Below are 144,179 nucleotides of genomic sequence, written 5' to 3' on the forward strand. Positions count from 1 at the left end.
CTATAGTTCAATTTATTTTTTTAAATACCCAGTTATGAAGACATTGCCTGCTTTAACAATATTTTAGTTTTCCGAAAGCCATGTTTTAATCGCATTATTGTTTTGTATTTTTCATCTTCATCTATAATAATATGAGGTAAAGGTCTGAATGTCTTTTGGTGCCACTTTCATTTAATGTTGCATTGGGTCCAGATGGTTGCATGGCATTAAATGGTATATTTTGTCATCAAACCCCTTGTTATGTAGGAGCAGTCCAGTATTCCAGCTATCTTTACTTGTATCTTTGCTAGTTTTAGAATCTACTGAATTTCTATCTGTTTATTTAGGCATAAGTTTATTTAATACTGTTGGCATGTTTAATAAAGTCACCAGCTTAGTAAACTGAATTTCAGTAATAATGCCAGTAAATAATAATAATAATAATAATAATAATAATAATAATAATAATAATAATAATAATAAGCACCCCCTAGTGGATTTTTTTGTGCAAAAATTCCGCTTGCTGACACTTGGCGTGACTTTATTACACGTGTCAAATATCCATTTAGTGCCGTTAACTCATTAGGAACACTCAAAGGGTTAATCAACTGATTCGTAATTAAACATTATGCAAATTCAGATGGTATAATGTATTAATTTAGCTAGGTAATAATCACTAGTAATTACTACTGTTAGATACGTATTTATACCTGGTTATAAAGCGTGACAAAGAAGTGTTCAAAGTGTTTATAATGCAATATAAAGACTCCGTTTCAATGTATAATTTGAAGTTTCTCTACTAATATTTTTAAATCAAATTTCTTATTTGTATTATTAGCAATATTACTGGTCCCTCTTTGCAACTGTTTCTTCAACGTATCGAACGACTTCCTGAAGTCACATGACCTAATTGCCCGTAGACCATTGGAGTGCTTTGATATCAGGAACCAGCATCAACTTTTACAGCGTTGTTGGAATAGCTGCATATTCCAAATTGAAGTATACAAGAAATAAAGACCAGACCCAGTGCTGCTAATACGAAAATTGATTGTAAAACCTTAGCTAGCCTTCCCTTAAGAGCAGACTTTATTTAAACCACCAAAACCGACTTTTAAATAAACAGACTCACAAATTAAAGCAGGCGTTTGCCATTAATATCTGTATATGGCCCTAAACAAAACCAATAAGGGACAATCATAAAGGGAAGCGTGGCGCTTGATGCTCCCATCTAGTGACAGCAGAGGGAAGTACGTTTGATACCTTGTATTTGTTCCAACCGATGTTTTAATTGTTAAACTGCCCCTATTCATGACCGGAGTTACCAATGTCTGATTTATTAGATTACTTTTTACGGTTATGGAACTAGTAAGATACGAAGAGGTGTAGTTTATTACACTGCTTCAGGAGCTTCACAAAGACCCAACATACCCAATACAGGCATATTTTATAACCTCACAATCACACAGCGAAACCTGAACAATAATGAATGACGTCACAGGGTATATTCTGTCGGGAGCCCTCAATATTATTGAAACGTCGAACTTTAAGGAATGTTTTGAGGAATGTTTTTCTAATGTTTTGAGGAACCCCTCTTCAACTATTTTAGGGAAGTTTATTCTCATTTCAAAGCGGTATTTGTCCTCAGATTATATAGTAAATAATAATAATAATAATAACAATAATAATAATAATAATAATAATAATAATAATAATAATAATAATAATATGAAGAGAGGGTGAGGGAATCATTTACACTTGAACAAGGAGGGGGTTAGCAGAGACTTGATTAGACTTTAAAAATCCTCAGTTTTGACAAGGTAACCGAGCCAATACCTGAATATATATCATTCCTTAAAACAGTCTGTAAAGTTTATGGTTGATGATGTCATAAAGGAGCAAGGGGCATTTGGGGTCAACATGCCTTTTGTATTTCCAAAAATGTTATTTTGACTACTGTATTGCTAGTGCCAAAAAGTACTGTATATAAACAAAATGTACTTAAGAAGCACCAATATGTGTTGTTTTTACAATTCCCATAAAAGCATTTGTGTTTTTGGAACTTGCTTATTTTTCATATATAATGCTGTTTTGAAACTTTTGCTGAGATCTATTTTTATACCTTGACAGCATGAGTTGTTGTTTTTTTAACTGTTAATGTTTTCATAATTTTTTGCAAAGTATGTGTGGCATTGTCAGGTTTTCTTATCCCTGTGAAGTCACATTACAAAAATAGTTTGTTTATAAATGTATTTATGAATTTATTTTAAATATCGATTGTTTGTTTTGTTTCCTTGGTTGGTTTATTGGTTTATTTTGCACAGGAGATTTTAAAGCAGCAATGTCCCTTTTGATTATCATATAGGCCATGGGTTTGTATGTAATCAAAAAACTTCCAGACATGGGAAAATCTTGAAAACCCAGCTGGGAGAGCAAACATGCTAAATTCTCATGTTAACACAGGCTTCTATTTAACATGACAATATGATTGAATATCACCAGTGCTTTGAAACCACATCTAGGCTTTACAAACCATGCTCATGCCTCTCCTTAGCTTGTCGATGCTATTACCGTTTTGCTGTTGACTTTATTTACTGTGGCTGGATGAATGAGTCCAAATGGAAGCACAGGGGTGAAAGTCGCATGGGGTACATTCAAAATGCTGTGGCTTATCTAGCCAAAGTGGAATGCTGCATGTTGGTACAGACACAAAACAAGCCATAGGCAACACAACTAGGAAAATTGGGGTGCTGTTAAATGTTTAATAAAAGCTCTGTTTCAGGTTGTAATAGACATGTGAACTGTCCTTCAACAGCACCCGGTAAGGGACCTGGGAGATGGCATACTGATGTAAAAAAAAAAAAATTAAGCCTAGGTTAAGATATGTTGTAAAGTGTCTTGATATATAAGGATATTTGGTGTATTTAGGCACTGGCATCAATTTGTACAATACTTGTCACCTACAAGTTTTCCTCACATGATAGTTCAATACTTTATTCTATTAATGAAGACCTTCAGGGGGGATACCGCAACTTTAAAATCCTCTTTGTGTTTGTATTTTATTTTTTGTAACACCAGAACACTATAGAATTTATCAAAACGGCCAGTACAATGCACTTTACAGAAGAAAAGGACATGCTATTTATTGCACTGTAAGTGTCGAATGTATTTCTTTGCTGAAAATAATTTATTTTTATTACTGTAAATAGTAGAAAACAAAAGGATTTGGCTAAAAAGAAAATCAAGTCCTAATAAAAAAAAAGAAGAAATATTAATCATTGTGTGTGGGCTGTTTTTTTTTTTCCACACTGTGTTTTATTTTTTAAGAAATGCTTTGCAAATAAAATAATCAGGAAACCCCAAGGGATTTAAGCGGCTTAAAAATAACAAGGATGAAATGAGGCGAATGAAATTGAATGCCTGTCAGTGGAAGGATCTTGTGGTAGAGTGATCACTGTCAGAAACCAGGCAACGTGAGAAGCAATTAAAAAGAAAAGCTTGGTTATATTGTCAGTCGTGTAATCTTCAAGGGAGGTTATAATGGATAAGGCACTGGGGAGACAGCACATTGCAACTCTGGAAAGATTCAAACATAGAGCAACCAGACTATTTCTAAGGCTCAAAGTCATGAAGAGAGGGTGAATCATTTACACTTGAACAAGGAGGGGGTTAGCAGAGATTTGATTAGACTTTAAAAATCCTCAGTTTTGACAAGGTAACCGAGCCAATACCTGAATGGCAACACAGAGACTGGAGGACACAGCTGGACAGTGAGTAGAGACTGATATAGGACAGAGGGGAGGCTCTTGTTTACAGAGTGGTTAATGTGTGGAATGGATTGCCAAGCCAAAAGAGTTTAGCAACCAATTTCAAAACGATTTGCATCTCTGTCTCTCCTTCAAATACATGCAAAGGGTAATAATGAGAAGTCTCCTACAAGTGCAGTGGTACCCCAACTTGTTATGTATTTGTAGGACATATATTTGAAGATGGGACCATTGCTGCCATCTACAGGTGAATGGTTGACATGGCAACTGACACTATCCCTCCACAGTGACTCAGCACTATGATCTGCTTTGCTCCAGTGGAAGGCAGACCTACTTCTTTGTGTCACCTTAAAGAAATAAATATAATGATGGGTTCTAAAGCCTTCAGATGTACTCCTCCACAAAGCAGACAAACTTTTCAAATAAGTCAAAAGGATTAGTGTGCAATATTTTTTTAATGAAATCTCCATGTCTTCATAACAGTCATTAACTGTGTAGGATTTTATTTAAAAATTGGCTCTGGTATCAGCGAAGCACAGGAATAAAGCCCTTTTATTAAAGATGAGTCATCTTTCCAAATATCAGAATCAAATCTGTTTAAATGATATTCAACCTCTGTATGAGTAACTCAAGACCTGTTTTAATGTGCTGAACATGAGACAAAAGTAATGTGATTTTATATGGCTTTAAATGTCATTTCAACTAACAGTCTCATTTTATTGTTAGTACCTGAATCGACCTCCAGCAATGACCAGTTCTGCTCCAGCCTGGTAGTTTGCTGGTTTTCCACAGGTCATGCTGGTTCACAAGATTTAATGAAGTGCTTACCAGTGACTGTCAATGCATGGCAACTATAAGTCTGTCCCCTCTGCAACTATGAGTTAATAAATGGTAAGTAGCCAAGAACTGTTTCAGAGGTGACCCAAATGGCAGATGCACACCCCTAATTCAGTGGTTTTCCAGTGGTTGAAATAATGACAATGAGCTGAAACAACATTAGACAAAGACAGATAACACTCATAATAGAGAAATGAACAGGACAGAAATGAAATAGAAAATGCAGGTGGCCAGCATTGCTCTGATGTGAAGGACTTGGGTCTGATTAATTGACAGGTGCCTCAATTGCCATTTTGTGGGTCAGATTGCTTGCTAAAAAAATAAGATAAAAAAAAAAATTCTAAAACTAGAAAACTGTTTCAAAACGCTGTAAATAGTTTGTTTTTAAAGATTTTTTAAATAATTCTGATTATCGTTTCCCTTAAAATAAAAATGTCCCACAGTGAAAGCATACCGAAGTGTAATAAAGCAATGTGAAAGCATGGTAAAGCATAGGTAACCTATTATTTATTTATTTATTTATTTTATTTATGTATTTATTAATTTCTTAGCAGACGCCCTTACCCAGGGGAACTTGTATACATAAAATACATATCAACCTGTGTTAAATGCTTAGCATAAACTTCTACAAGTGCTACCAGACTCCAAGTGGCTAGTTAGTCCAAAGCTACTGCTGATCAGGGTCTGTGGAACCAACCAAGAATGTGTACCAGTCTTGGGGCTCACAGCTGCAGAAACACATTTTGGGGGTAAAATAAAGCATGAGCAGGCATTCTACACTGGGGTTAAATCAATAGTAGGGTATCTCTAACAGTATGTGACAAAGTATATTATTGCAACAGATAAGGAAATATATTGAATAAATGCTCTGAAATATAGTTATGTGGGATGACTACAGTATATAGCGGTCCATCAGAAGGGCATTCCAAGTGCAGTGTTGCTGCTGGTGAGCATACATAGTAAGGGAATGGAAAGCACATACTGTGCATTAAGTGGTTTAAAGGCATGCCGTCTACATTTTCTTAATGTCTTCCCTGTTTAATGTCCTATTGTGTGAGATCTCTAGCATTCTTTACTGCTGTTTCTGCTTGGATCTTTATTCCAAGGATGAGAACTAATATCAACCGCAGGGTCTGCTTCTGAAAAGACTCCTCAAAGCTGAATTTCTCAAGTGAGGTGGTTTTAGAAATGACGACTATCTCAACAAATAATATTTCCATAAAAGTATTTTATTATCTATTTATACATGCACATCTGCCCACATTTATGTTCCACATGGCATACACCATGGCATACACACACACACACACACACACACACACACACACACACACACACACACACACACGTTATACCATGTTATATAGATAACCAAAAATACTTACAAGCAGTTTTACCAAAAATGTATACAACAGTTCCTTTAAAAAGACATTGAGTTATTATAAACTGCAGGCAATACATCCATATTCGTTAGAACTGACAGTATACCTGAAAGCTGCAGTGTCCCTTTTCTTCAGCCTAAAGAAAGAACCATTTCTACAGCACATCAAATAAGAACGTTCAATACAGAAAACTCTAGCAAACTTCACCTTGAAAGCCACACTCCTACATCATTGAACATACAGGGTGGTTATTGGGACTGAACAGCAGTTCTGGATGAAGTGTATTTACTGAGGAATGAGATTTGGCAGATAGGATTTACATGCCACAACTAGAACCCATATGGGGGTGCTAATGTACACTAACTTGCATTAACGTGCCTCTGCAGTGTATACAAGTAACTTGTCGCTGTCAGCAACTAGGTAGTGTGGGGAAGTAATTAAAAAGAGAAGCAATGTGCTTGGTTATATAGACAAAAGTGTAGAGTCCTTATCCAGCGTGTTCTGGGATGAGGCTTGTTTGATGCACTGGTGTTTGTGCCTAACAAAATAATTCTATAAATCGAATCCATTTTGTACTTACACTAACTACATAGATCTCAAATGTGCAGTTTTGAAAGAAACACATATTCTACGTTTAAACTTAATATCTGGAAGCTCTTTTGCATACCTTATTCTTAGGTAATCTGCGGAGTGGGAAAATATCACCCTCTAAGTGAACAGTCCCAGAAAGTGCAAGATAATCTAAAAGCATGGCTTGTAAACAGAAATTTCTTTAACTTCTAACCTCTTAACGAGATAGCATGTTTTAAAATCAAAACATATGTTTACTAAAACATGGCTTTCTTTAAAAACTGCACATTAGAAGAATGGATGTGAATGGCGGAGAACTATGTTGTTAGCTACAATTGCTTTAAAAGCTGGTTAGACAAAGTTTTGCTACTAATCCTCAATAGGAACCGAATGTACAATTACGGGCTGAATGGTTTCCGCTCTTTTGCAACTTTTCATGTGTTCTTATGTGAAAACAAACAGCATTCTCCACTATTGCAGTTTAGCCACAAGTGACTTCATAAGCACCCTGTATAAATGTGATGGCTGCTTGTGGCATGCTGTGCTGTACGGTCATGAAATAGTAATCAGAGGCAACTGTGTGTAATGCTTTTGGAAAACTCCTGAATTCACCTGAAATACAAGGGATATACTGTGAATTCTTAACCAAAACAGTAGAGGGAAAACTCACAAGAAACAAACCAACTAACTTATCAGTAGCCTTTCAAATTCCAGTTTCCCTTACAAAATAAACCCTTCCAAGATCCTGATAATATAAACCCCATTTTACTTGCAAGCCAATAATTTGGTTCTTGAAGTCACGTGACACTGTGACCTTTCAACTTTGTTGGCTGCACCTGCTTCTATACAAAGAGTTGAATGGGTACAATTTCCCATGATTTCTCAGAAACCAGGAAATTCTGCACATGTTTACACTACTCCTCTTTAGGACTGTGTAATATTTCTTGAATAATCTATGGTAATTGTAACATGAATCCTGTCCTTTGCCCTATAGAATTCCCACGGTTACTATGGAAAGAGTCAAACACCAAAACTCACTATACAGGCCAGTCAAGGTGAGGCGGCCATTTCACTGCGGTGACCTTAAAGCATGCTTTTACTGTATAATAACAAAATGTAAACATTATGTAGGAATATTTAAGGATTGTTTTTCTAAGGGTTCCTTCAAAATCTCATCAATTTAAAGGCTTCTGAATTTAACATAACATTTACAGATGAAAGGGATACAGCACCTCTGAATACACAATCCTGCAGCTTTACATTTGCTTCTGCAAATGCATCAAAAGATACAAGCAAATACAACAACTTCTGTCTTTTTTCCACTATGTAGTAGAAGACAGATTGCTCAAATGTGTTTTAAATTCAAACATATTTTATTCTTCAACCAGCAGTGGAATAATCTGCACACTTTTCATAACACTGGTGTTGGTGATTATGTCCAGTGCTTATGTGGTGTATCCATGTGAAATGTAAAAAATGAAGCAGACTAATACCGGAGGAGCATGTAATAACAGGTTAGGAGGGGTGGGTGCAGGCAAAATAACTTTCTTTCCATGAAAAATAGACATTATATATATATATATATATATATATATATATATATATATATATATATATATATATATATAGCTCAAAGAGCCAGCTGCCCAACGTTTCGATATGTTGTACATATCTTTCTCAAGGGAGCCTGTGTTTGAATCAAAACATTGGAGGTATTTATAGGTGTTTGACAGCATGACAACTACTTGTTATTGTTTATATTCAAATCCATGATTTATTCCTACATGATGTAATGGTGTTCTATATATTGTGACATCACTTTTACTTATATCTTTAAATCTATATTAATTCTAATTAACATTATTTTATATAAACTTATATTCATATTATCATGCAATGCTGGCTCTGAGGATCAGCCTTGATATGGTCTCCCCAGCGCATCAGCAAACTTTTGAAATAATTTTGTTTATTTCATTATTTTTAACTTTTATATATTTATTGGAATTAATTAGTTCATTCTTTTCTGTTGAGCCCTGCTGGCATAATTGTGTTCAGTCTATTTATCAATTTACTTTCTTTTATTCTTCTATATGTGGCATTATCTAATTTTAGCTGTTCTAATACTACAAACTTTACATCATTTATGTCATGTCCTTGACTGGTGAAGTGCTGTACTATTGGTTCAATCATTTTTTTATTTCTAATTAATGAAAGGTGGTTCTGAATTATTTTATATAAAGTTGTTCCAGTCTCTCCAACATATTTTATTTCATCACATTTTTCACAGGCTATTCCATAAACAACATTGCTATTTTTACAGTAGGTATTAGTTTTTAGTGGATATGTGGTGTTCTTATGTTTAATTATATTTCTACTTTTGTCTATGTATTTACAAACTTTACATGTACTAGTACAAGTATTTGTAGAACCTATTCTGTCAATTATTCTTTTATGTTTACTGTGAACTAGAATATCACCTAAATTAGCTTCTCTTTTGAATGCTACAACTGGGGCCTTAAGAAACACTTTTTTCAATTTTTCTGAATTATGTAGAATCTGCAAAAAATACTTTTTGCAATTTTTCTGAATTATGTAGAATCCACAAGTGTTTCCAAACTATCTTAGAAATATTGGGCAAAAGTTTAGAGTAAGTCATTATTAATCGGACTCTCTTGACCTTTTTATCTCTATTTTTATAATCTAGATGATCATCTCTTTTTAGTTTATCCACTTTTTTAACTCTGTCTCTATAATTCTTTATTTGTATACTCTTTTTTTAAGATTTGTTTTTAATACTTGTCTTTGTTTTACATAGTCAATTTCTTTAGAGCATATTCTTCATATTCTTATTCCTAGCCCCTTTGGGATTGCCCTTTTAGTGTGTATTGGATGTGCAGAGGAAATGTATAAATACTGGTGCATATCAGCAGGTTTACAGAAGAGGTCAGTCTCAATTGAACCACCTTCAAGTTTTACTACGGTATCTAAAAATTCTATTTCTTTTCTTGTCCATCGAAGGTCCACCTTAATATTATTGTGTATTTTGTTTGCCATTTTATGAAACTGGAAAAGAGATTCTTCTCCATGTGTCCAAACCCCAAAAATATCATCTACAAACCAAATGTATTCTAAAGGTTCTTTTTCTGATTTTCTAAGTAATTGTTCTTCCCATTTCCCCATGTATGTTCCTATTGCTGTACCATCGTTTTGTTTGTAATTTTTATCAACAAATGTAAAATAACTGTTTTCTAACACTGTGTACTTGTTTCTTCCAATGAATGTATTAGTTACACTTACTTCCTTGTATGGTCTATTTTATCCTTGTAGTTTTAAAAATAAAAATCAGTTTGGTGGATATTTATTCAATAAGAATTTCTTAAGTTCTATTGAAAAGCACAAAATAAATGACACTGCTGATATAACTGTACATGTGTTGAGCAATATTACATTCTAATCATTTTCTGTTTCAGAATCCAATTCTGTAATCAGATCATGTGACCCACAGAACAGGAAGTGATTAGGTACCAGGAAACACTACCAGGTTTTAGTCTATGGCATTAAAATTGAAATAACTACATAGCTGTGATTACCAGGAAACAGACATGTACGATACAAAAAAAACAAAAAAAAAAACAGTTATTGTCAACACAATGAAGGGGGAAGAGATAAAGTAAATCACACTAATACAAAGTATGAACATTTATCTGAAAGCCTTGGTTTAGTTATTATTAGTCCTCCAAACACATGAGTTTATTCCTTAATAAAACTGCGGACTTGCCTTAAGAAAGCTCTAAATTAAAAGAATAGAAAGCATGTGTGTTTGTTTCCATGTAACAGTTAAATTCTGTGCTTGCTTCACAATTGGTTAATCCAACCATCAGTCCACTATGAAGTCATGCACTTCCATGACATATTTTGGTGCATACTGTACATTAAGAACAGTCTCCTTTTAATTATTCATTATTACCTAGAACAAATGCTTAACTATTACAGTAATTCAACATCAGCTGCTACATACAGCACTGGGCTATTTGTATGGCTATAGTTATACATAGATAAGCTTGCAGGAATAAATGATTCATTGATTGTATTAAGTTACCCTGTTCTTTGTTCCACTTGGTTGCTCAGCAGTTCGGTTTATTTTGTGGTGAGCGAGTGACCGACTGATCTGGTATAAATCCATGGCTAGATCTGCGTGGGGACAAGATTACATGAGTTTATTTGACTTTATAATACACCTCAGTATACAAGAAAGTAAAATCAGAAAGGTCTCATGCCTGCCTAGCATATATTTAGACTTATTATCCCACAGGGCTTCAACTCAGGCTTTCAGGTTTTGACTGCAGATGGCTGAAACACAAACCACCCGTGCTTCTGAAAGTAATCATCCATAATTGGAAAACAGTCAATCAAAATTCTCAAGGTAAAACTACAAGAAGCTAAGTCAGGTAGGCAAACGTTTCGACTTCTTCAGTGTACTTGAGTCGGAGCAATTTAGCATTGATTGTCTTTCCGGAAATAAAGAAGCTGATCTGCCGTTAAGAATTTAGCATTACACATGTACTTCTGGTCTTGTCGTTATTGTCATTTAGTTTTGTGTATGTCCTGACAATCGATCCCACAATACCACCGTGCAATGCCTTACATATGTGTTTGAATGTTGCATTTGAACTGACAGTCCTTGGAAGGTTGCTGACTAAGGCAGTGACAGTCCTGAGGCCTAGTTTGAAGCCCTGGTCCCTGCTGTCTCAATCAGACCACTCATTCTCATCCAGCTCTGAGTCGTCGTCTGATTCGCTGTACTCCACGGCGATGCGGCGTGACAAGATGGTGGCCACATCGTTTGCCACCGGCTCCTTCTTCGCCTCCTGCTCCCTCTGCTCTTGAACTTTTCGAAGCTGAATACCTGGAGGATGGAGAACGTTTTGTTCATTAAAGCTGAAAATGTTACACAGGATGGATGTCACTTGGGATGTAAGTCCCAGAACACTGAATATGCCACTAGAATATCCTTTACAAAAGTATCCCATAGTAAAAGCATAACAAAGCGTACTGAAAGAATGATAAATCATAGATAAGCATTATAATACCAAGGGAGGTATGGTAAAGCAAATTCAATTTAATTGAGTTATAGGTGTATGTGTTATACCAACTCGTAGTGTGTAAACACATCTTGGCTTCCATCCTGGGTCAGTTCACTTCTACTTGTGCTGATATTTCTTCAAACTTTCATCGTCCTATAACCTTACAGCGTATAATACATTATATAGTCATCCTTTTTATAAAACAGTGAAATCAAAATGTAAAAAATGCAAACAAAGACTTGTTGGAAAAAGCAGATTGCAATTGAAATGTAACACAGCAAGCGAGCTCCCCACCTCTGCGAATGGCAGCGAGGAGGTCGCTGCGCGCGTCGCTCATGGGGACGACTGGAATCTGAGACTTCCGTGAGTCCTGCGCTGCCGAGGGCGAGGCGGTGGGAGCAGTGGATTGGGCGTGTGTGGGGGGGGCTGGAGCCTCCTCCTCCCCCTCCTCCTCCTCCCCACCGGAAGGTCTTCCCCCCACCAGAACCCCCTCCTCCCTTTCTCTAGGAGGGAAAGAGATCCCCCCTCTCCCCCTCATGCCAGGAGAGGGGGAGTCGGGGAGAGGGGGAGTACGGTCGAGATGCCACAGTGACAGTACTCGGGGGCAGAGGGGTGGGGGGGGCGGCTGGACTGTCGAAAGCAGAGGGGATGACAGGGGGAGGGGGAGGAGGAGCTGGGGGCACAAAGTATTCCGGGATCTGTTTGGCACTAAAAAACAAAACAAAAAAAAAATACAGGTTATATACTTACAGGGTAATTATCTACTTTTTTCTGAATATTTATTTTCTTACCTGTTTAATATCCTAGTATGTGTCTTCTGTATTATAAAACTTTTAAAGGCTGAATTTAGGTGGCTTGAAAAAAGGACCAACTGCAATTTCTGTGATTGCAGTTTTGTAAATCTTTTGTAGAAAACATGTTGTTTTAAGAATAAATTGAATATGAAAGTGACTTCGTAACCCTCCTGTATATGTTTGCCACATTTCCATTTGTGCCAGACTGAATCCAGTTTGTAAAAATCAATCTCATTTTGTTCAATATCAAACTGGGGCTGCAGCCTGAACTACAAATCTAATCTGCAACAGGAAATGAACAAGTCTGACTTCAAACTGCTTTCATCTCAGTCCCAGTGGCTGACAGAAACTGTAAAAACCCTTTATTAAATAGTTAGTGTACCTTTAAGTAATGCAAAGAGTTCATTTGCAGCACCTACTGGGTTGTACTCTGTGGAATATCTCAGTGCAAGGAGGGCAGAGAGCTAAATAATACAAGTGCCTGACTGTGAGACATGTATGTTATAGAATGGAACTGGAACTACTGTAGGCTTGGTACGGGCTGAAGCACTTGACTGCTATAATAAATGTGCTCTGTCTATGCATCTGCACTCTCAAAACTTTGAGCCCATACACATGCCCCGTATAGAGGAGTATTGAGTGAACCCACACACATGCCCTGTATAGAGGAGTACTGAGTGAACTTTCTGCAACCTGGATCAGACAGCTACACTGGCAACTTTTTTGGGCAAACTGTTGTCAGCAACAATTGACTCAATTTTTGTATTGAAATATTTTCAGGTTGCTGTTAAATGAGAAAAGAAGATAGCAGCACCATCTAGTGGGCGATTTGATTGTAAACGTCCAATTAGCGCATCGAACAAGATCATGTGACTGCAAAAATAAAAAAATGGCAGTTTACTTGGTTGGATCTTCGCGAGCTATGTGGACAGTTAATACTGAAAACTGACTTGTTTTCAGGTAAGCTATATTATTCATTATAATGTACATTTACCATGTTTAAATGATATTATGTAAATGAAGGATAGTCACAGGATAGCAGAAGATGTATATGTCTGTGTTTTTAAACACAAAACAAACAACAAAAAAACCCTGCCATCTTCATTTTCTTTTCTTTATTTATCTTTTATTAATATATCGCTTTCACTCTCAACCAAATCAGTATTACCGATCTACTGTTCAGTATTCCTGCCAAGACCAGAGCAAGTGAACAGCTGATCGGAATTATTATATGTGCACGCACCTGCCGTGAATGTAGCTAACCTATGAATGCATATATTAAGGCAATTGCTCAATTACCACAAAGATCGTCGAGTATTAAAATAATCGCGACGACTCGAGTAACTCGATTAATTATCCCAGCTCTACTCTGCATGCCCACAGGTTCTGGGACTGATCCCCGGCAAGCACCGGCACAAATTAAGCATTGGGTAAGGTTAAATGAAAAATATGCAATAGGAATTTAAAATAAAAGTGTACTATGTAAGTCTACCAACAATAACAGAAAACAAGGCAGACATTACAACTGCAAATTATGAGCATAAGACTGAACACTAAACACCTTTACTTTGAGAAAGGAACTGTTACTGATGTGTCTGTGTGCTGCTTAAAACGACTGTTTTATTTATGACACACACAGTATATATGTCATTAATAAAGTAAAGCAGTAATATGATGGTAAATTATATATTTGTATATTAACATTATTCGTTTTAATATTTATTATTTTTACTACTGTTCCTACTATTACTGCTATAAATACATTTTTTTAAAAAAATGTATTTGTTGGTAAATAGAAAACCAGTTTTTATAGGACCTAAGACATGTGGATTACAGAAGAAGAGACAAATGGTCAAACATTGTGGAGAACCCTGCTGCAGCATAGACAACCTGCCATCTGATGCCTTTCTCTGCTCCTCCAGTGATAACATGTCATCACTGGAGCACTCGTCCCAGCACCTCCCCTGTCACCTTCAGAAGACCAGATACAAGATAGGCCAAAAAAAAACAGGGGCAAGACAACCAGTCAAGCAGAACAAGCAATGGAAATGGCTTTAAATTATTTAAGCCATCGAGAAAAACATCACCATCTAAAATATTTGGAAGAATGTATAAATAGCTAACCCCCTAAAAAGGTTCCCAGTGTTAAAAGAAAAATAATTGATCTTGTGTGGTAGAAGAATTGTAGTATTCACACATACCATTGAAATAAAACTAAAAAATAATTAGATCTTGTAACATAAATTACAACTGTCTTCAAACTGCCTGGCCAAGGCACTTGATTTGTAAATATGTATTACAAAGATGTATTACAAAATATGTATTACAAAGATTACTAATTACAGCAGTTTGTTTTGTGTTACTGTTCAATGTTTTTGCTTCAGAAATGGTTATATGAAAATAAACACATTGCAGAAAAAATTTCAGAGTTTGAAAGGGCCTCCATTTTATTCATTTGTAATAACAAGAAAAATGAAGATATAATCTGAGATTGTGACTAGAAATAGATAATAATAATAATAATAATAATAATAATAATAATAATAATAATAATAATAATAATACATACATACATACATACATACGTACATACCTACATATATACATGCATACATACTAATAACAATACTAATAAGACATAATATCAATTAATATTAATAATTACAAACAGAACATAGACATAACTATTAATAATTATAAACAGAATATAATAAAGTAAACTTTATACAGGTTTTTCATAACTTTGGACACTTTAGCCTAATTGTATAACATAAACAAGCAGAAAATAAAATGCATGCATATGCTACAGGCTCCTCCCTCCAAGATCCATTGGTCATTTCCCCTGTTCCTGTGTCTTCATGATCAAGTAGATCATGTGGTGTGCTGTCGTGCGCATATAATTATGTAATGCACATGCAGCTTGGGTAAGGATAAGAACCTTAGAAGGTTCTAGGGGGATAGGCTTTCTATATAACTGCCAGCGGTTTGCCAAAATACCAAAAGCATTTTCAACACAACGCCTAGCCCTTGATAGTAGTTAAAAATGTGCATACTTTCATGTAATTGGTTTCTTTGGTAAGGCTTCATAAGGTTGCGTTTGAGTCCAAAACTCTCATCAGCAACAATCACAAATAGCACTTTTGCATCCTTCCAGGCGAGCTTTGTGATGCTGGGATATTGAGTGTGTCGTGAACAAGACCTTTGTTCAAGCTGCATTTTGCTAACACACCCCCATCATTTACTCCTACATTTGTGCCAATGTCGATGTAAATACATTTTAAATCAGCATCAACAAGTGTCATTAAAACCAATGAGTTTGTTCCTTTATAATTGAAATTACGGGATTGGTGGTGTGTTTTCCATCCAAGGCACCAACACATGTCTTCAAACTTTTTTTGCCACAGCTACCCATTCCTCCACTGAAAAAGGAACTTTTACGTAGTCTTTTTTAGGCAATCATATAAAGCATGGGATGTCTCAATCACAATGCAAGCAATGTCGGCTGACCCTAAAAGTGCACTGCGGTGATGAAAAGGATTCACCTGTAGCCAGAAATCTAAGTGTTATGGCGAGTCTTTCACCTGGAGATATTGCTTCCCGAAGCTGCGTGTCTTTCTTTTGAATTTTCTCCTTTATCATTCCCAACAAACAACTAAATGTAGCCTCATCCATGCGCAGCCAACTGCAATAACTTGGTGGGTCTTTTTCAGCCAACTCTCTGAGCAAGCGGCTATAGCATCCTCTGCTTCATCACCGTAACACCAATCCCTGGTCCATACTCGCTTTCGCTTCTTTTTTTTTTGGCCTGGTAACACAACAACAACAATAATAATAATAATAATAATAATAATAATAATAATAATAATAATAATAATATTATATTTATTAATAATAAGAATAATTACCTTTCAATGAGCAAAACAGCAGCAACCAAAAGAGTAACAGCAGCATATGTGATTTCTTCCATTTTTTCACCTTCACCTTCTCCTTCACTTCTTCTAATTGGCTGAGTAATTGTTCAAGAAGCATATAGTTTCAATCTCTATTGTTATTGGCTAATGAAAATTATTTTTCAGTTGACCATTGCTTTACCTGGTTGCCATAGTTGCTCAAACCAATCCAGTTGCTGGCTGTAGTTGTCGGCAACAATTGCCCCAAAAGTTGCCAGTGTATCATTGCCTTTACTCCTCGCATTGCTCCCTAATGTTTACATTAGTTTCTTAATGCATTAGGTAATCAATAATGACACCACACCCACTGTGGAGTTTAATTCGTTTGTTTGTCAGGCTTGATTTCCAATGGATTTTTGAGGCCTGCTTTTTAAAGTAGCGATGCCTATATTTGTTGCCTCACATTTTGAATTCAATGTGCTGCAAAAGCAAGGGTTGGGTCAGAAAATATCCAGTTTATCACTTTCAACACTGCAGTCCTGCAGACGAGTAAACTGATTGGGTATATACCTGTATATGCAGTCAGCCCCTATTACTTCAAAAGGGACTGTGGAAAAGTGTCAAAAACATGTAGACTTGACTCTAACAGACGTTCACCTGGCAACAACAACCTGGCAAAACAAGCATTACAACACCCAGGTATTGATACAACTGACATGCCTGTTTTGCTCTGTAGTTTACTTACAAGTGAACCCTCAATTCTTATGATTTTTTCTTTCCTAAGCGAAATTAGGAGTGAAAATCGGTGTGTGACAATAACCAAAGTGATATTATCAGGATTTGATTCTCTGTAGTTCTTAGAGTGTATCTGCACATGCTGTGGCTTATCTACTGATGTAGAGTGCCCGAAACAAATGGAAGATTTAATATATAATTAATGTGTTAACTAAAACTGAGTGATTTACTGAGTTCAAACACAAGGGAAATATGTTTGGTCAGTGGACTCAACCCAGCAAACATCAGTATAATCAGACATCAGGGTGTGGGCCTGCCTTTTGGGAGCACTGGATTCACAAGAATGTGAAAACAAAGAAATAAATCAATAAACAAAGAAACAAATCAATCAATCAATCAATAAGGCACAGCTTTCCGGTACCTGTAGTCCTTGGCTGTGGGCGGCCGTGGGCCATTGAGTCCTGGGTCGGAGGGTAGAGGCACCCTGCCCAGAGAGCTCTGTCTGCCTGCTGTGGTGGCCGGGCCCCTGTACGCACGGTCCAGTGACTGGGTCTGCACTGGGGCCGCCAGCAGCTCCTTGCTGTCGCTGGTGGAGTAGGAGCTGGACGCACTCACCTGCTGGGAGGGGTGGTTCGGACTAGCTGGGTAGGAGTGTTCTGCATCAGAGGCAACAGACCTGCACAAGGGGACAAATAAGCTGCCATTTTCTGCTGGTGAAAGTGGAATTTGAAATGTAAAACGGTCTCCGTGTTTCTATTTCCTGATTGACAAGATACTTGTGTGGTGTCTGTGCTGGCTTTCTGGATGTGCAAGAGATTGGAGGAATGGATGTTCTTGTCATGAGTGTGGAAACACAATGTAAAAACAGGGATCCCTGGGATCTGTAGTTCTGTAGCACTGACTCTGGGACATATTACTACAGCTGCCACAATGCCGTGTGCAATGAAATGTACAAAAACCTATACCCATAATAGACAACTTAATTGGTTAGAGTAGGGCTGTCTTTTTACAAAGCTCTGAAAGGAGTTAAAATACATTTTTACAGACATTTTGTGTTAACAGTAACGCTACTTCAGGGGAAGGGTTTTCAGTATTGTCACTAGATTTGTCATGCCATGGTGATGTATTGTAGGTCCATGTATGTATGTCACACTCATACTGTGCACTTATGATATGCTGTACTATATATAAAGTTGGTCATGTTGATCTGATTTTTTCATGATACTTATAGCTTTAATTTTGTATTCACTTGTAATGGGGATATGTGGGTTACTGACATGTATTCATGGAATGGCATATCTAAAAAACTGGCATAATTGAATTAATTAATGATTTATGAATTAATAATGATTTATAGCTTCACTTAAAAAAGAAAAAGTAAAATCTCAAAGGATGTGGACTCCCTATGACACACCAGTCCATTTTACAGATTTCAAACCTGATTTCTACATCTAGCACATAAACAACACAGCCACCACCAGGAGTGACTCAGTGAAATCAGGAGAATGTCCTTTTCTAATTTCAGTAGTGCACCTGTTGTCTGGAGAGAGCGAGCCCTCTGAAGACACAACGTGGAACGGAGAGGGGGAGAACCTGTTATCGGGCCGGAACTCCTTGTCGTACGCCATCAGGTTCCACACATCACGGCGATTTCTCGCCTTGCGCACCTTCTTCACTTCTCGGCTCGGGTCCTCCACCTGCTTCTGCTCCTATAAGAAACAAGAACATGTTGAATCAGCTTCCAAACCAGGTTGTAAAGAATGTGAAAAGAACTGAGCTCAGTCCCATTGGAAGGCTTACAGAACCACATTGCTTTACCTTAGCTGTATCCCGTATTGTGCCCATCTCAATGATAGATTTGATAATGATAATGGCAATGCTATGGCAAGTTTTGAGGTAGATATTTCCTGTTGTAAAGTATTTTAAGCATCAATTAAACATAAAAAGCCCCTTTTTCAAGTCAGTTTAGCTTTCTCAACCCTTCCGATGCTACATTATTAATAGCTGCATGTCTGGCTTCTAGTGGGGCTGGACAAGAATGACAGCTTCACTTATTATCACATACTAAAAATGATCACAGTTAATGGCGATTATTTTAAATCATGTGTTAACTCCATTTAATTGTAACTAATACAGTGTCTCTCAAAAGTATTCACCCCCCTTGGACTTTTCCACATTTTATTGTGTTACAACATGGAATCAAAATGGATTTAATTAGGAGTTTTTGCCACTGATCAACACAAAAAAGTCCATAATGTCAAAGTGAAAATAAAATCTACAAATTGTTCTAAATTAATTACAAATATAAAACAGAAAATAATTGATTGCATAAGTATTCACTCCTTTTGCTATGACACACCTAAATAAGTTCTGGTGCAACCAATTGTCTTTAGAAGTCACATAATTAGTTGAATGGAGCCTTCCTGTGTGCAATTAAGGTGTTTAACATGCTTTCAGGTTAAATACACCTGTCTCTGGGAGGTCCCACAGTTGTTTAGTACATTTCCTAACAAAAACTACATCATGAAGAAGAAGGAACATTCAAAGCAAATCCGGAATAAGGTTCTTCAAAAGCACCAATCGGGGGTAGGATATAAGAACATTTCCAAGGCATTGAATATCCCCCGGAGCACAGTAAAGTCCATTATTAAGAAATGGAGAGAATATGGCACAACTGTGAAAAAATCTCACATCAAATCTCGGCTAGAGTTTGCCAGAAGGCATGTGGGAGACTCTGAGACCAAGTAGAAGATTCTATGATCTAATGAGAAGCATGATGGTGGCAGCATCATGCTATGGAGATGCTTCTCTGCATCAGGGCCAGGAAAGCTTGTTAAGATAGAGGGCAAAATGGATGCAGCAAAGTACAGAGAAATCCTAGAGGAAAACCTGCTGAAGTCTGCAAAAGACCTGGGACTTGGGAGAAGATTCATCTTCCAGCAGGACAAACATACAGCCAAAGCCACACTGCAGTGGCTTAAAAACAAAAAGGTCAATGTCCTGGAGTGGCCCAGTCAAAGCCCGGACCTCAATCCAATCGAGAATATGTGGAAAGAGTTGAAATGGGCAAAAATTGCAGTGTCCAAATGTGCAAAGCTGGTAGAGACTTATCCAAATAGACTCATGGTTGTAATTGCTGCCAAAGGTGACTCTACCAAATATTGACTCAAGGGGGTGAATACTTATGCAATCAATTATTTTCTGTTTTGTATTTGTAATTCATTTAGAACAATCTGTAGATTTCATTTTTCACTTTGACATTATGGCCTTTTTTTGTGTTGATCAGTTGCAAAAACTCCTAATTAAATCCATTTTGATTCCATGTTGTAACACAATAAAATGTGGAAAAGTCCAAGGGGGGGTGAATACTTTTGAGAGCCACTGTAAGTACTTCTTTCTCTGTCACAGACTCTTCTTTTTAAATTAAGCCATCTCATCGTTCTCTTCATGATAGAATGGGTTGTCTGCACTAAAGGAAGATCAAGGAACAACTTATCAGTGGCTCTGATTCTTTTGCTTCAGATGACTGCCACAAATCCGATTATTGCCTGCAGTTACTTGTGTATTTACTACCTTTTTGTACAATTCCAGTTCAAAAAGTAATATATAATACTTATTCTTTTTACTTTTAAAGTAAAAAAAAATACAGTGCAACTCTCTGCAAAAATGCATATGAATAGTCATTTTACATAGGCATACCCTAACATGGACTTACGATGCACAGGAGTTCCCCCTAGGAAAGGCATATACATAACGATAAAAAAAAAAAATAATGCAACCATATCAACCAATACATGATTTGGTGCATTATTGACATTTATTGACAAAGGCCCTGTTCACTGTAAGGACTGTTTTTCTAAGGACTGTTTTTTTTAAAGCGAACCTATAAAAATTCTCCCAGATCAGGGGTGGCCGATCCTGGTCCTGAAGTGCCGCAGGGTCTTCTGCTTTTCGTTCCACCCGAGTTCTCAGTGACTTAATAGAACCAGTTGTTTTCTTAACTGGTCAACACTAACATGTTTCCTAGGTCTTTGGCGATTGAGGACTTAAAGAGACCCAGAAAAGCTGCAGGACTGTGGCTCTCCAGGACCAGCATTGGCCACCCCTGTCCTAGATTGAGCAGCACTTTGAAAATTAAACGTCTAACTTTCTCAAACAGTTGAAAAGGGGTTTCATGAACTGCAAACTCAATTGAATTAAACAAAACAGCCCTTATTAAAACTTTCCCCGAGGGAGTTCATCTGTCAGCAGAACCTAAGCAGGATATAGTCTAATACTGCCAGGTGTCAATGGGCAATGTTTCACTGTGCTAGCATTGTGAAGCTCAGGGTTTACCCTCATTCTATCTTTGTGAACAGTAGTAAACACAGGTGACGATTTCAAAGCAAAGGTCTTACTGGGCTGTATAGGGTGCTTCTGGACGGGGTGGCTGTGGGCTGGCTGCCAGGCTGCAGTTGGCTCAGCCTGGATTTGGGCCTAACTTGCTCTGCGGTGGGCTGGCTGCCTGTCTGGAGGAGAGGGAAAGCCTACTTGGTTAGAAACTCTGTGGAACTGCCCATTGCAAGACAGCATAAGAGCACAGCGACTGTAGCAGGGCCGACAGACAAGTTCATTTCTGCAAATATACACTATGTTAGTTCCATTAAATCTTTCCATCGAAAATATATATTTTTTGTCCATCACTAGTTGGCAAAATTACCATCTCATACACCCTTGTCCTTGAGAGGCTCAACTTGAAGGACAAAGAACTACAAAACATTTCCAGTAAATCTTACCGAATTTGTGTGTTACAATAATACATACAAAATGTATTGATCTCTCTTTGAAAGAATTTCGACTCTGCACTTCAGACGCCATGGGATGAGCAGTGATTGGTTACTGAGTCAAACTGGAAGTTATCTCGGGATTTCAATTCTAGCAAAACACCCAGAGGAATCTGCACAGTAACCAACTGATGCTTTTCCAGTGACTTCAGTCAAGTGACCTAGTGGCAGAACTATCAGACACAAGCACCTTCTCTGCAGTTGCCTGACAGACTACCAGTCCCTTTGAGGCTCTGGAGCTGCAGGTCTGTATGCACTAATCTAGACAGGAGCCGTCACTGAGGATGCCTGCATCGTGATTCAGGAAGCTTCCCTCTGGAGTGCCTGATACATATACATGAAATCGAAAGAGAGACTGGAAACTAGATGAAGTTAAGCCCATCAATGCATGTCCCTTGTTAGCACAGCACTTCCCCCTATTAAACACATTTTGTAATTTAGCAGTTTTCCCGTGTTTTTCCATGATTTTACTATGCATTTACCACAGTTTACCATGTTTTTAATATGTTTTGAGCTCTCTACCTTTTACCTTGCTTACCTACGCTTTACCATACATTCAGTGTGCTTTACTACATGTTGCTGTGCTTTTACCATGGTAAACTTTTATAAGGATTAGGGCAGTATCTATTTTATTTATGTATTTAAAATGTTATAATGCGCGTTGTGTGACAGTGCCTCTGGCTGCAGACAGCATTTCTGAGGGAGCCCGAAAGGTACCTCAAAATATATCCAGAAAATACCAGGCTTGCCACTCAACAGACATATTTTAGTTTTTTTTTTTTCATTGTTTGGGTGCAAAATGCCTCCACACATAGTATATAGTAACAGCAGCTACATACATTGAGTGGAAGACATAACTCTCCTATACTTTGCTGGACCTCTGGGGTGTTCTCATACAAAACAGATGTTTGGTCCTTGGACTCTGTTCTGGTGTCAGAAGTTACCTTGCACCCCCATAGGCATTATGTTATAGCATTTGTCTGGTTCAACAATGACAACCAAATCGGTTCATAAAGAGTATTGCATACACATTGACTCCTTTAAAGCCTGTTGTCTGGGTGTCACCATTAGAGTAATAGGCAAATCTTAACCATTAAAAATTAAAAATTAAGCATTGCCCTTAGATGAACTGAAGTTTTATTAGCAGCCCTATTCTATCATACTATAGATTTCTTTGCTGCTTCTTGCTACCTACTCACTTCCTGTGATGTAGGTAAATGATGTGACACCTTTTCACAGGAAGTGATTTAGCACCAGGAAGCAGCAGCAACTTGTAATTCTATAGAGTTAATATCTGCATATACCCAATTTAAGTAATAAAAGGATGCATAGATAATGCTAATATGAGGTATGAAAATACATTTTAAAGCACTATTTTAAGGCTCAGTACTAATATCTCCATCCTAACATTTAGACTGCACTGTTCGGGGTGGCATTATTAAACTCCAACACTGTATACATCCCTAAAATAGGCTGTCCCTGATTAAACACTGAGAAAGATGTGATAACCACACAGAAACCATAACATACCTCACCTACTATTAAGCACTGACATATTGTGCCAGCACACCACCTGGTGAGGTACAGCCCATGCACATTCCAATTCCCTTCCATAGTAGATACAAAAGCTGGCCCCAGCTCCCTGGTATATATAAAGTGAGTGGTTCACTACTCTTTTATTTCATCGCAGGAGGATGTCCCAGTAAACCACAAGTCTTGACAGGGCGAGTTGTTTATGTAAGGACATTGCCCTGCGGTGAATTAAAACTGTCAACCACGAACGATCATTCAATATTCTGTTTATACCACAAACATATTTTTTAAATGAACAGCAATAAAATGTATTCAGTTAATTCAGGGATTATTTTACCTGGTGGATCTTTACTTAATTTTCAACAGACTATTCTTCGGCATGGATTAATTTCGAACCCTGTTTATGGCCTCTATGCAACCGTTTTTTTAGCTAGATCCTTGAGCTCAATCTGTCAGTTTGCAGCCGCTCTGTTGTTTCCTAACGTTACCGGAGTTATGAAGAGTCTACAGGCTGTTTGGATAAATCAAGCAGGCAGATCAGTAACTGGAATTTCATGAATAAACTCGTTCTCAAGGGAATCGGTGTCCAAATCAAAACAATAATAAAATCTGAAATGATTTCAGACATTTTAAAGTTGTAAAAAAGTTCCATAAAGTGATTGGTAGCTGTATTTGTTGAAGTACCGAAGCCAAGCTCCGTCCTGAATATCAGCATCACACACCACTGGATTGGAATGTAGTCAAAAACACATTCGAAACTGGTCCCAGCAAGCATCTTATTCCACTGATGTTATCCCACTTATGTTATCCCATTTATGTTATCCCAGTTAAGTGGAATTAACATAAATGTATACCACGCTTGATATACCCACACTGTGGTATAAATATATTTACCTTCTGTCTCCGTTTTTCCTTCCTCTTGTCTTCTGTGGCCTGCAGCATCTTCTCCTTCCACAGGTTGAAGAAGTATGAAGGATCTGTGTAAAACTTCAGGCCATCTTTCTTGTCATCTCTACACAACAAAAGTGTGAGACTCCATCAGTGTCACTTACACTCCAGGCATGTTTGCAACAGAAGACAGGCATGTGCAGGGAAGGGTCACTGTATTAGGAACCTAGTCTAAGGAATACTGTTGGTTTGGTAAAGGGTCATTCCAGGTGTTTGTGCATATCAGATAATAAAGGAAGGGTCCCTGCATCAAATACTGAATAATGCATTCCAATGGAGACATTTCAATTTTGACTACATTTGCGGTGTAATGAATGTAATGAAGTTTTAACATCTACTCATGTAATGGAAATCATGAAGATCTGGATATGTCCAGTGACTGCTGTGAATAGTGCAGCAGGCAACAAGGGAAAGACCTTGTGACAGCATTTAAAGACAGCTGGCAGGAGGAAAGAGATCCCATTGGGGCTGGCAAGGGTGAGGTAACCTTGTCGGCAGTATCCAGCTCATGTTTTCAAAGGTAAACAGGATGCTGGAAACACTCGCCTACAGGTTCTAAGAAATTAAAGAGAAAAATACCCCTAGAGTCTGCAAGAACAGGGGCAGAAGATGACTCAACATTGGACAAACACTGTTAATGACTTAGGAACGGAAACGGCTATGAGAATGGAGAGTACTTCACAAAAGACTAGTTCAAGATCTGCAGTTAGCAAAGACATGGAACTCCAGGTTTGTGTCTGCGACCAGAGCAAGGCGACAACAGTCAGGGATATGAAGATTCATCAAGGCAGAATGAAAAGCTTGAGGGAGAAGGGAGAAGGGAGAAGGGCCTCGCACTGATCAGTACTTCTTATGAAGTCAGTCAAGTCAGTCGAATGAAATCCAACGACAGGAAGCAAACCACAGTTCACAGGATATCAGTACCCCTTTCATAGACGTGAGGAGGACTTCCATGGATACTACTAGTGACGAAACTAATAATCCTTGCGAACCCAGTCAGATGAACCAGCGTAAGAGAGCAAAGAACCTCAACAGGCACAAGCGTGGATATAAATGGGCAAGAGCTTGTGAGAAAACTGCATGAGACACAGTAAACACAGTTCTCTGTTTTGCCTTGGAAAGGTTAAATGGAACAGGTTAAATGGAAATTTGGGGACATCATCTGCGCATATGGAAGCAAGAGGTTTGGAGCTGAAAAAAGGATGGAAAAAGTACAAACTATTCCTGGAAAGTCTAGACGGCAGCAGGAGATTGAACGCTTAGTTAGAGAAACAAGGCAGCTGGGGAAGCCATGGAGAAGAGCAGGACAAAGTCAGAAAGAGGGACTCGGTCTGCTACAAAGGGTCATAAAAGATAACCTTGCAACATTGTGCAGAACTGGGCATCTACGGAAATGTTACAAAAAGAAGCATGCGAGAACTAACTCTTATAAAGACCCATTCAAATTTGTAAATAATGGCACACTAAAATCATCTAAGTTTGAGCTGGAGAGATATTTGGAAAAAAACAATCAGATTAAAAAAGGCAGGAGCCTATGTCAGTTCCTTCAGACATCCCACCTGCCAATCAATCCACCATAATACCAAATGGAGGACTGTGTACCTAAGTGGAAAGAAGTAGATCAAGCAAAGCAAGGGCGTCATCATCTCCAGGGCCTAATGTAGTTCCGTTCAGAGTATACAAGAGTGCTTCTGGAGATCTATGAATCCTGTGGAAATTGATGAAAGTGGCATGGGAAAAACAGGTTGTACCGAGAGCATGGCGCCAAGCAGGTGGAGTCTTTATACCAAAAGAAAAAGATTCTACAAGCATCAGTTTCCTTCTATTTCCCTATTAAACGTAGAAGACAATATTTTCTTCAGCATTATTGCTCAGAGATTGTTAACTTACCTATTAAAGAACTGCTTCATTGACACTACAATACAAAAATCAAGCATTCCAGGTTTCCCAGGATGCTTAGAACACATCAATGTGATCTGGCAACAAATTCAATCAGCTAAAAAGGAGAGAAAGGAGCTCCATGTGACATTCCTGGATTTGGCTAATGCATATGTTTCAGTGCCACATGAGCTTCTTTGGGTAGCAATTGATTTTTTCAGCGTACCAATGACAATACCAAATTTATAGAAAGCCTACTATGGAGATTTGCAAATTTGTTTTTCAACTTCAGAATTCAGCACTACTTGGCAATGCCTAGAAGATGGAATAATGGCAGGATGTACAATTTCTCCACTGGCTTTTGCCATGGTGATAGCAGTAATTATTAGGGCATCAAAATGGGTAGTGGGAGGAGAGCGCTTGGCTTCTGGAAAGCGACTACCACCAATTTGAGCATACACAGATGACATGACAGGAATGACTACAACAATAGTCTGCACTAATCGATTATTGGGCAAATTAACCAATAACATTGAATGGGCACGAATGCAATTCCAGCCCATAAATCAAGGAGCATCTGTATAATTAAAGGTAAAGTTGTAAATAAAAGGTTCTACATTAATGGTGAGGCAATGCCAACAGTGTCCGAGAAGCCAGTGAAAAGTCTTGGGAGATGGTACAATGGGGATCTAAAGGACACAGTTCGTGTGGGAGAAGTTAGACAACAAGTAGCAGAAGGGTTGATGAGCATAGACAGCAGCGATTATCGGGCAAACTGAAACTTTGGTGCTTTCAGTTTGGTCTACTGCCATAGCTGCTGTGGCCACTGACTGTGTACAAGATTTCTTTGACAACAGTTGAGAAGCTGGAAGTTTTAATCAGTTCATGCTACAGGAAATGGTTGGGAGTTCCAAGCTGCCTCAGCAGAGTGGGACATTAAGGTAAAGGAATACTGCAAATCAGTCTCTGCTCTAACCAAGGAGTTTAAGTGCGCCAAGGTCCGACTGAAATGACATTAGTAGATTCACACGACAAATGCAGGGAGACAGCACCTGTGCTCAAAACTGGAAGAAAGTGGGCGGCAAAGAAAGCTGTGAAAGATGCAAAGGCTACCCTTCAAATTTGTGATATTATGGGGCAAGTTCAGCATGGAACAGGTTCAGCTCCTCTTATATGGTACAAGGCAACTATAGCTCAACAGAGGAAGCTGGTAGGCAACAAGGTATAAAACAGGAGGAGAGATTGAGGTGTGTAAAGGCCATTTCCCAGGCCAGGCAGGGAGAATGGATTAGATGGGAGTGTGAAACAACGCAAGATCGGCTGGCAAAACCTATGGATAATTGAACAGAGCAGGATCAGTTTCCTCATCAGGTCAACATATGGTGTTCTCCCATCACCAAAGAACCTAAACCTCTGGGTGGGTGAGGATCCCTCATGTCATTTGTGTTCATCACCTGTAACATTAAGGCACATTTTGACAGGATGTAAGGTGGGTCTTAGCCAAGGGTGTTTACTTGACACCATGACCAGGTGCTGCGATGTTTGGCTTTAGCACTGGAAGACAAGCGTAACCTGAGCAATAAGTTGCCACCAGTTCCATCAAAGCATTACACACAAAAGACAATATTCCTCCGTCCAGGAGAGCAACCACCAAGAAAAGGTGTTAAAACCAAGTCTCACCCAGGACAACTAGAAGCTGCTAGAGACTGAAAAATGCTGGCAGATCTTGGTCAACGGTTTATTTTTCCACCTGAGATTGTCACCACTAACTTTCGACTAGACATTGTCTTGTGGTCTGGATCAGCATGCCTTGCTCATCTGGTAGAGTTAACAGGGCCATGAGAGGAAGAAACTAGCTGCTGAAGCGGAACAGAGTCCAGGTTTACCCAGTGGAGGTGGGTTGTCGAGGATTTGTGGCACACTCTACAACTCACTTTCTCAGAGAAGTCGGGTTCAGTGGCCAAGAGTTGCGTTGTACAGTGACAAACTTATCTGAAGCAAGAGAAAGGAGCCGCAACTGGCTGTGGTCAAGACAGAAATATTCTAGCTGGGGATCTCAAGTACAATAGAAAGAAAGTAACACTGATGTATGGGTAAGTAAGCTGGGCTGAGATGCTGGGATGTCAGAATCACTGTCAAGACCTCTTGAGGTGTTGTGGGCTAGTCACCCAGGATGGAAGGTGCCCACTTGAAGACCCTGGAGATGTACCCAACTTAGCTCAATTGAGATGGCTGTCATGCTGATGTGCTGGGGAGACTGCCCTGTGGTTGATCCCCAGAGTCACAGCTGTTGTGTGTGCTGATGTGCTTGAGAGGCAAAATGAGCTGATCCCTGAAGCCAGCATTACACTTCAGCCATCAACACCAGGCAGAAGGATATCTACATCATCAGATGGAAAGAAACGCAAATGGATGGAGATGCAGATGGATCACATTAGTTTACTGTAAAGCCTTAGTTGGCACTTATCTTGGTGAGAGCCAAGATCAAATCAGCATGAAGTTTTAACATCTACTCTCAACTAATGGAACTCATAATAGACTAGGTGGTGGCACTCTGAAAGGGTTTCACTGAGTGGACTTGCTTTACTTACACTGGAACCCCCCCATCCTTCATGGAAGCAAGCGGCTTTGTCTGACAGGAGATAGGGTCACTGATTAACTCCAGTCACTTTAACAATTATAGTCAAAACAAGTCAGTGTAAAATGTGCTTTTTCAAAGCGGTTGGCAGTTAAGAGTTTATTTCTGCTAATACACACAGTAGGGATGGAAAATGGGTCCTATTTTATCACACTCCTAAGAAATCTAATACAATGTGTCCATGCTCACCTGTATGGGCTGAGGATATTGAGTGGAGGAGGCTTGTCACAGCGCTGGTATATCTCCATCACCGGGTTGGGAATAGAGGTCCGCGAGACCACCTGTTGGTCCTGGATTGTGGAACTCTTAAACGCTTTCCTCATGTTGATGTCCTGAAGTGACACTGGAAAGGAAAGAGAACACAGTGTAAATAAATAAGGGCAGTGACACGACACAAGAGAAACAGCACAGAGCTCTTTATTCCACTATCCGACTCACACATCACAAAACAGTGAAATATTGAGTATAGTGAATTAATGAAGGGCCCTCATTCAGTAAAGTACAGAACATGACAAATTACTGCAGGCAAGCGCTAACTGTGAATCAACCTTGTGTTTTGCAACATACAAAATTAAGGGTTTTTATGCACAGGTCTATTGGTCCAACATTAGTCTAGGGCCCCCCTCCACACACTTATTTTTTTTTTATCCGTGACGGCACCTCTCTATATACACACTTACTGGATATACAATGTACACTTCAATCTTCACACGTCTGTATGCACATAAAATGTTCTTATAATACTGCAAGTGTTCAGTGGCTCCTTCTAATCATGTTGAGTTGATTTATTGTGGAGGCGGGCAAAAAGTAACCTACCAGATAAAATGCATGATTAGAGGAATTCACAGAACAATTAAAAACAAATTGTGTATTGGTTATGGAGTTCTATCATTATGTTAAAAGATTAATAAATATATAATGAAGTGTTACATAAGGTATGCATGTATAATAACTAACAACTACAAAACTACAAATAAAATGCCCCCCCCCCCCCCCCCCCCCCCCCCCCCCCCCCCTCTACCTGCGCACACCCGGAGTGAGACGCAGAGGAACAGACACAGCCTGGGAACGGGTGGTGTGTGTTGTCCCTGTACACTTCCAGCAGGTGATAACAGCGAATTATTTTTCTTGATCTCGTTGGCATGCATTTTGATAAACAAGTTCTCCTCATGTAGCCGTTGAGAAAGGAGATGTATGTGACCTGCGACAATTAAGCTTTTTACCAAGAAACTCCTTCACTAACGACCTTTAAGCATTAACGGATTTATTTTATTAATAGTTTTAAAATCACTTGTTAATAAAGCTGTCATGAAAATCGCCTCCCCCCCCAATGTATCATAGTGCTTTCCTTTTTACCAAGATATTCCCATTTCTTTTTCACATTTGGGTCAGATTTATTGAGCCTTGGTTACAAGTACTGCAATGTAACTATTTGGGAAGGAATGAAAGTGACTTAATTTGATTATAATTGCATTCATTTTCATTATTGAAGTGTTACTCTATGTGTACGCAATAAGCTCTGAAAGACAGTTATATAGATAGTTCATCACTTGCATAAAGAATATGAAAAAGCAGCCACTACAGAATGAAAATGAACAAAATGACAGCAAACGCCATAACACACAGGGCTGTTCAAGGGTTCAACCTTTGTTAACATTCACAGTGTCTCTCCTGCTCATGTTCGTTGTGATCACTGCTTTGATGGGAGTCTGTTATCCTCTTTGTATGTAAAGTACTGGCACTCATTCTACTTCTATTCGTGGTGGAATCAACAGCACTCCAGGGTTCTTCTTCAATATAATTCATTTTGCTTCTACAGGTTCAAATCCCTCTGAGACACATTATGGCCTGATCTGATTGCTTTGCATCCCTTTGAAAGCTTTATTAAGAGCTGCTATGTTCCGGTACTCCAATTTGCAAGTAATCAATTTCTATTGCATTGTGTCACACAGGTGTCGTTTGCCTGCATGAAGTTCTATCAAGTTAACACCTGTTAACCAGTTGGGTGTGTTGCAGGTATAATGACATCACACATGCGTTTACAATGAAAATATAGCTAGCACGCTAAGATGGTAGCACTAGTATTCCAGTGGGGAAAAAAACACTAGACCCTTTTTTTAACCATAATATTGGTTTACAACAAACTTCAGAGTGTTGTGTCAGTTATAATTGTGTCATTGTAATAAATATGGAGCTATACTAATATTTTGGATGTCACACATCATGACATCTGTGTTATGAACTAAACACACACCGTTTTAAGAAGGATGTTAACAACGACTTTGCAAAGATATCAGAATGATATTACACAAACTTTCCACATCGTAGCTACCTAATCACGGTCCTCTGGGTCTACAATTTGTATTGAAAAATTCTATTTGACATCCTAGCTTCTCTCTCTCTCTCTCTCTCTCTCTCTCTCTCTCTCTCTCTCTCTGAGAATGGTTAAGTGTTAATATTTTTAAATGATTCTCTTAAGCTTCACTTATAGCACAACACAGATTTCTAAAGTGGCTGTAGCAAACAAAACAAGTCTATAAACCTTACCTGTACAGTACTGAAAGAAAGGCATGATGGAGCAAACATGTATTTTCATTCTAATACAATATCTCTGGTATTACACTAGGGTTAAAAAATCTCCAGTTGCATTGCGGCTCTTTTGTCATTTCACTTGGAAGACTCCTTTCCTGTCACTAACCAAGCTGCTTCTTTCAGCCTGTAACATGCTTTGACCCTGAAGACACTGCTGAAGTGAAATGACACATGAAGTGAAATAGTTACCTACTTCCTGCAAATAGGACAAGCAAACTGAATACTTTCTTTAATCTGCCAGTTTGAGACTCTCATAGTCAATGGAATGGCATGACAAATAAGGTTTATGAAATGATGTTGTGTGCTATAGTCCCTTCAATGTGCTGTTGTGGAGATATTAATAATACCATTATATATAAATTATAAACAGCCTTTTTTGATTATATTCCTCCAAAAAATGATTTCAGAACAGGCAATATATTTTCTGCTTGCTGTTTAGGTTTATTTATTTGAAAACTGTAGCTGGAAAAACTAGATGTCTCTTTGCCTAAGCTCAAAACTGCACAAGCTTTACACAGAAATGAGCTGAAGACTGCAGCAATGGGTGTGGCAAACAAGATGCCTGCAAAATGAACAATCAGCAGCATTCTGCAAGAAAGCCTACATTAACAAATCAGCTTATCTCCCTCCGAACGTATCAACAGTGCTGTGTCAATAATAAGTAAGCTCAGTACAGTACAGTACGCCCTCTTTTCATTCTTTGACTTGAAATAACGTAAAATATTGAAAACAGTGCATTAGTGACGGGCCCTAATGCAGTTAAACAGTTTGACTGTCAACATGGATGAATTGTAAATAAACCAAATCAGGGAATTATGGAAGGAATGCTGTATTATACTCAGATTGAGGGAAATGTCCATTAGGAAAAGCATTGTCCCTATTGGTTAAGGCTGCCTCCTAAACATTGCCAGTTTGAATCTCTTGCTGGTCTTCTATTGCGCTACAGTCACACACTGACTGAAAGACAATTGAGTGCATTTTATGCACAAAACCCCTGTGCAATCCCCAATGGTTTTGTGCTTTGTAGTTGTTTCTTTGTGTGCGTCTCTAAGATGCATTCCCCTCCAGCCACACCCCTGTCACATACGAGTTAGTATTTCCTTGCTGGGGCAGGTGTAATATAAATACACAGTATTACTGTGATGCAGAGAGCATTGTTTTTTTTTTTTTCCCCCTTTAAACCTTAAGCAGGTTGCATCCATTTGACCCTGTCTTTCAATACCACCTTAAACAAAAAAAAAAACAGCACCTCTTATTATAGCATGAACAACATTATTACTGTTGAAAGTGCTGTTAAGAGGTAACACAAAGCCATTCTTGTGTTGAAGATCTTTTGGCTGTTTGCTTGTTTTTTACACTTTCATTTGGGATATGCTACAGATGTAAAGGTATTGCTTCCTAGTGCTTAATCCACACGTGCTACAATTCAAACTCCCTCCAGTCATCTAGGTGCAATCAGACTATGAGGTACAAGGTGAAATATGTGCCCCTCCATAATGAACGTAAATAAAATATACAACTGTGTAGAAGAGCTTAAGAGAGTAATAATGTTAATAAAGCTCAATTTAATGAGTAAGCCGCTTCATATGATATCTCCCATACTGATCTACGGTGTCTGCAATCATTCCGACTGGTTGCTTCCATGCTAAGGTATGATGATTTTTCTCTAAATCTGACTTTACCTGGCTTGTTTTGAGCTTGTCTTGAAGATGCTAGGAAATAAATAGCCTTTTCTATGGCCTACTGTATGGACTTAACAACTCCCCTCACCTCCAGAGAGCTTCACCATGCTTCACAGACCCTACTCCTCCAGAGAGCTCCAGCATGCTTCACAGAGCCTACCCTCTAACCAGCCATAGCAGCCTTTGTCTTAGCTGCTAATTTTTGGCCTACCTTCTTCCACGGTGGAGTCTAGCTGAGTGACTTTAACAGCCAGGAGGTCGACCCTCTCCTGAAGATTATTCATCCGCATGCAGAAGCTGTTTGCTTCATTGAAAAGCTCCCCAAATATATCTTCAGCATGTCTACCTGCATCAAACACACACAGACAAAGACATTGTTTCATATGGTCTGGCGCACTTCAGAAAACCTCACTAGACATCTTTCATGCCAGAGCTGAAGTCATTCAAAGCTGTAGAGTCCCACATTGCCATTCAATCAGATACTGATCTCTGAAACCTTGAATGATGTTTACTATATTCCTCCATACCCTGCCCTCCAGCCGGTTTCATTAGAGAGCAGACTTTGATGGCTTCCCAGTTTGTTAATAGTGCAAGAAATGTGGGAAATGAGAATTCAGCCCACCAAGACATTTGCCCCATTTAGTGGATTATAATGCCATAGGGCAGAATCCATTTTAGTTTTTGAATATTCCTACTATGAGTAGATTGACTAGTCGCCACTTAACTCATTTTTATATAATCATAATAATATACTATCTTTAATTTTATATAGCACCTTTCATAGTGGACCACCATCACAAAGCGTTTTTACAGAAGTAGGCTGTGAACTATGCATTATATGCAGAGTCACTTACAACAGGACATTGATTTAACATCTCATCTGCTGGATAGAGCACAAGGAGGTTAAATTACTTGCTCAGGGTCACACAGTGAGTCAGTGGCAGAGGTGGGATTTGAACCGGTGACCTTCTGGTTACAAGCCCTGGACTTTAACCACTATTTGTGTACTATATTAAACCAATGTATCAATGTTCTAAATTGTCATTTTTATGTTAATGACTTTTAACCTCAACTACATCGGAAACCGAGTGCCTCTCAATCATGTGACGTGAAATTGGTTGTCTACCAGTTTCTAAGGTTGTCTGTCACTTTTATATAACTAGTTGACTAACTGACTATTCGGTGCTACTTCTAGTTCATACTTATTTACTACAGCGACGTAGAACATATTTTCCTCTATACTTTGAACAGCAGATGCTATAGTAAAGGAATTTTAATTTGGAGAAATTCCCTCTAGCTAAGAAAAACAGCTTTGTTTTAAAATGTTTGTTGTGAGATCCTAATATGTGTGAAAGTTGTTAATGCTTACAATATGCTAGTAATGTACAGTACAATTACAAGGAGTTGTATGTGCTTACTGAGGCTGCCCAGTTGCTTGATGATGGCAGCCAGAGTGCTGTTGGTGACGCACTCCAGCTCACTAGTGACCCCATTTGGCAGTGCCCCCCTGCACAGGTGACGTGGTTCGATATTCCTCTTCACAAGAGGCATCGTGCCACGCAGCCCCGACTACACAGTGTCCTGGAGAACAAGAGAGAGAGAGAGAGAGAGATGATGAGAACTCATACATTCACACTGTACTACAAGTGGAATCTCCATGCCATTCACTGTCCAGTGATAACACAACACAGTACAGCTTGGTAACAAACATCACAAAGGATTTCATTCACAACACAGCACACTAACTACAGCCCGCTGCTAAATGACTGATTCCAAAGGGACTCAGCACACTCTTCTATTAAAACCGAGCAGCATTAAAAAGGCCAATGCTCTTATCACATAACAGCTACAAAAGGACTAAGGAGTGCATCAGGAGACCACAGTCTCTCTTGCTAGTATAAGAACCTCAATGTTTATCATTTATTGAACATGGGGCACTGAATGCATGTGAAAATGCATGCAAAATTTGAAGTAATTACATAAAGTAAATTAATAAATATGACCATTCATACAAAACTCTAACTTTTATTGAAACATAATATTGAAATTGAAATGAACTGTGTGATAATTTGATCCATTATACAGAGGTTTACAGCCTGAGCACCAGTCATGGTGGGGTTTGTTGAGTTTTTTTTTTTTAAAACCATAAAGGCACCCAACCAAAAAGCACTCTTCCAAATTGAATCTTGCAGTTAAAACAGTGATGCATGCTTAAAAGGGCATAAAACACCATAGGCTGCAACCTCTCAGGGTTGTGTACTGTAATATACAAAGACCATGCTAGCTCTGCTCTCTTGCTAGGGGCTGCATTGCTTAAGAGGAGCGTGTCTATTGCAGTTTGGTTGCTAATCTTCCTATTTAATTCTGTCGGTGTTCAGGGCACTAAGGTTCAACACAAGAACAATGATTGGGCCATATTTTCAAAGGAATTGCTACAGTCTGTAATTAGCTCCAATTTTTTTAAATCAGTAAAACACCTGATAATTTTACAAAACTAAAACCAAACAACGAAGTAATATAGTCTAATCTCTTAAGCACTCTCAAGGTGTTTATTATTTGGTAACATTAATATAATTTTTACGCCTTTCAAAAAAAAATCCTTTAAAATATGGCCCATGGCTTCTTAAACTGGAACAGCTGTTTAGAATGAGAGCTAGATCAACCCCAGTTTAACCTTCCCATATAACACCATGTTTGCTATCCCGCCACTGGGATGACTACATTACTGTAGCATTCAAATGCTCCACAATATAAAAGCTACATACTTTCTGGATTCTCTGACTAGCACTTCAAGTAATTTCTTCCTTGCTAAAACCCTTTAGTTCCTTGCAGTATAGTGTGCCTTGGCATAAGCATTGCGGTACAACACAGTAAAAGCTAAGCATGTTAAAACACAGTCAAAAATGACTTATTAGGCAAACACAGGATTACATGTTGTGTAAGTGCAATGATCACATACTGTGTTTAACATACGTGACCATATTGCTCTATAAAAATATAATAGTCCTTAATAGCTATATAGGTTTGTCACGACTCCAATGTACTAGGCAGCAGGCATGCGGTTACCCCATAACCTGACTCAGGTTTGTAAAGTTGGGTAGGTAGGAAGATGCATTTTATTTTTTGTTCAACACAGTACAAGTTTGACAGTTTTCTGGTATGAAGATGAAATCCAGGAGACAATTGGAGTACAGTAAGTTAAGCAGACTTGTTCCAGCTAGTGTCTTCTTTGGTGTACTAGGTCACGTTTGTTTTCCTTCCCTGGTTGTTGTCAATCTTCTTTCTAGATGGAGGTGTTTTTGGACATTTTGTGCAGCCTTTTCTTACATGAAAAGGGCAACGTCTCTCCACAGTGGCATTTTAGACACACAGCCTGCATTCCTAATTGAAGGTCAGCTCAATCTACAGACAAGGAGCTCTTAGGAATTGAACTCCATTCTATGAAAACAAACTCAAGCAGGCTGTGTTTCCTAATTAAATGTTCAAGACCTGCTAGATTAATTTCTTCTATGAGATGTGCTGGTGTTCCAAAAGTCCTGATATGAGTGGTTTTGCTTTTTGACTTTGGTTGCTGCTTGATGCACTGGGTTTAAATAAGTAGTCTCTCCAGAAAAAAACAAACAAAAACAAACAAAACACAGAATTAGATTTACAGAACATATAATTTATTACAGAAGACTACAGAAAACTGCATTAGAAGCTGTAGCACAAATTAGTTCCAGTTCTATACTATAATTGAGAATTTGCCCTAGATAATGCTGCGCCAGTAGAGTTGTGTATGAGTGACGCTTCAGTGTCAGTGGGGGTCAGGATTTTGTGTCAGAAATTAAGAGGTTTGCAAGACTGCCATCGACCATGAAAACTAAAGTGACAGTGGCATTAAAAATCACTGCAAAAGACAGGGAAAGAACATATCTACATGTATTTAACTGATTTCAATAACTTCTTTGGTAATAAAACTGTTTATGTTAGCTTGTGTAGTTCAGGAGGCATGCAGCAGGGGGCTTCCAATTTCCTGTCAATTAGTACCTATTTTCTATTTAAGCCCTAACCACTTGCACCTTTGCTGTCTAGCTTTTCGTTTTTGTAGCACACGCTCAGACGCCGTCTTTTCGTGTTTCTCTGCCAATCTACACTTCGTTGCCTTTCACTGGAGGTCATTTCTCTGCGCAGCGCTCCCAAGATATTATCAAATATTTTCCTACCTGCTCCGGTGCTGCTTCTCATCATTCAGCTTCTCCATTCGGCTACAGGAGCTCCAGCGTTAGTCTTTCCTGCTCTTTCCTGCTCTTTCCAGCCTCCAGCAGCCCAGCAACAGCACCGTCCAAACCGCAGCTTCATTTCTCAACTCGTCCACGTCTTTATTAGACAAACTGGCCCTCCACTAAAACCTCTAATGCTCCTTCAACAAGACATTGACATTCCCGTGGTCAGCGTTTGTCTTGCCATAGCTACTCTATTTAATCCACCATAAATATCTGTCAGCTGAACATTTCTTTATTCTTCGCTTGCAATCAAGCGACCCTCCTCTGCTCCCAGATCCAACAAAAATTACCATTCTTTCATGGGATCCTGCCCTGGATTTCTATTGGCTACGTTCAACGTTTTAGGGACCTGTCCATTCAGTTTCGTGCTCCGTTTTGGCGTGTGGCGGCTTGTGCTTTCGACTGGTCACAACAAGATCCAAAAACACTGCTGTTTTGCAACTTTTCCATCGGCGCCTCTCAGTCCGTGGCTACCACGGCACGCCCTCATTGCCTCACTTGCTGCTGCGCTTTTACAACCTGCGAGGGCTCGTTCAACTCGTCGAATTGTGACATCTAAATACTGTGTTAACGTATTTATATACATGACTAACTGTCCTAAAACATGTAACGAAGATAATAAAATCTAAAAGGATAAGCAATTGTCGTTCTACACCGACAAGGATTTTAATCACAATAACCAAATATTCTACCCGGCTTCACTCAAGCCAATGGTTAATTCTAATCATAACCGCTAGATGGCAGTATAACACCACAAATGTTATACAGTCTCTAAGCTGGTTTGCTATCCCTGTGAAGCTCACCACTCCAGCTTTTCTATACATTCCTGCAGTTTGTTGTCATTCCGAGAGATTCGCAGGAGACCCCCTCCTCCAACCTTTTGTAGCAACTGACATTCTCCAATTTCAACAGTTCCACTCTTCAAGGACCTGGTCATGAAGCAACCTTACTCAGCTGTTTTCGAGATGCTCAGTATCTACCATCATAGTAACATTCTGCTTTCCTGCATCACGCATCCATTCCTGTGACTCATTCCTGTTCCCAGATTTGTGTTTCCTCATCTGGTGCTGCTCCTCCAATCCAATCAGCTTCATCAAAGTCATAATTTCATCAACAAGAGCCGCTAATCAGCCATGGAACCATGTCCTACGATTTATCAACGTTCCAGTCAATGTCCTCCTACCCCAATAGACAATAAACTACTCCCGACCAATCAATATGTTTTTCAGACGCCTCAGAGCAACACATTTTTCAACCTCTCGGGTTCTGCAGCGGTCTCAGATCTCTGCAATCTTCATCTCTGCCCAAAAGCAGCCCCATCTCTGGCTCCATCTAAATTGGCCTTAACACTGAAAGACCAATATCTACTGCATTCACCAGATCCCTACTCTCTGCAGCAGACCACCGCACTCTACTGATTCTCTATTGCAGATCTCTGTTTTCACAGCTGGGCTTCTGCACACTACTGACAGCACTCCATTGTTTTCTTCCTCAGACCTCTGCTCTGTTCAGCAGATCCTGCCCTCTACTGTTAATTGCTCCTCACTACAGCAGATATCCACTCCCTCTTCAGATCAGTTCACTACTGCAGCTGCAAAGTCGCTCTAGTTTACTGTTTAAGTCTGCAGCTGCACTTCTCCAGAGCCTACAATGCTCCAGCCTTCCTCCAATACGTAGATCGTGGCAGCATTCCCACAATCAAGGCTAACGCTAATCTCCATCTAATCAAAATATGGGGCACTCCTTCAGCAATCCTATTCATCTCCGCTCATCCTCCCAAATGTTACAGCATTAATACTTGGTTTGAGACGTGGTACGAGACTGGAAATCTGTCTTGATTATGAGTTAAGGATTTCCACTATTAAGAGAATAGCTGGAGTTATTCTCTGAATGTGAATTTACATTTTCCATTTCAAGCAGACATGACAGTAGCAAACCGCTGATCGATCCTGTATTAACTAAACACATAGGAAGGCGACATCTCATCTGCCCTCATTTCTAGAATATGGGGCGCAAAGGAGCCGTGCTTCCCCAGTAGCCGATTCATGTTCGTTCAGTCCAGCTGCCACCTCAGCCCTCAGTGCCAGCTCTTCTTCTGCCTCTATTTTCGGTATCCAAGTTCAGTTGGTCCCATTTGATTCCACAACCCCCATCTAGAATCCTCAGGTTCTCCAGATGCTATTTGACTGAAACCTACTCTCAGTAACCCCCTTCAATCTGTTCAGCATTACATGTCTGCAGCCCTCCACCTTGTTCAAGAGCCTTCTCCAACTCCCTCCAGTCTCTCCATATCAGCATTCTGCCTGACCCTCTGTGGGATTCTTAAGAGCTTTCCCCCTGCCTCACCTTCCTCTGTCTATATCAACATATATCCTCCATTTGCTAATTCCCACTCTTCTGAAAAGCCGCTTCTCCCCCTACAATGATTTACCCATGGAGATCAGCTGCCCCTCGGCCACCTTCCATGCTTACTCCATCACTTGGCTGCATACCTCAAGACGGATCAATTCAGCGAGCTCGGTCCACTCATACATCAAGTGTCAAGTTCCCTATCTCCCTTTTCAAGGTATCTCCACAGCAGGAACCCCCCCCCCCCCTCCCCCCCGACTCGCCTCCTCAGACCATCTGTTCATTGATTCCTCTCACTCCTATCATCACTTGCCTCGTCTCGAGCAGACCTCCCTCCATTCCTCCACCCTTGTCTCCAAACAGGCCTCCTTCCTCTCCACCCTCGCCTTGTGAGTAGGCCTCCCTCCTCAACTACACCCTCTCCTCCAGAGCAGGCCTCCCTCCTCGCCTCCTTGCATGGCTCCCTCCTATCCACCCTCGCCTCCGAGCAGGCCTTACTCCTCGACTACATCCTCTCCTCCGAGCAGACCTCCCTCCTCTCCACCCTCGCCTCCTCGCAGGCCTCCCTCCTCTCCACCCTCTCCTCCAGAGCAGGCCCCCCCCCCTCAACTCTCCCCTTCCCCCCCAGCCTGATCACGAATGTGGGGGAACTCGTCCTCCTCTGCAGTGGATTCCTACATTCATTCATCCTTCCCTGATATAGTTGCTGCTCCTTCTAAAAATGCTAGAATCATTTCTACTCTTTGGAAAGGCTGCTTCTCCCCCTACGAGAATCTACTCATGGAGACCATCTGCCTCACAGCCTTCTTTGGCTTTCTCAGAAGCTCCGAATTCACAGTTCCCTCAGCTTCCTGCTTCCCCTCAGTGGGTATTCGTTTGTGACCTCTATTCTATTTCCAACTCCTATTTTCTTATTCGGCTGCGCACTTCAAACCCTTTTTCAGCAATGTCAAGATATCTCTCATGCAGGAAACTTGTCACTTGTCTCTGGTTCTCAACCCACCTCTCCACCCTCCTCTCCAGGACAGGCCTCCCTCCTCAGCTTTATTCACCCCATTCATTCCGTATCGGTGCAGCCACCTCTGCTGCAAGGGCCAGCATCAATCAGAGCCCGATCAAAACCATGGGGCACGGGCTTGTTCTGCAGTGGATTCTTATGTTCATTCATCTCCCTCCGACATAGTTGCAGCCCATTCCAAAAATTGCTAGTATGCCCGAAGTGGGGGCTACCTGTCTGCCGGAGCCCTAATTAGCTTCAAGGGGTTTTTTCCTCTCCACTGAGCAGCAGGTATACACATAGTCATATCCTATTAAATTTACTAACCATCCTCCTTTTTGTCCTGTTTGTCCTTCTAGTCCTTTGTTTATGTTATGCGCTGGCATGTGCTCTTTTGTTTGTCTCACGGTATGGGAGATTTGGTGAGGAGCCGGGGGTCCATCCTTTTGGGGTGCAAGTGATCATCACTTCCCCGACCTCAGGGCAGGCTTCAGCCTCCCTTGACCTTCAGGGGGGTTCTCACCGTGTGAGTCAGAGTGGACCCCCGGCCACATTCTGTTCTTTCGCAGCTCCTGCGCTTATCTTGCCTCACTCAAGGCTGTTCTATACTCTGTCTCAGTTGGGGACGTGGCTACTCATGCTCGAGTCCCATACTAACCTCTATGCCTTGTTCTTATCTCAGGTCACAGGCAGCGTGAAGTCTCGGCCAATTGGGGGTCTAACGAGCGCCCCTTTACAGAAGTCTCAGATGCTGGGTACCTCTTCCTCTCTATCTCCTTTCGTGTCCCGGTCTTCCGGGACCATCTTCCTCTGAGGGGAGGCTCCCCGAGTCATAACCTTCATATATGTTTTCGGTTGCTATGTCCTTCGGCCCTGGGCTCGTGTTGGCATCGCCGCCCTCAGTCAGTGACCACTTTCTGTTTCCTGTCTTCGGTTGCTGGGTCCTTCGCCCCTGGGCTCATGTCGGCATCGCCGCCCTCAGTCAGTGACCACTTTCTGTTTCCTGTCTTCGGTTGCTAGGTCCTTCGGCTCTGGGCTCGTGTCGGCATCGCCGCCCACAGTCAGTGACCACTTTCTGTATCCTGTCTTCGGTTGCTGGGTCCTTCGCCCCTGGGCTCGTGTCGGCATTGCCGCACTCAGTCAGTGACCACTTTCTATCCTAGCTTCCATGTCCAACTTCGCTGGTCTGCTAGTAGAGTGGGCCTCGTCTGCTCTTCTATCCTAGGTCTGGTCCTTTCTAGCCGGCACTCTGTCCTACTTACCGCTCCCTTCTGCTTCTTCTGCCCTATCTCTACCCCCCCAGCTCACGCCTCGCGATCTTCCATATAAATGCTGAAAAACTACTGCAGAATTGTGCAAGTACTTTGCTGAAAATAAGTTTTCCTCTTTGCAGATTCTTAAATAATTATAATGCAATACAAGAACCAAAGCCTATTATTTTTTAGATTTCACCAATTTTAACAGAAATATTTCCGGGTTTAGGAAAAGCGGTAGGTTGTCACTTAGCGTTTTTCAACCAGTTTCAAATATTCCATGACATTGCAGTTGGAAGATTGATGTAAATAATGGATTTGTTTTTGTGTAACACAAGGCTGTCTGCAGCACTGTAGTACTCCTAAATGTTCAGCAGTTTCACATGAATATCTGTTAGTATAACACAGTGAACCATTATTACTCAGAAACCTGAGAAATGAATTATATACACATATTGTATAACCTAAAACACCTGCAGAACTATCTAGAATCCTTATTAACTTGAATGTAAATGACTAATTAAAATACAAAAATGGCTGACTTTATAAATATCTTGTCTGTCAACAATAATAATTTGACTATTTGAGGAAAAAAGAGTAACATGTTATAGCAATACAAAATTAAAAAATGCTTAAGGCAAATAATACAGCAAATTGCACACAATTATAGCAATCCCCATTGTAAATGGTTCTCTGCTCGGACACCGCTGTTAAAGCACTGCCCATCACACTAAAACAAAGTGATGAAGCGGTCCTTTGCACTATGCATTACACTAATGCAGCGTAGCATCATCTGAAACGCAATAGCAAGCTCTGAATCTCACTTGCTACACTGAAAACAATTCCCTCGATAAATTCCATTCAGCTTTTCATCCTTAACACCTAGGATTTTTGGTAACCTTACTCACTGTTTAATTAAATATTTGTGGCTATGTGTTCCTTTTCCCTTTCTATTTTAAATGAATTGCATGTTTGGCCTTTAAAGTCATCAATTAAATTAGACAATCACTAATTTGCTTATTTTGACCATTTTCCCAGATTTTCAGTTCCAGTGGTTTGATTTCATATGCACCGCAAATCAAAAAAACACGAGCAATGGGGTGTTGTAATAAATGTACACACTGCTGTATCTCAATGGATATGAGCACGGTCATTTTTGACACTGAATGCATTTAATCAGTGTCTGTTTGAATATTCGACTCTTATGGTTTGTCTCAGCGCTTCAGTAGTTCTGGATTGTCAGTTTCTTTCGCCTCGCCTTGTATTTCTCTGAAAGGAAGGAATTTATTTCACATGTTTAATAAACAGAAAAGAATGTGCTCTTTCACTTCTCGGAGAAATGCGTGATGATTCTGTTTTCCTCTCATTTAAATATGTCTCAAATGTTTCTCCTAAATCCACTGTTGGGGGGAAAAAAAAGGAGAACAAATGAGAAATACAGCACTTCAGATCAGTAAAAGAGAAATGCTTCGAAGCACCTGTACCCATGTGTATCAAACAAGATACAAGAAAGAAAGACAAATCTAACCACTTCAGTCATTTTAATTGTTCACTTCACAATGAAAAGATGCTCATATCCACATAATAACATCAGGCAGCTTTTTATCTTGAAGTGTTTGATCTCAATGGAGAGAAAAAGCATATGGGTTCAAGATACTGTTTATTATGTAGATATGAATATCTTAAGGAACATATTTATCTGCAGTGTTATGTGTATTGTGGAGTATACATTCAAAATGGCATAAAGTGGGTCCAATTTCAGCATTCTGATTATTTCTTTTTTGTGCTTTGTTTCAGGTGTTGATCTTTTACTGGTTTCTGAAACATGTCTCATTGGGCATAAGGATGTAAAGGGTTAAACATGAAACTCCGTCTACTTTAAAACAAATGCAAAAGTAAAAGACAAAGATGACTATAAATACCAAATGAAGTCTACTTTTCCATGGAAAATGTGAATGACATGTGAATGTCTACATTAATGTCCAGATATGTCTCATTTGATTCACATTTTGTTTCTTCAAGAGCGACTTTAGGAAAAATATTTGAGGCATGCATCAGAGAAGAAGCATGCATTCTCAAGCATTCCATGAGAAGCGAAAGAGATAAAAAAGAGCCTGTTTAAAAGAGCTTCAAATACAAATAAAGAGAATTTGAAGTGGATAAAAATACAAAGCCACCAAGGTCAGGGAGGGGTTCCCTGGACTGGCCTGCCTCACAATCAGCTGCAATGTTGCACAGCATGCAAGCAGACCGCAGATCCATTTACTGCTTCGTCCTGTTTCTATGCAAAGATGTGCAAATGTAACTTAATCAGCTTAAATGTGTCCTTCCTCAGAAATTTCCTGTTGAAATGCCCAGTGATCAGTATTTGAACTACAACAATATTGTACAGACGTTCCCAACTTACACATTCCCACACAACCACAACACATTCCTACACAACACATTCCACCGCAAAAAACAAGCCCTGTGCCTACTAACAAAACCCTAGTAACAACAGCATGACGGCAACATTCATGCTGTAAATAGTCTATAAAGCCTTTTTAGACTTTCTATAGGCACTGTATAATAATATATATATATATATATATATATATATATATATATATATATATATATATATATAATATATAATATATATATTTGTTAGCCGTAAAGAGATTAGCTGTCTGGCTCTTTAGCAGTGGTGCCTAAATGGTGTAGTCAGTGCTCCAAAAACGGACTGACATTTTGTTTTTGTTTTTGCCTTTATTTTTGGTTATTACACATAGCACCTCAGCATTTTTGAAAACAAGTTCCTGTGTCTTGGGTCTACTAAGGGGGCAAACAAGCCCAGTTACTTATCTATATATATATATATATATATATATATATATATATATATATATATATATATATATATATATATATATATTTGTTTGTTTTGTTTTTTTTGTTTTTTCCCAATCACTGAAATGACATCTATAATCTTATGGTTTGTAAAAATGAAGTAATGGGATACGCTATTATTGATACAAGATGGCAGTGAAACTTTAAATAATTTCTCAGCAGACAGATCTGGTAAAAGTATTAAGAGACAATAGAAAGTGGTTGTGCACTCTCAGAAACTGGGAAGAATCCAGAATCACTGTAGCCACACACTCTGAGATTGGGCTATTCTTTCTACAAGCTGTTTACATTTTGTGATGGTGGCTATAGCAACACACAGAAGACTCACATGCTCTGCTACCCACTGTGACAATAGAGGAGCTAAAGGAAGTATTCTTCCATGCACTGTTCCAATGACCGCTTGTATTCAACTGTTCCACTTCCCACCTGAAAAAAATAGGGCAGCTCTCCCTCCAGGGCTATCATTCATCATTGAATCCCCCATTATGATAATCAGAAACAAAATAATCTGTAAACAAGCTTGAAGTTAAAAAGCATGTTTAAGTCTTTCTAAATGCTGATTAACAGCCGATTGAAAATCCCAGCAGTAATTCATTACAGGTGCACAAAACACAATAGTTTTTCAAACATCACCACAGTATTTGTAATGTCTTCAAAACCTCCTCTACACTGTCTGATTGGTCTGCAGATACCAGGGCTGTTTGTTTCTGTTTCATTTCCTGAACAGGGACATGTTTAGCATTTAAATTTGAAAGCACATCCATTCACTATGAAGATCTCAATTGGGCAGCTTTTAAAGAAACACATGTTTTAGTAGACATGTATTTCCATTTTAAAAACTGCAGAAGAGGAAAATAAAAAGGTCAAGTTTGAGCTTAGCCATTTAAATATGGCCAGCAGTAGAAGACACAAAGCTGAAGAGTAAGTGTTCCCAAGTTACCTGGTGAGGCTTGATTATTTAATAAATCCAATGATTTGGATATCTGGGAGGTTCCTTCCATCTGTGACACATAAGATGCATCTAATGCATCCTGGTCTGTATATATAACATTTGACCCCACACAAATAAAATATTTCCTTTTACACATTCATCGTATGCATTTGTAAACTTTGTTACTAGAGTTTGTTTGCTCTCATGCCCTAATTTCGGGTCACAGGGCAGGGGATGTCTGTGTATGGTGGAACAACAAAGTGAACAGACAGAAGTTGAAAGCTGAGATCCATTTAAGCTCTATGAGTGTCGATATAACCTATACACAATAATTATATACTGCTTTATTATTAATACACAAGTTCAAAACCCAGCTATGTATTTTTTTCTAATCATTACCAACCTTTATTTAGTCCACTGTCAATTTCATTGAAAAGAGAATACTGTGAAGTGGCTGAGCTACATGGGCAGTTGTGATGTCACCGTTTGGAATGGACTTTGCAGTTGCTCTGGGACTAAAACCTTGTCTCAACACTTGTTGTTTAGTCCCGAACGACCTTGCTGTACATACTCCACTGTGAATAGGCAGCCTGGCACAAAAAGTATTTTTTTGCAGAGCGGTTAGATTAGATACCAGCTGACAAGTCTTGCTCTTTTCAAATTTAACTGACTGTGTCTTTTCTGTGGTGATGGCGAGGATGTGGCTTTGCTGCGGTGTACACTCCCAAGCATTAGTGCCCCTTTGTCTGACTCTGGAGACTGACTCATTAGGTAATACTTCAGATTATCCAGTAAACAGGATGCTCCAGTGCCCACAATACCAGAGGAAAGATTCTGCCCAGCTTGTTAAGTTTGTGTAATGGGCTAGGTGTTTGAGAAAGGGGGATCTATTTTAATGATCTAAACGGATCCTAAAACCAGCGTCCTAACATACACCGGGGGATATCACTTCAGTGATTTTTTTATTATATAGATCAACCCCAGAGGCAACACTGGCAGGGTATATGTGATGAGTCAAAGGGATTTCGGTCTGTGATTCAGCCTCCCGACAGTAGATGGCATCAAACCAACTCGGGACTTCCCTTACCAAGATCTCATGACCATGGCAAAAGTCATCTTTTGAGGGGCGGCACCTTGGTGAGGGGCGGAAGTACGAGTATGTAAATTCCAGCCACTGGAGTCAAGTGAAGGATAAGGACACTTGTCAGTTGGGGATTGGTGTTCCACTGACTACAGAGGCGGGACATTACATACTAAAGGGAACGTACTACTGTGTTCGGGGTTGGGCCGAAAGTAAAATAGGAGGAGTAACGGGTGGAGGGAGAGACTGGTTTGGTGCAGCGGGATTTTTAAAACAAAAAACACTAACATTTCTTTTGTCTTTTTTGTTTATGTATGGTTCGCCACGAAGACAATTAAAGATGAGTCATCACGGTTTGTTTTGGATTTCACCCCTGCACTCCTTCCCTCACACCATTTTGTTTTCTTTTGTTATTTAATTATTTTGTTGTGTATAGATAATAAAAATAAATTATTTTATTTCTGTACACATAAATTACTGTCTGGACATTCCATTTAATACACTCTCGCCTCACAGTATATTAGAGGCATCAGAAAGTAACTTTACAGTACAGTTAATTCAAATTGCTGCTGGACCTGTTGCTCAACATATTGCTGGCTACTGTATTATTGGAAGTGTATGTGCAATTGGGAACCAATAAAGTACTCAAGCCACTATGTTTTCTGGGTAAATGATAAAATCAGTTAAATTAACATGCAGATTATTGAGTAGTTTAGCATTTCTGTTTGGCGGTTATTGCAGGTTTTACAGAATTACAAATAGAACATAAGAACATAAGAAAGTTTACAAACGAGAGGAGGCCATTCGGCCCATCTTGCTCATTTGGTTATTAGTAGCTTATTGATCCCAGAATCTCATCAAGCAGCTTCTTGAAGGATCCCAGGGTGTCAGCTTCAACAACATTACTGGGGAGTTGATTCCAGACCCTCACAATTCTCTGTGTAAAAAAGTGCCTCCTATTTTCTGTTCTGAATGCCCCTTTGTCTAATCTCCATTTGTGACCCCTGGTCCTTGTTTCTTTTTTCAGGCTGAAAAAGTCCCTTGGGTCGACACTGTCAATACCTTTTAGAATTTTGAATGCTTGAATTAGGTCGCCACGTAGTCTTCTTTGTTCAAGACTGAACAGATTCAATTATTTTAGCCTGTTTGCATATGACATGCCTTTTAAGCCCGGAATAATTCTGGTCGCTCTTCTTTGCACTCTTTCTAGAGCAGCAATATCTTTTTTATAGCGAGGTGACCAGAACTGCACACAATTTTCAAGATGAGGTCTTACTAGTGCATTGTACAGTTTTAACATTACTTCCCTTGATTTAAATTCAACACTTTTCACAATGTATCCAAGCATCTTGTTAGCCTTTTTTATAGCTTCCCCACATTGTCTAGATGAAGACATTTCTGAGTCAACAAAAACTCCTAGGTCTTTTTCATAGATTCCTTCTCCAATTGAGCCATGTGAAAACTTAAGTTGCAGTGGAAGCACTCAGAACCTGAAGAGTGAATGTATAGGTGAATACAATATTTGTCTACAAAACAACAGCTTACCAGAACTCCTAAAGGCTGTGGTAAGTACACATCAGGGACACATGGAGAGGATTGATACAGAACAGTGTGTGGTGTGAGAGGAATATTTACAAGCCATCTGTTTCTCTCCTAGTCATAAAGCCGCCTGCTGACGATCTGCATTCGTTTTCAGAATGAGTGAATGGGTTGAGGGAACTGATGACGCAGTTACTAAAAATCATTGAACAGTGAACATTTAAAAAGTATGACTAGATAATGGGGGCATCTCAGTGCTGGAAATTATAAACTTATGACTGACTGATAGTTTCATACAAGATACAATTACTGTGTCTCAGTGAACTTGTATATTTTAACAGAGCAGTTGTAGCAATTCACTTGCTCCTTAAAGTGGGTGTAAGTTTCACCCACCTGTCCCTTTTATTAGGGTCAGTAGCATGGCCAAGTTAAAACTCCCTTTTTTCTCTTGAGGAATCCATTTCACAAACAGCACGTTACTTAATTACAGTGTAACTTTAACTTTATTTTAGGTAAATACAGGTGCATCCATTTACTCTTTTGTTAAAATCTTGTACTTTGTCTAAACCTTTCTTTTTTGTTTACACTGTTACTTCTTTAAGTTTAGTTGCTGTTCAAGGTCTGTTTAGGGTTTGTTTCCTTGTTAGCGTGTTCCTGATTCTCCTGATATTTTCCAAACGGCTGTTCACCACTCAACCCGGTTCTACTCAACAGACTCACCATTTTCTACGATCGTTATTTTTTCATCAATCTTCATCCACCATCATCAGTACAGAACTCTGTTCGGGACTTCATTATTTGTTGGTGAGATTATTCCTTTTCTGTTTGCTGGTTTTTTCTACTTTACTTTGATACTTTGGTTCCTGTAATTTTGGTTTTGTTCTTTTGTTACTTTGGATTACATGTGCATTGTTTCACTGGACTTGTTAGGCCTAAATTTCATTTATCATCTATTGCCATCAAGACTGTCTTTGTGATTGGTTTCCCCGTATAATTATTCATTCACCTTTGTCTTTTTTGCCTGTCAGTGTGTTGGTTTTGTATTGGTGTGGTGTTTGTGTGTGGGGGTTTATTGGAGGCCCACCGGACACCGCATTCACTTCGCTTTAGTGTTAGTTTGTTTGGATGCTTGTTTAGTTCACTTTACTTTCTTACTCACCTGTACCTTTCACCTAACTAAAAGTTCTCTGCAATAAGTTGTTGTCCTTATATTTCATTTATTACATTATAGTTTACAACAATAAACCGTTTGTTCGTGAAATTGACACCTCTGACGTCCCTGCTTTTGCTGTCTGTCATTCTTGCTGACTTAGTTAGTTAAAGATATTGGGCCAGTAGTATCTCCTTAGGAAGGACTGTACAACTGCTTTCAGTTGTGCAGAGTGATCGTTGCACAGTGAACACATGGCCTCACTCTGTACCCTTATATCAGGGTCTACTTTAACAATCTACTGTCCCAAAATATATAATCCTCATTTTACTGTATAAACAGTTAAACAGCAGCAGTATTTACACCCCTCCTTACGTTGCTCATATTCCCTCCAGAATGGCTGAATTAAGCTTAATAAAAACATGTTCATCCTGCGTTAAACACAATGGAGACTGCATTAAATACTTTAATTTTACAAGTGTGTCCATCCCACACAGAGTAAGATTTTAGTGGAAGTCCAAAAAAGCAAACCCCAGAGGAGAAACAGAACTGATAATGCACTCAAGAGGCTGCCTCCTGTAAGAGGTCTCTACAGACAGGTGGGGATCTTTTCAGCGGCTGTCTTCCAGCACCAATTAAACCAGATGGTAAGTTACTGGCACGTACTATACTTTTTTTCATGTGACTTTTGGTTGTTGTATCAAACTACAAACTCAGTACCATCGTATCCATTTATCATCCATGATTAGATTGCAAACATTATTTATTACACCTTGCTCTGCTTTTACTGTGGGGAAGCTTTTACAAGGGTTGGAACCCTGTTTTTAAATATGCTTTACCACATCTCTCTGTACAATGCTTCCCTATACTTTCACTGCTGTTTATTACACTGTGTTGTGTTTACTATGGGGAACTTTTATAAGGGTTAGTTTACCATGGTTTGTTTTTTATTATGTTTTACCACATGGGCTTTACACTGCTTGTCCGTGCTTTACCATGCATTCACTTTGCTGTATTACACTTTGTTAGGCTTTTTCTATGGGAAACTTCTATAAGGGAAATACCTGCATGTAGCACATGTCACATTCACTATGTGGCCTTGCATCCTACTGACAAACTCCCCACAAGTGATGTCAAAAATATGAATTCAGATCTGTTACCCAAAAAGCTACAAACTATAAGCCCCTCCTAACATCTCTCCCATTAATTTCTGCCTGTACTGTAGCCAAGGCCTGATCCCCCTCTCAGCTTCCCCTCCCTCGTGTCCATGCCCTGCCTGCGCTTCTCCTTGGGCAGCATAGCTGTCACTGACTCTGCTGGCTTCATCACCTTCATGCTACACAAGGTGTCCTGCTGTTCTTCTAACCAGGCTGAGGAATGCCTTGTCAAAGCATTCTGAGAAGAAAAACAAGTCACTCTGGCCTGCACACTGAGTGGGGCTTCAATCTACCATCTATTTTATTGCTCTAAACAGCGGCAGGTCTTATTAATAAAACCATTCTTAAACTCTGTCGGCTGGTTTCACAGAACCCGATTAGCACTAGTCTGGAATGCTTAGTGATAATCAGGGTTTGTGAAACCAGCCATTCATTATTCATGACTGTTACACAACCAATAGTACTGCATTTAGAAATACAAAAAAGAAACTTAATCCCATTCTAACATTTGAAGACACTGAAAAAGCCTTCTAATCTAAATGTTTGACAGTGATTTTTTATATCATTGTTATTCAATTAAACACTAAACTAATCCTAATGATATTTCACCCTGGGTGTTTTTTTGACCCATAACATTCCTGCATACAATAAAATGCTGTGAAATTAAGTCTGCAAAAAAAAAATGTTGTTTTATGGTTTGCAGTTTTATGGTGGCGGTATTTAGTTCCACCATTATTTTTAGATTATTTGAATAGACTCCACTGATATCCTCAGAGTAGCCTCTGAAACTTAAGGAGAAAAGATCTGCCCTTTTCGAGTAGGATAAACAGAAAGTGTGATGGTTCTGGGTGGCTAACGCAAAAATAATCAATAAACAATGACTGTCATCCACAGCCATGTGTCCTCTCAGGGGCAGATCAATCAAGTCACAGCTGGATTTTTAAACAACATTTTACAGCAGCAGGAATCAACGTGTATTTCGTCAACCCTTTATCTGTAGGGTGAATCCCTGGATAACCACAGATAGGATGTAATCCTGGGTTATTCCTCAAGTCTCTAAAAGAATAAATCTCCAGCTTATTCCAGTGTGATATCTCTTCAAAAAGAATCCCATAGTAAAAGCATAGCAAAGTACTTTGAAACAATGGCAAAGCATAGGCAAGCATTGTAAACCCCACGGTTGTTTGGTAAAGCATATTGAAAAACATGATAGACCACAGCAACAATTTACTGTGGTAAACTTTAAAGGTCTAGGTTGATGAAATCAACCTGAACTTTTCATTTCTCCTTTATATTAACCAAACAACATGCATTTGACATTATTTCTGTTTTGTAGATGTTCCTGCAGAATAAATGCTGTACCACAGTTTTGCACTGGTGAACTGTGGTCCAGTGCTTTTTTTTGAGTGGCATGCAGTGCAGTGCATTAAATCGGTTTGCAAACAAACGTTTTGACAAAAAGTCTTCAGTGTATCCATACCTCAGACAGTTAACACCTATCTAAGGATCCCAAAGAGCTTTACACAAAAAAATGAACCATTAAACCATTAAAAAGAGCATATGTCAAAACAGAAATTTAAAAAGAGACAACAAATTTGGTTTTAATAGTCAAATTAGAAAAACTAAGATAAAAAGCTATTTTGTAGAAAAGTAACAATTAAAAGAGTCTAAAACTGAAATGTAATACAACTGGATTTTTTATTTTTTTATTTTTTATTTCTTTTAAATCAGGTATGTACCTGTAATTATCACACTATTTAGTAAGTCAAGGTTAGTACTGAGGCTAGAGATAGGCAGATACATATGAAATGATTCAGCATGACTATAGTTTCTTATAACAATAATCCTTACTGGCAATTGTGATTGTGTGTTTGAAGGTGTAAAATGAATGCAATCACAACAATAATAATAATAATAATAATAATAATAATAATAATAATAATAATAATATAATAATAATAAAGTGTAGTATTGTGAAAAAAGTCCAAATATTGGCCATCATTTACCAAGCTACATTCTCACAAGGAAATAAAACTACCCCCAACCCCACCCATTTACACCTGCAACACAGGCATTAACTGCAGTTTCCTAAACTTTCTCCCCACTAAAACCCAAACTGAAGCACTTCTGATCCAGTAATTTTGTCCTCATTCAATTGTTCAGCTAATGACAAGTTGATTATGTGGATGCAGGATATTTTGTAATCAAAACCGTGGTTTATCCAGGCATTTAACCACATAACACAGAACATACCAGACACTTGGAAGAGCTTCACATAATAAATGTGTGGGCATCAGCACAATCCCATCACATGAACCGTGATGCTACTGTAGGTGCAATCTCTAGCGCACAACAAAGGCCACAATGACAGACACAACGCCTCAAACTAATCTAACAGGGCACTAAACACTGCATTTAAATTCACTAAACTCTTTTAAACTCTCTATTTTTCTAATGCCACTGTCCTACATTCATGTTGAACTTTACACTAAAACATTGTTGTCGCTTTACCGTATTGTATTCTTTCATTGCTTTGTGCGTGCATTTCCCTGTAATGGTATGCCCCTTTGTGGGTCAAAAAGCAGTTTATCATAATAGACTAAAATAACTCATGAGCTCAAACACAACATAAGTGCTAGTTTAGGACAAACCCATTGACAAATAATTTGTAATCAGTGGTATTTATTTGATGATAATACAGTATGATTGGACAAGATGATAAACCCTCTGTGGTCAACCATGGGGTAAGTGAAGAAAGATGGAGATTGGGGGAGGGGTCTGTGTCGAATGGGCAAAAAGAGGTCAAACTGAAAGGTCCATTTAATATTTTTTAGTGTTGATGTAATCTGTGGCAGATGCAGTGCTTCCTCCAGTCTCCAGTGTTTTGTTTACTGGTGTTTGATTACACTGTGTAACAAATTATTATTATTATTTTTTGTTCCTGGGTATTAAGTGTTATTTCCTAATTACTTATGCCTCAAAAGTATAGAAAATGGCTATTATTCCCCACAAACTTTACTTTTGTGACCAGGACAGTGATATTTTGAAATTTACCTATTTTCCAGAACATTCCAGATAGATTCAGTGCTAAGTAAACTTGGAATAATTTATAGAACTTTCTAGAACTTTCCAGTAATATAAATAGTAGTATAAATACAGGGGCCTTAAGCCCACCAGTTCAGTTTAGTTCCAGCTGCCTAAGTGGATACATATCTGCATATTTCTGAGATGGCATCAACAGGCTGCAATGGTGGCATTCCTGATGGGTCTCCAAGGCGGATTTACCAAGTTTCCCTGCTATCTTTGCCTTTGGGACAGCAGGGACACCAAGAAGCACTACCACAGGCGGGACTGGCCACAGCGGACCAAGTTCTCTGTGGGGAGGAACAACGTCAAGTGGGAGCCACTGGTGGACCCCCGGAAGGTGCTGATGCCACCACTGCACATCAAATTGGGCCTTATGAAACAATTTGTCAGAGCTCTAGATAAGGAGTTGGCAGCCTTCAAGTACCTTCAAGACTTCTCCCCTAAGCTGTCTGAGGCAAAGGTCAAAGCCGGTGTCTTTGTCGGACCACAGTAAAGAAGATCCTGGAGTGCAACTAGCTCACTAGTAAAGAGAAAGAGGCTTGGAACAGCTTTGTCGCAGAGGTTCGGGGCTTCCTGGGCAATCACAAGGCCGAAAACTTGTGGAGCTGGTTGAGACGCTGGTGAAGAACTACGGCACAATGGGCTGTAGGAGGTCCCTCAAATTCCATATCCTTGTTGCTCATCTTGATAAATTCAAGGAGAACATGGGAGTGTACTCGGAGGAGCAAGGCGAGTGCTTCCACCAGGATATACTGGACTTTGAACGCCGCTACCATGTACAGTATAACGAGACCATGATGGGAGACTACATTTGGTGGCTGATTCATGAAAGTGATTTACAGTATAATCGTAAATCTCGAAAAACTACTCACTTCTAAATCTTTTGTAGTCATTTTTATATTACTTTAGTATAAATACATGTTAATTTGGATTCATATGTAGTTTTTTTCTGACTTTATGTGAACGAAAAGACCGTTTTCTCACTGGAAATAGGTACATTTCAAAATATCACTGTCCTGGTCACAAAAGCAAAGTTTGTGGGGAATAATAGACATTTTCTATACTTTTGAAGCATAAGCAATTAGGAAATAACACTTACTACCCAGGAACAAAAATTGTGTTACATAGTGTTATGTTGATATGAAACCCGAGGCAGCTGTATAGTTGAGGAAGAAAATATAATTCTACCATACTGATAATACTGTCACAAACTATAGCTCAAATATCTGTATTTTTATACAGGTAAAACATTTAAGAAACCAACACAAGTAGACAACAGTTTTGGCTATTTTCAATATGTTTAGTTTCTTACAAATCTTGATTGAGTGTTTTGAAGTTATGGATAAAAAAAAATAAATCTATTTTTAACCCATATGGGACATTACACAAACCAGATCATTTACTCTGGAAACTTAATAGTTGGTAACAATAATGTTAAAATGATTAAATTAGGGGTTGTTAGATTTAATTTTCATTTCTTTGTTGGTACAATTTCACACAACCGGCAGCCTAAGCTTGATTCAGACTGAATGGTGGTCAGTGTTCAGGTCAGGATTGAGGTTGATTCTGATTGAATAGTGGTCAGTGTTCAGGTCAGGATTGAAGTTGATTCAGATTGAATGGTGGTCAGTGTTCAGGTCAGGACTGAGGTTGATTCAGACTGAATGGTGGTCAGTGTTCAGGTCAGGATTGAAGTTGATTCAGATTGAATGGTGGTCAGTGTTCAGGTCAGGATTGAGGCTGATTCTGATTGAATGGTGGTCAGTGTCCAGGTCAGGATTGAGGTTGATTCAGATTGAATGGTGGTCAGTGTTCAGGTCAGGATTGAGGCTGATTCTGATGGAATGGTGGTCAGTGTTCAGGTCAGGATTGAGGTTGATTCTGATTGAATGGTGGTCAGTGTTCAGGTCAGGATTGAGGCTGATTCTGACTGAATGGTGGTCAGTGTTCAGGTCAGGATTGAGGTTGATTCAGATTGAATGGTGGTCAGTGTTCAGGTCAGGATTGAGGCTGATTCAGATTGAATGGTGGTCAGTGTTCAGGTCAGGATTGAAGTTGATTCAGACTGAATGGTGGTCAGTGTTCAGGTCAGGATTGAGGCTGATTCTGATTGAATGGTGGTCAGTGTTCAGGTCAGGATTGAGGCTGATTCTGATTGAATGGTGGCCAGTGTTCAGGTCAGGATTGAAGTTCATTCTGAGTTAATGGTGGTCAGTGTTCAGGTCAGGATTGAGGCTGATTCTGATTGAATGGTGGTCAGTGTTCAGGTCAGGATTGAGGTTGATTCTGATTGAAAGGTGGTCAGTGTTCAGGTCAGGATTGAGGTTGATTCTGATTGAATGGTGGTCAGTGTTCAGGTCAGGATTGAGGCTGATTCTGATTGAATGGTGGTCAGTGTTCAGGTCAGGATTGAGGTTGATTCTGATTGAATGGTGGTCAGTGTTCAGGTCAGGATTGAGGCTGATTCTGATTGAATGGTGGTCAGTGTTCAGGTCAGGATTGAGGTTGATTCTGATTGAATGGTGGTCAGTGTTCAGGTCAGGATTGAGGTTGATTCTGATTGAATGGTGGTCAGTGTTCAGGTCAGGATTGAGGTTGATTCTGATTGAATGGTGGTCAGTGTTCAGGTCAGGATTGAGGCTGATTCTGATTGAATGGTGGTCAGTGTTCAGGTCAGGATTGAGGTTGATTCTGATTGAATGGTGGTCAGTGTTCAGGTCAGGATTGAGGCTGATTCTGATTGAATGGTGGTCAGTGTTCAGGTCAGGATTGAGGTTGATTCTGATTGAATGGTGGTCAGTGTTCAGGTCAGGATTGAGGCTGATTCTGATTGAATGGTGGTCAGTGTTCAGGTCAGGATTGAGGTTGATTCTGATTGAATGGTGGTCAGTGTTCAGGTCAGGATTGAGGCTGATTCTGATTGAATGGTGGTCAGTGTTCAGGTCAGGATTGAGGTTGATTCTGATTGAATGGTGGTCAGTGTTCAGGTCAGGATTGAGGTTGATTCTGATTGAATGGTGGTCAGTGTTCAGGTCAGGATTGAGGCTGATTCTGATTGAATGGTGGTCAGTGTTCAGGTCAGGATTGAGGTTGATTCTGATTGAATGGTGGTCAGTGTTCAGGTCAGGATTGAGGTTGATTCTGATTGAATGGTGGTCAGTGTTCAGGTCAGGATTGAGGTTGATTCTGATTGAATGGTGGTCAGTGTTCAGGTCAGGATTGAGGCTGATTCTGATTGAATGGTGGTCAGTGTTCAGGTCAGGATTGAGGCTGATTCTGATTGAATGGTGGTCAGTGTTCAGGTCAGGATTGAGGTTGATTCAGATTGAATGGTGGTCAGTGTTCAGGTCAGGATTGAGGCTGATTCTGATTGAATGGTGGTCAGTGTTCAGGTCAGGATTGAGGCTGATTCTGATTGAATGGTGGTCAGTGTTCAGGTCAGGATTGAGGTTGATTCAGATTGAATGGTGGTCAGTGTTCAGGTCAGGATTGAGGTTGATTCAGATTGAATGGTGGTCAGTGTTCAGGTCAGGACTGAGGTTGATTCAGATTGAATGGTGGTCAGTGTTCAGGTCAGGATTGAGGTTGATTCTGATTGAATGGTGGTCAGTGTTCAGGTCAGGATTGAGGTTGATTCTGATTGAATGGTGGTCAGTGTTCAGGTCAGGATTGAGGCTGATTCTGATTGAATGGTGGTCAGTGTTCAGGTCAGGATTGAGGTTGATTCAGATTGAATGGTGGTCAGTGTTCAGGTCAGGATTGAGGTTGATTCTGATTGAATGGTGGTCAGTGTTCAGGTCAGGATTGAGGCTGATTCTGATTGAATGGTGGTCAGTGTTCAGGTCAGGATTGAGGTTGATTCTGATTGAATGGTGGTCAGTGTTCAGGTCAGGATTGAGGTTGATTCTGATTGAATGGTGGTCAGTGTTCAGGTCAGGATTGAAGTTGATTCTGATTGAATGGTGGTCAGTGTTCAGGTCAGGATTGAGGTTGATTCTGATTGAATGGTGGTCAGTGTTCAGGTCAGGATTGAGGCTGATTCTGATTGAATGGTGGTCAGTGTTCAGGTCAGGATTGAGGTTGATTCAGATTGAATGGTGGTCAGTGTTCAGGTCAGGATTGAGGCTGATTCTGATTGAATGGTGGTCAGTGTTCAGGTCAGGATTGAGGCTGATTCTGATTGAATGGTGGTCAGTGTTCAGGTCAGGATTGAGGCTGATTCTGATTGAATGGTGGTCAGTGTTCAGGTCAGGATTGAGGCTGATTCTGATTGAATGGTGGTCAGTGTTCAGGTCAGGATTGAGGCTGATTCTGATTGAATGGTGGTCAGTGTTCAGGTCAGGATTGAGGCTGATTCTGATTGAATGGTGGTCAGTGTTCAGGTCAGGATTGAGGTTGATTCTGATTGAATGGTGGTCAGTGTTCAGGTCAGGATTGAGGTTGATTCTGATTGAATGGTGGTCAGTGTTCAGGTCAGGATTGAGGTTGATTCTGATTGAATGGTGGTCAGTGTTCAGGTCAGGATTGAGGCTGATTCTGATTGAATGGTGGTCAGTGTTCAGGTCAGGATTGAGGTTGATTCTGATTGAATGGTGGTCAGTGTTCAGGTCAGGATTGAGGTTGATTCAGATTGAATGGTGGTCAGTGTTCAGGTCAGGATTGAGGCTGATTCTGATTGAATGGTGGTCAGTGTTCAGGTCAGGATTGAGGTTGATTCTGATTGAATGGTGGTCAGTGTTCAGGTCAGGATTGAGGTTGATTCTGATTGAATGGTGGTCAGTGTTCAGGTCAGGATTGAGGCTGATTCTGATTGAATGGTGGTCAGTGTTCAGGTCAGGATTGAGGTTGATTCTGATTGAATGGTGGTCAGTGTTCAGGTCAGGATTGAGGCTGATTCTGATTGAATGGTGGTCAGTGTTCAGGTCAGGATTGAGGTTGATTCAGATTGAATGGTGGTCAGTGTTCAGGTCAGGATTGAGGCTGATTCTGATTGAATGGTGGTCAGTGTTCAGGTCAGGATTGAGGCTGATTCTGATTGAATGGTGGTCAGTGTTCAGGTCAGGATTGAGGTTGATTCTGATTGAATGGTGGTCAGTGTTCAGGTCAGGATTGAGGCTGATTCTGATTGAATGGTGGTCAGTGTTCAGGTCAGGATTGAGGTTGATTCTGATTGAATGGTGGTCAGTGTTCAGGTCAGGATTGAGGCTGATTCTGATTGAATGGTGGTCAGTGTTCAGGTCAGGATTGAGGTTGATTCTGATTGAATGGTGGTCAGTGTTCAGGTCAGGATTGAGGTTGATTCTGATTGAATGGTGGTCAGTGTTCAGGTCAGGATTGAGGTTGATTCTGATTGAATGGTGGTCAGTGTTCAGGTCAGGATTGAGGCTGATTCTGATTGAATGGTGGTCAGTGTTCAGGTCAGGATTGAGGCTGATTCTGATTGAATGGTGGTCAGTGTTCAGGTCAGGATTGAGGCTGATTCTGATTGAATGGTGGTCAGTGTTCAGGTCAGGATTGAGGTTGATTCAGATTGAATGGTGGTCAGTGTTCAGGTCAGGATTGAAGTTGATTCTGATTGAATGGTGGTCAGTGTTCAGGTCAGGATTGAGGTTGATTCTGATTGAATGGTGGTCAGTGTTCAGGTCAGGATTGAGGCTGATTCTGATTGAATGGTGGTCAGTGTTCAGGTCAGGATTGAGGTTGATTCTGATTGAATGGTGGTCAGTGTTCAGGTCAGGATTGAGGTTGATTCTGATTGAATGGTGGTCAGTGTTCAGGTCAGGATTGAGGTTGATTCTGATTGAATGGTGGTCAGTGTTCAGGTCAGGATTGAGGTTGATTCAGATTGAATGGTGGTCAGTGTTCAGGTCAGGATTGAGGCTGATTCTGATTGAATGGTGGTCAGTGTTCAGGTCAGGATTGAGGTTGATTCAGATTGAATGGTGGTCAGTGTTCAGGTCAGGATTGAGGCTGATTCTGATTGAATGGTGGTCAGTGTTCAGGTCAGGATTGAGGCTGATTCTGATTGAATGGTGGTCAGTGAGGTTGAATGGTGGTCAGTGTTCAGGTCAGGATTGAGGTTGATTCTGATTGAATGGTGGTCAGTGTTCAGGTCAGGATTGAGGTTGATTCTGATTGAATGGTGGTCAGTGTTCAGGTCAGGATTGAGGTTGATTCTGATTGAATGGTGGTCAGTGTTCAGGTCAGGATTGAGGTTGATTCTGATTGAATGGTGGTCAGTGTTCAGGTCAGGATTGAGGTTGATTCTGATTGAATGGTGGTCAGTGTTCAGGTCAGGATTGAGGTTGATTCTGATTGAATGGTGGTCAGTGTTCAGGTCAGGATTGAGGTTGATTCTGATTGAATGGTGGTCAGTGTTCAGGTCAGGATTGAGGTTGATTCTGATTGAATGGTGGTCAGTGTTCAGGTCAGGACTGAGGTTGATTCAGATTGAATGGTGGTCAGTGTTCAGGTCAGGACTGAGGTTGATTCAGATTGAATGGTGGTCAGTGTTCAGGTCAGGATTGAGGCTGATTCTGATTGAATGGTGGTCAGTGTTCAGGTCAGGACTGAGTTTGATTCAGATTGAATGGTGGTCAGTGTTCAGGTCAGGATTGAGTCTTATTCTGATTGAATGGTGGTCAGTGTTCAGGTCAGGATTGAGGCTGATTCTGATTGAATGGTGGTCAGTGTTCAGGTCAGGATTGAGGTTGATTCTGATTGAATGGTGGTCAGTGTTCAGGTCAGGATTGAGGTTGATTCTGATTGAATGGTGGTCAGTGTTCAGGTCAGGATTGAGGTTGATTCAGACTGAATGGTGGTCAGTGTTCAGGTCAGGATTGAGGTTGATTCTGATTGAATGGTGGTCAGTGTTCAGGTCAGGATTGAGGCTGATTCTGATTGAATGGTGGTCAGTGTTCAGGTCAGGATTGAGGTTGATTCTGATTGAATGGTGGTCAGTGTTCAGGTCAGGATTGAGGTTGATTCTGATTGAATGGTGGTCAGTGTTCAGGTCAGGATTGAGGCTGATTCTGATTGAATGGTGGTCAGTGTTCAGGTCAGGATTGAGGCTGATTCTGATTGAATGGTGGTCAGTGTTCAGGTCAGGATTGAGGTTGATTCTGATTGAATGGTGGTCAGTGTTCAGGTCAGGATTGAGGTTGATTCTGATTGAATGGTGGTCAGTGTTCAGGTCAGGATTGAGGTTGATTCTGATTGAATGGTGGTCAGTGTTCAGGTCAGGATTGAGGTTGATTCAGATTGAATGGTGGTCAGTGTTCAGGTCAGGATTGAGGTTGATTCAGACTGAATGGTGGTCAGTGTTCAGGTCAGGACTGAGGTTGATTCAGGCTGAATGGTGGTCAGTGTTCAGGTCAGGATTGAGGTTGATTCTGATTGAATGGTGGTCAGTGTTCAGGTCAGGATTGAGGTTGATTCAGATTGAATGGTGGTCAGTGTTCAGGTCAGGATTGAGGTTGATTCAGATTGAATGGTGGTCAGTGTTCAGGTCAGGATTGAGGTTGATTCAGATTGAATGGTGGTCAGTGTTCAGGTCAGGATTGAGGTTGATTCAGATTGAATGGTGGTCAGTGTTCAGGTCAGGATTGAGGTTGATTCAGGCTGAATGGTGGTCAGTGTTCAGGTCAGGATTGAGTCTGATTCTGATTGAATGGTGGTCAGTGTTCAGGTCAGGATTGAGGTTGATTCAGACTGAATGGTGGTCAGTGTTCAGGTCAGGATTGAGGTTGATTCAGACTGAATGGTGGTCAGTGTTCAGGTCAGGATTGAGGTTGATTCAGGCTGAATGGTGGTCAGTGTTCAGGTCAGGATTGAGGTTGATTCAGGCTGAATGGTGGTCATTGTTCAGGTCAGGACTGAAGTTTGCTCACTCATAGCACCGTCAGCCAATGTAGTATAAACGCTAGCCGAGTTTGTTCGTTTTTAGTTTTTTTGTGAATTCCAGAGTAGGAGTTTGCAGTAACCTTGACACAGCACACACAATACTTCCAATACGCAGAGGATCAGACCATTAGCAATGTTGCTTTTTGCCATAAGTGATTTTAAAAAGCTCTTTCTAGTACTCAGTTGTAACAACACTGACCAGTGACATTGACGCTGGCTCTGAAGCCAACAAAGACTCTGGACTGTCAAGCTGACAGATAAAATCAACCAACAAACCAGTGTCCAAACAACTGCATAGCTGCAATGCAAGAACATGTGAATGCTGGAGCTGACTGTTTACTGAACGACTTTTCGAAATGTTTTCAAAGTCAATCAAGTTGATTAACACAGTAACCTTCTATATAATGAGCTTATGTTTTTTTTTTTTTTTTTTTTATTACTTTTTTATATATCATCTGAAGTAGTTTTGATCTGTTCTGGAGTTTCGATGTTGTCAAGGCATTCTGAGAACTGCTCATATCAAATCATAGCACAGTTGCACAGGGTTTCAATCACAGTCCTGGACTACTTTAGGGTCTGGATGGAGGTTTACTTGGTTCAATTAAACAATTTAGAGCCGGGTGTTTTATCAATGTTATCGAGTCAAACCTAAAATCAGAAAGTATACAAATGAACCTTGTGATTTGTAAAAAAATACCTGATTTCCTGAGATCGCCTCTTGTAAAACTTCACCATGCTAAATCTGCACAGTAATTTTGCAGTTTTTCCATGGTTATGCTATCCATTTACCATAGCAATATGCTTTACCATACCTCTCTGGACTCCACGATGCTTCCCTATGCTTTATCATGCTTTCATTGGGCTTTATTACACTGACGCTATGATTATACTATGGGAAACTTATTCTTAACTAATCCAACACAGACACAATAAACTGCTTGTAAAGCCTGCCTGAGGTTGCAGCTGGAGCACCCAATTTGGACAAGTATATTATAGTATATGTATCCTGTATGAAGTCCTTATTTTACAATCTTAAAAAAAAAAACATATGTACTTTACAGTACATAAACTGTAAATACATAAAATGCTAACATTTTTAAAAAGCACCTGTAAGAAGATGAAGGGAAGCTAAATTGCTTGCAATACAATGTGAGGACGCAGACTTTGTATCTACTCGTGTAACGTGAATTGCCTCTAGAATACATTCGAATGGAATCGGAACTAAATCATCGTGGCCCCCTGGAACATTGTACCATGACCATCATCCACAGGATGTACAGCAGTGCGCAGATTTATTACAACACCCCATTGATTCTGTTGGTTTGATTTGTTGTGCATATAAGATCAAACCACTGGAACTGAAAATCTTGGACAATTGTCAAAGAAAAATTATTAGTGATTGTCTAATTTAACTGATGACTTTAATAGGCCACACATTTCAATTCATTTCATGAATTGCAATTAATTTAAAATACTAAGAGAAACAGAACACATAGCAACACACGGCAAAATTTAGACATTGTTTAAGAGGCCTAATTGCACAACGTGGTGCAACATTGTTTCTATATCACTGATTACTGACCAAAAATTGAAATTCTCCCACCCCAGAGGTTTTCATGCAGGTAGGTATATAAAGGATATAAATGACAACTCCTGAGTTGTTCCAATACATTTCCACACTGCTGTACATGAAATAATTTAAGTATAATGTACAGTATATTATGTACTGTACATACAGACAGGGGGATTGGCAGATTCCTTCAATAAGTAGCAAGTTTTAACACAATTAAATACATGGTTCTCTTGCTATATATAAACGTCTGAATGTCACCAGGAGGACTGGAGCCTATGGCAATGAACAATTCTCCAGGAGCTCTTGTAACTAAAGAATGATATATGTAGGGGCGCCGCTGCTATATCCAGAGCCAGGGATCAGTATATCCTGTGTGGAATTAAAACATGCTCTATATAGACATAAACCAAGTAGCCCAAAGGGACAGAGACAACTAAAAACCCATTCACTTACTGTATCTCTTATTAGAATTTGCTGACATTATCAATTGCAAAGGTATAAATTAAAATGTTAAACTGCTAACCACTTCAGTGCTGCTAGCCACATGGTCTGACTGTAGTTATTTGACCTACAGCACAGGATATAATTGGGTACTGTAAGTAATCTGCAAATCTGCATTCAAGTTAAAATGCCCATGTGACATGTTTTATGAACATATATAGAGGATTTACCATGAAAATGAGTGAAATAACCAGAGCACTATGAACGCTTGTGGAATATTCTGTTTAGAAAACAAGGATTATATATGGAAAAGAAAGTTTGTTTAAACTTAAATTATACAATGACAAGGGTGGTGCTTCTATTTAGTTAAATGGTCATTGTGATGTCATAGCTGTGAAGATACCTCAGCACATCGCCATGGCTCTCTTTAAAATTGTTTTTCATAGCGATCATAGTGATTGTATAATCACAGTGTGGCACTCCAGGGTGGGTGTCATTGAGGGATAGTGTCACATCTCGGGCAGTTGAAGGCACTTGGTCACATGGTGATATCCCACAACATCAGAGACCCTGTCGTGCCATGCTGCTTAATTAAACAACCGAATTCACAGACCAGTGCAATTCTCCAGGTCATTCTGTCTTTTGAATGGAAAGATTTCAAAATTAGATCTGGAGATCCACTAAAAAAAATATTCACTCAGCAACACCAAATATGAAAATGTTGATCTCTCAACATTTGTATGATAATATACAATGCCTATAGTAAGTATTTCCCCCCCCCCCCCCCCCCCCCCCCTTGGATGTTTTCACAGTTTTTTTGTGTTACAACCTGAAATCTTGATGCATTTAAATTGGATTTGTTTTCCTTTTATTTTCACAACCTACATAACAGTTTGAAGAGGCAAGAGAATTTTTATTGTGAAACAACAGTTAATGAAAAATAACAAAAACCTGAAATGTCTTGGTTAGATAAGTATTCAACCCCCTTAATCAAAACTTGGTAGAACCACCTTTGGCAGCAATTACAGTTGTGAGGCTTTTGAGGAAAGCCTCCACCAGATTTGCACATCTGGATCGTACAATAGTCGTCTATTCTTCTTGTCAAAATTGTTCAAGCTCTGTTAAGTTGGATGCGGATCGTTGGTGGACAGAAATCTTCAAGTCCACAGATTCTCAATCGGATTCAAGTCCGGGCTTTGACTGGGCCACTCTAGGACATTCACTTTCTTGTTTTTAAGCCACTCCAGTGTCGCTTTGGCTGTGTGCTTGGGGTCACTGTCCTGCTGAAAGGTGATTCTCCATCCCAATCTTAGGTCTTTTGCCGACTGAAGTAGGTTTTCCTCAAGGATTTGCCCTGATTTAGCTCCATCAATTTTGCCCTCTACCCTGACAAGCTTCCCAGTCCCTGCCGATGAAAAGCATCCCCACAGCATGATGCTGCCACCACCATGCTTCACAGTAGGGATGGTGTTACCTGGGTGATGTGCTATGTTGGGTTTGTGCCAGACATAACGCTTTGCATTTAGGCCAAATAGTTCAATTTTTGTTTCATCATCTTTCATCGGACCACAGAATCTTTTGCAACATCTTTTCAGTCTCCCACATGCCTTTTTGCAAATTCCAAGCAGGATTTTACATGGGCTTTTTTTCAGAAATGGCTTCCTTCTTGCCAATCTTCCCCCATTTCAGCCATTCAGAGTTGTCATTGGCCTCTTGGTGGCTTCTCTGACCAATGCCCTTCTTACCCAGTTGCTCAGTTTGGGAGGACAGCCTGCTCTAAGCAGATTCTGCGTGGTGCTGTATACCTTCCACGTCTTAATAATCGACTTGACTGTGCTCCAGGGATAGTCACTGCCTTTGAAATCTCTTTATACCCCTCCCCTGATCTGTGCCTTTCCACAACTTTATCCCAGAGTTGTTTTGAAAGCTCCTTGGTCTTCATGGTAGTACCTTTGCTTTGAATGCACTACCCAACTGTGGGACCTTAAATAGACAGGTGTATTTAATCTGAAATCATGTGAACCACTTTTATTGCACACAGATGGACTCCATTTAACTTATTGTGCGAATTCTGAATGCAGTTGGTTGCATCTGAGCTTATTTAGGAGTGCCACAGCAAAGGGGGGTGAATACTTATCTAATGAAGACTTTTCAGGTTTTTATTTGTAATTAATTTGTTTTTTTCACCCCCCTCCCCCCATTTTTTCACACTTTGAAGGTGTTGAGTAGGCTGTGTACATCAAAGAAATCTCTCTTAAATGCATCAAGATTTTCAGGTTGTAACACAACAAACTGTAAAAATGTCCGGGGGGGGGGGGGGGGGGGGGGGGGAATACTTCCTATACTTCCTATAGGCACTGTACTGCAATATATATATATATATATATATATATATATATATATATGAACAAATTTGGCTCAACATATTCTACATAGGTTTACTTTATGAAAATGGTGTTATATACTGGAACATATATGCAAGGTCATACTGATCACATAAACAGAAATTTGTACCCGACCTGTATTTCTGACTGATTTCTTATAGTCTTGTTTAATTGTTGCATTGTTGCTTAAGTACTGCCTCCTTAAAATTTAGAATTTCACTTTTTTTGCATTTTGATTTCAATATTACAGTCATATTAGTTAAATGGCAAGGTCCCCAACACATCTTACATGCAAGAGTTATATAACCTTGAAAATATGCACTACCTCAAAACTTGACATGTTATTTCACCCTGTAGGCCTTAATGGAGACTATATTGCAGGGAATTTGTTTTTTGTAATAGAGATTGAATGGAAATATAATACTAGAGAATTTCAGCATGTTCCTGATGAGTTACTTTTTCTTTTGACAGTAAGTATTTATTTGTATTTATTTATTTGATCAGGAGATTTACCCATGGCCTCATTTACAAAGGGGTCCCAGAAAACAATAACAAAAGTTAATTACAGCATACAACAGATCTTCAAATACATAGTGCCTTTCATAGTCGACCACCATCACAAAGCACTTTACAGAGGGAGGGTGTGTGCATTATATGCAGAGTCACTTACAATAGGATATTGATTTATCATCTCATCTCTAGGATGGAGCACAAGGAGGTTAAGTGACTTTCTCAGGGTCACACAGTGAGTCAGTCAGTGGTAGAAGTGGGATTTGAACTGGTGACCTTCAAGTTACAAGCCCTGGACTTTAACCACTGGACCACACTGCCTCCTGGAAAGATCATGTGTGGTTCAAATTTAATCAGCAGTCTACAGCCTATTCATATAAGCACTGCAATGTACTGACATACAAGAAGAAAACGTTCACATTGTCAAATTTACTAGTGGACTCCACCCTGCACTTGTGTCTTGGGAAAATGTATTCAATACATTAATAGTTATTTTGCCAAACAATTGGAAATGGTGATTGCTCATATAATTTACAGTACATAAACTGAAATAATCTTATTTATTTTAGAATAATACTGTACTTTCAACGCCATCCATGTATATTTCTAAGCCCCCAACACACAGAAAAAAAGGAACATTCCAGGACTGTAGTTCCCAGTTAGTTACTATATGAGAAAATATTGCCGGAGGAGAGTGGGCGTGTTGTCTCACAATTAATACTAGTATAAAACACGCATGTAGAATTCGTTTAGTATTACACAGCCTGTATAGGGTATTTATTTATTTATTTATTTATTAATTAATCTTGCAGCATTCAAATGGCAATTTTACTTATCAAAAACGTTGATTAAATAAAGTCTACATGCCTACTATATAACCAGCTGCTAATGTCATATTCATAGCGCTGTTTTTCCCCGTCACAGTTACGATGAGCTCATGTAATGTTGTATCAGACAGAGGCACCTTGCTGCACAGCTACACAGTACGATCTGGTTTGACATATTCCGAGCGCATCATCAAATCGAAACGTGCCTATTCAAAATATTTTTAATAAATGCATAAATAAATAAATAAATAACATCCCTCGTTAACCACAAAAGCAGGTGCGCTTCACCAACAAATACATCATGCTTTTTTTAAGCAAGCATCATATCACTTGTCTTGATTTTCCCGATGTGAGTAATCTATTACAATATTATAGGTACCACTACAGAACTCAAATGCAAAAACAGTGGGATTACAGTAGTTGCCTTACCTGCAGTGATTTCTTTAACAGCAAAGCATTACAGATCCGATTGTTGAGAGGTCGATCCCCATTCTTTTCATGGTCAGATTGCTCAGGGAATGGATGCAGCTGCTGCTCGGTTCGCTCTGCTGAAATGTGTGCGTTCACTGGGAGGATAGCTTAACCTCGCTCTCTGCAGTGAGCTCAAAGCGCATGCGGGTCGCGGTCGTCGTAAAACCAGCTCAGAGACGGTGCACAGAATGCAAGCAGCGAACACAATGTTGAGTATGGGTTTTAAAGACTCCTGGGGACCAGCAATGCTGCCTCCGAAGAAATGGGCAGCGCATTAGTCCAGTAGGTGGTTATTCCATTGTGATGTGTGTGAGATACTAACCTGGATTATTGACTCTGGTTTTGGGGACAGTGTGCTGCAAAATGTACAAGATAGGGCTGGTGCACAACCATCAGAGACTTCTTTCTCTTATGTTGCTATGAAATATATTTTCATATTTTCAAAACGTTCACGCCAGTCTTTAATTACATTTTAAACAGGTAATATTAACATTATTTTTTTCTCCTTTCAAAAAACAGGAGTTACATTAAAAATTGACTAAACTCACTGAAAATATGGCCCACCCAGAATACACATGGCCAAATCAAAATGTATATTTACCATTACATGTGTTGCTTTCCACCCCCATAATGCAATATCAGTATTGTGTCAACATTTTATTATGCTAAACATTTGTAGATAAGACTGTTTTGACATCATCAGTACTCACTCCCGAAGACACTGCACACATTTTAAAGAAGAGTAATCTACCAATGTATACTAATGCAAATACAATAATAATAATAATAATAATAATAATAATAATAATAATAATAATAATAATAAACTACTTAATAAAAAACACCATAAATCAGTTTTAAAAATACCAATGCATTTACTGAAACATCTAACATAGATCTTATAGAGTTTAATTTAAATGTAAAATAATATGGTTTTACTATACATTAATACTGTGATTGTCATCTTGTGCATTTTGGGAGAGAGGACTATGAAGAGTAGCATTAGCATTGGTTTTCCTTTCATTGAGAGGAAAATCTTTTGGCTGTTTTTCCCCACTTTTAAACTGCTTTGAAGCTAAGCTGATAATTTAGTTTAAACTGACTTTCTGGTACCTGATCACTTCCTGTGCTTTAGGTAACAGGAAGCAGCATCCTTTAATCTGTAGAATGTTGTGCTTATGTCATTTATAAAGTATCTTCAATATAAAAAAAGGAGTCATGGCTGCTTCAGTTTACCTGTCCTAGCAGCATGTTTACATGCGGCAGTAACAGGGTAAAACAACTTTCAGTTTACTTTTATAAATAAATGAAACCCTTTCATGAAGTTGGCAGGAAACACTTTGCTGAAATCCAAGTTGTTTTTGTGTTGTTGCTTCAACTCTTCACTTGGGAGAACTTCCTCTACAACTAGTTGCTTGAAATGTTTTCTGAAAGTTGCGCTTCATATTTCTGTGGCTATAGTGTTTCTGTTGTATCGCCACTGTGGGAACATAACCCTTGCGACAAGACCCTGATGCTTCCGTCTCTGTGTCGTGCAAAGGAAAGTTAAGACAGGAGTTTCAATAGAGGCTCATTGAACCAGAAGTAAAACCTCCATTCATCCCCGCTTGAAAAAGAAGCTCACTTGAGGTAGATCTGGCAACTGATTGGCTATGGATTTGCTTGCCTAACACTTCAGCAAGGCACATTCACTAGAAGGCTAGACATTGGTAACACTGTCAGGGTACAGGGTGCATTTCACATGACAATTTAACAGCTATCCTCTGTCATAGGGTTACTTGATATCATATTTAATTTAAATCTGTTTAAAGTCACTTTAAAATGTATTTTAATGTTTTTTTTACTGCTCTATTACATGTTTTATTATGTTTAAAATCATTCTGGGTGATTCGGATTGCAATTACTTGAATGCTGTGTTTTGTTTTTTGCCTGTTCAGAACCTGTTCTTCAATTCTGGTTGACAGCAATAGTATAATGGCTTCATCAGTAGTACTAATTGGTTATTGGGCAAATTAACCAATAACATTGAATGGGCATGAATGCAATTCAAGCCCACTAAATCAGGGAGCATCTCTATAATTAAAGGTAAAGTAATACATAAAAGGTCCTACATTAATGGTGAGGCCTTACCGACAGTGTCCGAGAAGCCAGTGAAAAGTCTAGGGAGATGGTACAACAGGGATCTAAAGGACACAGTTCATGTGGGAGAAGTTAGACAACAAGCAGTGGAAGGGTTGAAGACAGACATCAGCGCTTTACCGGGCAAACTGAAACTCTGATGCTTTCAGTTTGGTCTACTGCCAAGACTGCTGTGACCAGTGACTGTGTACGAGACTTCCTCAAGCAATTATGCTACAGTTTGTCATTCTTGTTTGTGATCTGTCCTTTCCTTTCCTTTCCTTCTTCTTTAAGAGATGTGTAATGTTTCGAAACCAGGGAAGCTAAACACACACACTCCTATGGCTATACATGTGTTGCTTCTGGAAGGAATATTTGTATACTGTCGCCCTGACCACTACAGAACTGTGCGGGACTCCGGGACTTGTGCTTGTTTCCCCTGTTTGTTTGCGAGACACTGTCGCAGCTAAGCTGAGCATGCAACTCCAGGACTACTACAAGCTTGCACCAGTAGTGACCTTCCCCCAGGCACGGGAAAAGGGATAGATGAGACTTGGTGTGCACCTGGTGGAAGGTGGAGGCAGGTTTGGAATGGGAGGCTGTGATTGGCCCTTATGTATAAAATGCAGTGGTAAAGTGCGGGGATAGTTTGCATCGCCAGGGTGCCCCCTCTGCGACCAAAACCATCTGTTCGCCAACAGTCCCGCCAGTATGAGGAGGAGAAGGAGGAACTACGACATGGGGACCGCGAGAGTCCAGTGCCCAGACGGGGTGGACCGCTATAGTCCAGTGCCCCGACAGAGGGACCGTGGGAATCCGAAGCTTGGGAGGCAGCTATTCCCATATCCACCAGCAGAGGAAGAATGCCTGCTGTCCCCATCTCGACCAGTAGAGGAAGAATGCCTGCTGTCCCCATCTCCAAAGCAGAGAAAGAATGCCTGCTGTCCCCATCTCCACCAGCAGAGGAAGAATGCCTGCTGTCCTCCTCTCCACCAGCAGAGGATGAATGCTTGCTGGTATCACTTCCCCCACCGTCACCACCCGGAGGAGAGGAACAGGAGCTGCCTCTGCCTCCATCACCTACCCCTGCAAGTGAGGGAGAGCCGCACAAGTCCCCTGCAAATGAGGGAGAGCCACACCAGTCCCCTACAAGTGATGGGAGAGCTGCACCAGTCCCCTGTAACAAGGGTAGACTACACGCTGCTCCCACCGTCTGATGCCAGGAGACTCTGCTCCCACCTCTATTGCCAGGAGACTACATGCTGCTCCCACCTCCATCACCAGGAGACTACATGCTGCTCCTACCTCCGTTTCCAGGAGACTACATCCTGATCCCACCTCCACCACTTCCACTGCCAGGAGCAGAGCAGCAGGAGCTGTTTCTGCTTCCACAACCTCCATCGACAGGAGCAGAGCAGCAGGATCTGCCTCTGCCTCTGCCACTGGCAGGAGCAGACCAGCAGGAGCTGCTTCTGCCTCTGCCACCTCCAGCAGCAGAGGGTGAATGCTTGCTGTTATCACTTCCCCCACCATTATGAGGAGAGGAGCTGGAGCTGCCTTTGCCTCTATCACCATCAGGGAGAGAGGAACAGGAGCTGCCTTTCCCTTCACCAGAAGGAGGACCAGGACGTGATGCTGGCGGTCCTCAGCAGCCCTTGCATAGGCTGCTGAGGGAAGCACGGTGAAAAACCGCCCAGCCGCAGTGGCAGAGAAGAGGGCCAAAACCCGCATCCCAGCTTATCCTGACTTCGTCATCACCTAAGGATGCCTATCTCGGTTCGCCCAAGGATGCTTGCCTCGCTTCATCCAAGGATGCCTGCCTGGCATCGCCTGGGGTTGCCTGCTGCTCCGCATCGTCTGGGTTTGCCTGCTGCTCCGCATCGCCTGGGGCTGCCTCTGTCTCCGCATTGCCTGTGGAGCCACCGGTGGCAGGGTACAAGGGAGAAGCAGAGCTCCCACTGCCGCCTCTATGGCCAGGGGCGCCACTCCCGAGTTTGCCTCCTGAGGGTCCGCTGCTGCCTTCGCCTGGGGCTGTCGGCTCTGCTTCACCTGGGTTCGCCGGAACTGCTTCATCAGGGGTCGCCGTCAGCTCTGTCAGTGTGGCCAGAGCCCCATCAGAGGGAGCTGTCGGCTAAGAAGAAGGAGGGAGAGGTCAGGAAACCACCTCCCCCCGCAGCAGTTTCACTGCTGGAGATCTTGGGGGAGGTCTGGAGACCACCAACCCCAGCAGCCTTTCCGCTGCTGGAATTGCCACAGCTGAAGGAGTCAGCCTGGGAGCTGTCAACACGTCTGCTGACAGGCTCACCACTGGCAGCATTTCCGCTGCCAGTGTTACAGTGGGAGGAGAGACTTACCTTGCTGACATCATTGCCAGTAGCAGCCTGGCTACTGGCAACATTGCAGCCCATGAACCCCTTAAAGTCCCTGTTCTTGGCCCAGAACTTTGAGCGAGACTTTTGGGATTTTAAGGAGGGAAGTGGCCATTGAGGCCATGTGTGCTATGCACAAGGGGGGGATATGTGGTAATGTTGCCCGCCCCTGTGTGTATTTAGTGTGTTGTATGTTGCGTGTGGTGTGTTAATGTTGGTGTATAGTCATTGGTACACGGAATATAAGTGGGTCTGTGTAACACGAGGGATTTAAAATGTATATTTGTATTTAGTCACAAGGATTGCACATCACTCCACGTGCAGATTAAAAAGTATATAGTGTGTGGACATGGGAGTGCACTAATTTAATTCACATGCAGTTGTACCGAGATTCCAATTGAATGATTGATTAGCAATCGAGTCTTGGTACAACTGCATAAAAGCATGCATGTTTCACTCACTCGGAGTTGTGTGTTCAGTGAGTGGAGAACGGGTGGGGAGACAGAGAAAACAAAAAGAGAAGTAAAAATAAATAATTGATTTAAACTCACCATTTTGTCTGTTCTTCCGCTGTTTGTTAGTGTCTTTTTCATGTAGTGTTAATCTGTTTTGTTTGTCTGTTTATTTTGGCCTCAATTGCCGTGTGCTGTTTTTATTTAAATGTTTTATTTTGTTTTTTAAATGCTGAGTGCAACCACGCACTCAGTTTCACCAAACAATACATCTCTGTTTGATTAGTAAACTGTGCATCTGCATCTTCACCATTTCAAAACCTGTGTTCTGTGTTGGTTCCTGTTTCTGGTCTGACGTCACCCACTACAACTGATACCATTTCACTAGGATCGTCGGGGAAACGGCCTGAATCTCCATCAGAAGAAACGGCAGAATCAAGTATAGACAAACGCAACGAAACGACGGCGTGTGAAAAAAGATGATGTTGGTTTATTTTGTGGTCATCAAAAGCAATTAATTTCAGCAGTAAATTATTATTTTATGTTATTTATATATTTATTATACTCTACTTTTATGCTATTTATTTAAAAAACTGTTAATACTAAGGTTGTGGGGGGGGGGTGTTCAAGGCACTTCAGAATTCGTTAAATTACAGGAAGGTACACAATTGTTTGTGTGTATGTTGTTTTTTTTTTTCTTTCCGACTTCATTTAATGGAGTTTTGCTTCAGAGTATGCCATTGCAGATTTCTTATTTTTAATCAACAGGTTTTTTTTGTTTTTGTTTTTCGTGGGCCATTTTATTGTATGTGAAAACACTGTACAACCCCGAAAGTGCCCCTGCATTATTAAATTGGGGCCGGATTAACCTATACGCACATGACGCTATAGTATAGGGCCCCCAGCAGAATTGGGGCCCCCGCGAGGTCGCCAGGGAGATGTTTGGGACATTTTACAAAAGCTGCATGCGGGCTGGCAGGCCCACACACACAGGAAGAGAGGAGCACATAAGCTTGCTTTCGATTAATTTTGTTCTATTATGACAGCTATGCATTTCTTTCTTGATTAACAGCAGACCTGGTCTCTGAGTCTCTCATGCAAGCAGCTTCTTACTAATGTACAATACCAAATGCTCGATGCTCTCTACCTCCTGGAAGAGACTCGTCTCTAATCCTACTTTGTCAGAGGCATCAGTCTGCAGGACAAAATGTTTGAATCAGGCTCAATTTACATATTCATTTATTTCAGTTTTAGAGCTAATTTAGAAACCTGTCCTGTATGAAATGTGCAGTTTCAAAATGTTCCCTTTTCATTTGGGGGGTGGATTTTTAGAAAAATAAGCAGGTAAAGGTAAACATGTACCATGCCGGAGGCTGAAAGAAATTCAAATGCTGATGTCTGCAGCCGGCAAGAATGGTTTAAGTCCATACTGTTTGTTTCTCTCGCTACAAAAAAAAACCCAAAAGAAATAAAGGACATTAAAGTCATTCCATTTTTTTGTTAAACTATATTGTTTTAATTATTATCACTTGCATGTGATTTCTGTCAAGGCTATCAAGACATATACAGTTTAACAAGCCTCATGCCCAGCTATGATCAGCAGAGAAAAAAAAGCCAACATAAAGTGTTCAGATAAGTTATCTAATTCAATTCAAAGACACTTCCTTATTATTATTGACTGGTACTGAATAAATGCGTAAATTGAAAATAAAGTAAGAGTTAGGAAATTGAATCTTGCAATTAACAGGTTCCTACAATGTTGTGTACGGTTTACTCACCTATTTCAAACATTGCATATGATTTGTATCAAATTAGCTTTATGCTGAGCTTATTTGTATCTGAATATCTCAGAGAGCTCAAAGCAACCCTCGAACACATGTGAGTGAGTCTCAACAGGACTGACAGACCACCCTGTAGTGTATGAGCTATCCTTAAGAGTGCCGAAAATATAAACCATGTTCACAGCGCTGTATTGGTGCATAACCGTGGAACTGTATAAGAACAATATTGGCAATGTAATAACCACAGACAGATGGACACACTGATGACGTTTCTCACATTTTTATGTGGCAGCCGTACAATCGGGAGAATTTATATTTTCCCCTTCATAATGAATTATAAAGTACAACACCAATCACACTGAATGTAAAAGCTTTTATAAAAAATTCAACTCTCAAGTCTGCAAAACATAAAAGTGCCTAATTTTAGTTTGAAACTGGGAAATTAATAATAACCTTGCACAGGCATGATGGAAAATATTGCACAGTTGCGTTTGCGTCTGTATTTGTCACCTTCTTTGTTTGAATTTGTTGTGCAAACTCCATGGCCGAGCATGTATTTAAGAAAAATAAAACCGTGCGCAGTTCTTCTCAGTGCTGTGAAAGAGCAGGATGGAAATGTCAGCTCTGCTTTACCAACTACCCTGCTCCACTCCCCTGCTCCATATACAATTCACTCGCTCCACTCCACTTACACTCTCTGCCTCCAACGCAGGGCGAGACTAACCAATGCGCCAATAACACCATTCACCATAATATGCATTAGCCTAGGGCTCCCACGTCCCTTAATCCGGCCCTGGGTGCCCCCCTGTAGGCTTGTCTGAGATGTGTGCCCTATATGTTATTTTACACACAATGTTTCCTTAGGCTGAAGGAGAGCAGTGCTGTCTCCTATACTGTGTGTGCTGCAAATACATGTTTCTTCAGACTGATAAGTAGAACAGTCATGTTGCCCATGGCACCTTACTTGTTCAGTGTTGTTGCCCATGGGCCAGCAAATGTTGGGGATGACTGATTGTGGCAGTGTGCCCCGCCCCTGTGCATATTTTTGTGCTATATGTTGTATGCATTGTGTTAATGTTGGTGTATTGTAGTCGGTACACGGGATATAATATGGGTTATGAACACAAATGTTTAAAATGTACATTTGTATTTAGGCACGAGGATTGCAGAGCACTTCACGTTGCAGGTAAAATGTAATAATATGTGAGCATGGGTGTCACAAAGACGGCCGAAGTGGGCGGCGTCAGAACCAGGAAAAGGAATGAACACAAAGACATGCTTGCACCGGTTTATTGCAAAATAAAAGGGTTTAAACAAACAGAAAACAGGACACGGCACTGTATGCCAAAACAAAAAGACAAACAAAACGGACTATGCAGACAAACACGGTGCACGGACAGACACACTAACAAACACGGTGAGCAGATAAATAAACAAGTATCGTGCTGGTCCCACCAGCACACAATAACAATTGATATTGATATTGATATTTACTTCTAATTCTCCTCTCTCTCCCGTTCTCCACTCACCGAACACCCAACCGCGAGTGAGTAAAACGTGCATCTATATATACTGTTGTGCTGGGATTCAATTGCTAATTAATTATTCACTTGAATCCCAGCACGTGAATTAATTATGTGCAACCACGTGCTCACATATTAACTACTTTAAATGTACGTGAAGTGATGTACAATCCCGTGCCAAAATACAGATATACATTTTAAACACTCGTGTTACACAGACCCGTTTATATCCCGTGTACCAATGACTATACACCAACATTTAACAAACCACACGCAACATAACAGATAATATACACGGGAGCGGGCACTTTGTCACAATGGGAAATTGCACTAGATTAATTCACGTGCAGTTGTACCGAGACTCCAATTGAATGGTTGATTAGCATTTGAGTCTCGGTACAGCTGCATAAAAGCAACATGTTTTCACTCACTCGGGGTTGTGTGTTCGGTGAGTGGAGAATGGGTGAGAGACAGAGTTAAATCTATAATATTTACAATTGCTACCAGTGCTGGAGGGCCAGCACTCTATTTGTGTGTTTAGTGTTCGTCCACTGTCTTGTTTAGTGTTGTCAGTTTTGTTTACCTTTTTATTTTGGCCACAAGTGCCGAGTCCTGTTTTGGTGTGCTGTTTGTTTGTTTAAATCTTATATTTTGTTTATTAAATGCTGAGCGCAACCAAGCACTTAGCTTCACCAAACTCCATGTCTCTGTCTGTTCTGTGTTGGTCCCTGACGTCACCCACTACAGCCGTCTTTATGACACTGATGAACTGCTCTTTGTAACACTGGAATTTGTTGCGCTTGCATTCATTGTGTATCTGCATTTGCTCTAAAACTTGAACATTCGTTGATTAAAAAAAAAATCCTTCAGCACTCTCAGGCGAATTAAGAGCTATACACGCTCAACTATGGGAGAAAATCAGCTCACTGGTTGGCACTACTGGCAGTGCATCGCAGTCGGCGCTTTTTGAGTGCATCCTCAACCCCTCCCTCTCTTACTCTCAACACATCTCTACTCTGACTCACTTCTGTCGCTTCTTCCTCAGCACCATACGTAGAATTCGCCCCTTCCTCACCGACAACTCCATACAGCTCCTAGTTCAGGTCCTGGTACTGTCCCGCCTCGACTACTCCCTTCTGGCCAGCTTCCCTGCCTCTGCCATCCGTCCGCTCCAGTTCATCTAAAACTCTGCTGCTCGCCTTGTCTTTTCCCTTCCTCGTTTCTCCCATGCTACACCACCGTTCCGCTCTCTGCACTGGCTCCCTATTGCTCCTCACATCCAATTCAAAACTCTTGTACCTGCCTATCTCTATCTAGACCTTTTTATTCCCTCCTATCTCCAGTACATTTCTCCCTACACCCCCTCTCGCCCCCACCGCTCCTCCACCACTGGCAGATTAGCTGTATAACCCCCCCCCCCCCCCCCCCCCCCCTCCCTCCCCTGCTTCCAGAGCCCACTCCTTCTAATCCAGTGGCCCTCAGTGGTGGAATGACCTACCCATGGATATCAGGACTATGCTGGACTATATGGCACTCAATTGTACCAGTACTTGCATCAGCTTGTACTTGCACTGAACTGCTCCATACCTTGCTGTATTCTACTATTGTTTTTAATTATAACTACTTCCTGTATTTTGTATTTGACTTTACTCTAATAGGTATCCATTTTTTGTAATTGCTCTTATTGAAATCATTCTCATCCATTCATCATACTTCATAGCTACATGCTCATACTGGACTTTACTCATCAAATAGTTTTCATATAAGTGCTCTTAGTCAAACCTGCTCTTACATGTAATTATTTACTGTATTCTCTATTTTTTGCCCTTATTTGAAATATTTTGCTACTTATTTTATTGTACTTTACAACTGCTCTTATCTGCAATATGATACTCTGTAATGGGATACTCTGTAATGTCATATTTTACACTGTGATATTTTGTAATGTGATACTTTGTACTGTGATATTTTGTAATGTGATATTTTGTACTGTGATATTTTGTAACATTTGTAAGTCACCCTGGATAAGGTCATCTACTACTACTAATAATAATAATAATAATAATAATAATAATAATAATAATAATAATAATAATTTAACATGAGCTCCACCGAGTGATTGTTTTATTTTTATGCACCTAGTAAATAGCCCTATTGCTACAATTTCCTTTTCTTGTATTTTATCTTTAATTGAGCCTGCATTTTATTATTAAACATCTTTTTTCTCCCTGTTCATAGAGAATAAAATGTGCTGTTTGTTTTAAAACTTGTCATTTTACATAACTGCATGTACGGTTCCATTCCTCTGATGTGTTATACACCTAGCCCAGCTAGTCTAAACCAGAAGGGTGGAGACACTAGCCTTGCAATTAATGTCCTTAGTTTGATGTGCTGCCTTGCCTGCAATTCCATGTCTAACTAGCAATATTGACTTGTAGGTGAATACGGTGGTTCTCAAAAGTATTCACCCCCCTTGGACTTTTCCACATTTTATTGTGTTACAACATGGAATCAAAATGGATTTAATTAGGAGTTTTTGCCACTGATCAACACAAAAAAGTCCGTGATATCAAAGTGAAAAATAAAATCTACAAATTGTTCTAAATTAATTACAAATATAAAACAGAAAATAATTGATTGCGTAAGTATTCACCCCCTTTGCTATGACACACCTAAATAAGCTCTGGTGCAACCAACTGTCTTTAGAAGTCACATAATTAGTTGAATGGAGTCCACCTGTGTGCAATTAAGGTGTTTCACATGATTTCAGGTTAAATATACCTGTATCTGGGAGGTCCCACAGTTGGTTAGAACATTTCCTAACAAAAACGTAAGGTGTAAGGTGGGTTTTAGTCAAAGACAGTTTACTTGGTGCCATAACCAGGTGCTGCGATGTTTGGCCTTAGTATTGGCAAACAAGCGTAACATGACCAATAAGTTGCCACCAGTTCCATCAAAACATTACACACAAAAGACAACATTCCTCCGCCCAGGAGAGCAACCACCAAGAAAAGATGTTAAAACCAAGCCTCGCCCAGGACAACTGGAAGCTGCTAGGGACAGGAAAATGCTTACGGATGTTGGTCAGCGGCTTATTTTTCCACCTGAGATTGCAACCACTAACCTTCGACCAGATATTGTCTTGTGGTCTGGATCATCTAGTAGAGTTAACAGTGCCATGTGAGGATGCTGTGGATGAGGCTTATGAGAGGCTTATGCTCAACTAGCTGCTGAAGCAGAACAGCTAGGATGGAGAGTCCAGGTCTACCTAGTGGAGGTGGGTTGGCAAGGATTTGTGGCACACTCTACAACTCGGTTTCTCAGAGACGTCGGATTCAGTGGCCAAGAGTTGCATCGCACAGTGAAGAACTTATCTGAAGCAACAGAGATGAGTAGCAACTGGCTGTGGTTGAGACAGAAAGATTCTGGTTGGGGAGCTCAAGCACAATAGAAAGAAAGAAATGCTGATGTACAGGTAAATAAGCTTGTTTTGAGTTGAGTGGGGGATGGAGGATGGTGGTGCTGGGATGCCAGAATCACTGTTGAGCCCTCTTGAGGTGTCGTCGGCTAGTTGACGAAACACAGAGGACAGAAGGTGCCCACTTGAAGACCCCTGAGATGTACCCTACTTAGCTTAATCCAGACATTTGTCATGCTGATACGCTGGGGAGACCGCTCTGTAGTTGAACCCCTGAGCTAGCACTACAGCCGTTGTGTGTGCTGATGCGCTGGGGAGGCAAAATGAGCTGATCCCTGGAGCCAGCATTACACTTCAGCAATCAACACCAGAAAGAAGGATATCTACATCATCAGATGGAAGGAAAAACAAATGAATGGAGACGCAGATGGATCACATTAGTTTAGTGTAAAGCTACGTCTAGTTGGTGCTTATCTTGGCGAGGGCCGACTTCAAATCAGCATGAAGTTTTAACATCTACTCTCATGTAATGAAAATCATTAAAATTACATTTCAAATCAATAAAAGAAAAAGAAAACAGCAACTTTCATTCCTTTAGAATTATATAATTTGCAACTTGAATTAAGAATAAACATGCAATCATATGTTTTGACAAACTTCTATTTATTACATCACCCAAACAGTTCCACTTTCTACATTCATGTTCATATTTGGATTCTAGTCTTGTCAACATTGACCTTAAATCGAATACTGTATATATTTTTTATTTTGCAAACATTACACTTTTAAATACTGACCGTAAATAACTATGAATTCTAATGCAACACTATATAAGTTGTGCTTGTGGCAAAATAAAAGTACATTCCAGTTAATACCACTAGAGGGCAATATTCCTACAACAATATGATACATGTCAAGCACTGTGTTATGCTATCAACGATACTGCATAAAATCATGATCTAATGAAACCCCATCTATCTTACTTGCCATTGTTTTAGGACAGACATCCTCTATGGGACACACATAAGTCTTGTCTGGACATTTTGGATAACAGGTGTATTATAGGCTGCAAATGTCCACCCTGAACTGAATGAATTAGAGATGGTAATCTCTGAAGAATGGTTGTGTATTCCTGCAGAACAATTTAAAGAGCTTGCAGACTCAGTTCTGTGCTGGCTGTTCATTGAAGCCAGATAAAGCTACGTTATATCAGAGGTTTCTTAGACTGCTTAGACTTGTACCACACTGAATCAATCACCATGGCAGAAACTCATTTTTGGTTTTAAAAATGAAGAAGAAATGCTTCTGCACTGGTCGTTCTACATTTCTTCACCTGTCCCAATATATTTCTAATATTCCTGAGTTAGACAATACAAGTTTGAAAAACACCCCTTATGTACTACAGTAGATATTCCATATTAATAAAATTATTTCACAGATAAATTGAATATTTCAACAGTTTAAATCATTTTCTTTATCAACCATGCAGGTTTAGTTTAGAATCTTTCTCCCATACTAATAAATACAACAAAAAATAAATCCAGTTGTAGTTTTAGGCTTAAAGAGCAACTTCATATGGATAGGTTATAGCAGTCAAAATAACCAATATATTCTTCATGCTGTTTATATTCCCTGTGGCCACCTGGTACGGCTGGTACACCAAATTATAACCATTACCTGCCCCCTCTGCCTCGAGTGGATATAAGAAATCCCTCAGTGAGAATGAACTCTCAGAACAAACGGGAAGCAGACAGTGGTGTAGTGCTATATTTAAAAGTGAGGGGTCATTAATGCAAAGCTTAAACGTAACTTAATGAGTTATTCAATTAGTTTTAACATAGCTAACTGAAAGCAATTGGATTCATGTGTGGAGGTGCAGATCATAGGTTTACACTTAACAACCATTAATGCCTGGGCAAACAGCCTTCTAGTTGAGAATAGTCCTGTTAAGTTCACCTATCTTCAAATTCTTCCATGTCAAAATCTTCAGTTACCCAAGGTATCCAATAACACAGTCTATGCTTGGTCCTTAGAATCTTCCATTTTTGCAATCATTCTAAGTGTTATTATGGCAATTACTCCAATATTGTGCTTTTATTTATATTTATAAGTCGGTGTCACTCTATGTGCTTTGACTATGAGTCCAAGAGCAGATCTGCGTTTGCCTGCCATAGGATAATGCAATGTAGGCAAGATCAAACAGTCTTTATATTAGCACCAGCACAGCTAGTGTATTGCCAGAATAACAAATGAGAACTTGATCCAAAGTGGTAGGTCGTTAGATGGTGCTGGACCTCTATAAAGAAACTTTGGATGATCTAGCCTATGTTGCATATATTTATGGCAGGTAATTACATAATAGAGCATACCTGGAACTCCGGTCAAATGACCTTAAAACAGAAAAAATAATGACAGTATTTGAGTAATTGTAATAAGAAGAACCAATCAGCATGGTTGCAAACATGATGCAAAGGTAAAGAGGCTTTAAAAAATAAGAACATAAAATGTGAAGCTATTTAGCAATATTGTCATTGACATCACTAGATCTTCACAATTGGAGTTCCCTGGCAAGTTTACCACAGTAGTTTTGTACAGTAAATTTGCAATTGTCACATTCAATAGTTTACCAAAGTTTGCCATGTTTTTAATATGCTTTACCAGACCTCTGTGGGATTTACAGTGCTTACCTGTGCTTTACCATGCTTTTACTATGCTTTATTACAATTTGCTATGGTTTTACTATGGTAAATTTTTGTAAAGATATCATATAATCACATAATGGAATCTAACAAGGATGCTTCAGAAGATTGATGTGTATTGCACTCAGAGCAAAGAGACACGCATTTTCTAAAACAAACTTTATACACTAACTGGAAAAACAAGTTTAGAATGTACTTAGAAAGTATAACATTCTCATGTGAATGTGTATGTATTCCATGCAAATGTGTAAGTTATCATGTGACCCACTCGACCTAAACAATCTGTGCGAGTTGTGTGCAACTATTCAGCAACAATCATGGGAAAGCAGAGGGGTATCCCTGCCTGCCCATACAACCGTCTGTTCCCTCAACACAGTGCCTGCACCCCATCACAGCTGGGTGTTCCTGGAATGGTCAGCAGGTAAAGAGCTCAAGGCATGTGACTACAGGGTCCCAACATCATGAAGCAACACTGATCATAACTGTTTCCATTCGAACACAGCACCAAGAGCTATGCATTGCAAGCTTTGCTAGTAGCTCACTTCCATTTGTCAGCCAGTCAGTGTATAAAAACTATATGTGTGTGTGTGTGTGTGTGTGTGTGTGTGTGTGTGTGTATATATATATATATATATATATATATATATATATATATATATATATATATATATATAGATAGATAGATAGATAGATATAACATATTATAAAATATACTGCAGACCCTAAAACTTTAAGGATATTTTTTGTTCATGAAATATTCTTTTAGTAAGGCTTATGTTTTTTTCTGGATTTTCATGATTTGTTTTTTTAGGCATTTAGCAGATGCTTTTATCCGAAGCGACTTACAGATAGAGCAGGGACTGAACTATGCACTAACTCACAATGGCTGAGTCACTTACAATAGGACCTCAGTTTTATATCTCATCCTAAGGAAAAAGCACAAGGAGGTTAAGGGACTTGCTCAGTGGCTGGAATTGAACCTGGCACCTCCTGGTAACAAGTCCCTTTCTTTAAGGCCTCCACGAAAGAAAATGTTTATTAAAAAAAAAAAAAAGAAAGACCTTTAAAAAATGTTGGGAATATGAATAGTGTTCATACTGCGAAATATTTCACAATGGGGCAATATCCTATCATGCAACATTCTGAAATGACAGGAATAGAGGGAGAAATCACATTGGCAAAGGCAGTGCTGCTAATATGTCAACATCCCAGCATAACTTGGAACTTTTAGAACCACACTCACTCCACACAGGTGGACAGCCAATTCACTTTGGGAGGGGCTGGGTAGTGTGGGGGGTGCCAAATACGGCCTGATACCGTAGGGGTGGGGATACTGGACCATATCTGAACACCCTGTCATGTGTTATTATTTTCTGTTGTTTATATGTAATTAATTCAGTCCTAGCTAGTACATGGCTCCGAACTACAACGTGGGAGTCGTTTATGTCTCAGTAATTCTTCTGGTGCTGCTGGTACTAAAATTGGTCTTTGGAATTTTGAATTTGGATTTAAAACCCTACGTCTGAATCGAGGACTGTGGTTCAGGATCTTAGTGTTTTCACACGCAAGTGTTTTAGCACTACCAGCACGTCCGAGGAGCCCAAGAGCCGAATGTCTATTAAATATCTAAAAACCAGTGGGGAAGACGGGGCGGGCGGGGGAGAGAAGGAGGAGTTATGTCTCAGCTTTGTCTGTGCTGAGGATGTTGATACTAGAGTGCAATTTAATAATTAACCTCATTGAAAGGCGGGTTTTTATCGAACAATAATATAAAACAAGAAACAGCGACTGTTTTCAAATGCACTGGCTCTGCAAGACAGAAGTGTAATAACAAATATCTGTTCTTCAATGAGACGGCACAGACATTTCTCCATTGCACACTATACATCCATGCTCCAGTATTCATAGTGACGGATTTAATACGGAATACTACTGTCGTAATAGTGGTGACAACTTTTTAGCTCAGGTGTCTAAAAAAGTTGCTTATGGTTATTCACTGAAGACAACGTCGCGGATTCACGAGCATATGAAGCATGATGAGTACTGACGAGAGTGACAGCAATGCACATGGAAGTGTGGCAGACCACAGTAACGCTAATGAAAGTGAAAATGAAAAAATGGACAAAAGTGCTGTAGAAGCCGAGCCACATGAGAAGCAAAATACAGGTGACAAGAAGCACGTTGAGGGCAGACGGCAACAACAACAACAACACCGGGACGATGTGGAGCGGCCTGAGATTACACAGGGTCAGCAACTTGACACAGAAAAATATAATGTCCAGGAACTGGGGGAAAATAAAAAAGACGTCTCCGCTATAGGGGGAAAGACTGCGCAGCTAATTGAGACGAGTTCCCCTGAAATAATCCCAACTGGCACACTCTCGGAACCCGAACCTCCACCTGCAGGACCATTGGCTGGGTTCGAGCCACCCGAGGGAGGGTTCGGTTGGCTTGTTGTCTTCGCTGCTACGTGGTGCAATGGGTCGATCTTTGGCATACAAAACTCTTTCGGCATTTTGCATGTGATGCTAGTAGAAGACTATCAAAACCCAACCGATAAGACCCTACAGTTTAAAGCAGGTGAGTGTGTTACGCCTGTTGAAACTGGTGCTGGTGCATCATCGTCTGGCGAATTCCTGTATTTCTTATATTCAAAGTTTTAACCTTTAAAAGGAGTGCATTATTATTATTATTATTATTATTATTATTATTTATTATTATTATTATTATTATTATTATTATTATTATTATTTTGCTGCCAGTGTAGTGTTATGAAGTGGTACATCGTTTCAGTGTAGTACTGCATAATGTTAGAAAGTGGTACGCTGTGAAACTGTAGTACAGGTGCAATCAAAACTTTACAAAATAGTACTTTCTCATCCAAAATAAATAAATAAATAAATAAATAAATAATAGGTAGAAATTTTTGATTAGCGTCCTCGGTTTTAAGGAAAATAAAATCTGGGCATGAGTAGTGCAGGGTGAAAATAACCTGGGCATGCGCAGTACGCAAAGCAGGAACATTTGCAAGACAGCATAAATTCAGGTGACACCCGGTAGTTGAATGTTCAGGTTTAATAAGCATACCCATACTGTATCAACAGCAGTATTGAAATTCTTGCCTTCAAACTACTCAACGAAGTATCTGTAAAGTGTCTTGCCCATGGAGTATCCTAGGCTAGCAATACTTGTCAAGTCATTCACAAGAATGTTCAACGCATGCATTGTCGTGAGGTATGAATTTACAAGTACTGACAGGAAACTGCCTGTAATGTCCAGCCTCACACCACTGAGAGACGTGAGTTTCTCACTTAAATATATCTGCATAAACCTTTACTTAAAAGATTGTTTTTCTTTACAAGTGAAATAGGTTTTAAAAATTAATCCGCTTTCTGAGCACAGCGACACCTGCTGGCACTGTCTGACAAACAAAAACCTGTGCACGCACATACGGGTCCTCTGAGTTATAGAGAACAATCCACAGAAAGGGTTCAAAATATTGCTATGAAATCAAGTTTTTAACAGTAGGAGTCCAGGCATAAGGTAAAAGTTTGGTGAAGATTGGTGTAGAATCAAGCAGGTTATCGTCTTCATCCTACAAAAGTTAACCATAGTAAAAGTATAGCAAAGTATAATGAAGCATTGCAAATCATAGGTAAGCAATGTACAGCACAGAAAATATGGTACGCAAATTAAAAACCATGGCAAATGATGGTAAATGCAGAGTATAACCATGGGGAAACTTTAAAATTACTGTGCAAAATGTAATTTAGATCTTTAACATCATGTAATCAAAGAAACTATAAAAAGATACCGCAAAAGTCTGCCGGAAGCCGTAATAGTAGTACAGTACAGTATTTCATGTTAGATTTTGAAATGTTACATTTTTCAATGTTTGTGTTTTTCGTTAAGTATATGGAAAACTGCAAAGCAGTATGTAATTCAACATGTTAACGTAATATTATTCAACAGGTTTTGTTCAACATCATGAAGCACAATGAGTTAATTGTATAGGGTGATGGAAAACATTTATCTATAGGTGCTCAGGCACAGGTGACATAAACAGCTTTGTAGAAATACATATTGGAAATTAAGTTTGCTATATTAAGTGCCTTCACCCAACACTATCCTGGAGCAGGTACGTCTACTTCCAGCTTGTACTAATTAGGGATTGAAAGGGTAAATTATGTACTAGGTTTTTGGAAATCAAATATCTTAACAGCACCCAGGAGTCTCTTCAATGCATGTTTGTCTGTTAAAATGTGTTAAACACCAGGAAGGGTTCTCTTCATTTAACCCAGAGGTGGCTGAAGTATGTCCCTCCAGTCCTGGTCTTTGTTCCAACCCTGTTCTAAATGGTATAACTGAACCAATTAAACCTCCATCCACCCCCTGAAGGAGTTCATTATTCCATTTTACCTGTTAAACCTGGAGCGGAATTGCCTTCCAGGACCGTGATTGCCACCCCTGATTTAAACAGTGGTAATGTATAAATCTGCCATTGTTTTGATTAATACATAGACACCTTTGATTTTTTGAGGGATGTCCAATTACAGTCCTGTAGGGCCATTCCGCTCTAGAGTTACGATCTGCAACCAAACAAGTCAAAGATCACCTGTAGATCGAGTTCAGCCAGCCTGCAATCCTAACAGGCTGACAAACAGAGTCCCACTCTAAATCGATTTGCTGTCCATCTGCTGCTAATGGAAATCAACCAATCTGATTTCAGTTTGCTTTGAAGGCAGTCCCAGTGGCAGATGTAAATGTGGCATAAGTTTGCATAGTGAACGTACAGCTTTAAAAAGGTCAAGGTCCTGTGTGGCTTAATCATGCTGGCATGAACTGTAAGCAATTATTTGCTCTGAATGAGAGAATATGGACTCAGTGCCCTGGCTGACATTTGATTGCAGTTTATATAGGTGACCAATTGTAGCAGCGTGCATGCGCAGGCATCGGTGTCCTATTGGGGTGAGTAGTAAATGGACGTGCTTCATTATAGCTCCAGGGTGTCGTACATATTTGTATTGTGTATCTAGGATTTATGTCACAACTGTGGCCTCGCCAATTACCATTAAAGAAAATACCCATTATAGCTCATAATGTAATTATTAACCATAATAAACACAATACCTCAATAAGAACTAGCGATTCTGGCTTAATTATGCCTAGATTCATGATGAAAAGAGATTAACAATTAATATTATGTATGTTTAAATATTTCAAATTAATCATAGATGTGTATTTGTTATGAGACAAAAATAAACCTAACAATCCAAATTATTATTACATTTATTTATCATCTCAATGGAAGAAGAATAAAGGTTAGGCTTCATAGTTAAAAACATATTTATAAAGGAAAAAAAATAAAACATTCAAGGAAAAGTAATGCATTGTTAAATGTTCATAATACATCCTTGATGTGCTCTCTGGTCATAGAGTTCTGCATTAGTGAAGCAGTCTTAATAGTTCATCATGCATTGTTTGGTTGAATCACACATTACATATACATGCGCCAGCTTTCACGTGGCTAAGTAGGCATGTACAATGTTCAGCATCTAGTTGAATAGACGCACATTATGTATTGTGATATCAAAAGCATGGCTTCAGTTTAGTTACTTGTAATTATATCCGTGTATCCACCCATTTCGTTATCAAAGGATTTTACATTTATCATTTAAAACTTCTGTTCAATATAACTTTAGTTACACTCATTAGAGAAGCATATACATTTCAGTTTCATTCTCTATACAGAATTACGATTACAAGCATATAAAACACATCATAGTACAATCAAAGGATAATATTCAAAAATAGTTATTAGTTTGTAATATTCATTTAAAACACAATAAACACTTCAGATTTATTGGGAAACTTACTTAAAATAACTGTTAACCTTGTCTCTACAACTTATGTAACTAAAAATTATTCTTAAAGCATTTTAACTAACTTTTAACACAATAATGGTACAACTGCACTGTAGCTATAGCTTCCCATGGTATGTTTTATGACACCTTAGGAGGCCAGACAATCAGATAGCATTTTGGAAGAGCTTCACAGGGTTAACATAGTTTGTAGCCTGTGCTTTGATCTAATCAGCAAGCTTTGAAGTAGATCTGGTTAAGAATGTTCTGGAATCAGTGTTAAAAACCCAATCACCACAGCATGTCACATAACTAAGTCTATGAGAAATGCTTATACTAAAATTAATTTAATCATGAATTTCCTTGACAATAGGTAAAGTGTGAGTCATTCCATGCCAAGTGGACCAAAGTGAATGTTACCAATGCTAGTAACATTCAAAGTTTGTGACACACGTTTTGGATATCAGTTGATTCTTTTAAAACTTATCAGTGTAACATTTTGTCAAATAATGTGATGGTGTGTTCAGTTGTTGACAGTCATGAAGGTGATAGAATGCAGGCATTAATCTGACTCTGTGGAGAGTGCTTATCAGCAATGCAAAAAGTAATGCTCCTGCATGGATCGAAGGGGACACAACGCTGTATTCATAAAGCACTTACTTTGCAGTAAATGTTATAGGATTTGCCAGTCTCCTCATATTGAAAACAATCTGAGACAGAGTCAAGCTTTTTAAGCTGTCAATATAACTAAGGTCTTTTATTTTTTCAGTCAGTTGTGGGCTCTGACTGGATTATTCATTGAGCGTCAGGCTGAGCTGTGCTGTGAGTGGAGCTGTGAGCTTTGCCACATGTGTTTCTTGAAACTACTGTGTTCTGTTATCTCAGGATGATTTGGAATCTCAATAAAAATAAACAAGGGGTTGTTTCCACTTGTCATATAATGGCCCATAATGGGCCAATTAAAGGTGGAACAACCTTGTTTTTAAATAGCAACATTATCACAAATCCCATTCACTGTTTATCTTTGGTCTTCAAGTTAACGTGAGCCTTGCACTTGAGTTCCATGCTACAGATAGGAACCTAAATGAGGCCAGGCAGCTTCCTATTGTCTGTAACACAGGAAGTAAATGTAGATTGTTCTCAAATAAAAATACATTACTTTTTCAAAATGTTGTAAAAGTTGCAAACAACATAATGTCTCTCGAGTCATGTTTACCTTTGAACTTTTGTGTTTCTTCCTCACTTGTTCTGCTTGTTCTGCTATCCTTCTGAACTGCTAGGAAACTGCCTTGCATATTAAAACAAGCTTAATTAGAAAGGCCTGCTAGTGACGCATCCTCTTAGTTACAAGACTTTTTGTGAAGGTCATTAGGCGTCAGAAAAGAATTATGACAGGACCCCCTCTGTACATAATGTAGGTCCAAGAATTAGGAATCTAGGGTACAGAAAATATTCTTTACATCTTGGAAGAGATTCCTGAATGAATTAGCGTGTTTTCATTAAAGAGTGCAGGCATATTATAAAGTGTAAATAGCTTGAAATTACATATTCATAGTAGTTCCACATCATTTTTATGGTGTAATTACCTTTGTGGTTCTTATTGAAATGACTCAATTGTTGTATTTGTGTTTTTTTTTTTTTTTATAAGTCTGCCTGCCATAGTAATAATAACTGGAGATATCTTAAGCACTTTCAAGTTGTCTGAGTCTCAGTTTGGGACAATTTTCATCTTAAAAATAAGGCCCAACATGCTTTACAACATTTGCTGTAACATGTGTTTCTTTCAAAACTGCATCTTTGAGACCTATGCAGCTATGGAAGTGCAGGTAGATATATGGAATTCATTTGTTAGCTATACAATAACAAGTAGCATTGAATGCTGCTTGGTCATGTGTATAGAGTGTTGCCTAGGCGACTTGCATAATCCTTCTGGCCCAGTGTGTGAAGCAAAGATTAAAGTGTTCATTATTCACAATTCTGTGGATCTGCCAGGACAAGTCTGCATTGACATTAAAATGAACTATGAGAATAGCAAGGGGAAAGCTTTATAGTAGTCTTTTCTCATAAATTACTATGCCGGTATGGAATGATTTTTTTTTGTTTTTAAATTAAATATTATTGCATATAAATGTTCCTAGTCTTGGGGAGGTGTCCGTCCGTCCACCCATCTGTTTCTGCACCTATCGTAGCCTACACTTACATTTAGGCTATATCTTGACAGCTGCTCATCCAGATCTGATGAAACTGTATTACTTTTCAAGGTATTTAATTAGGGTGTCTATTGTACTGGGCTAATGAAGGCTGCAGCATATCTTTAACACTGCTTACTCATCTTGCATGACATTTTGCTATAAGAGTGTATTCATGTACTCTGGGTCTAGGGACTTTGCGATGCTGACACCTGTTTGGGTTGGCTATTGAGAGCTATATGGTTTGTAGATGTAAGATCCAGCAACGTTTAGCGATCTTCCATCTGGGATCACTTTTTTTTTGTTTAGCAGTGCGCAAGAAGGTGTTGCCATCTACCTGTATAAAGACATTTCGGCTGCTGTACTCTATGTCTCTGGCAGGCAGCTAGAAGAGGACTCCTGAACGCAATGCTCCGACCTTGCAGTAAGAAGCACTCAGAATGATTGCAAACACACGAGCAAAGGGAAAATAAATAAAAGATGTAGGTTTGTACCCTTCCTTGTTTTTTAAACAACGTTTAACTTCTACAAAAGACGCAAACACAAAATAAACTGACATACTGTACATTCACTGTTCAATCATTTGTCTAATTGTATTAGTAACCTCTCTTTGTGAGCGGATTGAATAGTGGTACTTCCTTATGTAATGTAAGGTGTGTGACAGAGGTATGGTATCTATTGTGATACAGAGCTGAAAGCACTACACAAGCAATTGTCTATGAAAGGCTTTGTCAGTGCTGAATGAAAAGGGCTTTTCATTTTCAGGTTTTATTTTTTTATAATTTAGAATTTTACATAAAAAAATAATGATCTTGCTTTTAAAAACAATATCTTATTTTAAAGAAAATATCCTAGAGTTTATAATAGCTACTTGAGTACTAACAATACTTTTGACACCATTTTCATGTGAAATCATTTTCAAAATGAACTTCAAAATCAGAATATCAAAACCTTTTGAAATCTGCGTACAGTGGATGCAAGGCTTGGTGTTTTTTTTGCTCTCCCTGTCACAAGTTTGACCTTTTAAGAAATGATAGCTCATTAAATAATTCCATAACGGTTACCTGTTGTGCACTTTAGCCAGTATGCGTCACAGTTTTGAAAGAATCGGTACAGCATTAAAAAATAAAGAGTGCCATTTGTTTCCATGCCTTATTTTATGTAGTCTGTTATAGAGTACATCTGAACTGTGTTGTGTTCTCTTAATAAAAAAAAGGCTCAGTAATATTTATTTTATCCACAAAGGGGATTATTACCTGCAGCTCGCTAAGAGCAGGGTTTACATATATGCTTTAAAGTGAATGTCATTTCCTGGAGCCACCTGTGCTTTGTGCACAGACTGGTTTATCCACTCCACACTTGTCATGTACATATCATTCTAGCAGATAATTAGGTTTGAGGCAGGAGTTACAGGCTTGCTTACACATAACCAAAATAGCAGGCCTTGCTGGAGAATTCAGTATCATTCCAGTTAAAAGAGATAGATAGATAGATAGATAGATAGATAGATAGATGGATAGGTGGATAGATAGATAGAGATAGATACTTTTTTTTACTTTTATAAAAAAACATGTATTGCGTAGAAAAAACAGTCAAAAAACAAACTCTGAACATTTACATTACATTATCTTGTGAGAAAATGCATAAAAAAACAGTCATTTAAATATTTATACAGAGTTCTTCTGAATCATCCTGTACCTCACAGAGCGCTCCATTCACGCACCACAACATTTCAAAACTCAGCAAGTCATGCATCATCTTATAAAACTTGAATTCAAAAGTTATGTGAGTAACCACCAATAGCCTACACAATTTTACCAGGTCCTGATGAACGGTTTGAAAATGAAATTTGCCAGTTGAATCAAATGCTTTCGGTTTCTTGTAAAGTTGACACCAAAAATAAAAAAAGTTAAGTTCAAATTTGAAAAAGTAGTGTTTAAAAAGTTGAACAAAGGGTCCAGTCTTTTACATGCCATGTAGCAGTCTCTTTCTCCTTGCAGAAGGGGCAATGATCAGTCACCTCAGGATTTATAATGCTTACGAATGCATTAACAGCCAAGATTGTATGCAGGAGTCGCCATTGCAAATCCCCTGATCTTTTATTAAGGTGGGGTTTATGTAAAGTCCTCCAGGCTGGCTTATCCTCCTCTCCTGCTCCCAGCCGTTCCCTCCAATGGGTATCTGGAAGTACTTCAAGTAGTTTCTGCTGTTTAACTTTTATACAAATTTCATAGACTTTTTTTCCCCTCTAATAAATTAAACTGAAGTTTACACAAATCTTTCACTTTTAAAATCTTACCATTCTCTTCGCCAAAACGACTTATCGCAGGGGAGATTAGTCTAGAAGGAAATGGAGTTTGCTGAGGCATTCGACATTCGTCAAAAACACTCCCCAGTGCCTCTCACCACTCCAGAGACAGAGCTTCACGCAGCTGTGCCAGATACAGACCTGCTACATGCACAGACCGCATGGCCAGAACACCGGCCACACATTCAGGGCTTTTCCAGACACACTGCTCTGTGTCTATCAGATCACAAATCTTTACTATTTTAGCCCTTATGAGAGAATCGTTAAAAGATTCTGAACTATTAAAAGAAGTATTAAGGTGTGGATTAAACACCAAAGGCTGCTCCAGAACCCAAAAAGGATCCAGTGGGTCAACATATGCAGCCTTTAGTAACGTCCAAGCCCTCAGCACACTCCTATAAAAGAGGGGAAGACATGAAAACTGCATTGTCAAAATCAAAAAACAACAAATTCAAATTAAAACCAAGCCCTCCAAACTGATGAAAAAAAGAAAATGCCAGTTCCCTCCATGGCAGCTTTACTGGAGAGAAAAACAATTTCCTCAGAGCCTGAATCCTAAAGGCAGCCAGCCTACACTCAATATTCATAAGACCTTGTCCACCCTCTTCTAGTTGTAGATACAACACACACTGCTTTAACCAATAACACCCATTCCAAAAAAACTCTTTAAGAGCAGAGACTGAATCTGTTTAATCAAGAATTGCGGGGGTTCCACACAGATCAAGCCACCGCCACCTCTGTAAGCGACCTTTTGCTTTTTCTAGAACCCCATCCCAGTTTAACTGTTCTACTTTCTCATTGCCTAAAAAGACCCCCAGGTATTTAAACCCATTCTGGCTCCATTCTAGTCCATCTGGTAAAACCAGGGATCTACACCCTTGTCCCTCCCCAATGAGCACAGCACTGCTTTTACTCCAATTGACATGCGCTGATGAGACTTTTTCAAATACTTTTTGCTTCTCAGTTAAGGCCTTTACATCTTCTTGATTGCAAACGAACACAACTATATCATCCGCATAGGCTGAGAGCTTTATTGACTGGGCATTACAACCTGGAATAGACAAACCTGTTAAAACATTTCTTAGTTTACATAGTAGTGGTTCAATGGATAAAGCATATAACATTCCAGACAAAGGGCAACCCTGCCTGATTCCTCTCTGTACAGAAAAAGGTATGCTCAAGCCCCCATTTACTTTCAATAATCTGAACACGTTACAGTAAAGCGCTTTTATTTTACTAATAAAATCAGAACCAAGACCAAATCCTTCAAGGACTTCCCATAAATAACGGTGGTCTACTCGATCAAAGGCCTTTTCCTGATCTAAAGAAACAAGACCAGTACTAAAGCCAAGCAATTTAGAGGCCACTAAAATATCCCTAACTAAAAAAAAATTTATCAAAAATGGATCTACTTGGGAGGCAGTAAGTTTGATCAGGGTGTACAACATTATCAATCACTGTGCTCAGTCTATTAGACAAAGCTCTGGAAAGGACCTTCTATTCAGAGCACAACAACAACACAGGTCTCCAATTTTTTACATTTTTGAGATCACCTTTCCTAGGGAGGAGCATAATGACAGCTCTTCTGCAGCTCAGAGGTAACTCCCCTTTCTCAAAGCTCTCCTCAAACACTGTGAAAAGGTCATGTTGAAACAGGTCCCAGAAACTTTTAAAAAACTATTGGTAACCCATCGATTCCGGGAGCTTTACCTTGTTTTAACCCCTGTAGGGCCTCACTAAGCTCTTCCATCGATAGAGCTTTTCCCAGCTCCTTTTTTGCCTCTTCAGGCAAACATGTCAAGTCCTGCAGGAAACCCTGCACCTCTTCAGGCTCAGCCTCACCCTCTGCTGGAACAGACCAGAGTAGAACTCCACAGCATCCCCCCGGATCTCCTCCGGCTCCCTCAGCTCTACACCATCTGGTCTTGTCAAACAGTGAATGGTCTTTCTCTGACCACTTTTTTTCTCCAACCCCAAAAAAACTGTGTGAGTGCATCCATTTTGGTCAATCCTTGCATTCTGGACCTCACCAGAGCTCCCTGTGCTTTTGCATCAAAAATATCTGCTATTAACTGTTTCTTAAGCCTTAATTTTTCAATTAAACTGTCATTTGGATTGGAGTCCAGAGTTTCTTGAAGCTCTAAGACCTCCCACTCCAGTTCTTGCAGAGACTCATTAGCCCTCTTTGTAACATTTTCAGTATATTCTTGACAAAAAGTTTTTATTTGGGACTTTCCTACATCCCACCATTGCCTAAGGTTGGAAAATAGTTTTTTACCAGCTCTCCAAAAAAGACTAAAATATTTCCTGAAATTTGAATCATTCAACAAACTTACATTAAATTTCCAATAAGAGCGACTGTGCTTAAAGGAGGGCAATAAAACAGAAAGAGAGTCTATGTTATGATCTGAGAAAACAGTAGGGAAATTTGACATTGCTTTATCAGATTTAAATGCTCTTTAAAAACATAAATTCGATCAAGTCTAGCCATTGAGACATTATTATTACTGTGTTTAACCCAAATGTATTGTCTTTTATCAGAGTGTTTATTTTTCCATACATCAACTAAACCATGCTTTTTAATCAAGACAGCTAGTTTGGCAGATTGGCAGATTGAGGGTGTGGCTCAGGGTGATTCCTGTCCTCTTTAAAATTCACAGTACATTTAAAATCCCCTGCCAGAGGCACAGTTTACTAAAACCTGATCTAAGATCTTAAAAAACTCCAGCCTCTCTTTTCCTTCATTAGGCGCATAGACATTGATGAAACAGAAAGACTGACCTTCTATTACAGTTTTTACCTTATTCAGGTTTAAAATTCTCTTTAAATAAAACTGCCACCCCAGCACTGACATTAGAGCCATGGCTAAAAGCTATTTCCCCTTTCCATTCTCTTTCCCAGTCGGACTGAGTTATCAGATCGCAATGTGTTTCCTGCAGGAATGTTACATCAGTCTTTTTTTGCAACAAGTATTCGAAAACCGAGGCTCTCTTAAGATCATCTCTATACCCATTTACATTTAGATTCCCTAGTAAAAGATTTTTCATTGGGATAAATAGAGAAAACAAAAACCAAACAACAAACAATATAAGAAAGTAATATAAAGAACATTTTATTTACTTTTGGTTAAGACTACTACGAATTTTAACAACAAAGTTCTTTAGATGCCAGCGTTCCTGCTCCGTCAAATTAGACCCTGACGCCTTCTTTACTAAAAAAGCCTCAGAATTTAGAAACATTTTTATATCAGGGAAAAAAACATTCTTCTTCCTTTTGTGTCTTCTAAAAACTATTTTATATTTTGTTCACTATACCCACTTTTTATGATAGCGGACTCTGAAGTCTGAGATGAGTCAGTGAGATCTGCCTCGTCTTCGCTGTCTGATTCTGAGCTGTTCTTCATCACAGTACTGGCAATAGCTACGCTCCAGCACTTCGCCCCATCAGCTCCTTCACTCTTACAGGCTTTCTCTGCTACTCCTACAGCTGCAGCATCTCCTTTCTTTTGCACTCGTTTTTTTTTTCTTTTTTTGGGGGGTTTTAAAACCATCATTTTCATTACAGGCTCACTCACGTCTACCTCTCCCACTACTCTAGTATCAGAAACGTGCACCAAATCAGTCTCTTTCCTCAAATTCTCGTCTTTATTAGAGGTACATTGAGAAGGACTCTCGCCGTCTGTTTTACCAGCCTCAGTCTCCTTTACTTTACTCGTGCCAGCAACAACGTCTTTTGTACTTTCTACTTCAAGCTGCACAGCTTTAGTACTCTTTTGGTTCTCCCCTGCAGCAGCACCATCACTCGACCCCACTGATTTTCTCTCTTTAAGTTCAACCCTCTCATTCTCCCTATCAGCATTCTGATGTTCCCCTCCACCAACAACACTCCTCAGCACCTTACTTTTGGTTTCGGGCACCACAGAAGTAACATTATTTTGGTTCAGTCCTGCACCAACAGCCTCACTTGGCTCCACCACCCCTCTGTCATTAATCTCAACATTCTTCTTTTCTGTTTCGCCGCCAGCACTGTAGCTTCCCGAGTCACGGACACATTTCTCTGTGCTCTTTCACCATCTCCCTCTTGCTCTTTAGTTTTAGGACAGTTTTTAACTAAATGCCCATCAACACCACAGTTAAAACATTTCATGGTATCTGATATCACAAAAATAACATTATTACTGCCTTCTATTTTGAACTTGAGGACAATATTAAGTTCTTCGTTTGCTTTATTTAAAACCATAAACTACTGCCTCCTAAAGGAGACTATGTGTTTAAGCAATGGAGATTTGCATCCCAGTGGAATTATTTTTGGGGCTGACACAATCTGCCCATGTCGTGACAACTCATTCATAATTAACTCATTCTTCAGAAAAGGTGGAACATTTGATAAAATGATTTTCTTTGCCGGTACCTGTAACGGCAAAACGCCAACAAACAAATCATTTATAACAATCCTGCTAGATAAGTTTGACTCAAAAAAGCCACAACTGAACCATGCATTCTTGAAGCAGACTTAATGTTTTCACGTCCAACTACTTTACCAGTAGCTAAAACACACTTCTCTAAAGAAACAAAGCCTTCCGTAATTACTTTGACTCCATGTTTCCGAGTCAGTCTTTCAAAGGGAAAAAAAACCCTGAGCCAGCCATGCTGGCTAAAAAACAATTTCAAACGTATTAGTTTGCTTTACTCTAACACAAAATTACACAGACAGACAAACAAACAAGCAAACACATGAAAGAGAAACACCTACGACACACTCTACCTCGCTCACTCCACTCTCCCACCATGCACCACACTAGACAGAACAGGTAGATAGACAGATAGATAGCTAGATAGATTGAGAGATAGATAGATAGATAGATAAAGATATATTTTCAGCTTATCGGTTACTTTTATCCTTTATATATATGTATATATGTGAGTGTGTGTGTGTGTGTGTGTGTGTGTTTGTGTGTGTGTGTGTGTGTGTGTGTGTGTGTGTGTGATTCAGCCATCTCAAATTACATTGCATTAAATGAGCAATACTGTTTAATTACTGTTGAATTATTCTTATTTAGCAATATATTATAAAAGGATAGTATAACATGCTGTGTGTGATGCAAGCTGGTTTTCACCCACTCAGGGTCAGAGCAGCCAGTAAGCCCACTCGTGGGTAGTCACTGTCACCGCTAAAGAGTGGATATCATCTTGGATCATACAGCACCCTAGACGATATCCTGTTGGAGAAGAATATTTATCAGACTCCTTGCAGATAATTCATATCTGCTGGTCACCTTCCTAAAGTTGCACGAAGAAAGTAAGTTGCCATTAAAACCACGTCAGTCATAGGAAAAACAGTGGTTGGTACTCAATGTGTCTGGCAGTTTGAGTTCTTTTGAAGCGAATAAATGGCAAACATTTAGAATGTTTCGTTTTTTTGTTTTTTTTTTATGTATAAGGACACTTTAAGTAGTTCCTACAGAACTGCATTAAAGCAAATGCCTGATGAAAAAGATACTTCTTTAGCCTAACCTTAACCTTAAAGATATCGACCAGAGGCCGCATTAACGCAAAATTCTGCGTCCTAGGATGGGAAAATACTTTGTCTTGCGTTCACTGGACACACAGAATGGAAAGGGACGCAGGTGTGCACATTCGCGGTAATCTATTACACTGCACCAATGACTGTAAACTACTTGCTTGTTTAAAAAAAAAACTGTTCTGTAATATACCGGTAACAGCATTGGTTAAGGTATAAAGGATATTTACTTTTAGGCCCTGTCCACACTACATAACCGATCCCGAGAACCGTACTCAAAAACATTTTAATTAATCTAGCTCAAACTTCAGCTTCCACGCTCAAGTACCATTTCATGTTTAGTCAGACGTAACGTGTACACACACTAATGCTATTAGAATAGTTTGGTTACAGTTCCTAGCAGCGCAATGAACATTGTATAATTACAATACATTGAAATTAATACGATAGTATCCCACCATGCACTGCATTTTATTTTATAATAATTTTTGTTATGGCCCGTATTAACAGAGGTCCATATTGCTAAGAAATAAAACAAGAATTTTGAAAAAAGTAAATGCACACACACACATCACACGCGCGCACGCACGCACGCACGCACACACACACACACACAAGTAGTAGGGCTTGACGTTTTCAGGGTAATTAAGGGTGGCACGGTGGCACAGTGGTTAGTGCTGCTGCCTCACTGCTCTAGGGTCCTGGGTTTGATTCCAGCCTCAGGGGTCTCTCTATGGAGTTTGCATGCTTCCCCCGTGTTTGTGTGGGTTTTGTCCGGGTATGCTGGTTTCCTCCCAAAGACATGCTGGTTAGGTGGATTGGCCTCTCCAAATTGCCCCTTAGTTGCCCTGTAATGGATTGGAGTCCCATTCAGGGTGTAGTTGTGCCTCACCTTCTGTGTCTGCTGGGTTAGGCACCAACTCACTGCAACCCTCTATAGGATTAAGTGGTTACAGATAGTGGATGGATGTTTCATTATTAAACTCAGCAAAAACAGTTAATTACAATCTTTGTTTTATCTTGCCTGAGCCCAATGCCAGTCCCTTTCATTTTATTTCAAACAGAGCTGACAAATTACGTGAATTGTTCATCCCTGATCCTACTTTTAACTTGCATTTCATTTTTGCAGTCGCCTAATTTAACGTTGTGCTTTTGTTATTTTCTGCACTAGTTTAACAGGGAAGCCCTTACTGATTTTTAGGCATAACATTTTTTTGTTTGTTTTTTAGCTAAGCAGTCAACATCTTCTTGGGATTCTAGATTGCTCGTCTGCATCTCAGCCATCTACTTCTGGCTACGAGTACTACAGTGACCGAAGCAGTTGCAAGGAGTAGTAATGCACAAAAATGCAAACGAAAAATATGTTCTTATAATTTTGAATGGGAGATGAAGTACCTGTGGCTTGTTTATCGAGACGGCAAGATGCACTGTGTGTGAAAGAGCTGCTGGGCAAAAAAAACAAACATATACGCACGGATGTACAGTTTTTTCTGAGAGTCTTCACTTAAAAGACACGGCAATGCTGTTGCTGTTATTGGAATGCAGAAAAATATTAAAACACACAACAAACAGTGCTTAGAATCCTGTATCGTCATGTGAACGGTCTACTGTTAGTGTATAACAAAGAAAAAGTGTGTCTGTGTTTATATATATATATATATATATATACACAGACAGAGATTTTTTTTAAACTACTACATGCCATAGAGTTTAAACGTTCATAAAAATGTATTAAAATGCACATCCCTGGAGTTTCTTAGCCTTTGTTTTAAAATGTATATTTGATGGATGGGACACAAAATTTTGGGCTTGTGCGTTTCAGGAACGCATGAACATAAAAGCTAGAGCAACCTCTGTCAACTGTCTGTATACCTGGTTATGCAAGGAAGAGAGTTAGTGACCACATGACTCCAAAGACAGCTGGTACACCATAGTGTAACCAGTAACCTTTCCCCATGCAACATTCAGTGAATCGATGAAATTCCAGATTTGTTCTGTAAAGTGTTTCTTACATCCCCTAGGGCCAAGGTGTTGCAGGGGGACATATTAATGGTTACACTCAAGTGTACCAGCCGTATTTAGAGAGTTGACATATAAAGCTCTATAGCAGTGTCACAGAGACGGCCGAAGTGGGCGGCGTCAGAACCAGGAAGAGGAATGAAATACACAGACAGGACAGATGAGTTGAAATGATGGTGGCACTTGCTGCCGCCGGTTTATTGAAAAATAAAACAGGTTTAACAAACACGAAAACACAGGACACGGCACTCTACGCTAAAATAAATGGACAAACAAAAACGGACTAACATTTAACAAAACGGTGCACAGACAGACACTGACAAACACGGTGAGTTGATAAATTAACAAGTATCGTCCTGGTCCCACCAGCACGCAATAGCAATTGTAATTCTCCTACTCTCTCTCCTGTTCTCCACTCACCGAACACCCAACCCCGAGTATGTGACAACGTGCCTCTATATATACTGTTGTGCTGGGATTCAATTGCTAATTAATTATTCGCATGAATCCCAGCACGTGAATTAATTATGTGCAACCTCGTGCTCACATTTTAACTACTTTAAATGTACATGAAGTGATGTACAATCCCGTGCCTAAATACAAATATACATTTTAAACACTTGTGTTAGACCTGTTTATATCCCGTGTACCAATGGCTATACTCCAACATTAAACATACAACATATAACAGATAATATACACAGGGGCGGGCACTTTGTCACAAGCAGCCTAAGGCGTGTTTCCTAACCTATAAAACTCACCAGGATGAGTGTAAAATGCTATACAAAGTGAATCTATACAAGAGAAAAAAAAAACATAACCGTGATGAAGTGTCATAGCCGTAGCACTCTTTAAGAATTGCTAATGCAATACTCACTGGATCATGATGAAGCATGAGTATTAAAGGTAAGCACTGGTTTCTGTTTGTTTAACACAATATGCTTTGGCTCCGTGCCCCGGTTTGGATGTGATACATGAATCCCATCCTGTTTTCAATAGTGAGTGTGTGTGGCCTGTGTTCAGGGTTGCAGTGTGTATGTGTGTGTGTGCACGTGTTTGGGTGTTTTTGAAAAGGCCTTGGCATAACTCCCTCCCCTGGTGTCTGAGCTGCCAATCCCATGCATCTCACATACCCAGGGGCCAGCAGTGTGTGAACCCTCGCTATGCCTGTCACTGGTTCTGTCAGCCAAGCTGGGCATGCCCTTTTAAAAATGTGTTTCCTGTGACTAATTCATTTTAATGAGGTAAGTAAAGGGTACAGCTTGTCATTCTTTATCTCGATTAAACGTATCGTTACACAGGCTTCAGTGCACAATGCCTCACCAGTGGGCTTCAGTGGAAAGCACACTGCTTATATCACCCCCCACTTCCTCATTTAGAAGTAGCCACAGTGGTAGTTTTGTGGTAATACTTTTTCACTGTACTAGCACCTGACCAATTAAAGACTACATCTTGGTAGCGGCTTCAACTCAGCGGATGTTTATAAGGCAAACCCTTTTCCTTGAAAGTTTTTGTTTTTGGCAAATATATCAAAGATATCTCATTCAATCTGTTTGAACTCCTGAGACCTTAGTTCCTTTCATTTTTTTATTTTTTATTTTTTTTTACGTTTGTACACACAGGTCAGTTTCTCAAAGCTCCAACAGTGCTTGTTATAAGAATGAAAAACAGACAAACATCATTATTCTCAAGTCCATTCAGAACAACTTGTCTGTGAGCCGCAGTGTCCTCAAATTACACCCACTGCATGGCTTGACACAACTACTGCAGAACTGTGTTAGGTTGTGCTGGTTTGTGGTGGTGTTGTCAGAACTAATTACATTGCACCTAATAGGAACTGACAGCTCTTAATGTAAAATCAGGTCATTCACATAAACAAATGCAGCAGAGTTCTATAGTACTGGTAAACATGTGTACAGCTATGGCCAAAGGTTTTGCATCCCCCTATAGAATGAACACATTTTGCTTCATAAAGTCGAGTGAAACTTGCTGAATAATGCTGTGTTAACATATTGAATTACATACTGCTTTGTAGTTTTCCATGTAATATAAAAACTGAAAGAAATTGAAAAATTTGACATTTCAAAATCTAACATGATACCGTACTACTATTATGGCTTCCGGTAGTCTTTTTGTGATGTCATTTTGTAGTTCCTTTGATTACATGATGTGAAATAAAAGATCTAAATTATGTTCATATAGTTTATTTTTAAAAATTATGTCTCAATCCTAAATGGTCTATGTAATAAAATTGTGGGTAAAAATAGTGGTGCTGCTTTCTTTTAAACATCAACCAGTGAAAAGCAGACTGAGAAAAATAGAAAGAGCGTGCAAGGGAATCTCCCAAGTGGCACGCCTGGTAAAGGCATGGTGCATAGAGTGTAGGATGCACTGTATAACCAGGAGGCTATTCCACTGCTGACTGTTAATAGTAAATTGAAATGAATAGCACAGCAAATTGTGTCACATTCTAATATCAGACAGCAAATATGCATGCACATTGTTTTTGAAATTATGTAGTAACTAGGAAGCTAAGAGCAGTGAAGCTTCCTTCAAATTCATGCATGAATAAACAGGTTTGGTTTTTTTTCTTCCATATTTGTGGATTTAGTTCCATGTTAGATCCAGTTTACAAGTTATAGAGCATCTGTATTAAGATCTGTTTAGATTATTAATATTGACCTTGTGTACTGCCATTTTATTCAATCCGTCGATCACAGTCTGCGCATGACAGTATGCTGGCCATTATAAACAATTCTGAGCAGGTGCACATTTGCCCTGGGAAAAATACTTCAAATACTTAAAATAAATCCAGACATAGGAGTCATAGAAATTGTGCTATGCTTTGTGTCAGTACAGAAAGCAACAGTGAGCAGTCCTGTGCTGCTATGGTGAGTCGTTTCCAGCTTGACAAGCTATTGATTGAGGCCATTGCCCTTAAGAATGACTTTTCCTTTTCTAAGAGAGTGTGTTATTAGGTAAATGTGAATGCCGACCTACCGAAGTAGCACAATTAATTGATTTTATCTGGGGGATATAAATACGATTGTTGCATAAAAAGAAAATCTTGTGAAGGATTTGTACTTTGTCCCTGCTCTGTTATAATTTCAATCCTATTCACAAAAACTCTGGAGTTACTGTTGCAGTGCTGCACACTTATATACAGGTCAAGAAAAGATAACTCCACTCGAAACCGCAGACCTACTGAGAGTTCCAACGGTAAATAACATTTCCCTGGTTTTTTCTACATTTTAATTTAGAATCTACCCATGGATTCATTCAAACTATTTCAAATTGCAATTGCTCATTCTAAGCCAATGCAAAGCTTTATCAAAGAAGAGTATGGTTGTTGTGCATTTCTTACATCTAGGGGGGAGAGTGTTGCATGGGGAAGGTTAATGGATGCACTATTGTGAATTAGCTATACATTTTTACACCAGAATGTGATGACTTAAACAGAAAATTATACACAAAGTGTATCTAAAAGAAGAATGCATTAGTCTGATATTTCACACCCATGCCAAGTGGCCCCTTTAATTCCAAGTGCTGCTGTATTGAATTAAAACTGACCTAATGAGCGTCCACGGGAAGGTATTAAACTGTAAGATTAGAAGGCAGACTGGAGGACTGTAAATTAATTATACCATTAGAGAAATATTGGAGAGAGGTATTCATTTAGAAATGGCAATTAACAAAAACAACATACAAATAGGTCATGTTTCACCAGTGTGTAAAAGCCAGTTACAAAAAGGTGATAGAATTATGTGATTTTGGATGTCTGGTTCCTGATTGGTTCCTCCGATGATGGAGGGTTGCCACAAACTACTGAATAGATTTCTACAGCAGGTGAACTAAATTAGATATTTGCTGATTGGATATTTAAAAAAGTTTAATAAATAATTTCATAAACAAATATTAGTGGAGGATCCTATTCACCTATCGGGCCCAAACTTTCAAGCCTCGAGTTTGTTTTTAAAAGACTTTTAATAAATAAAATACAGATTGGTATTTACACAACTGTTTTAGGCATTTTATCTTATTCCAATAAATACCAAAGTCAAGCCAATAAAAAAGGGAAATACTGCACGCTATGGCATGACTGAAAATGTTATAGGGCGTGCTTTGAGTATTTCCTTCTGCATTCCCATTTTCAGTAAGCAAATGATTAGTTCAATTAAGGGTCTAGTTAAGTAATTGAGAGCTCAGTTGGAATGAAAATCAGCAGACATACTGGGTCCCTAGGACCAGGCTTGGGAAGCCCTGATTTAGATGGTAAGAATCATATTTTTAAAAGGCAGGTTGCATATATGTTTTGTATAATGCCTTTGTTTTTATGCTGCTTTTATGCCTTTGTTTTTATGCTGCTTTTCCTATACAGGCCATACAGTATTACTCTATGACATTTAATACATTAATAAATAAAAACTACTTTTTATGAACACTAGTGCATGCATTTCCTGTAAATTTCAATGTGTGTAACTGTCAAGTTGACACATAATCGTTGACCTTTTGAAGTACAATAGACAGGTGCTTCTTCAGAGGCACTCTCCTTATTAAATGTGCTCTTTTCTGTATATCTTTAAATACTATTACTAATCCAACTATGGATTAGTAAAGGCTTTAGCGTTGGAGCCACCTATTTGAGTTCAGGAATAATCAACAGAGCAGTGTGTTTGCGTGGTTTGTTTCGCTTTTCTAGTGAATTTACCCATAGGGTATCGGACACTGCCACCAGTCCAGATTTAGAATGATTTGACTTCTGATCAGAAGAAAGAGATAGTTGTTCTTCTCTATTATAAGAAGGGCTTTAACATCTAAACCCATGCCTGAGATAACAGGATTGGAGGATAATTACTTTTGTTCACTACTGGCTTAAATGATTGTGTTTGAACGCTCATTAAAGAAGAATGCTACCCTTGTTAGTAGTCCTCTCACGCAGAATACAGCCATACATCTGTCCTTTCCCACAATAGACAGGTGGCACCCAATTAAAGGAATTTTCCAGTGTTCAGTTTAATTACATGCAACCTTACACCCTCTCTCCCCCAGCATCTCTTTATAGACAAATCAGTTGTCTACGGGAAGCGTCTTGATAGCAGTGGTGCTGATGCTTTTTAATTTTAGATGATCTTAGATTTATATAGTGCATATTACAGAAATGGCCATCTCAGTGTGCTTTGCATGTACAAAAGGCTAAACTAAAAATGTTTTCAGTTTTGATTTAAAATGCACTGGGCTAGACTCCCTAATGCCAGCTGACAGTCAAAACTTAATACTGATTGGCCAGTACATAAGTCCTTTCTGATGTCTTCGTCTGGAAATAACATCAGGGTTGGAGTGCATCAACAAGACGTACGCCTAACTTTTAGTTATGGCAGACTTAAAAACAGAAATAAACCAGACTTAAAATGTACACCTAGTGCACCACCATGACGTGTGTGTGTCTCTGAGTTACACTTGGGCTTAACTCCTATGCCTTTAGTCTCAGGTGTAACTTATTTAAATTATTAGAGCAATGTATATACAATCTAAATAAAAAATAAAAGTAAAAAGTTTGCTACGTTTAATGCATAGATTCCAGCACCAGCGAGCATTGAGGTGTGAACATGTGCTAAGGGACCGAAGTAATCCTTTGGACAAATATGATGACAACAAATTACTTGAAAGGTTTCATTTTCACCGACATGAGTTAACGGAATTACAATGAAGAAATTGTCAATATGAAGCAGAAGTTTATGGCGAAATCAGGAATCCCTAGTATAGTTGGCTGTATTGATGGCACCCACTTCAGAATTCAAGTCCCAGCCCAGGATGAATATTTGTATGTAAATCGGAAGGGTTTCTCCTGCCAGGGTAGTCCTGGCTGCGGAAAGGCTGCTTGGGGGGTGGTCTCCTGACCTCCCTCCTTCTTCGGAGCCGGCAGCTCCCCTTGGTGGGGCATCCGACCACTGTTCTTCCAGCAGGGAAGAAACTGCAGTGGGAACAGGTCTACTGACCTCCCCCATGATCTCCGGCACCGAAGAAGATGCAGTGGGAGCAGGTCTCCTGACCTCCCCCCCCGACCTCCGGCAGCAAAACTGCTGCTGGGGTTGGTGGTCTCCAGACCTCCTCCCCCTTCTTCGTGGCTGGCAGCTCCCCTTTGTGGGGTTCCGGCCACAGTACTTCCGACTGTGATGCGGAGCGGTGGGCAACCCCAGGCGATGCGGGGACATCCTTGGGCGAAGCGAGGCAGGGAGTCAGGACAAGCTGGGGTGCGGGTGTTGGCCCTCTTTTCGGCCACTGCGGCTGGGAGGTTCTTCCCCATGCTTCACCCAGCAGCCGATGCAAGGGCTGCTGAGGACCGCCAGCATCTAGTCCTGGTCCTTCTGGTGCAGGGAGAGGCAGCTCCTGCTCCTCTCCCCCTGATGGAGGTGGAGGCAGAGGAAGCTCCAGCTCCTCTCCTCGTGATGGTGGGGGAAGTGCTACCAGCAGGCATTCACCCTCTGCTGGGGGGGGGGAAGTGATACCAGCAGGCATTCACCCTCTGCTGGTGGGGGAAGTGATACCAGCAGGCATTCACCCTCTGCTGGGGGACGGAGACCCAGCAGGCATTCACCCATTGCTGGGGGAGGAGGTAGAGGCAGCTCCTACCGATGGAGGTGGTGGAGGCGTGTAGTCTCCTGCCAGTGAAGGTGGCGGAGGCAGAGGCAGCTCCTGCTGCTCTGCCGATGGAGATGGGAGCGCCATGTAGTCTCCCCTTGTTACAGGGGACTGGTGCAGCTCTCCCTTACTTGCAGAGGACTGGTGCGGCTCTTCCTCCCTTGCAGGAGACTGGTGCGGCTCTGGAGACAGCGGTGGGACCTCTGCCTTCCTCTTCCCCTTTCCCCTTCTCTGCCACCTCCTCACCTTCCTCTCCTGCGTTAGTTCCTCCTCTCCTTCCTGGTAGGGGCAGCGCACCACCGGGTAAACAAACTCCCCACAGGCAAGGCACCAGCCCTGGTCCTCCAGACCTCAGAGGAACTCCTCCAGTCCCAGCCTTCCATGTTTCCCCCCCCACACACAAAATATATACATATATATATATTTGTTTTCCAAAACTACAGTCCCTGCCCTGGTCTGACGCTTGGAGGCGCTGTTATCACACGCAGGACACCACGTGTCACAGAGACGGCTGGAGTGGGTGGTGTTAGACCAGAGCAGGAAATAAATAGATAGGTGGAGTTTGGTTGAGCTGAGCGTATGCTTTCGCTCAGCATTTAATAAATAAACAGAACAGACAGAAAATAAACGGTTGGAATAAACAAACAAAAACACAGGGACACGGCACTCTACGCCAAAACAAGTAGTCATAAACAAAACGAAATATACAGACAAAATACGGCGAGTTTTTAAATAAACAAGTATCGTGCTGGTCCCACCAGCAAGCAATAGCAATTGTTATTAAATTCTTTATCCTCTCTCTCCTGTTCTCCACTCACCGAACACTCAACCCCGAGTATGTGAAAACGTGCATCTATATATACTGTTGTGCTGGGATTCAATTACTAATTAATTATTCACTTGAATCCCAGCACGTGAATTAATTATGTGCAACCTCGTGCTCACATATTAACTACTTTAAATGTACGTGAAGTGATGTACAATCCCGTGCCCAAATACAAATATACATTTTAAACACTCGTGTTACCGTTTATATCCCGTGTACCAATGTCTATACACCAACATTTAAACACACCACACGCAAAACATAACAGATAATATACACAGGGGCGGGGTCTTTGTCACATGCAGACATGACCATTTTTAACTGTGTCGTGAGATGGCCGGGCTCAACACACGATGCCCGTATCCTTAAAGAAAGCACAATTTACTGGGACTTGGAGTCAAGGAAATAAGATGGTATCCTTCTTGGGGACAGTGGATGTCCACAGCAAGGATGGCTAATGACGCCAGTGTTAGCACTCCGAACTAAAGGAGAACACCGTTACAGCATCCTCAAACACAAAATCTGTATTCTGTCTGTCGCCGTAGATTCGATCATACTTCTTATTTGTTACAATTTCAATTTCCCGGCTTAGTTTTTTCTTCTCTAGTTCTATCTTCTCTTTTTCTCAGCTACATGATGACAAAGCAGAATAATAGTCACTTGTTTTAATTTTGTGAAACCCTAGGTCAGGTGTGCTGCATTTCTGTTACACTTTCCAAGGTAGGCGTATTCCTGTTTATTATTTTAAAATGGGAAGGGCAGGGGTTGGAGTGGGAGGGGTTCAGTTCAAACAGGAAATACCCTTCAGTTGTGAGTAGTAGGGGTAAAGAGACTCGTTCGCAGGAGTGTGAACCAGTAGCAATTTCTACAGTGCTGTGGGATAATTTACAAACTTGTACAGTAATTTAAACTTAAAGTTTAAGTAATAAAAAATGAAGTAGGCCACTTGTGTGTGCAGTTAACAGTTACCATAGTAACTTAGATGTGATCCGTTTTATTTAAAAGATAGATAACACTTATAAATACATCTTTAAGTATTACATCTTTATTATGGCAAGTCGATATAATAAATACCACACCTGCTGGTGTCATTTCCACGACACAACGGTCATCACTTTTTCCGTTTTCAAGAGAATCCAGACAATTTTCTCGTATGTCATCGATTTTGCCGCTGTCAGCACCGATCAAACCAGTGAACGGCAGAGAATTTTCTCCAAATATGTCAATGATTGTATCGCTATACATTGATATTTCGGGTGAAGCCCCCCCTGCCAGTTGCAGGGTAATTGCGACTACTGCTATCCTTTTTAGCCCTCGGTAAAAGATCCTTCCACATTTTGTAAACTTCAGTACTCATTGCAGCATTGATTAACCGAGTCGGGTATTTCTTTCCAAATTGCTTTTTGTTTGTGACTGTATTGTTTTGCTTGGCAGTAAGAATAGATTTGTATTTCTGATACGTTTCTGTCAATTTTCTAATTTCAGTGTGGGTAAAATTAGTTTTCCTGTTTTTTGCGTTTGGTACATCCATTATTTAGAATTTGTTTCTGAGTGCTTAGCAACTAGGCTGAAATACCCAGTGATATTTTTCAAGAAAATTTATACGAGAGTCTTCTAATAAATTAAAACACACATTCTGTAATCATGTATTATTTGTTTAAAACACAACAGTCAGATGTATTTAAATATACACATTGTATTCACATGAACATGCATTAAATACACTAGACTTAAAGCATTAATGTTAGGCGTAGTTACGTCTGAAGTAATTGTGTGTTGGTGCACCAGACGTGTTGAAAACGTGTTGACCTACTTTTAACCCCCAGATGTATATATATAATATAACAAATAGTAGACTATTGATTGCCCTTGATTCAAGTCCAAGCCTGATGTTAAGCTATATATATTACTATGATTAAGTGTTTAGGTCGCTGGTCGTGCCGTGTTTATGGGAGCGGTATGTAACGATTGCCATTATGTTTACTATTATGTTCCATAATGTACTTGGTGTGAAATGGTCTATTTGAGGATATAATTGTATCAACTGAGCTGTTCCATGATTGCTTGATTGAATCAGGTTTCTCTCATCAGGCCATTTGTCTAAGCACTGTTCGTTATATAAAACACTCCCTCAGTTCAAACTGGAGGACATTACAAGATAGACATGTCTTGGAGTATGTCGGTGCTTTAAACTAACACCAGAAGTTTTCTGATCGCCTAACCTGGATTGTTTCTACCTCTGAGTATCGTTGTGGTCGAGAGCTGTTGGGTGCAGGTGCCATCCTGGTTACAATCAGGGTTTGGCTTGCTGCAGGGCCGCAAGTTGAAGATTCTAGTGGAACATAATTCTGTTCTGAGAGAGGATTTTCTTCGTGGTCAGCATTTGGATAACACTGGATTCTACAGGATATCACCAACAACAAGGAAGGTCTGTGAGTGCGAACTGGGGGTTTAAGAGACTGGCAGGACTTTGTAGTGTTTAGTTTGGGTGTTAGAGTGAAGTTGCACATTTAACTGTTTTAACATGAATAAAGCAGTTTTGCTTTATTTTGTACATGACTTTTGCGTTGTGCATTTATTCTGTTTCTTTTTTTGTGCTGATTTATGGTGAACAACTATTGTCCCCATAATCCTGACTTAATTAAATATTTTTTTCGGTACCATAGGAAATGTTACATATATATATATATATATATATATATATATATATATATATATATATATATATATATATATATATATATACACACACACACACACAGTAACAGTCAAAAGTTTGAGTACACTTGCAGGAAACTAGTTTTTTTTCATAATTGACAATGTTTTACATCATATACGTTTCTGTAAATACTTGAAAATGAAAACGCATGTTACAATATACAAAACAAAACATAAGGCATATCAAAGCAATGTTCAAGAAAATTGAAAATTGTCTCTAAATGTTGGATTCCTCAAATAGCCACCATTTTCCTTAATAACAGCCTCACAAACACGAGGCATTCGGTTAACAAGTTTCAGCAAGAAATCACCCGACATGTCTTCCCAGCATTTCTGCAGCAATTCCCAGAGATGTAGGGCACTTGTGGGTAGCTTTGCTTTGACTCTTCTGTCCAGTTTGAAACACTGCGAAAGGGCTTTGGTTTCTTTCAGACAGATCAAAAGAGCGTTCCAGAAATAAGACAGCTTCAGGGAAACGTTTGGCATACAAAAAGGAAGAATTGAATTATGCCGAACTGACTGAACTTCAGGAAAGGGTTGGCTGGCATTGACAGACGTGCAAAATAGTAAATAGTGCAAGCTATTTACTTTCACGTTCCCAAGTTGGAAGCAGGTCTGGTTTTATGGCTTTCACTACAGGCAGTCGCACCTCTAATAACACAGAACCAGCTGCATGCCACAATAAACTGTGAGGACCATGGGTTCAAAATGCCCTCAAACAGCAACTATTTTTCACTTCTTTTACCCAGACATCACATTACCTTCTATTGAGTGACAAACACTTAAAAGTGGAAGAAAATCTTACAAGGACCAAATAAAATATTAATCCCCAAGCAGTTCAAGTTATCTCTCAGCCTAAGACTTGCAGGGCATATTAACCCTTATTATGCATCTCGGGGTGCAAATGGAAATTAAAAAAAACAGATGTACTAACATGTCATGTGACCTACTGTTGCCATGTTCTGCCCTCTGATTGGTTTGGATAATGAACATTATATTTTGAAGCAAAGGCAAGACAAATTTTCTAAGAGGTAAAAAAACAACTGTCTCAAATTAAACGAACAGCATAGTTGTTACCTCATTTTATACAGTTAAAATGATTATATTACTCTTAAATGTGTCTTATCTCATTTCTTAAAAGTAGAGCTCTAAGCCATCAGAGGTGCTTGTTTTGAATTTGACCAAATTGGTAGCAATATGTTTTTATTTATGGTAAACATTATTGATATGGAAATGAATAGATAAACTTTGGCCAAAATCAACTTTTTTTTTTCCCCATTGATATAATGGGTCTGATTTTCAAAACGTTTTTCTCCGCAGAGTAAATTATTTTTTCAAAAGTTAGAAAACAAGCAGAAAAAGTCAAAGAAAAGCTACCCTACTTAAACTGAAATGTTTTTCTCCTTTTGAAATAATGGCTGTCCTTAGCCTGTTTGTAACCAAGTTCATTACATATATCAATTTTTTTAAATCCAGCCAAGCTTTTTCCGAGTGCATTTGTGCATAATCCAATAATTATTCCCAGAAGAATGTCTTTAAAACTAAAAACAAAGTCCTTTCTTTAGCAATCAGCCATTTTCTAGTAGTTGAAAAGGAGCCCAGTGTGGTTAAGCTCCTTGTAACCCTCGGAGACTGTTGGATATCAGTGTCCCAAATTACATTCATGTTTTATGTAAACTCTTTGAGTTACCCTGTCTTTCTTACTGCGATTGGTCAATCTAAAACCACTGTTTGTGTAAACAAATTGACCTCACAGGACTGCTGAATGTGATCTGCAGTTCTATACATTAGGTACGGTGTAACAGTCTTCAGTAAGAAAATACAAGGCTGTTATACTCCAAACTGTATGAGATGCTATCTCTTAGAATATTAATAGACACACCACACATTTAATTAGTCGTGTTTTTTACTTTCTGTTCTAGATGAACGGCCCCCCACTTAATGAATCCATTAGCATTCCTCCTTACAATGACCACCTTTTGTTGTAAAAAGATTAAATGCACTATAGAGCTGACACAGAGTAACTGTTATGTTCAAAAGGTAACACTTCTAACAGTTTAGGTACAGTGACTTGAAGCACACCTAACAGCACTGTTCATGTAAATTATTCCACCACTCCCACCCCAAAATCTGTTTCACTTCATGCAGACAGTTCATTCTATCAGAGGTTCCATTTCCCCTAACATCATTCTGTCAGAGGTTTCATCCCCTAACACTGTGCCCCCATGTGTATGTTAAACAAAAAAAGCTGCATATTTGTCTTCTGAGTAACATTTATATTTACACTTGATGAATGATACTTCTCTATCAGCCCACTTTATGGAACAGCAGACTGAACCCTGCCCTTCAGAGTTCAAAAACTTGGCAGCTGTTTAAGTTCCCTGGGTTTAATCAGGTGATTGGCTAGACAGGAGAACATTGAACTTTGATCCTTCTGCCCACACTGAAGGGGCATTTTGATTGGGTATTTCTGCTTGGTTCGACATGTTAAATAACTGTACATGTTATAGCCTAACCTGTTCTGAAAATCCCAACAGATTTGAATGGTGAAAGGCACATTATCTAAAGAGCACTGACTTGGAACCCTGAGTGCAGTCGCAGCCCGATTATTTGAGGAGAGTGACCACAGATTGGTTAGAATTTCTGAGTTATGTGTGGTAGCAGTTAAAGTGAACGTTATTCTGCCTTTCGGGTTCATCCCATTGGGTCACGTTAAGCAATACTGTGTGGGGAGTTTAGATGAGTTTTTTTTTTTTTTTTTTTTTTTTTTTTAAAACTGCCACTACCACACATTTCTTCAACTGCTCATAACCATTGAGGGAGGAGGACAAGTCTCTCTGAGCCAGCTTCATATTTATAGTATTATGGGAACTCCTCAGGAAACTCAAATTGTCCCCTTAACTTTGACCTTTGATGTTCCGTGGCTGCCAAATCTGTTTTAATTATTTCAAAAACCGTTAACAATACCTACATTGTGCTTTAATCTATCAGAGGTCCATTCCCCTTACCTTTCATCCCCATTTGTCATGTGACCAGGGTCGAATCCTGGGCAACACTAAGTTGTTGATCTTGGTTGAGGGCCCACAGGAAGCACTGCAGTAGCTTTTGCACTCTTACAGGAACATGTTGACTCGTTTAAATATATTGGAGTGGAGTTTCATTTATGTGAAAGAACATTTTAAGTTTTGTTTCGGCCATCTCTCCTGCAGCTGTGGGTTACTCCAGTGTATAATGTAGCGCTCTTGTATTCACCTCAGTGAGGTACTGTTTTACGCAAGCCATTGGCTTCTGATATGAGTCTACCCTCCTGTATTTTCCTGGGTATACAGTAACATGATATGATATATTGCAACACTGCTTTTCAATTAGAACACAGTATTTATCCATTCTCTGTAATTACATCACAGTAAATGTGAACAGATATTTTGCAGTTTTAGCATACATTTCCAATGGTATACTATGCCTTTAACATAGTTTGCCATTACAAACTCTTTACCACACATACATCTCTGGTCTTCACAGTGCTTATCTATGCTTTACCATGCTTTCACTGGGCTTTATTACATTTTAGTATGTTTTTGCTAGGAAATCATGGTCGGAGTATTGCCATGCTTCCACTGCCTGGTGCTACAGGCTTCAGCTGCCCACAGCTAGCCGCCAAATCAAAAGAAAGTTTTCAGTGCTTTCTTCCAAACCTGACCAACCTTGGAAATTCTTGCCCTGTGCCAAAGGTCACTGGGGGATTGTGAGACTGTATTGTGTTTTTTGTTTTTAACAAATACATTTAAACATCAGCTCATTATCAATAAAAAGGAATCACAGCCAAACATAGCCAGGTTTTTTTGTTGTGTTTACCATGAATAAAAAAAAAAGCAAAGCGACTGCAGACTTTTCTTTTGTGTGTCTAAGCAGGATAAACGTTGTTCAATTTAACAAAGTTTTCTGCTTTCGGTGACTACAATAACGCTTTAAGATATAACATAGCTCGATTAACATAGCTCCTGGCTATGTGACGAAGCACTTCCTTTGTCTCCAGATTAGCTACATCGAGTATGAGATGCAGAACCTACCCAGACAGCCACACTCAGCCGCTTGGGGAGCAATGGTAACACCCTGTTTCGTTGCCGTGGGCAGCTGTAGCCGGGAGTGTCAGGCAATGGAAACACGACACAATTTTAATGGCTGTCGTGTATCTGTGTCATACAGGTTTCTTTTGAGAGAAGCTCATTGAAGATATTTGTTAATTTAAGGGGTTTTTTTACTTCTCAATTCTGGATCTTGCATCCAAACCACTATTTTGAGCCAAATGTTATACTCTGAAAACAAACTTTGAAATCTATCAGTTGACAAAATCACAATATTGATCACATACAAATCGGCAAATTCTTTTTTGGGGTGAGTTTAATATTTTCATGTATTAATGAAATGTCTTCATGAAACTGAATGTGCACATTGTTCAATGTCAGGTAGTGTTTAATGCATACGATCAGAAGCAAAGATTACAGGAAGCCCATTAGGTGGCAAAACCTTTGCAAAAGTTGTTTCATAACGTTTCAAAGAACCCCAAAACATAGTTGGTCTGAAAGTTTTTTGTGGTATTTTGGTCACACCCATTTCCATACATAATCATGCTGCACAGACACGTCCAGTTTGTTCTTTGCCATACATAGAAATCAATGAAAACATAAATAATGAGGCAAACATATTGCTATGAAAACAGGTCCAAAAATATAAATACTCTGTGAACTCAAAAGAGATATGGTTCTCTGAAGCAAGGTTGTTGTACTCCAAATATTTGTTTAGCGTGAAATCAAGTTCAGTGCACAATGTAACTGATGTAGCACAGGGGACACAGTGAGTAGAAGTGGTGTAGAAAACTACATTACATAGCTGATGAAATAGACTTATGGCTCATTCAAGCAAAAGGTTTAGATTAGCAGGTGATCACAGGGTAAAGAAACAGGTAGTTTTCCAGAAGGGGGAAATTGGTAGGGGGAATTTTGGTAACAACATCTATGCTAATTGAGAATACAATGAGTGAAGTACAGTTGATGACGTGTTGTATATCTGCAGTAAAATAAGCCGTACTGGGTTCACTGTGAAACACATTCTGAAGACCTCATGCAATGAAAAAGTTCAACTAACATTCAGAATGAATGTAATGAAATTCTACTGCCCTCATTTTCAAAGCTAAATAGAGCATGCTAAAATAAACTAAAACAGAACCTAATAAAATACCGAATGAATTTAGTAGAATTTAGAGCTTTGACGGTAAAAAATGTTTAGTAGTTGTAAGGTATTCTGGAGAGTGAACATGTTTGAAATGGACATCTTTACCCTCTTGTACTGTATGTGACAGTGCTTTGGACTTGTTCTTAAATCCCGGATTTTAGTAAAGCATTTGTTATGTGCTGCTTCTGCTCTGACTTCAGCTGGATCAGTCATTCAGCTACAGGCGGTGCTGTGCTTCGATTCATGGGAGCCTTTGTGACATTTGTTTGAAACTGCCGTAGCATCTTAGTTTTCCAGACTTCATTTGATTTCTGTTTCAAATCATAGCTTTTTCTTGTAATCTTCCGGTATCTGCTGTCTTGTCGGATTTAGAAGGGCAACGTGCTAATGAAAGCCACTTTACAATAAGTTTAAAATCTCTTTCGATCGCCTGTATTAGTTACGTCTTGGGGGTCTTTGAGAAAAATGATCCTGCATGGGCAAATCATTTTACTGCCACCTGTAAATGACTCTTACAGAGAAAACAGTCCATTCTTTACAAAACAAGAACTAAATAAACTAGTAGGTTAATTAAAGTTAAATAGTAGAGCATCTGAAAAGTTAAAGGGACTATGCTAAAGATACAGAAGATAAGAAAATGTGATTAAGTACTGTACCTCATGCTTGAGCTTATTCCGTGCCACTCATGGGCTTGCCATTGAAAAACTCACTGTGGAGTCTCTAATGAAACTCAGTAACTTTGCACAGCCAGGACAAGAACCCCCCCCCCCCCCCCCCCGACTGTATGACTCACCCAACACACCTAACCACGCTGGTCACTTTCTTACTACTCTAATAGGCCTGCCTGTGCTCTTCACCAGGATTTCACAGTGCATTTATAGTAATTTAAAACTCTGCTACACAAGTTGACCGAAGGGTTGTAATCAGTACACTGTTGAAGGCATCTACAGGATTTTGTTTCTTGCAAGTTTTACCTTGTATTTCTATGGATTGACCAATGGGGATGCTCTAGTGTTATTTTTTTGTTGTGAAGTCTTTTAAACATGTTTTAAAATCATTATAATTTTACTGGTTTTTGTTATCCCAAACATCGAGAAAAAAGAGGTGAAAATTACAATTACGATTCTCGCAATGTAGGGAATCAGTTCCACAGCTCTTCTTTTGCATGCACTTGACACCTGCCCTAAAATCCTTATCTCCATTACATGCGATTTATATATCATCGGCTTCAAATCCCGGAATGTGGTCTACTTTAGCTGGAATCATCCTATGGTTTAACTGGGATTTACTGCATTCAGCCTTTTACAAGGGCAACTGGTGTAGCTGGTCAGAATAGACTACAAAGATAGTTTCAAATAAAAAGAAAAAAGAATCTGTCACATAAAGGCAGCCAGAAAAAGAGGATACTTTGTAGAATTAGAATAAAGTGACTCCCATCTGTTTTTGTTTAAAAAGAAAAAGACTTGATCATTGATGTGGTCCTATAAAAAATGCCTGTTCATGTGAACTATTTTTTAGAATTTAGAATTGGGTAACCTTACATACTGCGCATGTATATTTCTTCATCTTTACAACCACTGGCATGGAAACAGAGAGCTTTCTCACATTAGTACCAGATACCATGAATTACAGTAAAATTAAATTTAATCTGTTTCTGTCAGAACTGCACATTTTCACACTTAGTGTATGTAACAAAATGGAATTTTAGTGTATGCAGTCAAAATTAAACGCGTGGAGGTTTCACATTAGTAACCCTGTACGTGAACGAAAAATCGACAGAATTGATTGATAAGTTACATTTTCTGAATTTTGTTTTACTTCACATAACGCCACACAGACGCCAGAATCACTGTTGAGCCCTCTTGAGGTGTCGTGGGCTAGTCGATGAAACACTGACGGTGGAAGGTGCCCACTTGAAGACCCCAGAGATGTACCCTACTTAGCTCAATCCAGACAGTTGTCATGCTGGTGCACTGGGGAGACCACTCTGGGTTGATCCCCGGAGCCAGCATCGCAGCCGTTGCGTATGCTGATGTGGTGGGGAGACAAAATAAGGAGCAAACATTACACATCAGCAATCAACACCAGACAGAAGGATATCTACATCATCAGATGGAAAACAACGCAAATGGATGGAGATGCAGATGTATCACATTAGTTTACTGTAAAGCTACGTCTTAGTTGGTGCTTATCTTGGTCAGAGCCGTGTTCAAATCAGCATGAAGTTTAACATCTACTCTCATGTAATGGAAATCATTTACCGTTTCATTCATTCCATGTTTGAACACAGTCCTCTGATATATCTATAATCTATTTTAAAATAGTGTTAGTGTAGCACAACCTCATGTCCTGCCATATTATAAAAAAAAAAGTATGCAAAACTCAAGCTCCGATCTTCATCAGCCAGCTCCTTTCAATATGTAAACAATATTTTAAACAAACAAACAAAAGACAGATAAATGCATTCAAATCACACCATTCTATTCTGTGTCAGAGCGGTACAAAATGTTGGCAGGCAGCATTATCACTTTGAACTGAAGACATCTTCATTAAGCAGGATGTATAATAAATGATGATTAAACAAAACCCTTTACTTTGGAATATATTATCAAAGTCCAGCATCGTGAGAAGCAGCTTTGACAAGTGAGAGGTACAGAGGAGATGTTTCAATTGAAGCACTTCTGAAAGTGAAGAAATGAAAAGAGCTGGCAATGTGTCAAATGAAAGTCCAATTATAAAGAAAAGTGGGGGCTTGGTGGCACATCAAGCTAATTCACTGGCATTTTGTGCCTTGCAACCTATCAAAGCCTTGGTTTGACTCTGGTGTAATATCAACATTGGTTGTGAATGTAAAGCGATGTGAGGTTTCTATAAATACCCCTGAAAATACATGTGAACAGGTAATTGGCAGGGAAATCCTTGAACTATATCTAAAAGTCAAGCAGAGATTGGAATGTGGTGGACCTATTCATTGCTGGACTGCCATGTCAACTTTCAATCAATGCCCCCACACCCCACCATCCAACTCCTCAACCTTTATCTTATTTTCGGATTTCCAAAGGGGGTTGGCAGTCGAACTGTCTCCCCTCATAGCCGGTTGAGAGAAGTCAGGCCACATTTGAGGGCAGTACACAGTGTCCTGAAAGGTTGAGCACCAAAACTAATCAAATTTATCACGGTAAGCTTTTGTAAGGATACAGTAAAACATTTTTTTATTATTATTTGTTGTTTACACAATGCATTTAGTCTCAAAGACAACATTTATCTTCCCATCCACACTACCTAAACATGTCTTGAAACCATAAGATTACCATTCACAGTGTAATGATCGCACACTTAGCTATTGTGAAAATCGCAAAATGCATTTTCTTGCGTTTTTTATATATATATATATATATATATATATATATATATATATATATATACATACACACACACATATATATATATATATATATATATATATATATATATATATATATATATATATATATATATATATATATATATATATATATGCAGTACTGTGCAAAAGTTTTAGGCAGGTGTGAAAAAATGCTGTAAAGTAAGAATGCTTTCAAAAATAGACATGTTAATAGTTTATATTTATCAATTAACAAAATGCAAAGTGAGTGAACAGAAGAAAAATCTACATCAAATCAATATTTGGTGTGACCACCCTTTGCCTTCAAAACAGCATCAATTCTTCTAGGTACACTTTGCACACAGTTTTTGAAGGAACTCGGCAGGTAGGTTGGCCCAAACATCTTGGAGAACTAACCACAGTTCTTCTGTGGATTTAGGTAGCCTCAGTTGCTTCTCTCTCTTCATGTAATCCCAGACAGACTCGATGATGTTGAAATCAGGGCTCTGTGAGGGCCATACCATCACTTCCAGGACTCCTTGTTCTTTACGCTGAAGATAGTTCTTAATGACTTTCGCTGTATGTTTGGGGTCGTTGTCATGCTGCAGAATAAATTTGAGGCCAATCAGATGCCTCCCTGATGGTATTGCATGATGGATAAGTATCTGCCTGTACTTCTCAGCATTGAGGAGACCATTAATTCTGACCAAATCCCCAACTCCATTTGCAGAAATGCAGCCCCAAACTTGCAAGGAATCTCCACCATGCTTCACGTTTGCCTGCAGACATTCATTCGTGTACCGCTCTCCAGCCCTTCGGCGAACAAACTGCCTTCTGCTACAACCAAATATTTCAAATTTTGATTCATCAGTCCAGTGCACGTGTTGCCATTTTTCTGCACCCCAGTTCCTGTGTTTTCGTGCATAGTTGAGTCGCTTGGCCTTGTTTCCACATCGGAGGTATGGCTTTTTGGGCGCAAGTCTTCCATGAAGGCCACTTCTGAGCAGACTTCTCCGGACAGTAGATGGGTGTACCAGGGTCCCACTGTTTTCTGCCAATTCTGAGCTGATGGCATTGCTGGAGATCTTCCGATTGCAAAGGGAAGTAAGCATGATGTGTCTTTCATCTGCTGCAGTAAGTTTCCTTGGCCGACCACTGCGTCTACGGTCCTCGACGATGCCCGTTTCTTTGTGCTTCTTCAAACGAGCTTGGATAGCACATCTGGACACCCCTGTCTGCCTTGAAATTTCTGCCTGGGAGAGACCTTGCTGATGCAGTATAACTACCTTATGTCTTGTTGCTGTGCTCAGTCTTGCCATGGTGTATGATTTTTGACAGTAAACTGTCTTCAGCAACCTCACCTTGTTAGCTGAGTTTGGCTGTTCCTCACCTAGTTTTATTCCTCCCACACAGCTGTTTCTGTTTCAGTTAATGATTGTTTTTCAGCCTACATATTGAATTGATGATCATTAGCACCTGTTTGGTATAATTGTTTAATCATACACCTGACTATATGCCTACAAAATCCCTGACTTTGTGCAAGTGTACCTAGAAGAATTGATTCTGTTTTGAAGGCAAAGGGTGGTCACTTCAAATATGGATTAGATTTAGATTTTTCTTCTGTTCACTCACTTTGCATTTAGATAATTGATAAATATAATCTATTAACATGTCTATTTTTGAAAGCATTCTTACTTTACAGCATTTTTTCACACCTGCCTAAAACTTTTGCACAGTACTGTGTGTGTGTGTGTGTGTGTGTGTGTGTGTGTGTATATATATATATATATATATATATATATATATATATATATATATATATATATATATATATATATGTATATATATATATATATATATATGTGTGTGTGTGTGTGTATATATATATATATATATATATATATATACACATACACAGTCACCTCCAAAATTATTGGCACCCTTGATAAAGATGAGCAAAAAACGGCTGTATAAAATAAACAACACAGGTAATGAGCTATATTGTAATTTTCCAACATGTGGAATATATTGTACTTTATTAAATAGTCAAGGGAACAACCAAATTATAAATTTATTTCCAAAAAAATTGTCACAATTATTGGCACCCTTGTTTTCAATACTTTGTGCAACCTCCACTTGCAAGGATAACGGCACTGAGCCTTTTTCTATCATTTTTTATGAGATTGGAGAACACATTGCAAAGGATCTTAGACCATTCCTCCATACAGAATCTTTCCAGATCCTTGATATCCTTCTGTCTGTGCTTATGGGCTGCCCTCTTCAATTCAAACCACAGGTTTTCAAAGGGATTCAAGTCCGGAGACTGAGATGGTCATTGCAAAATGTTGATTTTGTGTTCAGTTAACCATTTCTTTGTGGATTTTGATGTGTGCTTGGGGTCATTGTCGCTGGAAGATCCACTTGCGGCCAAGTTTCACCCTCCTGGCAGAGGCAACCAGGTTTTTGGCTAAAATGTCCTGGTACTTGGTAGAGTTCATGATGCCGTTAATCTTAACAAGGGCCCCAGGACTAGTGGAAGCAATTTATATCCCATGTACCAATGAGTATACACCAACATTAACGCACAACATACAACACAAAATACACACAGGGGCGGGGCACTTTGCCACAATGACAAATGGATTTTACATGCGTGTTACCTCATTTTTATACCCCAGTGAAACAGGAAGCCATGGAAGGCCACAATACAGTTCCTTAAGACTGAGATGTACTTAAAAAAAAGTAGAATGTTAATGCTGATTTCATTTTGTTTGATTTTATTTATAAAATCTTTAGGGGTGCCGGTAATTTTGACACCTATCTTTTTGAGAAAAAAAAAATATTACTTGTTAAATAAACGTTTTTTTTCTGAGCAGCTGTATTAGAATAAAATAATAGTTTTCCCATATTTTTGAGCATAAAATACAGCTCATTACCTGTTTATTTTATACAGTCTTTTTTGCTCATCTTTATCAAGGGTGCCAGTAATTTTGAAGGTGACTGAATTTTAGAAACTTATTGCTCAACTAATCATATAACAGATTAGAGTTTGAAATGACAGGAATATTTGCAGGTAATATACTATTATATCTCTGGCATTACAAGGCAAAAGGGGGAAAAAAAAAAGTTTTTACTCCTGGTATCAAATTTCTAAAGGCAAAGCTTATTATTAAACTGGCTCAAATCAAGTGAAAGTTGGTGGACTAGCTCCCACCAATCATAATTTCACATCAATAAACTACAATCACAGACAGAACTACACTAAATAAACTAGCCTTGGTACCCTAGTAATGTAAAGAGTGCCAGTATGTGGCCCTGTGCTCTCTGTCCTGGTTGGTTGGAGCCCATGTTGTTTGTATGGCTGTAGCAGTGTGTCTCCTGTGTAGGGCTGACTGGTTGTGTCCTCCTTTCTCCTCCAGCCTGGGTGGGTGCTCTGGCCATGGGGATGATCTTCTTCTGCTCTCCCGTTGTCAGCATGTTTACAGACCACTTCGGCTGCAGGAAGACTGCCGTGGGCGGGGCGTTCGTGGCTTTCATCGGGCTTCTCACCACCTCCTTAACAAAGTAAGAAGGAAACCTGCATTCCTGGAACTCTTATCACTGTACATCTAGTGCTAGAGTAAGCAACTGTGGCCCCTGACGCCCGTTCAGTTGGAAGTCCAATCCGCCTGGTCAGTTCCTTTGGTGACCGCTAGAGTCGTGATGTCACAGTCACCCACCTACCTTGGTTCTACATGTCTGGAATTGGTATCAAAGTACAAACAGAAATATTAGGGCATTTATCAGAAGTGCAAATGTGGCCCTATGGCGCTAGATTCTAGCTCCAGGGTATTCATATAGTGCCAGCAACATTACATTCTGGCGCCAGTTTACTTTTATTTTTTATTTTTTATTCCTTGGCAACCATAGATGGTGATAGTTTCTCATTGGGTCTGGACAACTCACACGACACACCCCCGCACTATTTAATAAGATACTGGATGGAAGAAAGTCCTGCAATGGCCTGGAAAACACAAACCTCCCTACCCCGATCTAGAAAGCCCCACCAAAAATAAAATTCTAAATTGAATTTATTTCAACTGTTTCAAACAAGTTGGCAGGGCGACATTAACAGGAGTGATATTTAGTGAGCGTTGTATATAAAAGCATTGGTCCAGTGTATAAATCAATGCAGCACGTGTATCCTAATGTGTTTCATGATTCAGTGCCGTTAGCCATGTTGTATGATAATGTTTTTTAGTATGGCTCACTTTCATATCTGTATTTCTTTCCAGTTTCTCACATTTGTTATTTGTTTAGAAATAGTTACCAAAGATTATTGAGATTGGTAGAGAGCAGCCTGGAATTTCTGTATGTTTCTGATACAGACACACTTCTGAGAATATTATCAATACTAAAATATTGAAACTAAGCAATTGCTTTTTTGTCAACAAAAACAAAGCATTCCCTGTGACAGAAATGTTTACCTTCTGTGCCACCCAAAGTCATTGGTGCATATGTATAAACATCGTGTGTACATCAAAGCGACAAGGTACTGGACCTTCATGGGTTTCAGTACAAAATGTACCTGCAGGCCTATTGTATCGTCAGCTGTTTCTGAGCAAAACTAAATAAATTAAATGAAACTGAAGAGGGAAGGCAGAATTGTGTTTTATTGTATGTCTAGACTTCTATTGTATCTTTCTATTTTATTTGTTTCTATGTGAATTCAAGTGTTATGCGCTACCAGCATATTAACTTGGATTTAAGCCTGGCTCTAAATTGTAATAGCGCTAACCAACTTTATTGTAATGATTTATTTATTCATTTATTTTTTTTAAATCCTTTTGTTAAAAAATAATTGTTCCTGCAGCTGGGACCAAGAGGGCAATATTATTTTTTTTTTTTATAGTTCATACCATACTTTCATGAAGGGATAGGGAGTGTACAGGTACAGGGGATTTGAGAGTTTATAACCCAACACACACAAACAGACAGTAATGAGTACTATCAGAAACCAGCAAATCCAGTGTTGGGTTTCTTCATATGGACTTTTTACAGGTAAGAGCAGAATGTTGCAACGTATTAGACTTTGTGAAGTTAACACAATAATTAGAGGCTAAAAATTGAACTGCACAATGATCGAGGGCCAGTGGGAAGGGAAAGTGGATCAGATGAATGGTATAAAATGTTGTATTACTGTAACACATGCAGGGATAGTATAGAAATAGCGAGGGTCAGTGTTCTTATTTATCACTGTTTGATAATTTTAATAAACCCCAATATGTTGAACAATATTTAATCATTCATTTTTCTCCCTCCCCGGACAGTTCCCTGGGACTGCGCTACTTCACCTACGGGATCCTGTTTGGCTGCGGCTCCTCCTTCGCTTTCCAGCCCACTCTGGTCATCCTGGGACATTACTTCCGCCGGCGACTGGGGCTGGTCAACGGCGTGGTGACGGCTGGCAGCAGCGTATTCTCCATGGCCCTGCCGCTGCTGCTGAAGAAGGTGGTGGGTCCGCTGGGTCTCAGCTACACCTTCCAGATCCTCAGCACCCTCATGCTGGTCCAGGCCTTCCTAGCGCTGACCTTCAAGCCCCTGCTACCCAATGCACACAGCCCACCCCACGCTGAGGGGGGAGGGGGGAGTAGGTGGCAGAGGTGCCTGCCACAGATGCCCAAGTTCTTTAACCTGAGGGTTTTCCGCGTGACCACATACAGAGTGTGGGCGTTCGGAGTGGCCACAGCAGTACTGGGCTATTTTGTGCCATACATTCATTTGGTGAGTTTAGACTGCAAAAAAAACATTTTTATTTTAACCCCTTGATCACAATATTGCCGATAAATAAAAACAAACATTTCACCAACAGAGGAAATTCAAGGAGCACTGTAATTATTCTATGAGGGAATTTGGTTCTTTGGTATCTGTGCTAAGAGGACACAATACTGTGAACACATTTTGCAGTAAAGCATTTGTTTTGACCTGACTCAGGTTCTTCATTGAAACAGAGAAATCTGTTAAGATTTCACCACTTCATGAGATAAGGGAGTGTGGCAAAGTGGTTGATAGTGTGCAGGTGCAGGTGATTAAAGAAGAGACAGACAATTGTAATCCAGGAGAAAAGGTTTGATTTATTTTTAAGTCCAAAGTGACTGACGGCAAAACAAACAGTAAATAATAACGGAGGTAAGTAATACAGTGGCATGTATTACTTAATTTATAATTTCTGTGTTGACACACAAATAATAATCCTGTTATTATTATACACTCACATAAAATACGTTCACAAATCCGTGCGTGAATTAGTGCTAGTGGAGCAGTTACAGTTTTATTTGTGACAAAGGTGCAGTGTTGTCTGGTGTTGACTGTCTGGTAACAACATATAAGACAAAATGAGACCTTGCTACACTCAAGTCAGGCTGTGATTCAGCTGGTCAGAAACAAATACTGTACATGTAATATTGCCTTTATAGCTACCCTGTTGCACATTTAACTGTTTTAAATAATGTTTTAATAAAGCACCCAAGTCATTTCATAATAAATATTACTGTAAAAGGTGGGTGCTGAAGTATGGTATTTTGTCAATAAACACTGAAAACAAAGATACCTAAAAGCAGTATACAGGCCTCAATATAGTAGTATTTAGGGAGGGTAATTGTACACTACATGTTTTACAATCCTTTCAGACTCTGTTCTGTTACCTCAGCTGCCACAAACTGTGAATAAACAACAAAGCCAATGCATAGCTCTCGCTGAGCTTTTGACTTAATACAGCCGATTTTGAATCGGTAAGGAAAGGTTTACCTGCAAAGCAACATAATAAAAAATGCCCTTAATATGTAAAAGCTGCTGGTAATGATCTCCACAGAATAATAGTTATATTTCTGCTTTTAGGTGAACTACGTGATGGAAGAATTTAAAGAAACCGAGAAAGAGTGGATTCTCTTGGTCTGCATCGGGGCATCGTCAGGGGTTGGCCGTTTGGTTTTTGGGAAAATAGGAGACCTCATACCGGGAGTGAAGAAGATTTACATGCAGGTAAGTCCAACCACAGTTCATTCAAACATTTGTCTTAATGTTGTTAAATATGACAGATGCGTGAAGGTGTCCATTTGAAATAAGCCTGATAGGTGTAGAATGTCGTTTAAACTGAGATTTTTGTAGATGATAAAAGCAGATGACATACTTGATATAAACTGTCTGGGCACTTATTTTTTTGGACCTGCACCAGTATCGGACTGGGCTACCGTTTTCCTTCATCACAGCCTTGATACAATGTGGCATAGACTCCACGAGGTGCTGAAAGGTGATCCAAGGCTGTTAATCCATTCACTCATTAATATTTCACACAATGGTTATAGAGACTGATGACCCAGACAAATAATGTTAGTATCATTTTAAAGTGCATTTTGAAGGGCTTTCCAACCAAACATAATGGTTTTACAACAGACATTGACTCTTGAGCTGAAATGACTGAAATTAGTATGTTTAACAGACAGAAAAGCTATTTTTAAATTAACGCTTTAAATGAGGCTTTCAGTGGTAATATTTTTGCATGTTTAATATATTTTATAGTTTAAAAAAACCTTGTCAAGAGGTCCCCAAGTGGCTCATCTGTGCAGTCATACAGTTAGAGGAACGAAGGTTCTTGTCCTGTTGCCGGTCTGTGCATGGGGTAAGTAATGTTTAGGAACCCCTGCCACCCTGGCAGGGTGAAGTCCGCCTATTAACGTGAAGTGAACTGCTTGCCAGGTGGCCTCGTTCCTGCTGCTGGGACTCATGTCCATGATGATCCCACAGTGCCGCGTGTTTGAGGGCGTCGTCGTGGTCTGCCTCTTCCTGGGGCTGTGTGACGGCTGCTTCATCACCATCATGGCCCCCATCGCCTTCGAGCTGGTCGGGCCCATGCAGGCCTCCCAGGCCATCGGTTACCTGCTGGGACTCATGGCAATCCCCATGACAGCTGGGCCGCCCATAGCAGGTTAGTACAAAGATCACTGGGCAAAGGAAAGAGACATTCTTTAAAGCTGGAAATCAACATTTAATGCGTTCATTTAACCCTTCTTCATAATTGCCCTTTGCATTTTCAATGATTTAGTATTTATTGTTACCTTTCTCATTTAATTTTGTATTTATTTAAATGTAATATACAGTATTCAGTGCACAATGTATCAAGATATTACAAATGATGAACCTTCTTGGAATGTAAAGTCAAAGCAAGAATTACCGTTTTAAACCTTTATAGACTTATTTAGCTTGATAACAAATTGGCCTAGCACAAAATCATTCTGTTCAACATTTTTGTGGTGATCAGTTTGAATTAGACAGCAAGTAACTCCTGTGAGATCTTGAGGTACCTTGGGTCAATGCATTAAAGCATTTAAAGGTTAAAAGTTGAAATAACTAGAAACATCTCTGGGGACATATAAAATGAGTATATTGAAAAAATGGGATACATTCAATTGATCTGAATGGTGATCTAAATACTGCCACTGAGAATACAAATTTGAGGTACCAGGAAAGTAATACATTGAATAATACATTTAAATACTTGTAATGTCTTAATATATTATTTTATTCTTTCTACAAAGTATAGTACATGGTATTGAGGGATGCAGTAACACTGTATTAACTTATTTGTCACAGTTATTAAAATGACATGTGTAATAATGGTATGTCCCGTTCCCTTGGCTGCACAAATGCAGTTCTGTTTTTTTATTTTAAAATTTCATTTTAATTTGACCAAAAAACGACTGGATGTCCAAAACAGCTGAACGAGTAAGATAAAAAAATCTAACAATCATAACTGACTTGCATCCCTAGTTTGGTGAATCAGCGACAATACACTAACCGCAACAGCAATAGCAAATCCTCTCTGGTTTGAATGACAAGCTGTAGAAATCAAACAGCTGGGTGCAGACTGATTACATTGAGCACCTTTATTTCAGCATATCATCATAACACAGGCACGGTGCTCTTTTCTCTAACAAAGCCAGGAGGTTTTGAATTAACTTTATGAACACACTGTGAACAAGTTACTGAACAAACAGCACGATTAGCGTTTCTTCATGTCGCCTCTTGCTTGAGGTATAATGCCATGACCTGGATGCTTGAAAATCAACAAGGAGCAATCGATAAATGTGCTTCGGTAATAGCTTCAAAGAAAATGCTATTCAAAAATCAAATTCACTTTTACCATAATGTGTGTGTCTTTCACATAGGAGTGGGGACTACAACTATGGCCAAAAGTTTTGCATCACCTAGAATTTTAGGATTAAGACTAAAAAAAAAATTTTTAGGAACATAATTTAGATCTTTTATTTAACAACATGTAATCAAAGAAACTACAGCATGGTTTCACAAATATTTCCCAGAAGCCATAATAGTAGTATAGGATTTCATGTTCAATTTCAATGTCACATTTTTGAATATGTGTCAGTTTTTCATTAAGTATATAAAAATACAACACGGTATTTAATTCAGTATGTTAACGTAACATTATTCAGCAGGTTTCATCAATCAATCAGTCAATCTTTATTTTCTATAGCATCTTTCATAGTGGACCACCATCACAAAGTGCTTTACAAGATGCAGTAACAACAAGAAAAAACATAATACTTTATATACATGGAAATGCATAATACACGATACAATAAAAAACAATGCATAATACAATAGTCAGAAATGCATAATACATGATACAGTAGAATAATACATGAAATAGTAGCAACAACATAGCAGCTAACAGCAGATATCAAGCTTAAAGAGCATGGAAAGCACTAGAGAACAAGTGGGTCTAGAGAGTTGATTTAAAGAAAGTGATGGTGAACATCACACACCAAAGCTGGGAGAGAGTTCCAAAGAATCGCAGCCATGAAGCTAAACGAGCGTACTCCAAGTGTGGTACACTTATGCTTGGGGCGAACAAGCAGGTCAGAGTCGGAGGACCTCCGCTTGCGGGCAGGGACATAGTGGGTCAGCAGGTTGAGGAAGTACTCAAGACCTGTGTGATGAGTGTGCAGTAGTCAAGTCGAGACGAGACAAATGCATGACAAGGTATCGCCACATCCTGGAGGGAAAGGTAGGGACGGACTTTGGAGATGTTTTGAAGATGGTAGAAGGAAGATTTGACCATGGAGGAGATGTGGGCATCAAAGGAGAGGTTGCTGTCAAGAAGTACATAAAGGCTTCTTACAGTGGGTGAGGTTCAGGGCAGCTATATTGATTTGTTAAGTTGAGTTTTAGTTACTACTAGAAAGAGTTCAGATTTGCTAGTGTTAAGTTGAGGAAAATTGGCAGACATCCAGGCCTTCGACTTTGTGAAGCAAAATTTGTTAATTCTATAGGGTAATGCAAAACTTTTGGTCATAGCTGTAGAAATGATGGCAATACATTGTGGATAAGATTTTGTGGAATTGTTTAGTTAGCTCTGTTTACTTTAAACACTGCACAGGGTCGGACAGCGCTCAAAAGCAGGCCAGTAACAGTTCTTGTTTGTTTCAATCTGCAGGGATTCTTCATGATTATTTTGGCAACTACCACGTAGCTTTTTACCTGGCTGGGGTGCCCCCAATTATTGGTGGCACGGTTCTGTTCTTCATCCCTCTTATCCATCGTTGGAACCAGCGCTGCCAGCAGCAGGAGGATCACTGCAAGGATAAGATGCTTCCTTCAGAGAACAATGCTGTGAACGGGGATCTCCTGCCAGGATTCGCAGATGTCGAAACACACGTCTAGAGGTTTGCAACAAACAAAGGTACCCTTTTAAAAACAGAATGGCAAATGGGACAGCACACCAGAACATGGGCCAGTTTGTTTAACCCCCCCTTTGTTTCATGTTCGGTCAAACTGCTGCTACCTCTTTCTAAACTCTGCACACAGGTTCCAGCATTTCCTTTGTGGTTGTTGTTGTTTTTTCCTATTGCTCCCCAGCAGTGCCTGATGCTTTTATATTTTATAAGTTTACAAGACTGCCCTTGTATTTCTCTTAACCAGTTTTACACTTTTACTCTTCACCCTGATGGAATCCGCACAAGAGGACATCACGAAGCAGGCCTACATTATTTTAAAATCGTTTCTGACCTGAGTCTTTTCTAGCATCGCTTTCCACGGCCATAGTCGTCCAAATTGATGAATAGGAAAGCACCCCAAAACACCGCATACGCTTTGTTCAAGAGAAGAAATATAACATCATAAGGTCTGTGCTAATGTGGTTAGAATGAGTGGTTTGAAAAGATCCGGTCTGTATTGATGTGCGCTCTGATTTTATGGTTTTATTTATTTTGAGCTCATACACATAATGACAAAGGAACACCAGGTGAGACCTGCCACCTACTAATCATATCAGAAACATCAACATTGAATTCAACCTCCATGTAATGCCTGATGATGGTTAAAAACATATATACTGGCTTAGAAACAGTACAGGATCTGCCAGGTAATAAAATGATTCCGAACCACGTTGCAAAGGTGAGGTTGTCCTATTGCCAATAAAGTAACTAATGCATGGTTACAGGTTACAAAGAAACCTTAAATCTGGAAAACTAAAGAAGGGTACGAAGTGATGAACTCATCTCCAGAAGTGCAAGTTGCCAGTGGCTACAGTTAAAAGGAAAACCACACAGGACCTTATCTGACTGATGTGTGATGCTTGGGTTGCTGCTGCATCTTCTGGACTATTTGCTGTATTTTAATGATTTGAAGTTAGAACACCACCAATGGGGAAATTCTTAAGCTACTTCCTGTCCAGTTTGCCTGTCTAGAAACTATCTTGGAGGTTTTTCTCAATTCCACAATTGTTCTAAAATGAAATCTGATCAAAGGGCACATGCAGCCATGTTTGGCTATTTATTTGACGAGTGGCTTCATCATTTTGTACCCGACTGTACAGTATGTTTCAACTTCAGCACACCTTACTAGTTGCTACGGATACATATGTTGTAAAACAGCACACCAGCTGTCCTAGCTATGTATGAATTGCGGTTTTGTCACCTGGTCTGTGAAATATACATTTTCTGGCAGCATTTTTGGATGAAATTGGGTTAATAATCTAATTTTGGCTATATCAGGTAAAAACCCTACAATCAGAACACCTAGCTCTAGACACCAAGTAATCTGTCCTGATGTACATTTACTTTATGGATCTATTAAGAAAACGTCTATAAACCTGTATTAAATGTTTCCTCACAAGGAATTGACAGTTTATTACAATACAATCTCAGTGACAAATTACTAGTGGAAAGATAGATGCCATAGTACAAAGTTATTGTAATGTTTCTTATAATGCCAAGTTGTATAACACTATATTGCTAGTCCTGTCTTAATAATTCAAATATAATGTATTATAATTTGGGTTATTTTATTAGTTCCTTTAATTTCATAAGCATTGGGTAATTCAAGTGTTTGACTATTCTTAAAGGGAAGAATATTTATGTACCTATATTTTTGTGTTAAACAAATCTGCTCTATTTTATTGTCATATTGTTTTTGGTTGTCTGTTTCATTATTGGAACTCAAAGCATTCCACTAAAAACTGTTTTACTTCATTTTGTGCCAGTAGATTGCAAAATAGAAAATGATCACTGTTCAATAGGGGAGGGATCCCCTAATAGTTCATAGGGATTATGTAGCATAATATTCAGAATATAACATGCAGCCTGTGTATAATGTGAAGGGTTAGCCGGGTTACATTACACATGCAAAAACACCATAACATGCTATATAGAACACTATATAGAATACAAATAGAAATGTGTCCTGGTTGCAACACCCACTTCAACCACTGGGGGCTCCAGGATAAAATGAGTCCTGTAATCTCCTATTTCATGTGACTTCAATTTATTCTGAATATGTAGGGGGCACGAAATGGAGTAGAGCAAATCTGAACACCAAGCTAATGAGTTCCATAAAGGGTCAGAAATTGCCCCAGTAACCAGAACAGGAAAATATTGCAGATTTTTGGACCCCATGTGGTCTAATTCACTCGTCCTGTCTAACCAAAAGGTGTTATGGGTAGTTACAAAGTTACACAGGGACTAAATAGCAAGGTATATGTTACAGAGCACAGAAACGTGATTTCTCAAATGTTTATAGAGCAGTAGATTTTAATGACTTTACCTACCAATGCATATACAGCACTGCAGTATTATGTCAGATCTTGTTACAGGCACAGCAGTAGCATTTGCACTGTATAAAAGACAGCTCTTGTCATGCCCAGCACAGACCACATGCTGACCTTGAAACAGCAAACAGTCCTCATATAGCTTCATTATACAAGAGCATTTTCAGTGCTTATGCTGCAATTCATTGTTTACAGCATCCAGCTCAGAATACATGATGTAACTGAAGCAAATGGAAATCCCAATGAACAGTATATGGATGCAAACCTGTGATTGATGGGAAACAGCACCCCTTATGGGTCACAGCGGAAACTGTCACAATGTGGAGTGCATCATGTGGCAACTCCACTGTACCTACCATATTTCAGAGCACTGAGTAATACCTTCAGCATCCGTCCCCAGTTAGTTTTCTAATCCTCCTGTAGACGAATGCATGTAGTCACTTATATTGTAAAGAGGCATTACTTTGTAAGATATTGGTTGCCCACCAGTTTTGTTTTGTCTTGGCTCCTGCCATTGACTTCTGTTTTGGAAGGGATTCTGTCCACCAGCACTATGATCATACAGCATTGTGTTTTGTGCAGGGAAAGCAGAGCAGGATAAAGTTTCTCTGTTTAAGTTGAAAAGGCACCGCTGCCAAGTATGGACTCAGGAATGCTGAACAGTAAGCAAGGAGTGTTTTTTTTCTTTTTAAAAAGAGTTTGAACACGGGACATGATCTGATTGGGATTCAAGGTCTTGCAAGACACTATTCACGATCAACGGCTGCTGTTAATGCAGCATTGTGTGTATGCAGCACACCTAATGAGACAGAAAGCCAGGAGTGTGTGCAGGCATGTGTGAATAGCAATATTCTGCTTGAATAATGACTTCACTCTGAAGGGAACCTCACTGGATTACTGTGCAGATCATCTGCGGGTCGCTCTCTTTTGTAAACGGCTGTAATTCTGGATTCCACCTTTTTCTACTTCTCAACTAAAGCTAAAACTCTGCAGGTGATACATTGGCCTGGCAGCAAGTAAAATACTTTTATGTTACAAGGGTGTATCCTACAATCTGAACTAATATTACCAACAGTGAGTAAACAATGGCCTATTGTATTCTCAATACTTGTAGAATTGACCCATTATATCCAATTAAATATGCAGCTATTATTGAGGTTAAAGTGTAATGCCTCGTTACTATTCCTAATCGCCCTGCTCACAATCTCCAGCACATCATTTAAACGTGTCATTGATCTGGCGTACTCGTTTGCCAATGCAACCTTTTTAATTCAAAAGAATTAAAAATAATAATTTATGAACCAGGTGCCGTATTATCAGTCTTCTATCTTCAATCTGCCATTGCCCATCAGTCATCTGTTGGAATCTTCAATATTATCTCAAAACAAAGATTGTATCAGTTTGCTTTTTTTTTTTTTTTTTTTTTTTTTTTTTAAATGTACATTGTGTGAAGTGTTACAGTTCTTAATAATTGTGCATTTTGTATGCACAAATACCATTTGCCCAATGTTACAATATGTTGCCTCTGATTTGTAATATGTTTTCTCAGCAAAGCAACCCCTTACTCACTAAATATCTCAGGACCCCACAACATATAGATAGCTGCTCCAATTATAATGAGCAAACTGTCCCGCAAGTGCAGTCACACCCCAAATATAAGTTGGTACCAATGCACAACAACTGGATGGGTATTTTTTTATCCAAAAAAAGTGTTGCTGTATCTGTGCCTGCACTTTAAGCAGCTTGAAGAAGCTGTGATATATCTAAGATAGCTAAACTTATATATTCTTGTTTAGATTTACTTTGGATCATTTTCAGTTTGTCACCACATCGTGGCCACTTTTTTCAAACTGCACTGTGGAAGGGTGATGCTGGGGACAGGTTGATGGTTACCAGATATAGTTGGAGGTTAGACATTAGGTCTGTTGAGGCCATGATTCAAAGTGAAGCTAAAGAACAAGAATAAAATTAAGATAGCTGTGATATTTCATACACTACCAGGTATGCACTTCAAGACGGGGGCCCTATTGAATGTGGCAGCAGCCTTAACACTCATTATAGACTCCCAGGTTTGGTGAGTAGGGTAGCATTGCTGGGGGGTATCTCGTATACTGTGACATTCATATTCTACTATTACTGCAACCTCATTAGAGAACCCAGATCACTGCGAAGTGCCATCTGTATCATACACCTCACAGATAATGCCATGTGTTACACTGACCAACTGAGCCAGTCTTTCTCTAGTACTTGTGTGTCACACTGCACACAGTGAACTCGTCCCCATGTCTTTATGGATCTTTGTCGGTATAGAGTCTAGTCTAGGACATTGTGATGTACCACAATGTTCCAGAAGTGTGTAGTTTTTGTACCAAAGTAGGTTGTGCAGTCCATGAAGTACTGTATATATTAGCACACTGGGGTGGTTTTGGAAACTGTCTTGGGATTTTAATCAATTTTAAGATTATTTGATTAATGGCACAGGGTAATTAAAATAGATTTCTAGGTTCTTTAACCTTTTATTTGACTGAGTAAATGTATTCAAGTTGCTCATCACAGTATATGCAGAGGTGACTGTCTTTACTGAAATAGTTAACCAGTATTTTAATTCTGATATAATGAATTTCTTATGACTTCATGTTTTAAGAATTTGTTTAATGAATGATTAATTAACCATTCACCTGTACTGATGAATCGATTAGTAAAATGGCACAGTTAAAGACCCTAGTTTTTTATTGCGTGTGCTTGTTGTATCAGTCTTTTCTTACTGTGTAAATCCTGGAGTTGAAGGAATTGATTTAACCTGTTGGTTTGTTTCCAGCAGCAGGATAGTGTAGCTGACTGGGGCTCTAAATTCACTAAATTTCCATGTGAGATAACATCCCATTGCTCATCTAAAGATGTTCACAAAGCACCAAGGTTAAGAAGGCAGCATGTGAAAAACTGGAAACTAGAACAGATTCATGAAAATCAAACTATTTAAAGATATTGCTAGACTAAATTGCAAATGTGTACGGCAGGCAGCCAGCACTGAAGAGCAGCGTCTCCTAACCCACTGTAATCTCCATAGATCTGCAGGAGGCTTAGGAGTAGGAAAGCATTTTCTTTCATAAATACACAGACCAAACCACTGACTGTGAGATCAGGGATTATTTTTGAACAGGAGCACTTTAAAATGTTATTGATCAAAGCCTTAGAATACAGTATATGATTTCCATTTTTTAAATGTGCACCCTTTCCCACATCCTCCTTTGACCCAATAACCCCCGTTGCCAAAGCTGTTGTAAACTTAGCAATCGGTGAAATCATTAAAGTCAAACACGCTTCCAAACGGCACTGTATATTGTTGAAGACTAGACTGACATTTTGCAGTCACTGTAAACATGAAATGTGAAGCTGCTACATTTGTGTAATTCTTTTGTCAATTTTAATAGTTTATGGATGTATAACTTTTTTCTATGAAAACAATAAATGTATAAAATAGAACGATCCTCTTCTTGTGTTCATTGCACTGCATTTGCTATAAGACATTGTGGTTAATATACAGTGGCAAACCTGAAAACAGTTTCAGTTTTGTTTAAGTAGGCTCGTCTAGCGCGATGAGGAGAAACAATCCCTGCCGGTTTTGCCTCCCTAACCCACAGGAGTGACTGAGCCAATGGGACACCCCCTGTGGAATCTCCAGTGAGGACCGGTGACTTCACACAGCCAGGATGCAAACCTGGGCTCCCCTGACTGTACAACTCGCCCTGCCTTTACCAGGTAAGCCATTCTGGAACTCCAGTATTCTTTTACAAACAGGATCATGATTGGTATTAAAGAACTAAAGAGGTTGTATACAGGGATACCAGTAGATACTATTATGCTAATATGTGCACTGTCAACAGTGGTGACATTGAAGGAAATTTTAAAAAGGCTTCTGCTGTTCATATTATGTGCTTGATATAAGTACTTGAAGGTGTCACGCACATCTTTCTGTAAATTCACCCCTGTTGCCGCTAATCCTTTCAACCAGTCTGTCACTATTAATAACTTTTTGCTAACTGTTTCTACTGCACCCCATTCCTTACATGTTTTTTCTAATCAAAAGGTGTAATGATTGTTAGGATCACCTACATTCTTCAGCTCCTGTCTGCTCTGTCTAGCACAGGTGATTGCATCTTTATTCTTCACAAAAACTATTGTTAATAGCCATACTGTTAGAAAACAAACAGGCACATTTACAGAACACTGTCAGTAAACACTTAGGGGTGTACTGCGTTTTACAGCTTCTATTAAGACGAGCAGGTCTCAAACAGATCTTGCCACGTAGGTCATGGTGACTTGTCTTTTCAGTCGTTGCAACACTGGCAAATTAAAAACAATATTTTATCAGAGAAATAAACTGACATAATGCATGCATCACAGCATTTTTGACTTTTGGAGCTTGACCTCACCTTTTGGGATACTTGGTTGTTGGTTTGAAGGTTGGTTTGTTGGTAGGTTTGAATTGGCATGCCAGAATACTATTGGGAACTGAGTGAAGGGTGATGAATATGGAGGTTCCCATTGTCCAACAGCAGCAAATGATCATTTTTGCAGGTGTGTTTCCGTTTGAAACTTTGCTTAGCTTTACATTCATGGGATGGGTACCTGTAATACGTTTTTATATGGATGGTGCAGGATGAGTACATTCATAGATTGTTTTTTGGGAAAACTTACACCGGTCACTTGTATCCCATCCCAAAATAGGGTTTGGTCATTTTTACAAACAGTAATGTGAGCTTTATGTGCAAATATTAATATTTCTCAGTGGAAAGTATAAAAGAGGACCACAGAAAGTGAAAGCGTGAAAATCTACCATAGGCCCCTCAGTCTTTCTATATTTTCACACTAGGTTTTAATGCAGTAGCAGGAGCACACTTCGACTGGACTCTACCCTACTAAAAGCATAGCAAAGCACAATAAAAGCATAGCAATGTGCATAGCAAAGCATAGTGAAAGCATATTAAAGCATAGGGAAGCATTGTAAAACATTGATAAACATATGGTAAATGCATAATATAACCATGGGGAAAGCAGGAGTACAATACAAAGGTAAAACATATAAATAATAAGGAACCCATCTAAACAAAGATGAATAAAAACACTCAAACAGAACTTAATAAAACTGAACATAAAAGAATGAGTTGGCTGATATGCTGAGCAAAATATTTCAAGTTTAAAATTCACTCTAATCCCAGGGATAAAATGAACTGACCTTTTGAGATGGATAAGTAGTGTTTTTATTAGTTAATAACTCTGTAAAAAGGTTTAAGATACTCTCTGTGGGTGGCAATAGCCATGTAAGAGCCAGCCTGTCTGTTTAAATGGAAGCCTGAGGCTGTGTTGGGGCTGTACTGTGCATCACAGACAGGCAGACAGACATTGCAATCTTCACTCTACTGATAAACAGATGCTACAGCTAGCAGAGACTCAAGGTTCCTTGTAAAGGTTCAGCAAGGCAGTAGATTGCTGCCTAATCCTGAATCCAGGCAACTAACCTACTTTGCTGTGGAATTAAACTGCATCTGTATAGTGACCTAGAGAAGAGCGTCCCTGCTATATGTTATCTTTCCCAGACCCTTCCAGACTCGGTGACCTGGACACTCTTAGGATGAGAAGACTTTCCATTCAGATCTCATTTCCAGCAGGGGAATTTTTGGAAGTACATTGAGGTTGAAAAAGCGTACTGGAATAGTACGTGTAAGTACAGAACACGTCTGGATGAAAGACTCAAATTTGTAAAATATGGACGTGTATTTATTACTACAGAACTAACAAACTGCCCAATTATTTAACCCTTATTTTCTCCCTAATGTAGACTGTCCAATTATGTTCCCCACTTAACTCTGGATTACTGAAGGTGCAGTGGGCATCCTCTGATCTCATAACCAAGCCAATTACCTCTTTTACACGCTTGAGAATGGATGTCCGAAAGCTACCGGCTCCTGCAGGTGTGCCTTGGAGCTCACCAGGTGCCTGGCCAGTAGGGTCTGCTGTAGTGTAATGAGCAGAAACAGTCTCTGCAAGTTTTGTCTCCCTAACCCACAGGAGTTCCAGAACCCCAGCAAAAACCACTGACTTTGCACAGCCAGGACATGAACCTGCACCTGACTGTATAACTTACCTGCAGACCATGTGGTCGTGCTCTTACCAGGTGAGCCACCCCTGCCTCATCTATTTTTCTTTTACTGTCATTGTGGCAGGAAATGGCATTGCGGTGATGTAAGGCTAGAAGGAGAAATAATAACACACAGGTAAGTGCAGTGCAAAAGACGCGCTGTGCGCTGTTTATTTTTAATACACAAAAATAAATAAAATATTTAAACAAAAAAACAGAGAGCGAAATAAAAGATTTAAATAAAATAATCCCAAACACAAAAATACAAATATAGGTCAGGCTGGGCGATCGCCTTCACTGTTCCTACATCTTTTTTTCTAAATCTCTTTCACTCCTCGCTCGCTCTCATTCCTCCTGAACACCCACCTTGAGGGAGAGAGCTGCAGGTTTTTATACAGGTGTCCATCTCCCGATTAGCAACAAATTATTCGCTTAATTAATTAGGGAGATTGCCACCTTCTGCACAAGGTTTTAATGTGGATGGGGTTTCCCATCCACGCTGCAAAACACATACAAAAACAATATCACACATGGTGCTTTGCCCTCACCTATAAATAAAAAGCAGGGGCTACTCCTCACTGATACCATCACATGCAGTTATTATTCAGGACACTGAAAAAGGCACTAGCTAAAACGTTGGCTTGACTTAAGTTTCTTGTAAAAGTATTAACAATAGTCATGGCTACAGAAGAAAAGCTGGTTGGTGGTGTTTGGTGATGGGACATTTGTTGCTGTTTAATCCCACTCATTTCGCTTGCTAATCAAATATCTTAGTATGACTGAACAGATCTTATTTTTTTCTCCATTATTTAATGCAAAACATGTTAATGAGCAAGCCGTCTCGCAAGCATAGTTGGACCCGAAAATGTCTCAGAACGACAGGGGCTGTAATAACTGTTTCCCATTATCCCAAGACGAGATTAAAATGGTAAATATTTTAATCTACCACAGTGCACAATGAAAACGCAACAGTCTAAGTTTTACATCAATACCTTATTGGGCACATACATAATGTTATTTACATTTTAAATAGTGAGCAGATAGGTTTGTTGATTGTTTGAGTTGTAGTGTTCCTTGGGATAAGAAAATACTGAGCTCAAGTCATGTGATTTCATAAAAACGCCAGGTGCTCAGTGTTTGGTATTTGAGTTGAGTTAAAATTGCAAAAATTTGTTGATTTAAGAATCTGTATAAATAGCCATGATTTTAGTTAATGCAAGAACAACAAAAGATACGACCATGCCCCTCTTGAGTAATGAAGATTGCCTGGTTGCTATCGGCATGATTGAAGGCTGTGAGAGAAGTTGCCGGAGAATGAGATGTTCTACTTCAACAATCGGCACACTAGTCCAGAGAAACCAGGAAAATGGCTCTGTGAGTGACAGGCCATGTTCTGGAAGGCAGAGGGTCACCACACCGGCCCAGGACCGTCACATCCGACAGATCCATCTGCGTAATCGTTTTCAGACTGCAGTGGCTACACCACAAGAAATGCCAGGAAGGTTAAAAGAAGAGTAACCAAGCAGTCCAGTATTTCTCTAAACCAGCATAACTGTTTTGTTCTGTAATCTTTGGAATTTCTTAATGAAGCCTTTTGATTCCAAAGCTCTTTAATTCCTCGACTTACTGCTCCTTGAAAGAACGTTGCTTTGCACAAAGCTACCGGGATCAAACTCTCCACTGGTATTGCATCACATGTTTTCATGACCTACAAAAATAAATTACCAACTTGAGTCTTTAAAAATAAGTGGGCTGGGGGAGGTTTATGTAACAGGAAAATATATTGTATATCATGCCGCTGCAGATTTCTCAAGTGCTAACCCGCAATGCCATTGGGAAGTGGGAGGCGTTGGGATCATTGGTTCTTTTCTTTCAAAAAGAGTTTCATTGTGACAGTACGGTTTAACTGTTCACTAGGAGCGGTACACATTAAAGGAATCACGCACAACACTGACAGAGAGAACTAGGACTCTATATGGTACACTGAAAGAGAGGTGGTTGACCATATTGATGATGACTGTCATGACATACTTATGTTTAACACATGTCTGTGAGAATCAGTAAGCACTTAATAATCCAAACTGTGTAATTGTGCACATTTGTATTGAAATAAGATAATGGTTATTTTCAGAGAAATTGCATGCCTAGAGGTCAAAGCTTTCTCACAATCCTTGTATTTGACTTGGTCCATCTGTGTGACAGTAACATTTATTTACTTTGTGCGCTACAGTGTGCAAAGGACAGATGAAGGGACAAACAATCATTTCAGTATACTGTGCAAAATGGTAGGAATGTCTCACCATTAAATGGGCTCTGGATTTACTGGGCTGGGAATTCAACCTGGAACTAACCAGTCTGTGGATGTGGCTTGGGGGTGTACATTGTTTAGAAAATGGGTGTGAAACTGGTTAGAAAGTTGAGCAACAGAGCCTACTGGGGCTAGAATCTAGTGCCATAGCACCAAATCTGTACCCCTGGACATGCAGTGTCCTTAAACCTTCATGTTCCCTCAGTTTTATGCTTGAAGTTCCTCAACATATTCACATGATATAAGGGGAGGTTCTCAAATAGATCAATGGTTAGATAATCAACACTAAAAATATCTCCTGATAGGTTAACTGTTTCTGGTCGGTTCAATTTAAAGACGTAGAAGGCGTTATCTCTGTATATTATTATATGCAATACAGACACGTATACGCTAGGGCCTAGGCTATATACCTACAGACAAGATGCACACAAATGGATAAATACTTTACCACCAAACACTACATTCTGCCCCATTGTATGTCATAGCATTCTTGGTAGTCACAATTTTGATTGAAAAAGACTAAACCGAATATATTCGAATCCCTGATTAAATATATGTGTCTAAAAATTATATTACATATAATATATGTGGGTCTTTTGTCCCTCCAAAACGTTTCTAATTTAAAATATACTATGCTTTGCTTCAGCTGCAACATAACAATTATATCAATCAGTGCTAGGATCATTTATTATAGGATTTAAAAAATAAATAGAAAAATAAACTGCTATTATGTTACATACTGCAGAAAGCACGGCCCCTTGCTATCTACAAGTCCCAGCTGCTGTTCAGCCCCACGTTTTGGGAGTTGTGATGAGCAGTGCTCTTGAAAGAGCAATACATGGTGTTCAGCTGTAGCATGATTTGTTCTATACATTTTGTATTTGTATTTTACAGAACAGACCAGTCGCTTGACAGCAGCCATGAAACTCTTTTTAGTTTCAGTTTCCCAGATTTAATTTTGGTGCAGTACAGTAAGTGTCGTTCACATAACGAAAACTAGGACTATATTAGGCTGAAGCCATTCCGTTATAAAAGTTTATTTTAAAAGTAGAGAAAATGTGGCATTCCAGGTGCCTGGTGAGCTCAAGCACACACCTGCAGGGCAGGTATTTGTCCTCCAGAGGCTGGTAGCACAGCAACATCGGCTCTCGAGTTGTTGGTTGAGTGGTGTGGTTGCAGGATCGGAGGATACCCATTGACCTTCAGTTCTCTTGAGCTGTTGCGAGGAGCTGCTGCAGTCTGGGGACATAATTGGATATTCTAAATTAAAAAGAAAATTAGTTAAAATAATTGGGCACTCAAACAATAATTTGTATTTATTTATTAAGTACCGTAATCCCTTTTGTGTATCTTTATTAAAAATTATTTTCAAGGTTACACTTAACTTGGTTACGCAGCATGGAAGTCTAAAAGATCGTCTCCAATACCTTACCTTATACCACACATATTTATCATTGTTTGCATGTGAAAAGCATTGTGACTGGTAGTTAACAGACAACTGATATGTCCAAAAAGAGCTGAGGGGGGGTGCAAGAAATGTAATTAAACTGTGGGAAAGAACAGTGGTATATATTCATTTTAAAAAGCCAGCAAGCGAAAAACAGACAAAGACAAGTGTGTGAAAGAATAATAACTACCAACTAGCTGCAATGGGAATTAAAAACATGATTTAAGACTTCAAATTGCATTATGATGTACCTGTTGCTTCCTGTAAAAAAGACCCTACATCTGTTTGACTGGACAGCATGGAGAAGGGAGCACAGTAATGCCCTGAACTTTCTTTGGGTACCAACAGTTATGCCACAATGCAATGCACAACAATCCCTTGCTAGGAAATTCTTGGAGGCTGTGTCTTGGGAGGTTATTAGCTCTCCGGATCACGAGTGGGATCATTCTCTGTACACAACAAATATTCAGTACCTTTTTACAGCACGGTCTCTCTCTTTGTGGAAGGGGTAGATCAATACAGACAAGCAGAAAACAGTGGGGAGGTATAAGTAAAAAAAATAGTAGCGTACCGACAGCAGAGAAAAGCTGTAATTTAAGGATTGGATAGAGTCTTACTTGTGGAGATAGATGCACAGTACCACAGCCACCACTGATAACACTGAGCATTTAATGGCAGAATTTCTCAATAGTGGTATAAGAATAGATTACTTTTTGTCTTGAATCTGTAACTTAAATCCTATGGGCACAGTACATTCCAGGCAGTGACCTCTATAACTATCAGTTGCCTCGCAGGTTGTTGTCATGCCGGGAGCAAATATCACACACACTCTACAGCAACACATTTTACAATTTTTCTTTTTTAATAGGACTTGAGGTTTTTGATTAATCGGTTGGGCACCTCAATTTCATTTCATGAACCTTTGCATGCGTAACAAGTTGAAGAACAAATGTATGTCACAGTAAGTCTGTACAGCCTGAATCACTGTGAAATATCTCCTTTTGTGGTAAAATCTTACGCTCGTTGCCACGAAATAAAAAGCTGATCTACGTAAAAATTCGTATCCCAATCAAAACGTTTGTAAGAGCATTAGAATTAAGATTTTAGGCTTTACCTTATAAACTTAATAAAACATCTTAGAAACAAAACAAATGGTGTTATCGTACAATCTTTATTTATCCATACCTTTTTGATCTTGAAAGCTTGTCTATTTTGTCTACATAAAGGTTATCTCCCAAAAACCTTGCTGGGGTCCCAAGTGGCTTACCTGGTAAAGGCCCTTCCGGTGTGCAGGGGGGTCATACAGTCAGAGGTGTGTTAGACTGCATCCTTGCTGTGTGAAGTCGACGCGCTGCATTGCGGATTCCAGAAAGGTCATCGCATTGGCACTGTTGCTCCCACGGGTTAGGGAGGCAACATTGTCTGGGATAGCGTGCCCAGTCTTTGTGGGCCAGCTCAGAAAGATGGACTAATCTTCTTTACCGTATTGTATCTCATACTTTTTACATGTATTTTTGACCTGTATTGGTTACCTTGTAACATAAAGCTGTGCAGGGTTTCAGGCACTTTAAATACACCTGCAAATGTGATCACTTGATTGACTGGAATATTCACCGAAGGCTAAACTATATAGTAAACAGACACCAATTTTGTGTAAAACTGAACATGATTATGGAACATACTGTTACAAGGTGGTCTACAAAAACATTATTGAAAAAAAGTGCTTTAAATATACATTTTTTAAAAACTATGCCTGACCCACATACACACATGTAGAGTTCACGTGGTAACAGTAACTAGCAGCAAATGTAAATGAATGAGCCAGTTGGGTAACAGCCAGTGGCGGAATTGTTCTTTAGAAGCTTCCTTTGGGCTGGAATCCTGTTTTGTGATTGCTCACAATGTGCAGGGCTGCAGAAAGACTTCTCCATCGTGTCATAAAACACTCAACGGTAGAATATGTACTACATACAGTTTTATTAGGGTTCTTTGGTTTTCAACTGCGTTGTACCTTTACAACTGTTCAAGGTAAAGAAATAAAACATTCAAAGTAAGTAATGAATCACTTATATTTTAAGAGGTAAAAGGATTTTAAAACCTTTGTTACAATACTTTTTTAAGACAGTGCTGCTTCCCAACAACATTGATGTTCAAACCCTTCTGAATTTTCAAATGGGACAGACTATCTACAATTCTAGCTGTGAATGATTTA

General features: G+C 39.5%; 2 protein-coding genes and 1 long non-coding RNA gene across 3 annotated transcripts; 2 read left to right on the top strand and 1 right to left on the bottom strand.

Moving 5' to 3' along the window:
• Window positions 1-9,874: 9,874 nt before the first annotated feature.
• On the bottom strand, window positions 9,875-68,023 carry LOC121318672 (wiskott-Aldrich syndrome protein family member 3-like). The gene is made up of 11 exons (XM_041255598.1): window positions 67,894-68,023; window positions 34,548-34,710; window positions 33,341-33,475; window positions 29,045-29,198; window positions 24,286-24,403; window positions 21,433-21,543; window positions 18,569-18,744; window positions 17,457-17,711; window positions 12,149-12,324; window positions 11,911-12,087; window positions 9,875-11,438 (listed from the first exon to the last, which is right to left on the bottom strand). The coding sequence occupies exons 2-11, from the start codon at window positions 34,678-34,680 to the stop codon at window positions 11,281-11,283; spliced, it is 1,593 nt and encodes a 530-aa protein (XP_041111532.1). The 5' UTR covers window positions 34,681-34,710; window positions 67,894-68,023; the 3' UTR covers window positions 9,875-11,280.
• LOC121318673 lies at window positions 12,995-14,674 on the top strand. Its single transcript, XR_005950628.1, has 3 exons — window positions 12,995-13,370; window positions 13,794-13,840; window positions 14,207-14,674. It is a non-coding gene; the product is annotated as an uncharacterized LOC121318673 (long non-coding RNA).
• A 15,982-nt stretch (window positions 68,024-84,005) lies between the features above and the next one.
• Window positions 84,006-135,550, top strand: LOC121318674 (monocarboxylate transporter 8-like). The gene is made up of 6 exons (XM_041255599.1): window positions 84,006-84,875; window positions 122,391-122,535; window positions 124,281-124,734; window positions 125,848-125,991; window positions 126,706-126,934; window positions 129,464-135,550. Exons 1-6 carry the CDS (start codon window positions 84,329-84,331, stop codon window positions 129,688-129,690), a joined length of 1,746 nt encoding a protein of 581 aa, XP_041111533.1. The 5' UTR covers window positions 84,006-84,328; the 3' UTR covers window positions 129,691-135,550.
• Window positions 135,551-144,179: the final 8,629 nt, after the last annotated feature.

This window comes from Polyodon spathula, chromosome 7 (assembly GCF_017654505.1).
Source record: "Polyodon spathula isolate WHYD16114869_AA chromosome 7, ASM1765450v1, whole genome shotgun sequence".
In the NCBI taxonomy this organism is placed as follows: Eukaryota; Metazoa; Chordata; class Actinopteri; order Acipenseriformes; family Polyodontidae; genus Polyodon; species Polyodon spathula.

Coding starts and splice junctions, on each gene's coding strand:
- LOC121318672 (XM_041255598.1), bottom strand. CDS start 34,680: ATGCCTCTTGTGAAGAGGAATATCGAACCACGTCACCTGTGCAGGGGG. Junction 21,544..24,285: donor AGGAAAAACGGAGACAGAAG/GTAAATATATTT, acceptor CCTCTCCTCCAG/ACAGGCAGCCAGCCCACCGC. Junction 11,439..11,910: donor CCTCGCTGCCATTCGCAGAG/GTGGGGAGCTCG, acceptor TCCATCCTCCAG/GTATTCAGCTTCGAAAAGTT.
- LOC121318674 (XM_041255599.1), top strand. CDS start 84,329: ATGATGAGTACTGACGAGAGTGACAGCAATGCACATGGAAGTGTGGCA. Junction 122,536..124,280: donor CTCACCACCTCCTTAACAAA/GTAAGAAGGAAA, acceptor CTCCCCGGACAG/TTCCCTGGGACTGCGCTACT. Junction 124,735..125,847: donor TTGTGCCATACATTCATTTG/GTGAGTTTAGAC, acceptor TTCTGCTTTTAG/GTGAACTACGTGATGGAAGA.